Genomic DNA, 144,179 nt, shown 5'->3' with positions numbered 1-144,179 from the left:
CGGTTATAGCTCTGCTGTTGTGGTCTATCGGAACCCACATGCCTTCTCCCCTCTCCTGGTAGATGCTTGCCTGGATTCCTACCTCTGATGAGTCCGACACCACGTGAGTCTTTTCATTGGGATCGTACGCTTGTAGAGTCGCTGGATCGTCTAGGATGCTAACCGCACTGGCTCAACTTCAGTATCTTTGAAGTACCCTTTGAAGTACCCAACTTCAGTATCTTTGAAGGCCCAATTGTAAACTTTATGGCTTAGGAAAATTTTAGCATTTCTTAAATACTCGTCCCCAGACCCCAAAAATGATAATTTTTAAAAAAATAGAAAAATTATCACAAAATATCTTCCTAAGGAACAAGTGTGCAAAATTTCCACAAAATTGGACAATCTTTAAAGTCTCCGGCCTGCCCCAAAGTTTTAGCCTTGTCTTGGGACTAAAACTCATGACCATGCCCTTAAAAATGAAGACTTTGAAAAAATAACAATAACACCCAAAGGATTAAGCGTGCAAAATTTCAGCCAAATCAGACTATTTTTGAAGTTTTTATGACAGACAGACACACACAGACAGATAGACACTTAAGCAGTTATTGGACAAAGTCAAATCCAATATGCAAAAATATTGGGCGTGCGAGAAAAGAAAGATATTGGACGAGGCTTCGCTGAGTCCAATATCTTTTCTCGTAGCCCAATATTTTTCATATTGAATGAGACTGCGTCCAAATAAATGCTTTATTATCTGTTCATCGCTGAAATATTTCTCGTTTTCAAACATAATTCCAATTTATAAGCTCGTAAATCTGGTTTCTTAGTACTGTAGTTTTTTATTCAAAAGTCTCATTCTTATTTTGTGACTTAACATCAAAAAGAAGATGCTCAATTGTCATTGAACTTGTTGTGTGACGTCAATTTTTGAAATATGTAGCCTCCATGGAAGCTATATATTCGAAAATATTGGACAGCAAAGAAGTACATCAAATGTCACTATTTACGTAGACTGAAGTTGAGAATCAATTTGAAAGAACTTTCCTTTTTGTCAAAGATTTTACTACTTTAAAATTGTTCAAAATGGAGAAAATAGGCCTGTTTTGGACTATAATTTCTAGGTGATATTTTTTAACCCTACTGACTCAAGGGGGGTGGTGTTGTGACCCCTAGTGGAATTTTCTCCGCTAGTCTTACCTACATGCCTAAAATTTTGTCCAGACAGCCATGGCGGCTGTGCGTTCCGCTTTAACTGTAAAGTTGCTAAAATTTCAAATCACCATAAAATGAAAACTACTGGTCCTTTTTGGCTGACATTTGGCACAGTAACTTGTATTGGTATAAGCCAGATTCCCGCGCTCGATAGGATCTCCTATCCGGATTGTTAAGTAATCCATTGATCACATATCGATCCGTTCCAATGATTGATCCTATCGAGCGCGGGAGTCTGGTATAAGGAAGAAAATTGCATACAAAAATTCAGCAATTTCAAACTGGTTCCATTGGTAATTTTGGCAGGGGAGGCCGATAAGCTATTTTTGAATTTTCAGCTAAATTTGGCTGAAAAAAATCTTAAAATGTAGCTAATTTTGACCAGACGATCTCAATCGAACGGAAGCGACAATCGAACCAGTCAAACCAAATCGAATGCAATTCGATTGTTGAGCGCAATCGATTGATGTTCGATTGCGTTCAATCGTCGATTCATTGACCACGGATAGTTCATCGCATAATTTCTACGGGAAATCGAAAGTAATTTCATTCAGCTTGTGATGTTTGAGAGCTTGGATGTTGGGAAGCTGCAAGAATAAAGCCAGACGATCTCAATCAAACGGAATCGACGATCGAACCAATCGAACCAGTCGAACGAATCGAATATTACACAGAATTTTGATGTTCGATTGAGATTCGATTGCGTTTGGCAATCGAATTTCAATCGGTCGATTGCGTTCAATTTGGTTCGATTGGTTCGATCGTTGATTCCGTTCGATTGAGATCGTCTGGTGGTGGTGGTTTTGATTCTTTTAAAGTTTTATTTTCAAAAAATGATTATAATCAAACTCTGTATGAAATTCTAAGTCCATGTGATGATTTACCAAGAAGTTATGGCCAAAAGTATTTCAAAATTATGAAAAAGTCACAGCAGAATATATTTATTTTTCACCGAAACCGCAGCCGTTTTGGATTGAAACGTTGAAAATCAATTAAAATTATTTTTCATAGTGCCTTTTCAACAAAAGAAAAAAGTATAAGTTCTGGAGTCTACTCAGTATTTAGTCGGACCTAGCGAAAAGGTCTATTCAATTTTTACTGTCAATTCTTAAAGTATAAAGAAATAAAACCTTAAAACTTAGAACAGTGTTTTTGTGAAAACTTAGTTAAAAAAGATAAGTAGGTACCTTGAAGGTATGATCAGCGGTCAGCACTGTAGCTTTCAATGACGCCATGCTTGATTTAATGCATTCTTCATTTCTTTTGAACCAAAATTTGAACAAATCTTCCAGTGTATCTGATTTGAGCAACATTTCCAAGTAAATCTTTCTTATTTCAGCCATTTTCTCTTGATCCGGGACAACTCCATCTAACTTGCAATCCAACATGTATTTTTCCTTATTCCGATGAAAAGTAGCTAAAGTTCTTTCTTCAAGAAGTTCATACATTTTTGTGAAGGTCAAACCTTTACAAACCATTTGATAAATGCTAGTTAAAAATTGGTTTTTGATGGCAAATTTTTGTCCGAATAAAATGTCATCTGTGTTGCGTGGGATTTGATCCAACAAATCTTTATCACTTGGTCGAACATTATGATGGAAGAGTTTGCATCTGTATACCCTCCCTACCAGCAATGAAGGGCCAGTGATGTCAAGCAGTCTCCTAGGATTTAATGAATTGTCTTTACCTTGTGTCCAAGTATTTGTCTTCTCTAAACTAGTCAGATGCTCTGGGCATAAGCAATTGTTATCCTCTGATGCTTCTAATGGATCCCAAATAAAAACTTCAGGAGCAAAATAGCTGTACACATCAGCTGTAGTTCGATAGCCAGATATTAACTGAGGTGATATGACCCCAATTGAAAGCTTCAACTTCAAAGACAAAGCTATAGATTCGTCAATATACTTTGCCCAACTTTTTGGAACTTTCATCTTCTAATATGCCTAAATTGAAACAGCATTTTAAAAAACTTCGACTGAACAACATGTAAAAAGCGAGGAAACACTATAGCATGAGACTGTGAAAGCATGGCCGAAAAAATTATTTCATAGTAATAATGAATTTGAGGACCGAGTTTGATCAGATATTGCTTGTGAATCAAGTATAAAAAATAAGTTAAAAGCTTTGATTAAACATATAATTTAATAAACAAATATCTTTAATAAAATATCAATCTGAATATATATTAAAAATTGAAAAAAATATATAAATTAAACAGTATACAATGAGTCTGGGTTTTAGATATATACCAACATGTGCGTTTCAAGTTCCAAGCTTGTTTACATTATACCAACCAATAGAAATAAAGATGGAATAAGCAGAGGCCAATCAAAATGCAAATCGTCCGGAGGAAAACCAAAGGGGAAGTCCCAAGCATCTCGGAGACTTGTATTATACTGCGCGACCAAGGAGACCAATATTTCCTTGTCTCTCTATCCTGGTAAATCCATATAATATCTTATTATATGTATTCTATCTATTATATTATTACATGTACGTTTGTATGTTATATCTTACTTTATATAGTAGCTTTATATTACAAACCGTAATTTTATAGCGCCTAATATCTTCCGCAGGAAAACCAAATGGGAAATCCCAATCCGGCTTAGAAGGGGCCGGCGTAAAAAGGGGCCGATAAAGTAAGTGACTTTTCTTGGAGACTTGTGTTACCTTGCGCGACCCAGGAGACCGATATTTCACTATCTCTGAGAGTGTCTATTTTTACAGGCCTTAACTTATTAAGTGACTTTGTTTGGAGACTTGTGTTACCTTGCGCGACCCAGGAGACCGATATTTCACTATCTCTGAGAGTGTCTATTTTTACAGGCCTTAACTTATTAAGTGACTTTGCTTGGAGACTTGTGTTACCTTGCGCGACCCAGGAGACCGATAATTCACTATCTCTGAGAGTGTCTATCTATACAGGCCTTAACTTATTAAGTGACTTTGCTTGGAGACTTGTGTTACCTTGCGCGACCCAGGAGACCGATATTTCACTATCCATGAGTGTCTATTTTTATAGGCCTTAACATTATTATATGTAGGGAGAACAAACATTTATGTTGTTAACTACTGAAATATATAGATAGATATTAAGTGAATTTGCTTGGAGAATTGTGTTACCTTGCGCGACCCAGGAGACCGATATTTCACTATCCATGAGAGTGTCTATCTTTTACAGGCCTTAATATATTATAAGTGACTTTGTTTGGAGACTTGTGTTACCTTGCGCGACCCAGGAGACCGATATTTCACTATCCATGAGAGTGTCTATCTTTTACAGGCCTTAACTTATTAAGTGACTTTGTTTGGAGACTTGTGTTACCTTGCGCGACCCAGGAGACCGATATTTCACTATCCATGAGAGTGTCTATCTTTTACAGGCCTTAACTTATTAAGTGACTTTGCTTGGAGACTTGCGTTACCTTGTGCGACCCAGGAGACCGATATTTCACTATCTCTGAGAGTGTCTATCTTTACAGGCCTTAACTTATTAAGTGACTTTGCTTGGAGACTTGCGTTACCTTGCGCGACCCAGGAGACCGATATTTCACTATCTCTGAGAGTGTCTATCTTTACAAGCCTTAACTTATTAAGTGACTTTGTTTGGAGACTTGTGTTACCTTGCGCGACCCAGGAGACCGATATTTCACTATCCATGAGAGTGTCTATCTTTTACAGGCCTTAACTTATTAAGTGACTTTGCTTGGAGACGTGCGTTACCTTGTGCGACCCAGGAGACCGATATTTCACTATCTCTGAGAGTGTCTATCTTTACAGGCCTTAACTTATTAAGTGACTTTGCTTGGAGACTTGCGTTACCTTGTGCGACCCAGGAGACCGATATTTCACTATCTCTGAGAGTGTCTATCTTTACAGGCCTTAACTTATTAAGTGACTTTGCTTGGAGACTTGCGTTATCTTGCACGACCAAGGAGACCTATTTTGAATTGTTAGATTACAAGTGTAATGAGAGCGCATAGAAATAAAGCGTATGCACGTCTGACGTTTCGGAAAAGTAAGACTTGAAAGTCAGTCAATTTACGAAATTTACCACAGTGAAGACTTTGTCGAATTGTTTAGATCTAACAATGCATGCACGTCAGACGCTTCGGGAATGTTGGACGTGAAAGTCCGTCAATTTCGAATTTGACGGTAGTGAAAACCCGACGATTTCAGGTCTACATACATTGCGAACTTGCCAGCTATTGCAGCTCAATAATCAATGAAATAATTTGAAATAAAAAGTAAACAAACCTTGAACCTTTCATGAATCCAAATAAATAAAAGTATTCATTTAAAGTGAAGATTACATTTCAAAATAAAACGATTTCCAAACCAACCTAAAGTCAGTGTCTGCCAACTAAAAATTTCTCTGCGGGGTCACTGGCAAGGAGTTACAACTTCAGACTTTAGATTCCAATTCTTTTATAGGCTGCAACTACACTGCCAAATGATCTGTATTACAAAAACTTCCAAATGGGTCCATAAGTTAAGAAAATGAGATTATCATCTAGCACGGGGGTTTTGTTTTTAAAAACAAACTTCAAAACAAAATTGTTAATGAACTTGTTACTTAAAATATCACTTACTTACATAATTTATTTATGATATAACACCCCTTTCTTGAATAAATGGCCTCTTAAAGTCTTTTATGTTTGCCGCAAGAAGGGAGAAAAATTTAATTTGACCCCCGGTTTTTTCTCTCTTTTTCTAGCCCAATAGCTGATTGAAAAACGAAGATTTTTGATAGTTATCAGCGTGGGCTTGGCCGCCATTTTGAATTTCTCCTGTACTCGGCAATTTAGAGGTTGTTCTTAATACGCAATTTGGCTTACGCGTAACACTTGGTTTTTTGAAGATATTTTCAGTTATAATCCAAGGTAGAACAAAACTAAACATAGAAAGGGGGTATTTTTTAGTGCTCTATACGATGATCGGTTTGTTTTTTTTTGAATTCTATGTTTAGATTTTTCTACCCAGCCCTGTTGCTATGTCCGCGCGCCCTGTTGCTAAGACCTTTGCTTGAAATCGAAAGCGAAACCAAGATTATTTAGCGCACACTGCCGTTTGCGTAATATCGATAAAGTGAAATGAGGTCCTGACTGAATACCCCTGAGAGCCGAAAATAAGGTCCGCTTTTAAGGTTCACACATGCGCGCGCACATCAAAGATGGCGGCAACAGATTTTGTTGATTGCCGACTTGATTCTTCAGGATTTACTAGATAAACCTAAAACTCCCCCAACACCAGCTACATTAAAAAGGCTGTTGACAAACCACACACTGGCACGAAAAAATGTGGTTGGATTTACTTGGAAAATATTCGAAACATACATGTAAGTTTACGCAAAGATTTTAAAGCCATCAAAGCATCTTATAAAGAAATATTATACTCATTAGAACAATAAAAGATGAAGCTTTTGTGAAGAATTACTTACAAAACAACAAAAGCCTTTTAGAAGTTTCTTGTGGATTTAAGGACTTACTTAAATAATAAAAGCAAGTCGATTTTGGTCATATTTTGTTTCAAGTTATACCTTTAGATATAGTAAGTGTAATGAAATTATTCTATTGTATTTCTCAATGAAAATTTGAATGCTCTCTTGGGAAAGGAACATTATTCTTTTAAATATTGGTCACATTTTTTATAAAGATGATAAAAATGTAATATAATGATCAAAATATACCAAATGGTGTCTTTAATTGTTTTTCTTTTTTTTCTCTTTTGCAAGCTTAGAATTTTAAAAAACCTTTTTTTATTCTAGAGGAATGAATCAAAGTTGATTCATAATAAAGAGAAATAACAGAAAGGCTGTGTGGTATATAAACTTGGAAAAAATGGACTTTGGCTTGGAGTCTAACGCTATTGAACAAGATATTATATCTGATATGAAACAATATTTTCCTCCTGATACACCAGAAGAGGATATTCTTGGTAAGTTTTTTAGGTTTACTTTTAATAAATAACAAATTTGTGTAATATATAAGGTAGCGGGTAATTTTCTAAATTTTTTTACTCTTGCACACTTACATCTGCTTACATATCAATCTTTTTTCCAATGAAGCTAGTTGCAATGTATTAATTTTAAGATTATTAGCACATAATAAATACAATGATACTAAACAACTTGGCAAGGTTTGAAACATCCCAAAAGGCTTTCTTTCTTAATGGAAAAAGGTTTTTCTGTTAAACACCTTGGTCTGTGAAATACCTTGCAAAAACGCTTTTTTCAACCTTCAACCCTTTTTCAACTTTCAACCCTTTTATTTAGAGTTATATCGGAATCCAGACAAGTTTCAAGCATACATCAATCAACTGGAAACGTATTATGCAGAGGAATATAAAAATTATAGTATCTACAACCAATGTATTATACCAGTTTTAGAACAGTCTTTTGCATCTATTTGGGTTCTTCTTTTCCTCTGTTTAGTGTTGAGACTCTTATGCATAACCAAATTACCGAGAAACACTATTCACGTTATATCCTTCATCTTTGGTTGCATATCGCTATGGAAATTTTATGAAGGTGATATGGTTTATGTCCTGGTACCTGCAGTTATAACAATGTTACTTTGTAAATTAGTGAGAATTCCTGGTTTATTGTTAACCGTTATGGCAGGATCATTGATGTTAGCTAGGTAAGACTAAATTGCTGAGTATTCTAGCTTTTAGATTACATAATTTGTATATGCCTTTTCAGGGACTGACACTTTCTAAAAAGGTAAAGAAGGGGTATAGTGGGATCTTTCCCAAGAATGGGAGACTAGCAAGAAGTAGGCACATTTTTAAGAGGGGTATCAACATTTTTCTAGTTAAGGTTATCTTGTACAATTTAATCGTAAAGACATTGGAAAAATTGCACTTCGTGGAAATTGAACTTTTGATTTAACACAGCTCCAAAACTTTTGCAAAATTGATTCTCTTTCTATTATACAGTAAAGTTTAAGTTTAGGTTCCTTCCCAAAAATTATAATATGTACAGTATTTTATTATTTTTAACTTTGATTCAATTATTTTTGTAGTGAAAACTATTTCCTGTCACCCATTGTCTGGACAAAAATCAAAGGATCTGTGATGATGATATCCATGAAAATCATATCAATATCTTTTGATGAAGAAAGTGGTGATCCAGACAAAGTGATCCCATTTCTGGAGTATTTTGGATATGTTTTCAATCCAGCCAGTGTTATATTTGGCCCGTTCATCACTCACCTAACTTACCAGCAAATGTTTATGCACTCAAATATTGTAAGACATTTTTTATTCATCCGAGAAAATTCTTCCCAATTTTTTTAACATATTACAAATTATCTTTATCCTAGGAATCATTTATTCTCACAGTCTATTTTTGAATTGGCTCACACTTTGATTTGATTGATTATTCTTGATTGTTTTTTTTTCGCTTCAACGGGCCAACTTCTAGAGGCTGTAACTTTTGGTGCAAGTTTTCCAGGGAAAAATAATATAGCTGAAGCACTTGTTTTTTCTTGGTAGTTATATCGGTCTTAATTATCTTCAGCCATATAATATATTAGAATTGAAGCATAGGTTAAAAAATAGCAAGCAAAACAAAAAAAGACAAGTTTTGTTATGGAAACTAACGACTCGTTTGTTGGACCTACCTGGAGGTCCTATAAATTAGCCTTGTCCGTCCGTCCGTTCGTCCGTCCGTCTGTTACCAGCTTTTCTCGAGATTGGCTCGATTTTCGAAAAAAAATCATTTCCGGCCGAAAATGCCGGAAATATGCCGGAAAAACCGGTTTTTTGGCATTTTCTCGAGATTTTATCATTAGTTTTTTCTGATTTTTTGCTCAAAGATGCGTATTCGCAATGCTCAAAACATGGCAGAGTTCGATTTTTGAGAAATTTTTTTTTCCGGTTGAAAATGCCGGAAATCGCCGTTTTTGCAGATTTTCATTAGATTTTTTTCCTTGTATTTCTATGTTTTTCACACAAAAACATTATTGATAACAATGCTCACCATCAAGCATGATTCAATTGTCAATAAAACTGATTTTTGCGACCAGAACTTTCTATTTATTTTTTCCCTACAACCCTTCCCTCTTCCCCCCATCAACACTCAATGATGAATTTATTGCGTTATGCATTTTCGCTAAACTCTATATTTTCGGACTGATTTTTTTCTCCTCGCATTGCTATCTAACTTTTATCATCAGGTAGGTCCATTCAGCATCTAGCTTGTTTTCTTTCAAACTGATATTTTCTTCAAAATTTTAGTCCCTGAATTGGCTTTTCAATTGCTGTCAAGTGCTCGTAACAGCTGTGGCTTGTTTACTGTGGTCAAGTTGTGGATCAAGTAATTATTTAGCAAACATTGAAGATTATGTTCCTGGTTTAAGGGGCAATAGGTAATACTTGTGCATTCAATAAAGACTCTAATTTTCTGAATATATTTTTTCATCAAGATTTTTTTTGAATTTGCGATATTGTTTTTGTCCTTCAGTCCTTCAATCTCTTTCACTCATCCATGTCATCTGCCGAACCATCCTCTTAGCTGTCTTGAATTCGTAAATTAATGTTGATACCAAGAGATCATTCGCCATGGCATTTTAGGTCCTCCAGAGGGGTCAATCAATAATTTGACAAATTTTTGCGAGATTTAATTTTTCGATATCGCGAATTTTTGTGTATGATCGCTGCTGACTTGCTGAATTAAATCCACGCGAAATTTTTGATATTGTATTTTTATCGTAAAATAGTCTGGAAATTTTATATTTTAGGTGTATTCAGGGCCATTTTCAACTAATTTTTAACTGAATTGCGTTGTTAAATCCCAATTGATTCTTGAAAATTTATCCGATTAAAGTAATAGATAATTTCAGCTCGTGAATATTAGCGAATTTTGAGTGGTTTCTACATGGTAGCAACAAAAGAGAGCTAACTAAAGCGAACGGACTTATAATTTACTTATTCTATTTCATAGATGGTGGAAAGCTTACCAAGAGGCCCAGCAATTCCGATTCAGTCATTATTTTTCATGTTACCTATCAGAAGCGAGCATTCTTCTTGTTGGTATCGGTACACTGACGCCCAATGTTAAAAGTTCGAAAGAAAATAAGAAGAAAAAAGAACAAACCATTCAATGGTAAGGAAAATTGTGTCCATTCCCCCATGACATGCAACACTGCATTCTCTCTCAAAATTTGACTAAGAATACATCATTTGACCAACTCATGAAATCGACCGCTGAAATGTCTTCATAAAATAATGTAGCTTTTCTATCGTTTTTTTTTCTACTCAATACAAAACATCAATTGTAACCACTCACTTCTTAAAAAATGGTTTAATGTCAGAAGAAATTGCAAGGGTGCATGCAAATTCTGTAAAAAGAGAAAATTTTTCCAGGGGATTCAGAGTTTTTCCCAATAAAATGATCACAAGTTAGATATTCAATTATTCAGAGATTATTACTAAGCTCTGGTCCATTTTTTGTCAATGGACAGAATGTTACCTTCTTTCAATGCATTGACTTTTTTCGATCTTTTTCGAGCATAGATTTCGACTGCCAAATTTCTGTCCATTTTTTGGCTACCCTAGAATAGGTTGGGCAGTTATTCGAGTCTAAACTAAAGATAATTGTTCCTCTTTAAATGTAATTGTATCATTTGTTCTTTCACAGGAGGTCGCCAGTTACCAGTTTAATGATGGTAGAGTTTCCAAGATCTTTAGTGGATGTGGTCACAAATTGGAATTTACCGGTGCACTATTGGCTAAAGCAATGTATGTAAATGTTGTATACCTTACATTCTATAATTTCTGGGCATTGTGAAGAATAAACGGCTTCAGACATTTGCTTTTATGTTATGAAAGTCGATTTGTCATCTCTATCCATGAGTTTCACAAGAAAATTTGATACAAAATTCTATAACGTTCCCTTAAACTGAAAAAAACACCCCTGTATCAATATTTTAACCGGTTGAGATAACGAGCTAATCGCACAATGGGTTTCGCTCCTTTATTCCGTTGTGAAAGATAATTACACTGAAAGTATTATTTTTCTCTTTTATTTTCGTTCATAGTTTTTCTTTCTCATAAAATGAATTCCGAATGAAGTTAAAACGTTCGATAAAAAAACGAAAGAAAAAAAACATTAAACTCTATTTTGTAATCATTGGCGCCTCATTGAAGAGTGTGATTAACGAATAATTGCTCTCCACATAATGTAATTAATGATTAATTGCTCTTTTTGAAGGTGCGCCAAATAAGAAAAAATAGCCCATCGTGCGATTAAAGAGCTAAGTGCCAATGGGGATGAAATATATAGCCTTTTATAGTTTATTGTTTTACTGTACTGCTCAAAAATATATTTAGAATTTTCAAAGCTTAAGTGCCTTTTCCCAAGTGGAGATGAAACTAAGTCAGGATAATACGTAATAGACATTATTTTTCCACTCGGTTGTTGGTTTCAACGGGTATTCTCAATGTTTGACTACTTCATATTATTTAATTTTCCCATTTTACTTCCCAGACATATTCAAATCCACCAGAAAGTACGGAGTGTTTGCTGCAATCTTAATCACTTACGTTGCAAGCTCCATGTTACACGTAAGCAGTTTTCTTACGAAAATTAAATCACTCTTAGAGACTGCTTATGTAAACAATATTTCCCAATCGAAATGATATAAAAATTAATACATTTTTTTTAAAGTGCAGTAAAATTTTTGGGTCGGCAGGTTTTGAGGTAGGGTCGGTTGGTCAAAAGTTTTGAGACGTATAAATAAGAAAACAACCTATGGGGTCCTTATGATTAATTTTGACCTTGAAATGGACTATGAAGGTGGGTAGGCTCGACTAGGGCATATGGTTGACACTACTTTTAGTTTTCACGAGTGAAACAACTACACATAAATGTATAACAGAAATAAAGGCGACCAATTCGCTTTCCAAGCTACGTGAATTACAGTTGATGTATTCTAATTAGATCAAGAGGAATTTTCAATCGAATAGTAGGAAGTCCCTGTTAACCGATATTTTAGAGATGTCGCTGGAAGACTCTTTAGGAAGAAAGAAGTCTTTAACATTTGCCTGATAAACGGGAATTCAATTTTAAAATTCTTCTTTTTGATCGTGAGAATCAAAAGTTCATTCCATGGTCAGAAGGCTTTCAAATTCGAATACAAAAGTGAAAAAAGCTTCAAGGAGCTTCAAATATCCATTCAATTCATGATATGCACCATTGCAATGTCTTCTGACATTACATCACGGAACCAATCGCTCATTGGTTGTAAGTGACGTAAAATCAGTCAATACGTCACTTTGAACCAATCAGCTGTTGGGTGGAATGGAAGACATTGCAATGGTGCATATCATGAATAGTAGAGCATAATTTACGCGAATTTTTTTAAAGGAAAGTTTCAATTTTATCGAAAAGGGGAGCTTGACAGATAACGGAACGTTAAATTAGAGAACGTCAACTGTATTAGTTGTACCTCTTTTCAGCGTTTTGAACATTTTTTATATATTCAATTTCGTAATGGATGGGACTTAAATTTATGTTTACAATCACTGATTATGTCAAACGATACTGCTTTTTTTAGGCTTTCAACTTTCAATTATCAGCTGTTCTTCTCTCCATTGGTGTTTTCGCATACGTTGAAGCAAGTAAGTCGTCCTTTTCTTCCACAAAAAAACTTTTGTCCATTCTTAGACCATGCGATAGTATCCCATTTAGTGCCAATTCAAGTCAATGTTTGCCATTATGAAGCCTGTTAATGGTCAAGTTTGCAGTTTGTGACGTTATTTACGGCCCTTATTGGCGTAAGCTCGTAATTTGGTAGTGACAAATTAAGGGCTGACGTAAAAGGGTCAGCGTTAACTTAGGGTTGGCGTAAAAAGGGCCGAAAAGGTATTACAAAATAGGCTCATTTAAAGCTTTTCGTAATGAAACTCCTGTAATATACCAACTTCAGTTTACCATTTAATAAACATTGAAACTTTTTAAACATAGTTGCCTTTTTCTCTCCGCGATGTTTTATCGGGTAAATTTTTCTAAAGAGTTTTCTGCAAACTACCAACTTCGTATTTTAAATTGCTAAATATTGTCATTAGAAAAATTCAACTCTCATCGATCACTTCTCTAGGTTTTAGACATTTGTTGGCAGTGTGGTTCAACGCTTGTATCGAAGCAAGAAAGTGTCGCGGGAAATGTACGCACAAGTATAACAAGGTTGATAATATTATTCAAGCATAAGTTGTCACTATTTCGAAAACGAAATCTACTCAATTTGAAAGTACTACTTGACAGGATTTCCAATTTTTAATGAGCCCGAAAAATCTAAGATCAAGTTGTTCCTATATTCTTAGAAGTATTCTGGTATCTTAAAGCGAAGGCTTCTCTGCTTTTCTGAGGTTCCGATGGTGGATTGGTGGCCGCACACGCTAAAGATCTATATGGAACGGGCAGATCTTTCATCGAAAAGCATTGGTAGTCGCCTTCTGTTGTATCACTATCCGCAGCTCATACCCATAAAGTGGAAAAAACTGTACAGTGATACCCCCTAAACGAAGGCTGGGTAACCAAACTCCCTCCCTCGTTGCAAAATTTTGTTTCGTGATCAGGCCAAATTGTGTAGTACAAACCTTCCAAAAGTTAAAGATTTTTTCCGTCGAAAGATGATTTTTTTGCCCGTTTTATGAGTTTAAAGAATGATTTAGTTAATCAAGAAGTTTTGGATAATTTAGGTCAAAGAGACCTTCGATATCATAGATTATAGCCCTGCAATACAACTGTCAATCATTTTTAAGAAAACTGATTGGATGATTAATGTCACGTGGCCGGTCAATATTTCTCCATAGTGACCAGTTATGAAATTGACATCATTAAAATGTCAATTACTTTTATTACTTTATTTTTGCAGGGCTATAAATGGATTATTAACCGAAAAGCCGGTCTCTCTGGCAAAATATCGACCGAGTTCGCGACATACGAGCGAACGAGATAAGGCCGAACATGTACCGTATTACTTCGAAACCCCCTCGAATAAACTTCCTCCCTGAAGGAGAAATTTTCAAATAAAAACCTCCCCACTATGGGGGGGGGGGCGGCGTTTAGTGACATAGGTTAAATAATGACGCCCCCTCGAATAAACACTCCTCCTAAAATTCAATAAACGCCAGGGGCGTTTATTCGAAGCAATACGGTATTTCTTTCAAAGGGTATTATTTGAAACGCATGTACATTAAGAGTAATTTTCTTTCAACCTTAGAATAATTTTTTCGTAATGGCAGTCAATTTGATGTTTTCTATGGTTGCTGTATGGAATCTAGCATATCTTGGATGTCTCTTTGATGCCTCCGAGGAAGAAGATAAGGTAAATCTTTTCCTTTGAGTGAAAAAGTCCGGGGCCTGTTTGCTGACAAAAATTAGGGTCTTAAAATTCGACCAACTTAAGTCGAATTTGAGCAAATTGAAGCAAAAAATCTACCTTCGAAATGCATTTTTGACCATTTTGACCATATAAGGCCAAAAATTCATAATCTCTATTGACCCTGACAGTGTATTTTGTTAATTTCTACTACCGCTGGTTAATAGTTACTTTCATTGTAGTAATTGGTCGACGTTCTTTTCCTTTCATTTCAGGGGTATTCGATGAAGCACGCTTTAAAGAAATGGCAGGGTTATAACTACACAAACCATTTGGTAATGCTTGTAGTACTTGTCTTTCAAAAGCTATCTGGTTTATTCGTAAGGACTGACTAGCTGTACATGTTTTTCAAAAGCCTTTTTTAAATTATTTAATTACTAACAATTTTCTTTTTTTTTATATCTATTTTGATATATTTAGAAAGGATATTGCTGGTAAATTGAAAAAGTTCTATAAGCCAGAAAACGGCACAGTTTTGACGTTCAGTACAAATAGATTGTCTTTTTTCAAATTTCTTTATAATACATCCTAACGATTCGACCCCCCCCCCCCCCATCCAAACTTTGTTAGTTGCTTTATTAAGCCCTTAGAGGCTTATTCCCACTTTCAGTAACTTAATTGGACTGAGTTTTCCTGTCCTCCACCAGGGTGGCAAAAAATGATACATTTGTTTATTATTTTAAATTCTTTTTGGGCTACATAATCCATTGTTTTTATTAAGTCTCTGTAATGATTTTACAAGGTATTTGAATTTTAGATTTTAATTTTTAAGCTTTTAAACTTTAAGTTTAAGTTTACTTTTAAGCTAGTATATACTATACAGCCGTTTCCTTATAAGATCACTAAGTAAGCTCAGCTAACAATAAGACCCATAAACAAGTTAAGAACCATTTTAGCTTTAGATAGGCACGTGTAATGCTCCTTTTAGGCCCCGATATGTCAATAAAGTAAACACTTTAAGAAGACCATATATTTAAGTCTTGAAAAATTAAGAACTTGTTCAAAAAGCAGATAGAATAATATCAGTTACACGGTCCTCCCGAATATTACATAACTTTTCTAAAAAAATTATTTTTTTAAATATTTTTGTACTGTTGTAAGGTATATTTTTGTATGACGTTTTTATATTTATTTATGATGCTATTTGGCATAAACTTTTTAATCTTCTTTCAAAAAGAAATTTTGTGGAAATCCATGACATACGCTCTTTGTTCGATTATGTGTCAATACCATCTGTTCGTAACTCAATTTTGGCTACAGCGTTCTATAACATTATTTTGTTTTATTTTTTTGCTTTTTTCGACTTTTTTTAAGTGATCTTCTTAAAATCTTATTTTCAGGGTTTGTAGAGGGAATCGTTCTTAAAATCTTATTTTCAGGGTTTGTAGAGGGAATCGGCTTTAACAATAAATTTCTCCAATAGGGTCTAACCTTTTCGAAATTCGAATGGACTGCGGGTTTTCGCTTGTGGTTCTACCATAGTCATTATAAAAAAACCCGGTCTGGCAATGTATTGTTTTAGCTTTTGTTCAATTTTTTTTTGTTACAAACAAAAGGCAAGTTGAGATTTGCATACTTTTTGATCATATTACCAAAATCTCCTTTTGGGATTGGTCTACTTTCCAATCACATGATCAAAAAGTTTGCAAAATAAATAGATTTTGGTACGTAAGCTCCATCTTTTAACAATAAAAAGAGACAAAAGCCTTCCAGACCAGTGTTTTTATAATGACTATGACTGTAACTATGGTTTTACCAACCTCTGTGTCAAATTTCAGCCACATACTCTTTTCCCAAAACATAATTCAACTAATTGTCCCTGGAGGACTGGAAAACAATTTTTTCATTTAGATGCGAGTTAGAGACCTTGTGTTATCTTGAATTTAAAAGGCATTTTATCAGTTATTATTACCCCAGCAAATTGCACCAATTTATTTTTATTCTGGGTGTGGTACTACAATCATGGTCAAAATCTATTGAGAATTTAGCTTATTTCCTCCTTTTTCGAAATTTGGAGTTCGGGCGAGAAAGTCGATTTTGGGCCATTTCTTTATTAAATTTAATTGGATATTTCAATTTGGCACGGGTTTAAATATAGACTTCCAGGCTATATTCTGAGCCTTATTGGACCATTTTTAAACTTTTGGATCCTCAGATCCTAAAGGTCCTAAGTCTTAAGTCTAGCGTTAAAACTCATTGTTAACCGGTTACTTTTTCGAAGCGGGCTACACGGCTTTTTGCGCAATGCAATTGGTTCTTTTCGCATGACGACGGGCCTACACTGGCCAGAGTTGCCCGTCGTTAGGAAAATTCATTGTGACGTCACTTTTTCAAAGGAAAATGAACATTGCGTTGACATTATTTCTCTCATTTTTTATTTCTGACGTCAGAAACTATAACAATTTTTGATCTCTTTTCGCTTGTTTTTTTTGCTTTATTTCGCTATTTTTTCTGCATAAAGCGCTAAAAATCAATCGAAGCTGAAGGAAACGGTTAACAAATTTTTTCGGGCTGTACTGAAAGTATTGCCCTCGGTCAACGCAACAACCTCGCAAGCTCGGTCGTTACTTGACCTCAGGCAATATTTTTCAGTACAGCCCTCACTAACCGATCATTATTGTATTAGAGTTAAAAATCTACCCTTCCAACCTAATTTAGAGCACTTACAAGTTTGTGTTTTTGAAAATTCGTGGGAATTTCCCTTTTTTCTAAAATATTACGACCATGATTGTAGTAAAATCATGTTAATTTCAAAAGCGTGATCAAATTCATAAATGAGACTGGGTATGGGTTTATCGGTGACGGGTATCTCCGAGCCACTTTGAGTTTGAAATCAATTGCAACTACCCCCGTCAAGGGGGCGCCTCAAGATCCAAGGACAGGGGGCATAGGATTACCAATTTCGGTGCAATTTTCAAACTGTACAGCATTTTTAACGTTTTATTTAAATCATTTGCACTGAAGATGACTGTGTCGAAAAGCTTATGCTAAATTTTTAAATAAAAAACTTTCGTGTCTAATTCTTTACTGACTTGAATGATCAACTAATGCCTGGCAAAACTTTCGTCAACAAAAGTGCCCCTTCGCTTTTTTACACCTTAGAATTGTTTACAAGCATGGCGTTCTAAAGTAACTTTAGAACGCCATGTTTACCAGTGAATCTCAAACGACACTTGGGCTCTCAGGAGTTTCAATATTTTCTAAATTTGCAATTTGTATACTTTTGGCACGGGCGGCACACGGGGTGGTGGTATTTCAAAAATGTTGAAGAGTTTATGAAAAAAATAAATGTAATAAAGTATGGGATTTTTTTTCCCGCGCGAATAATAAATTCTCTTCTCAAATTCTCTTTTTCTCGATTGCGCTCGCTGCGATTACATAAAAACCAGCAGGTTTTCTGGAAGATCAAATCTAAAATGGAAAATGGAAATTTAACAAATCTGAAAACATTTTGATAGGAATGCAGCTAAGTTAATTGGTAAGATATGTTCTAAGGTATACATCTTTGATACTTTTGATGGGTTTTTTGAGTCTCTCAATCATCCAATTTGGAAATCCGATGATTCACCATTTCTCTCACACTGTTTGAATCCGCTCTCCTGTAGGGATAATAATTCGGGAGCAGTGGTTCGTCTGGCAGTGTGGAAAGAAAAAGGTCAAGTTGTCTTTTGAATTTAATTTTTGTGCAGTTTGTGATATTACGAATGTAGAATGGGGGAGAATTGAAAAGCTTGCTTAGGTCCTTCTTCAGATATTAAGTTGAAGTTGGTTTGATATTCTACGTTTGACGTTTGATATTCGTTTGATATTCGTTTGATATTCTCAAATTTGCGTTTTGAAGTTTTTGTGACTACTTTTGGAACTGGAAACTATTGGAAGCCAATAGAGTTTATTCTCAAGGGTGTGTGTGCAAAATTTCAGCGCTCTCCGTCGCAGCGTGCTCCCTCTAAAAAATTGGTAACCGTCAAACCTCATTTCGGCCGAAATGACAAGTTGGGCTCCTGTGGGGGAGAGCGGTTATCTTTGGAATTGGAAACTATTGGAAGCCAATAGAGTTTATTCTCAAGGGTGTGTGTGCAAAATTTCAGCGCTCTCTGTCGCAGCGTGCTCCCTCTAAAAATTGGTAACTGTCAAACCTCATTTCGGCCGAAATGACAAGTTGGGCTCCTGTGGGGGAGAGCGGTTATCTTTGGAATTGGAAACTATTGGAAGCCAATAGAGTTTATTCTCAAGGGTGTGTGTGCAAAATTTCAGCGCTCTCCGTCGCAGCGTGCTCCCTCTAAAAATTGGTAACCGTCAAACCTCATTTCGGCCGAAATGACAAGTTGGGCTCCTGTGGGGAGAGCGGTTATCTTTGGAATTGGAAAACTATTGGAAGCCAATAGAGTTTATTCTCAAGGGTGTGTGTGCAAAATTTCAGCGCTCTCCGTCGCAGCGTGCTCTCTCTAAAAATTGGTAACCGTCAAACCTCATTTCGGCTGAAATGACAAGTTGGGCTCCTGTGGGGGAGAGCGGTTATCTTTGGAATTGGAAACTATTGGAAGCCAATAGAGTTTATTCTCAAGGGTGTGTGTGCAAAATTTCAGCGCTCTCCGTCGCAGCGTGCTCCCTCTAAAAATTGGTAACCGTCAAAGCCGAAATGAGCAATAAGCAAAAAGCTCGTCCCAAAAAATCTGAAAAATGGCAAAAAATGAAGTTTTCAGAATGTCAAAAATTTTTATATAGACATAAAGAATATCATTTCATGAACAATATGTGAAAAAATCAGAGCAGGAACATGCTCCATTGAAAAGTTATGACCAGATTTCCGATTTCCAGGCTAAAATCCCTGGAAAGCTCACAAAAATCAAGATTTTTACAAAATGGGCATATAAAGGCTACAAAGTAGTTTACCTTACCAAATGTTTTTAAAAATTGATAATTTTCAAGTTACTGAAGAAATTAAGTCATTTCAGATGTCCAATGGAGTTTTTAGGGGGTCTAAAATTCTGTTGCGCCGTGACGGAAAATCATAATTTCTAAATAAAATTGAACAAAGCAGAATTTTTTCAGTTTTTAAATGTTTAAAATATTAGACCTATTAGGACTGTTGAGAATCACTAAAGGAATTCACTCTAAAACACCAAGGTAATTCTTTAGTGTACTTTAAAGTTTGCGTTGCGTCGTGACGGAAAATCCAGGTTGGCATTTTAAAATTATCTTTTCTCCAAAACTTGTTCATCAATCAACTTGATGTTTATATGACATGCTTAAACAAGTCATCTGGTAAATATTTAGCTGCTAAAATTTGATTTTAGACTTAGTCATACCTTAGAAATAGCCAATGGAAAAATACTAACAGATTTTTTTTCAAAAATGTTTCATTTTCATTTTTTTCCAAAAATGTCCATATTTTTTAAACAGTGCTAATTTTTCAGTATATGATTTTTGATCTTCGAAAATACATGCCTTGGGAAATATTTAATAATTGTTTTGATGGCAATATGTTGAAATACGATGAGAATAATATATTATTCATATTTGTGATTTTCATTGTTTCATCAAATTTTAAGCCAAAATGGGCCATTTATTGACCTTTCAAGAACCAATATCTTTCCAGCACATTCACAAAACCCCATGATGTTATATATCATTAAAAGCAAAATTTTTCATAGATTCTGAATATCTAATTCTTAAAATTCACAATTTTGTTGGGTGAGAGCTATAGTGCTTTAAGTAGTTTTTTCAACAGCTGGGACGAGCTTTTTGCTTATTGCTAATGACAAGTTGGGTTCCTGTGGGGGAGAGCGGTTATCTTTGGAATTGGAAACTATTGGAAGCCAATAGAGTTTATTCTCAAGGGTGTGTGTGCAAAATTTCAGCGCTCTCCGTTGCAGCGTGCTCCCTCTAAAAATTGGTAACCGTCAAACCTCATTTCGGCCGAAATGACAAGTTGGGCTCCTGTGGGGGAGAGCGGTTATCTTTGAAACTGGAAACTATTGGAAGCCAATAGAGTTTATTCTCAAGGGTGTGTGTGCAAAATTTCAGCGCTCTCCGTCACAGCGTGCTCCTCTAAAAATTGGTAACCGTCAAACCTCATTTTGGCCGAAATGACAAGTTGGGCTCCTGTGGGGGAGAGCGGTTTTCTTTGGAACTGGAAACTATTGGAAGCCAATAGAGTTTATTCTCAAGGGTGTGTGTGCAAAATTTCAGCGCTCTCCGTCGCAGCGTGCTCCCTCTAAAAATTGGTAACCGTCAAACCTCATTTCGGCCGAAATGACAAGTTGGGCTCCTGTGGGGGAGAGCGGTTATCTTTGGAATTGGAAACTATTGGAAGCCAATAGAGTTTATTCTCAAGGGTGTGTGTGCAAATTTCAGCGCTCTCTGTCGCAGCGTGCTCCCTCTAAAAATTGGTAACTGTCAAACCTCATTTCGGCCGAAATGACAAGTTGGGCTCCTGTGGGGAGAGCGGTTATCTTTGGAATTGGAAACTATTGGAAGCCAATAGAGTTTATTCTCAAGGGTGTGTGTGCAAAATTTCAGCGCTCTCCGTCGCAGCGTGCTCCCTCTAAAAATTGGTAACCGTCAAACCTCATTTCGGCCGAAATGACAAGTTGGGCTCCTGTGGGGGAGAGCGGTTATCTTTGGAATTGGAAACTATTGGAAGCCAATAGAGTTTATTCTCAAGGGTGTGTGTGCAAAATTTCAGCGCTCTCCGTCGCAGCGTGCTCTCTCTAAAAATTGGTAACCGTCAAACCTCATTTCGGCTGAAATGACAAGTTGGGCTCCTGTGGGGGAGAGCGGTTATCTTTGGAATTGGAAACTATTGGAAGCCAATAGAGTTTATTCTCAAGGGTGTGTGTGCAAAATTTCAGCGCTCTCCGTCGCAGCGTGCTCCCTCTAAAAATTGGTAACCGTCAAAGCCGAAATGACAAGTTGGGTTCCTGTGGGGGAGAGCGGTTATCTTTGGAATTGGAAACTATTGGAAGCCAATAGAGTTTATTCTCAAGGGTGTGTGTGCAAAATTTCAGCGCTCTCCGTTGCAGCGTGCTCCCTCTAAAAATTGGTAACCGTCAAACCTCATTTCGGCCGAAATGACAAGTTGGGCTCCTGTGGGGGAGAGCGGTTATCTTTGAAACTGGAAACTATTGGAAGCCAATAGAGTTTATTCTCAAGGGTGTGTGTGCAAAATTTCAGCGCTCTCCGTCACAGCGTGCTCCCTCTAAAAATTGGTAACCGTCAAACCTCATTTTGGCCGAAATGACAAGTTGGGCTCCTGTGGGGGAGAGCGGTTTTCTTTGGAACTGGAAACTATTGGAAGCCAATAGAGTTTATTCTCAAGGCTGTGTGTGCAAAATTTCAGCGCTCTCCGTCGCAGCGTGCTCCCTCTAAAAATTGGTAACCGTCAAACCTCATTTCGGCCGAAATGACAAGTTGGGCTCCTGTGGGGGAGAGCGGTTATCTTTGGAATTGGAAACTATTGGAAGTCAATAGAGTTTATTCTCAAGGGTGTGTGTGCAAAATTTCAGCGCTCTCCGTCGCAGCGTGCTCCCTCTAAAAATTGGTAACCGTCAAACCTCATTTCGGCCGAAATGACAAGTTGAGCTCCTGTGGGGGAGAGCAGTTAGCAGTTATATGCCATTATAAGGTAAATTGGTAGTATGTAACATTAGGAAAAATTAACACTTAATCAAATTTTCCAACTTACTCTCGGGTGCCTAATAAACTTACATGTACGTTTATTCTTTTCGTGTCAAATTTCCCGCCTGTATGCACCTGTACATTTATTTCTTTTGAGGAATTTTCCCGCCTGTATGTTTACTCCCTCCTGTACGTTTATTTATTCTGACCAAATATCGCCCGATCCATACTGGAAAAAATTTTTTATCTTTTGTTTAAGTAAGACGTGTAGAAAGGCAATTAATTACATTCGAACGTATTGTGGGAGATTTCAAATGTTACACGAATAAATTCGAAGTTTTGCTATGAATTTTAGCGTTTGATTTGAACTCTACTTTTGAAAAATTTGGTAGATTTTTTCCTGAACGTTTATTTATTTTAGCTCTGATTTCTCGCCTGTACGTTTATTTCAGCCTGTACGTTTATTATTTCCAATTTAATCCCCCCTGTACGTTTATTTTGGTCTGTACGTTTATTAGGCACCCGAGAGTATGCACTGGAGAGTATGCACCCTTGAGTTTTAATTTCCCTCTGAAATAGTGCCAAGAGGCTTAACTTTTTCCAGAAAGCTTTTGCAAAGGACTAAGTTATGTGTATTACAATTTCAAGGCAAGCAGTAAGACTAGCTATAACATAACAAACAGCTACGATAGACGCTTTTTTATAAGAATAGTGTACTTTGGCTGAAGGTGAGCAATATTCTTATTTTTCTATTGTCCTAAACAATAGGCCTATTGTTCTAACTCCGAAATCTCACCCTGATATTCTTATACCTAGTTATATATAAATAAGAAATATGAAAAATATCTTCAGCTTTAATTCTAAATCCAAGGTTACACTGATAGTTTTTTCAGGCCAGAAAATTGCTGCTGTCTAGCCATCTAAAAAAAGGAACCAGGAAAAACGTCAACAAAGCATTCGAATTACAAAACATTCGAATTACAAAGCATTCGATTTTATCAAAAACATTCGATTTTCAATGCTCAATTGAATGAAAAAGTTACTTTCAGAAAGTGCTCGAAATCGTTAAAAATCGACCTATCAGATTTTTATTTTAAAATTGGCAATCACAATAGCCTTTACATGATTAAGAGCATTTTTCAGTAACTAAACTGAAGGGTCGAAAGGGTTTAAAATCTTCATCAAAATCACTTTAATTTACTTTTACCGAAATTTCCCTCAGATTTTTGGTTCTAGACTGGATAAAGTCTATGTAAGGTTGGATCTACCTCGAAACCTGTATTTGATGTATTTTTATGAATTTTACCAGAATTCGGCCTTTTTTGATGTATTTTCTTCATTTCATTGAAATTCAACCTTCCTTTATACAACAGAAGGTCATTTAGACAGCTAATTATCATTTTTAATGACTGAAACGAAAATACTGATGTATCATGTAATTATGCTTCTGTTTGATTTGATAAATTGATTTTTAACGTTTTAAAGCACTTTCCGAAAGTAGCTTTTCTATTCAATTGAGCATAACTTTTGATCTAATGAATCGAATTTAATAAATGACCCATCAGAATTTAAGTTTATCTTTCTTCTTTTCAATGAAATAGGAATGGTTCTTTTAAAATTTTTAGATTTTGAGGAAATTAGTTTCAAAGAGAGAAATTTTTTTGTGGCGAAAATTTCATCTTGCGAAAATTTCTTCCCTTAAGGTAATTGCATTGCAGCCAGTTTGTTTTTTTTATACTTAGGTCCAACTGTTAAAATTACTGATATCCCAACACAAAATAAGCCTAAAATAAAAAAAGATTTTCTAAAATATAATTCCAAAGAGCAGAGTCGAACCTTTTCTAAGAACTGCTAAGAAGCAAAAATTAAACGAAAAATTGACATAGAATTTACTTCTTTGGTTTAAGGTGGCATTTTTGTCCGAGCCTCTGGTTTTCGTAGCAGGGGATACCCCCTTTGTTCTCAGAGTGGTTGAAATTTGGAGAATATTTTTCTAAGATATACCAAGTATAGATGATTTGATATCTTTCTCTACGTCTTTCCAGACTGTATACCGGGTGCGTCAGAAAAAACTTTGGACGTTTGGTGCGTGAGCCACTGGGACCGAGCAAAGTCTTTTTGAAACTCAAAACCACTTTTATTAGAAAGAGGATAGTCTAACTTAAATTTTGAGGTATCATTCATTAAATTTGAAACAAAACTTTTTGAGATATTACTATTTGAAGCTCAAAATTACTTATCAAAAAGAGCAAAAATGCATCAAAAACAGGTAATTAAATTTGTTCTCTTTTTTTCTATCTCTCTCTTTCTCTTTTGTTCTGATGTGCACGTTTTTAACGATGTCATTAATGTTTCCACTGGGTAATAAAACATACCAGAGCGGGAATTTGTAAAACAACAATTAAAAATTTTATTTTGGTGAATTTTTGAGAGAATCTATCTGTGAAGAGTGTGATGTATGGAAAAAAAGTTGTGTTCTGTAAAACATACCTCGACAACACTGTCTATTGTCACAACATTTTAATTACCCATTTTTGACGTTTTTTTACACTTTTCGAAAAGTGAATTTTAACTTCAAAAGCTTATAACTTGAGAAATACTTTACCCAACTTAAAAAGCTATACCTCAAAATTTAAGTTAGACTATCCTCTTTCTAATAAAAGTGGTTTTGAGTTTCAAAAAGACTTTGCTCGGTCCCAGTGGCTCACCAAACGTCCAAAGTTTTTTCTGACGCACCCGGTAGTTTTAGAGTTTTAAGTTTTTCCCAATAGTTCAGTTTTTGTAAAGAGAATATTCCATTTAGGAATGATTTTTGAAGCTGTTCTAGTCGTTGCATTTGGTGTCTCTTGGATGGTGACCATAGCTGTGAACAGTAATCAGTGTGAGGGACTGCCAATGTCTTCCATAGGGTCAGCATTACAGTGGGGTCCCTTGTTTTGAAAGTTAGATACATCCACAAACTGATGCCTTTGACTTTGTCGATTACAGTTTCTATATGATTGTCATATACTTACTTTTGGTTACTTTTGGTTGTCTTCGAGCTTCATGCTCTGGCAAGAAACTTTCTGCTTCACACCACAATGCTGCATCCATCAAACCTGAATAAAGGAAGGATGTCGGCAGCTAAACAGTTTTCATGTCAAGAATGGAGTTAGAGTCGGCTCTCCTGCACCCTGTGTAACCATGAATCTGTGGCTCGTCTGGGATCGAACTGAGGTGCCTGTCTAGAGAGTTTTTGAACTTTTCGACTGTAACATTCTTCATATCTCTAATACTCTTGGGCATTGAATTGAATAACTTAGCACCTTGCACAACAAGCGTGCTATCATGTAGTTTTGAACTATGGGTGCGAACACACATCCTTCCCAATCTTGGGAGTTCCTTGAATTGAAATTTATTGTTGATGTTTGGAACCAGATTTTCAGCTATTTTCCATGTATACAGGATCCGATATCTCTCCCTTCTTCTTTGAAGTGAGTAAAGTTTTAGCTTTTTCAGACAATCCCAATCAGGGGGGGGGGGCACGCAGTTACTACAAGACAGTATGACACTTACTACCGTGGTGGTACTGTATTCAGAAGTTATGAAAACAGTTACTACACAGTGTAGTAACTGCTGTTTGGGGGTGGTGCCAAACACTAAAACTAGCACTTTTGGTGTAGTAAGTTCTTATATTTTAATTCTTTTTAAAGAACTTTCAAAATTTTTTACAAAAAATGAATTTTTTTGTGAAAAAATTCTTTGTTAAAAAAAATATTTTTGTTATAAATGGACGAAAAAAAATTTGAATTTTTTCTCAGACCCAACTTTGAAATTATGCTTTCACTAATTATCATTAAAATGTTCTCAACAGCTGTTAACCAAGTAAATTAAAAGAAAATCTAGCACAAAAATGGCTTTAGGTTGAAAAATAATTGCAATTTAGGGTAATTTCGAGCAAGTTTTTGATGATATCACTCAAAAACAGGGGTTGTACCTGGAAATCTTTTCTGAAAACAGTTACTACCAAGGTGTAGTAACTGCAAAGGGTGGTGGTCCTGAAAAAAAAGTGTTGAAAAAGCACTTACTACACATCATGTCTTGTAGTAACTGCGTGCCCCCCCCTGTCCCAATAGTTTTTTGGAGTGCCAGTTATTCTTTTGAGAAATGATTTTTGGATTTCTTCTAATCTTTGGGTAGAACTGACAGCACTTGGACTCCATAGGACTGAGCAATATTCAATGACTGGAATAACCAATGATTTGTAAAGAGTAATCATTAGTTGGGGTAAACGCGAAGAGAAAGTCCGCAGAATCCAGGAAATTTTTTGCTTTCTCAATGACTGAATTTATTTGATGTGTAAAGACAGCATCATCTGACATTAGTACTCCCAGGTCCTTCACAAATTTCTTCCTTTCGATATTTTCTCCTGAAGGGGATTTGTAGTGAGTTTGGTTTTTTATTTCTTCATCTGGACCATAGCGTAGAAGTTCAAACTTTGTGTCATTTAGTTTCATGTTGTTTTCTTCAGTCCAGTAATAGACTTTTTCTAGTTCTTTTTGAAGAATTTCAACATCCTTTGTGTTTTTGATTGATTTGGTGGCACGTGTATCATCAGCAAATGATTTCAATATACAGTACAGTACTTTTTCATCAAGGTCACCAATCAATATTAGAAATATAAGAGGTCCCAATACACTGCCTTGAGGGACTCCTGAAATTACTTTCTGGGCTTTGGACTTGACACCATTTACTATTACTGTTTGATATCTTTCAGTAAGGAATGATTCAATCCATCTGTGGATTGGTCCGGATATACCCAATTGCTTTAATTTCCCAAGTACAACTGCAAGATCGACTTTGTCGAAAGCCTTTGAGAAATCAAGGTAAACAACATCTGCATTCAAACCCTCATCTAATATGTCAAGAATGAGGTCGTGTTGCTCGAGAAGCTGACTAAGGCAGGATCTCCCACTTCTGAAACCATGTTGGTTTGGATTGAAAAGGTCATTGTTGTTCATGTGATTTACAATATGATTTCTCAATATTTTCTCGAAAATTTTTATCACATGCGAGGTGAGTGCAACAGGTCTGTAGTTGGCAGCCAGAGATCTGCTTCCTCCTTTGTGAATTGGTGTTATGGTGCATTTTTTCAGTTCAGTTGGAACAAGACCTATTTCTAGGCTTTTCTTCCAGAGTAAACACAGTGGAACGGATAACTCATCTTTGCATTTTTTGAGAAACATAGCTGGAAATCCATCAGGTCCTGCAGAAGATGATGGAGACAGCTCATTTATTGCTTTAACGATGGACTCTTCTGTTATGTTAATCTCATCAATCTTGACGTTTGTTTTGTCTTGGTTAGGTTGTGGTTGTGGTTGCTTTGGTTTACTGAACACTTTAGCATATTGGTCGGCTAAGAGATCATGTCATACCCACATCTAAAGTGATCCCAAGGTCTTTGACTGTAGTCTTGGTCTCTATCACCTTTTGGGTATCAGAGAAGTATTTGGAGAATTCTTTAAGTTCTTCATTTCTACCATAATTGAGATGTTCAAATTTAAGTCCATTCATAGTGTGCAGAGGGGTCTGAACCCCCCCCCCCCCATTAATATTTCATCCCCCCCTATAAAGGTATCCCCCTATTTTTAAAATTTTTTGATCCCACACCATTTACAGGGGTCCAAGCCGGGGTTCAAACGCTTTTGTTCAAACACAAAATTTGAACATTTTATTGGCAATAGTTAAAAAACAAGGAAAAACAAAATCTGATTCAAAACAGAGTGCAGTGAGAATAAATCAGATAAGTCGAAATTATGTGATATTAAATTTTATTGACTTAAAGTAACATATAACATAAAAAAAACATTTTTTTAACCAAAAAGTTACTGTCCCCCCCATTTTTATTTGATCCCCCCCTATAAGCTCAAACCCCCCATTTTAACTGGAAAATTGCCCATCCCCCCCTATAAAGCCTTCCTTGAAAACTCGGATCTCCCCCCTTAAAAAAGGAGGGGTTCATACTATGCCATTCAATTTCATGTTATTCAATCCAGTTCACTCATAGACTGCGTTCATGTCATCTTGGAGCTGAATGATGTCAACATGGTTTTTGATTTCTTTCATTAGACGTGTATCATCAGCAAATGATGATAAGAAAGAGTGTAATATCTTTTTGTCAATGTCTTGTATCATTATCAGAAACAGTAGTGGTCCAAGCACAGATCCTTGGGGAACACCAGAGATGACTTCTGACCTTTCTGATAGTGTGTAGTCAACAGAGACTTGCTGCGTTCTACCTGTTAGGAAGGATTTGATCCAAGCAAGCAGTTTGCCTTTGATCATGCCATTGGTTTTGATTTTGTTCAGAAGAATGGTATGGTTGACTCTGTCGAAAGCCTTGCTAAAGTCAAGGTAGATCACGTCGACATTAATGCCGTTTTCTATATGGTGGATAAGTCGTTCTGTGTGAGAGAGAAGTTGGCTCAGGCAGGATCTACTAGATCTGAAACCATGTTGGTTGCAATTAAAAAGATTGTTGTCTTCAAGATGTTTTTGTATCTTACTTCTGACAATTTTTTCGAAAATTTTTGAGACATTCGAAGTTAAAGCGACTGGTCTATAGTTTTCTGGTAAACCTTGATTGCCTTTTTTGAAGATTGGTGTGATGTAGCTTGATTTCAGTAGATGGGAAGTTTGACTTTTGTCTAGAATATTTCTCCAGATAAGACAAAGAGGAGTTACAAGTTGTTGTCTGGCTTTTTTGAGCAGGATGGCAGGGAAACCATCAGGTCCAGGGGCAGAGTTTGAAGATAGGGTGTTGATTTCGTTGATAAAATCAGCTTCTGTGAGGTCTATATCACATAGTGTTGTTGTCATTTTCATTCAAGTCGTATCTCTCCAATGGTTGAGTAAAGACAGAACTGAATTGGTTCTGAAGTATGTTAGCCATACGTTTACTGTCATTTGTAAGTTCAAATGCTATTATGGTTTAGCTAGATGTTCAAGGTATTGGGCCATTCCAGAATTTGTCTGTAACAGTGGATGGACACGACACAGGATTTCCGAGAAAAAAAAGTTATACTTTCGATTTCTTCCTCCTGCAATGTGTTTGAATTATTTTGTCTTCTTTTATGCAGAGTATGGGCAAGGCTGCACTCAAGGAAAAATTCAGAAATACCAGGACCCTGCCGACGCACTGACTTAACGAACACCGGACACGCGAAAGTCCGGTGTAAAATGAGAATTTTTTTTACCACCGGACAATTTCTACACCGGACTTAAGGAAGTAGCGAAAGGATACTTTTTGCCACCGGACAAATACACCGGACAGTCCGGTGCGTCGGCAGGGTCCTGAAATACCAAGTTCCGCACTGAAAGAGCGCACCTGATAAATCTTGGTCCGGACAAGGTGCACCTATACCTCAGAAATTGGTCCAGAAAGGCAAAAAATTGCTAAAATTAGCTGCACTTTTGAGGAGAAAATAGCAGAACTCTGAACTTGGGGTTAAAAAACCATCTGCACTTGCACCTGAAAGCCCCAAATTTTGCACCTGCACTCAACTTTTTCTGAGTTGTGCACTTGAGATCTCAAGCAAGCGTGCCACACTCTGCAAACTGGTTATGGCCCAAATATTTTTGAGCCATTTGGCGATTTTGAACTTGAAGAAAGTCAGGAACATGGCGCGAACTGGCCCACACAAATTCCAGGCTTTTTTAGACATTTCAGGTTTTTGGAGGCGAAAATCCAAAATTTTGTGGCCCAAACTAGCCTGGGAATCCAAGCGTTAAACTCTGTTCGCAGTCTAGTTTATGATATTTTTGCTGCTTGTTTAACTCTTGGCACAGGTAACTCGCCTGCAGGGAGGTTTTTCCCTGCAATGCAGGTTCGGCCTGATTGGCCAGCTTTCGGCGTATTACTTAGCAGTACTTTCGCCGCCGAGGGCAAAAGTTTTCACCAAAATTTGAAATTTCCAAGGGGAGAGAAGAAAATGTATGAATTTCCAAGGCAATTGAATTAAAAAAGTCAAAAAAGAGTGGAATTTACAATGCATTTTGCAAAAGTACATGGATTATTATCGGAATTTCCAACCACCACTAGAAAAGAAAAATAATTTCCAAGGCTAGAAAAAATTAAAAAATGCATGTCGTCCGACAGGGGGTGACAAAAATTGTCTGGAATGGCCCATTTTTCCAAACCACCCTTTATTTAATACCAACAGGAAATTAATAATTATTGTGACAGTTTTTATTTGTTTGTGGTTACTTGTGGTTAAACGGGTATATACATTTAGTGCTTGTGGGTCGTGCTTGTCAACAAAGATAAATAAACCAGCTGCGCTGGAAGGTCAGCCCAATAAGCTTAAAACAATTGGAAGGAAGTACAATCAACAAAACCTAATTCGATGTTAAAGCCAAAGAAGTTGAAAAGCTCATTTTGTTGGTTGAGCTTCAGACAAAAAAAAGCTAAACACAAAGTTGAATTTGTCCAAAGCAGACAGAGATGTGATAGATCCTATAAATTATTTCATCCTTGGAATTTCACATAAATCTTTTCGTTAGAATGTCTTAAACCTGTTCTTTATTCTCTGAGAAAGGCGGCCGCTTTATAATATGCTCACTGCGGCTTTCGTCATTTTTGTTTATTTTTGGCATTTTTATGCTGATTTTTTTTTTATCCAGTCAAGGCCGCCTCTCGTTTATATATAGCTGAGTGTGTACGGAACGTGCCGCTGGAGTTTGAAAAGTGGACCCTGTCAGATATGAATTTTTGGCAAGAACGAAAAATTGTAAATTTTTCCCATTTTCGCCCTGAAAATAAAAGTAGACGAAAATTTGAAAGATTTTCTGTTTTCCACTCTGAAAATTGTCCAAAATAATAAAAAATCGACTCTGTCAGATACACATATTGAAAATTAGTAAATTTGGGAACCTGTCAGGTATCTTCAGAGCCTAAAAAAGGAACCCTGACAAGCGGCACGTCCCCGTACCCAATTTTGCCTAAGTGCCTCCCCCGGGGCACGGTTAGCTGTCTAGTAATCACTTGAAAAGAATAGTCAATTGAGTCAGATTGATTTAAATGGCGTGTTGAACCTTGTAAAATGTGAATGAATAGGGACATTTTATATTGAGGAAGTTGCTTAGGAAATTCCGTCCAGTTTCGATAACTCAATCAAAAGTTATGACGATTCTAAGTTTATGTTACGCCACACTTTGACGTTCCATTCTTACACAGACAAGAAAGCCTCAAAACCAATCATAAAAAACTTTCTTTTACATTCTCTATTTATTTACAATACAATAGCTTCTTTCAATTTATTGAATAAATAAAAAAAATCATTTTTCACTTTCTTCTTTTTAATCATAGTGTTCTTTTATTATTATGCGCAAATCACGCAAATGTGTTTCTTTTCTCTTCCAAGAAAAAATATTTTTCGCGCCAAAGTTTTCCCGATAACTTGTTTTCCGAAAATAATCCGAAAACGGAATTATAAGTTCAGTCTTAAACGAAGAAAAAAACCGTGAAAGAGATTTGAAGGGTCACCGGGGCTGACCAACAAACATCGACTGTAAAAAATTGTACAAGAAGAATGCTTGTCTTTATAGATGTTTTGGCAAACGCACCAGTCTTCTTTTGAATAACTACCGTGAGATCGGGTAATTTGCATCAGTGGAGGCTAACACATGCATAGCCCTCTTTAAATGAATGATCTGGCTGGTCATTGAAATACAACTACGCAGCTCCGCTAGCAGCTCTACTCTACCATTTTTGTTTTGATTTAACTTTGTATTTTAATGACCAGCCAGGGCAATCCATTTGAGGGCTATGCTTTATGCATGTTAGCCTCCACTAATGCAAGTTACCCGATCTCACGGTATTTACTCCAACAGCAGTTACCTATAGAAGAGACAAAATAATTTGTCATGTTTTTGTTGGCTGAGGGAAAGTAATATGTATGTGGAGTAATTAGTTATTCAAAAGACTGTCGCGTTCGCCAAAACATCTATGAAAAGAATCTCTGATCTATGAAAAGAATATTTCGTCTGTCTGTGCGTCGTTAAAAAAATATGATCAATATTTGTACAAAAATTGCCTGTTTTCTCCTTGAATCTCAAATTCTGTTTATTGTATATATATACTGCAATTGCAGTACTTTAATGGGATAAACTTTTGCGGGGATTAAATTTTGCAGATTTTGCGGATTTGGGTGTCATGCGCGAAAATCCGCGAAATATTTCTAAACAAAACTCAAAATATGTCAGATAAATACTACCGTGAGATCTGGTAACTTGCATCAGTCAGCCTGAACCATTCATGTCTTTAAAAACACATTGCTTACCTGGTTTGCAGAAAACACTTTTGAACACAAATGGTTCAGTTTTCAAAGTTTTTAGAAACACCGAATGTCCTGCCGACTGTTAAAAAATGTCCCGACTGGTTAAATTTCCCAATTTTTCCCCAATTTTTTCCCCAATTTTCAACCCGATTTCTATCTGATTGGTTCCGACAGGACACTGCAAGAGCTTCAAAATCGTCTTACTTGAAAAACACCTTGAACACCAGTGAAAAGACTGAATGGTTGAGAAACTTGCCGGTGTTTTGGGGAAAATTGATAGTTGATTTATGGAAACCCCAGGAACACAGGAAATGCTGAAAACACACCACCTCGAGAGGTAAGGTGTTTCTGGGAAATGATTTTTGCCAAAAACACCCCAAAAATCATGAGAGGCTCAGAAAAAGTGTTTCAGACAAAGTGTTTTCAGTGTTTTCGGGACTTTTTTGACATGAAAGGTTCAGCCTCAGTGGAGGCAAACATGCATAGCCCTCAAATGAATGACCTGTCTGGTCATTAAAATACGACTACGCAGCTGGGTGAATTGCAGGAAAATCATACAATGTCCCGTCCGCAACAGCCACTTTTTGAGGACCCATAACTCAATGTAGTTCCCTATAGTTTATTTACCTGATACAGTTAGAACATTAAAATTTGTCTCGAAAAATGAGAAATTAAGACTTTTGTGCCGTTGCGGACGGGACAAATTTTTGGGCCGTATTAGTTTTTACCAGTTAAAAAATTCAGAATAGATTATTTAAAGGCAATAAATGTCTTTAACAGAAGAAAGCATTTAGTATGCCACAACAAAACAAAAATGGGGGTCCTGTAGTTCCAAAATCTTGACTTGTAAGCATAAATGGAGCTTTTGTTGCGGACAGGAATTGTATGATTTTTCTGCAATTCACCCAGCTCCGCTCGCACTGATGCAAGTTACCCGATCTCACGGTAGAATTCAAGATATTGATAAAATGTAACACTTCTTTCAAGTGATTTACTTGTGTCTCAAAGATTTTTATGATGCTTATTCGAAATTGAAAGAATTGTAATGATATGAATCCAGTACAATCACACAGAACCATAAAATTGTAACAGCCGATCAGCTTTTCAAGCTCACACTTTTAGCCAGAAACCCAATTGAAGAGAAGTCTATCTAGAAAATTACTGGTTTCCAACTGTTTTCAATGTAGGCAATCTTACTGTAGTAAAGGTCTTAATTTGTTACTCAGTTGAAAGTTTGAAGCAATAACAGTTCTCAAATTATATCATTCAATAATACACAATGTATAAATTTTCTTGCTTATAAACCAGTTTAATGTTTCATAAAATTAAGCCTGCCAATGATGCTAGTTTTTTTGTTGAAAATTTTTTATCAGTTTTCTGATGGTAAGTAAAATATTTACTTTTTTGATTTGGTGTAGAATGCTATGAAAGGCTTTATGAGTTCTTTTTTCAAAAACACTAATTCCTTTATTGCTAATTTCCTGTTGGAAATAAGAATAAAACCGCCTTGTTTGAAAATCATTTCTGATTTACCCTTTTCTAATGGTTGCATTGGCATGTTGAAACACATGTAGAGATCATTCAGATCATTAGGATAAGAATTTTAATCTTATGTTTTCAAGCCTCGAAATAACGATTCCAAGTGGGTCGGACAAAATGTCCGATCAGGGTTGCTTTAGCTTGAAAATTATGATTTTTGGGTTGGACATGAAGCTATTTGGGTCAGACAATGTCCGATGTCCGACCGTTATTTCGAGCCCTGCGTTTTTCGATGCCAATGAACCAATGGTGAGTAATACTTTAATGAGCAGGGTCAAATATTTGAGAAGAGTCCATCCAGCTCAAGTCTAAAAACTGTTTTTAGTTCAGGAAACATATAACTTTATTTGCAGTTTCGATCAATGTGTCATTTTTTAGGAAGACCTCAACTTATTTACCCACATCATTTTTTTATTTTTAGAAGCTTTTTACAATGATTTGTTGACATAATGAAAAATATTGATAATCAATGAATCTGAAGCATGGGGTACATTGATTGGCAAAGGATTCAAACAGCTGACGTTGAGAGAATCAGTTTAGACGAAGATGCTGCAGAAGAATATTTCAATTTGCTCCTCAATGTATGCTGTATATTTTGTTTTTTTGTAATATCTGATGCAATCAACTAAGTGCAAGCAGCAATTTATTTGTTTCAATTTTTTTCACTTCTTCTTTAACTGGACAAAATTTGTTCAATAATTTCAAAGCCCATCAATTGTAGGATTTGTATTTGTATTTGGATTTGTAGAATAGACCTTAAGGGGTCTATTGATTATCCTTTGTATGTTCGTTTACAGTCGTTTGTCGGTCTGTTATTTTGAGCTTTTCTCAGGTTTGGCTCATTTGATCTTTTTTATTTTTGCTATTTTTTGCACAATGATGCAAAATAGTAATCCCCGATTAATATGATGGAGCCTGAGTTTCGAAAAAAAATTGTTTATGGTTGCCAGATAGGGAAATGTCTTGGAAAAAGCTCTTCAGGATTTTTTTGAGATTTTATCATTAGTTTTTCCTAGTTTTTTGTACATTGACGTGTACTGCCATTAATTTGTCGAAAAGGGTCTTCTAACTATTTCCAGTCTGAAGAACCGTAAATATCCCAGAAATTGCCGTTTTTTGTATTACCATAATAATTTTCTTAATTTTATTTGTCATTTCTTTACAGTACAAGGTAATTCTTGGTGATGCGCAAAACTTAGCATTGTTTGATTTCCAAAGAATATTCATTTTTTCAATAGGGAACTCAGCTCAACAGCTGAAAAATCAGCCAAAAGCAGGTTTTTCCCTTTTTGGAGTTACATTTAGACAGATTCTTTTTGCACATTAAAGCAAAATAGTATCTCCCAAAATGTATTTGAGCCAAATTTTCCAAAAAAAATTTGGTTGCTAGATTTCGGAAATGTCCTGAAAAAAGTGCTCTGGATTTTCCTGAGATTTCATTATCATGCAGTATCATGTAGTTTTTATTGATTTCTTGTTTATCGATTACACTGATAGGTCAATAAAAGTATCACTTGTTTTATTACTAAGTAATTATTTGATATTCATACTTAATATCCACTTGACATTATGTTCATCATCTTATATCACCTTTCAGAGTGATCTATCAGAGAGTGATGGAAAGCTGTCAGAAGCTGACACAGTTGTCAAACTATTCAATGTCACTAAAGCTGTCCTGAATGTGAGTAAACTTCGATTGATCTATTTTAGTGAAAATGGTGATATATTTAAAATCAAGGGTCATCAAATCTCTTGTATGCATCTATATTCAAACATATTTTGACTGCACTTTTATATTATTACTACCAGAAGTTAGCAGCCTCAATAATCATTCTTCTTTTCAGTTTACACTTGTTTCTTTAAGAAAGTTTTGGACTTCCTATATTATTTCTATAGATAAAAGGAATACAATATGAAACAGCAGTTGATGAAATGGAGAGGCTTATGGCAGAAAAAGATGGAGGCAGGGATGGAGGTAAATGCTGAGACTTTTAACCACCGATACTCTTTTTTTTCATTTTTCTCTTTTTTTATAACTTTATAATGATTATTTATTAGGATTTATTATAAAAACACTTCAAAATGTTTCAATTTTATTCCAGAGGCAGTTTTGATGGCAGAGAATCAAGAATTGAAAGCAGAAATTGCTCAATATCAGGTTATAAAATTTCGAAATTTTACTATACTAGTGGGAAGGACATCTACCATTGGATATAATGTTCAATATTCAATATTACTTTTATTACCCTCTATTACCTCTATTTTCTTTGCTTGACTTTTTTTCAACGAAACCAGTAAAATATTGAATCAATTGAAGGTGATATTAGGGAAGATGTCAAAAATGACAGAGAGATGTTTAATATAGATACGTTTAATTTGCAGAAATATTCAGGAACTGGTGATAAATACCTACGAGGGGAAATCCAGCAACTTACAGAAAGAATAAAGGTTTGTTTTGGTTTATCACTGCTTTTAGATTTTAATTAAGATTGAGAAAAAATATCTATCTGTTGCACAATAGAGAAAGGGTTAACTTAATAACTTTTGGTGTAAAAAAACTTTCAAATCGGTTCAGTCAATCGAAAGTTATGTAACGAAAACTTTTCACCTACCCAAAATTACCTTAAATCGTAAGCTTACAATATCTAGAAAAACGTGTATACTTTTTTTAGTGCACCTGGTAGTAAATTTTCTGGTGCCACATAACATCAGCTATCTGGGTAATGATTCACACATATTTTGTGGAGTTTTTAAACTGCATATCTTTTATACAAAAAGCAACGTAAGATTTTATAACAAAACATAAGAGACCAAAAATCAAACAAACCTGTCATTGCTACAATTTGAAATCCCATCGTATTACCTTTCAGATGCTGACTGAAGAACTCAACGAAGCAGACAGACGTCTAATGAAAGAACAAGAATCTTTTGACAGAGTATGATATATCTTTCATCACATGTGACTTTAAATACAAATAAAATCGAGATTTCTGATAAAAGAATTATCCAGAATGTTTCGAATTGCAAACTGCCATCAGGGTTCTAAATGTTTCATAACGTTCCAAATTGGTCATTAACATTCGTAACGTCCAACAATCGTTCAATTTCATTTTAGTTTTTCAAATCACTTTTTATGGCACTTGTGTGATTATTTCTATAAGAGAGACTTTTTGGAAGCTAAACTATTTCAATCTATTTCAAAAGTTTTCTTGTCAATATGGTAATTCAATAATAGCAACCTGATTTCAAAAGCTCTACATAAAAAATGTGTGAAGAATAACCTATATATTCCATGTTAAAATTACAGGCCTTTGAATATCAGAAGATACTTTTAGCTCTACTCTAAAGAAAATTTTATTTGAATTTTGAAACACACCAATTATAAAAATCTTTTTTTTTGTAGCTAACAAAAGATTTGAAAGACAAAGATCAACGTTACCATGATACCAAACGACAGGTATATTGGTTAAATTGGAATCATTCTCCTCTTGGAAAGCACATTCAAAAAATAAAAAACTTTATCTTATCCACAGCATTGGGATAACCTCCCAATGTTTTTCATTCTTTGCAACTACCTTCGTTTCCATCAATTTTCAAAAGAATTTTTATTTTATCCTAATTATGTTGTTAGCTTGAAAGAATGCAAGATGATGTAAAGGAATATCAAAGACAATTTCAATCTCAGGTACTTAATCTTCTTCTTATAAATTTTCTACATACCCAAACTTCCAAAAAAGGGTTATTTTTTGGAGATAACCTTCAAGGAAGGGTCTGTTTCATTTATCACAAGTTTACTCTTTCCCTCTTCTATTAACTTACATTGTTAAAACAATGAACTTTGTTTTTGTCTCTAATTTATTAATTGGTAAATTTATGTACTTAGTTGCTGTTAATTTGAAAAATCTGTTTTGATTTTCAGAGGGACAGCATGATCATGAGAAGAAGTAATGCAGATGACGTACGGGACCAGATGAAAGAAAAGAATCGAGAATTATCCAGGAACCTTGATGAAATAAGTGAACTTCAGAAAGCCAATGACCGTCTTCAAGAAGAAGTGAAGAATGCTACCAAAGAAATGGAATCTGCAACCAAAGATATGAATGAAATGGCTGACGATTACAGCAAATTGAAGGTTTTTCCAAATTGTTGATCTCTTTTCTGGTCCCATTGCATTTAAACAAAATTCATTTATTTAATCGCACAATTTTTCTTATTTGGCGCACCCTCAAAGAGAGCAATTTAATCGTTAATTGCATCCTGTAGAGAGCAATAAATTAATCGTTAATCACACTCTTCGATGCCGCGCCAATGTTTACAAGATTGATTTTAATATTTAATTTCTTACATTTTTCTTACATTTTTCTTACATTTATTTTACATCGAACTTTTTAATTGCATTCGAAATTCATTTTGTGAGAAAGAAAGTCTATGAACAACAATTAAAAAAAAATAAGAGAGAAAAGAAAAATATAAAACTCTCAGTGTAATTTCTGTAATTTACTTTCCTAACTGGGAAAAAGTAGTGAAACCCATTGTGCGATTAGCTAGTAATCACATGATAACTCATACAATTCGAAAATTGCACTCGTGATTTTTTTGTTTCGAATTTTCCTCGTCCTTTCGGACTCGGAAAATTAATAACAAAAAAATCACTCATGCAATTATATTCGAATTGCACTCGTTATCTTGTGATTACATATACAAATCAAAAGGGATTCTTTGACTAATGTGTTCTTTCTGGTGCGGCAGGATTCTCTTTAAGGAGTGCAAAAATGCTATCCTGGACCTGTTGATAAAATTATTTTTTCATCTTTCAGGGGGTACTTGAAGAGACTGATCGTGTTATGGAAGATATGAGAAAAGAACGCGAGATCTTAAGATCACAGGTACAATTTTGTTAGATATTCTACAAGATAATTTCTGTGATACAATTAATTGATAGTTTCTAGATATATCAATTGACTTTTTATTTTGGTTATCGTCCCTCGTTGGGTTATAATAATATTTTTTCATCTAGTGTTTGTATGACTTTATATTTGTCAGAGGAAGAAATTGATAGATTTTACCGATTTTACATGTGATTTTTGTCATATTAAAGGCAAAGAAAGAAGTAGAATACGTTTACTCTTTGAAATTTTATCAGGTGCAAGACATGGAACAACAACTTGTTCGTAAAGCAGAAGGTGACGATGACATTATGATTGCTCTCAACAAAAAGGTTGCAGAATGGAAGGTACCACGATTTTTTGTCATGTAGACTGAACATAACCTAACGTAACCTCCACATTTTTGAGGCAAAAAATCTTTTTCCAGTTTGAAAATTGTAAACACGTTTCTTAGAAACTTTACATTTCCCATATAATTCTAATATTATTCTAAAGTTTTCAGTATTAAAATCAATTCTCTTATAAAATTGTTAGCAGTCATAGAATTAACACAGTCTACACAACCAAGATTAAAACTATTTAATGAGTTTTCATTTAACACAGATATTTCCAATTTCCGTTGAGACATGTTTAGTTATACTTGTGGAAGGTATTTTTGTATCCTTAGTTTTGCTTTCGAATAAAAATTAATTCTTTAAAGTTGATTTCATATTTATTCTTTGTATCCTTTAGGATATTCTAGCTGCAAAAGATGCTGATATCGAATCAAAAGGGAAAGAATTGTTGTCACTGCAAAAACAACTTCACAGTGCAAAAATGGATTCGGATAGGAACACTGTTATCGAGTTAATGGAGGTAAATATTTTAATTGCTGAAATCAACGTATTTGCCTATTATTTTCAATCACCAGTTTCATTTTTTACCTCAGCCCAAAAGACTTCAAAAATGGTCAGATTTGCCTGAAAATTGGCATACTTGTTTCTTTGGTGAATACAGGAGGCTACTTTTGTACTTTTCAAAACTATTGTTTTGAGAATTTAGGGCAACTTGTTCACCAATGCGACAATTAGGCTTATGCAACAGTTAGGAAAAACACTGTTTGCACGTTGACTAAAAATTATGAAAAAGAATTGTACAAGGATTTTTATTATATTCATAATTGTCACTTCAATGATATTTTGATACCAGGCAAATGATAAGAAGGACGAACAAATTAAAGATTTGAAATCAAGGCTTGACTTGGTAAGCATGATGTAAACAGTCTGTAACACCCAATCCTAACAAAGAAATTATAGTCGCTACTAATGTACTCGTCTCACATTGTGCCACTTACACCTTTTAAAAATGAGTTTTAAAAACTTGAATAAGCAATTACGCATCTTTACACATCACAATATGAGTATTTGTAAGTTTCGTTGACCTTTAGGCTAGCAAAGACTATGACGAAGTGACTGGTCACATTAAAACATTGAAATCACAAACAAAAGACGGTGCTCCTTCCTTGCAACAACAAAGAAAAATTCAATCACTCAATGAAACATTGCAACAGGAACAAGTGACAATTGTCAGAGAAAGGGAACGTGTCATCGAGGTATCATTTTAATTCTTTCATAGAGCTTTTTTTAAGGGATAATTCTGAATTCATTTGTATACTGCATAACCTCCAGGGTTGATAGCCTAGTCAGTAGAGCATTCGCTTTATAATTAAAGTATTGTGGGTTCGAGCCCAGGTCAACGCCAAATCAGCGAATGGGTAAGCTCAGATTGGATAAGTTGAGGGTAAGTGTGGTGCTCGATCTCAGCATTCGTCGACCTCTAAGGTCAAATAGAAAAGGAGGACAAACTTCCTCACTTCCGGCTCCGCTGAAAACTAATAAAGAAAATTTAATTTTTTGTATGATTTTGAGCTCAACTAACAATATTCATCACTAGGCGAGGATGAATCAGTAATTTGCATGAATCTGAAAGACGATTCGAAATTACGGGCATTTCTCTTTTGTTTTGAGTGATTCTTGTTAACTGCAAACGACAAATATAACGATAAGTATACCATACCGAGGTAATCGTTTGTTGTGCAAAATTGTGTTTTTTATATGGAAAAGCTTCACGTTATCAAATATTTTCTCTCTCTGCAAAAAGGTGTGATAAAGGATCAATACACGCTTTTTTTATAAGAATAGTGTACTTTGGACGAGGGTCAAGTATTCTTAAGAAAGTGCCAAAATTGAGGGTGAAATATTTTAACGTATTCTTACTTTTTTAGACTTGACTTTTTTACAAACATGAGAAATGATCAATTTGGACTTTTGAGTGAACATTTGGGTTTATAAATTACATTTCTTCCTCGAAGCTTCAATTTATCTCTAACACAGGAAGCAGTTTTTTCTGTTAACCAAGTACAAAATGACTGTATTCTGAACAAATTCTGTGAAATTAACCTTAGAGGGTATTCTTAGGGTATTCTTACGATTTGGCCAATTTTCACCCCGATATTCCTATAGAAGATATTCTTATAAAAAAGTGTGTATTCATTTTCTTTACTGGTTGAAGAATACAAAAGTTTAAACAGTGCAAGCAACGATTGATTGCACTCCTCTAACCAAATAGATTTGATAAATTTGGAACGACTGGTGATTTTAAGTATAACAACGTTATGGTGTTGACCACTGACATAATTATACCGGGTGACCCACGAAAAAGTTCAGACGTTTCTCGACGTCTTGAGGCCGAACAAATGTACCAAAGTGCTTAGAGTTTAGATATTTAGAAAGTAGATATCCTAACTTAAAATTTGAGCTATCACTTTTTTAATTTGACCAATTTGTTCTCTACTTATGAGCTTTTAAAGTCAAAATTCACTTTTCGGAAAGTGTAAAAAACACTTAAAAAAGGGGTATCAAATTTGGTATTTTTAGACGTTTTTGATATACCGTTTTTGAAAAAAAATCTGAAAAATCTACAAAAGCGCCAAATTTTATAAAAACTAGTCTTATTTTAAACAAAAATTACTTTTAAAGGTGTTTTTATTAATTATTAATGTCATAAAACTCGTTAAATAAGTCAATTTGTAAGTGATTTTCTAATTAATTGCATAAATTTGATACCTCTTTTTTACGTGTTTTTTACACTTTCCGAAAAGTGAATTTTGACTTTAAAAGCTCATAAGTAGAGAACAAGTTGGTCAAATTTAAAAAGTGATAGCTCAAATTTTAAGTTAGGATATCTACTTTCTAAATATCAAAACTCCAATCACTTTGGGACATTTGTTCGGCCTCAAGATGTAGGGAAACGTCTGAACTTTTTCGTGGGTCACCCGGTATATTATTCTGAAGGGTAGTTGTAAATCTTAACAAAGAGCTTCACAATTATGGCAACTAATTGTCTATGTGTCTTCTAAGTCTATGAAGGTTTAGAATCCGATAACAATATTAACCATATAGAATCAGCTATTTCAAGTTTAATGGCAATTGATTTTTTTCTTTAGATTGAGCAAGATATTGTAGAGAAGGATCGCCAAATTGCTGAACTTGTCAACCGAATGATCCAATATGAAAAAGGACAATATGGCCTGACTGAAGCTGTACAAGAAATCAAAGATTGTAGAGCTCAGATACGTCTCAGAGATAGGTATGTTCTCTTTAACAAGACAATCTTTTTAGCCACGGAGCTTCAAAGTCAACATTGGTACAAAAGTAAATTTAAGCATGGTTGTTATGTTAGTTAGCTGGCTATCCTGATTCAGCCTCCTAAGGAAGTTGGTTACTGTAAACCTTTTATCAGCACTATCTAACCTCAGTTTTGATTTTCAATTTCTTTAGGTGACTTTGTGTTCTCTGTAGTTGTCTATGTTTAAATGATATGATATTTAATCCTTTTTATCTAAAAAATTCCAAGAAATATAGAGGATTTGACAAGAGAGATCAACCAATTGAATCTTGACTTTGACGACGTCCATCTTGAGAATGAAGAGATGAGAGATCGTCTTGGTATTGGATCAAGAGATGAGTTAGATGTGGAAAATATTCGACGCAAACGTGCCGTGAAAGAAGAACAAGCTAGCGCCCTGAATAGAGTCTTACAAAAAGAGGTCTGGTTTTAGTTCTTTTTATACAACCTATTTTGAATATCTGTTTTCTTTAAGGAACTAATATTATATATAATAGTATCTTTTCTTTACTCTGGTGTTTTTGATACCATTTTATGGAAACTGCTCTTTCTTTAGGGATTTAATCTAATTACATGGTTGAAAATAAGTGAATTAGTCAATTATTTAAAGTAGTAAAACTTTCAATTGGTTATGGTAACTGTTATCTCTCCAGAAATCAAAACACCATTGTTGCAACCGCGCATAATATCTTTTTTCTACCGTGTCTTGATAGGTTGAGCGGCTTGAAGAAGAGCGTTTAGTGTTGAAAAAGGCGTTGAGAAAACATGCTTTGGACAGGGGTGAACGGTATATAGTTCGATTTTTCCTTTAATTGGCTTTAATCATCACTACATTACAAACTATCTATCGATCTTACTAGTAATAAGGGAGAATTTGAAGACGATTTTCTGTTTTTATGGTGCACAGAGCATGCTTCAAAAAAGGTTAAAAAAAGTCATTTGAGTTTCATTTACAATCATTATAAGCCTTTTTTTTTCTTTTTTTTTTCCAGTGCTGTTGAACTTGGTTTGTCAGCATTAGACATGGAGCCTCTAGATGAAGAAGTAGTCTTATCACCTTCCAAAAGCAAAATCATCAAAGTTATTCAACAGCCTGACCCAGTTCCGCAACGTGTAAGGGCAGAAAATTATTGTTTATTTTCTAAGTATTATCCCATTATTTTATAACCGTGCATATGGTCATCAATTCAAGCTGGAAGTGTTGCTATTAAGTTCTGTAGATTTTAAGTATACTTACTTTGTTTTACTTGCGCCCTCTTTGATAATATTCGTTTAGGAAAATGTTTCTTCAAATATACCAACTCAAGATTCGGAGGTCCTCGTGCTACAAAAAATGCAATTTGAAAAAGAAAACACGGTTTGTATAAGATTTCCTTGTTTCACCAGTTTGTGTCGCTTACGATAGATTTTTGTCTCGGTTATTTTTATTAAGAGTGTTTAAAAGATTCTTTGTCTGTTTTGGTGCAAGCTATAACTGTTGGCGATCTCTCTAATTCGAACGAAAAATATCTCTTTAATACGATCTTCATGGGACCAAGAAATTTTTTCTAATGCGAAGAGAACCACTATTTTTGTTCGAATTACAGAAAGAGGCTGTAAAATTGTTCAGGTTATTGAGTAAAGTTTTTTGAAAAAATCTATTAGTATTCGAATCGTTGAAAAATTGAAACAATTAGTTGCTCCAATTAAATATAATCTGCTGTACCCTCTTTTCTTATCTTAGCAATTGAAAGATGAAAATCGTCAACTTGAATTGGCGTTGAGAGAATTGAAAGGTGCAATGGATTCAGGTATGGTGAAGTATTATAACCTTTAGGAAAAAATTTTTTAACAACCTGCACCAACAACCTGATTTCAACAATAGTTTTAGATTATAAACTATAATGTTAACGGGGAAGCTAAAGCGGCAAAAGTATAATTTACTCTAGGCTGCGCGCATCCCCAAAATTGATTTTGATATAGATGATGCATATATTATTTAACTCAAAAACACAAAGACTTGGTTAACTCTCGGACGAACAATTTATACATGATGGCGCACCATCTTATCAAAACATCAGAGGGGCAGTGAGTAGCCTAATTAAACACAGATTCCTAATTTAAACTTTTATTTTTTTCAGGTGACAAAGACATCAACTCACCATCATTAGATAAACTTGTTGCGGTAATGGATGTTATTGATATTTTAATAATTAATTTCTTTGACCATTGATGTTCACATTCTGATTCTGATGACACTAAAACTCATTTCAGTTTCTAAATTTTTTGTTACAGATGATCGAAGAAAAACACGCTACTGGTCAGTATGACACAACAGTACATCTCAAATCACAGGTATCATCAATAAAAATAGCAAATTTAAAACTATTGTTAGCTACACTGTCTTTTCGAGGTAGGGTACGGTATATATTGGGTCATACCGTATTGCTGTCGAGGCTTGCCGAGTTGTTTATCTACTTGGTTTGTGTTTTCAAATCTAGTTTTTATTAACTGTGAATAATTTAAGGTTTTTAGACTGCACGTGTTATTTTGGATTTTTTCTCAATCTTTCAAATATTTTTATTCAGATTCAACATCTGTCTGGAAGGAATGAAGAATTGAGGCTTGAGTTACGTAGTGCACAGCTCGAAATAAACAAAACAATATCGGAACTAGATGCCAGAGCTCAGAATGTAGGTTTGGGTGTTTAATATTAAATCTCTATGTAAGATCTTAATGACCTTTTGCAATTCTGTAAAACAGAGGTTTAATGAGGATTAATTCTACCAGGGTCGAATGGTGTTCAATACTGAAGCTATTGAATTGGTGGTGATCAAAATATGTCGACTTTTCCCAAAGCAGATTCGAGCCTATGGCTCTTGTATAATCTGCGGGGCTTGTATACGTGTATTGCTTTATAATAAATGATGGTCCTTTTTGTAAAAGGCTTTTAAAAAGCATTGTAGTAAGTCGTGGAATGAAACGTAGGCCATTACCACGATCTGATTGTGACCATGTTAATCACCAAGATTTTTTTTTTCATTTTCAGATTGAAAATTTGGAAAAGGAAAATGGTGCTTTACGTGAGATAAGTACGGGAAATAATTCACCATTCATTAGTTGCTACTACAAAATTATCTTCATTAGATTTTCTTCATTAAAATAGACCCTTTCTTAAAGCTCATCCTATAGTTGACTCGCTCCAATTACTGAAAGATTCGACTCACATAGCTGTTCAAATTAGAGAGTTGATTGTACGTTCAAAGTCATCATGACCCCCCAATATTTTACAAAGTAATGTTTTTTACTTTAAAGAATCTTATATATATATAGAGGGGTGAAATAAGGGTGAAAAGTTGAAACTTTTCTTCGTTTTTTCGGCCCCCTCAATTCGATTAGCATGCCTGGGGCCATGGTCATCAACATACACACGTTCTTTAATGCCAATATATCTCTAATACATTTTGACCTACTCCCCTCAATGCCAGTCTCTTTTTTTGAGTCCACGTTGTTTTCAGTCGTCTTCATCTTTATCATATAACTTAATCTTTTAATTGTAATAGTTTCTCCCTTCTCTCTATTAGGTCAAGGTATCATCAAATTGAATCCATTGCCCTTACCCGAAGGCATCAAACCAACTTCTAAAGATATAATTGCGTGCTTGAACGAGTACATCATTCAAATCTTACAGGTACTTTTTGATAAACGTCAATTGTATAACGAATTCTTTTTTATCCATGCGTTTTGATCACGAAATTCTCGTCAGAGAGTGGTTAATAAAATTGGGGAAGTCGTTGCAGTGGAACTAGATGTGACGCCACCCTGTTAAACCATTACAGATTGTCTATCGGTATTGATCACTTGACAAAAATATAACGAAACCCAACCTATTTGCTAGCGTTTCCCTAACTGGATAGATATTCAATTGACCTTGCTTTCTGTGACGTTCCTTTACAGGGTCACTATTCATAGGCGTCAATACTATTAGAGATAAAGTCTATGAAAAATTGAACCGCCCGATGGTTACATTGTGATACTATTTCAAAATTAGTGCGACGAGACCGATGTATTAAGTAATAAATAGAATAACAATGATTTTATAAAGCATAAATACACTCTTCTCGAGATGCATAAATTTATTGTTGTCCTCGTTTTCAAACAGATTTCCATGCTATAAAATTATACATTTAAACCAATTTAAATCCCCAAAAGGCAAACATTATTCTAAAACAAAAGTACTTGAAATTCAAAATGTCTCATGAGGTGTAAACAACCCAATTATCATTGTGAATATGTAATTTTATAGCAATGAAATCTGTTTGAAAACGAGGACAACAATAGATTTATGCATCTCGATAAGAGTGTATTGTATCGAAATCGAGAAAAAGGGACGAGAAAATTTCATTTTCAACCAAAACCGTGGAATACACCTTGTAAATAAAGTTTTTTTGCGTTTTTACAACTTGAAATTAACGGTTGTCGGCCAAAAAGGGAAGAAATACTTGCGTGCTCGCTTCGCTTGCGTCATTTTTTACAAACGTATTTTACTTTTAAAAGGGGCGCAAAACATCCCAGCATTCGAAAATTGCATCCCCAGCTTTGTTTGACTCACCACCACGCTACTGCGTGAGTCATATGTTTGTGATTTGATTAAACTTCAGAATCCTTCCCAATTTGTGATTCACGACTATTATGTAGTACAAATTCGTCAATAATTTTAATTCATTTTTTTACAAGGAAATATCAAACAAAGAGACGTTATGCTCAGAAATGGAATCAGCTTTGGAAGACATGCGCCGTAAATATTCCGTCGCATTGCATCAACAGGTTTGATATCCAATTTTAAGCCATGCATTTTTTTAAATGGCTACTACAGTGGCCAGGTTTACTGTGGCATATACCGTCCTTGATTTGGCAGGTCAGAGCTGTGATTTATTCCAAATCGTTTCAGTCACTCCGCCGTCCTCAAAAGTGCAAATACAAACTCGCTGTTATTTCAAGACAGTACGTTTTAGGACACCTCTGACCTGTAAAATCAAGGACCGTAAAAGTGCTGATTTTCCTTCGTCTCGATTTGGTCAAGATCTAAACAGATTAGAAGCTTTCCGTCTCCGTCGCAGAAAAACACTCATACATAAACTTGCTAATGCATAAAGGAGACGAAAGCACTAAACATAACGACTTTTTGAATGACTCATCTATTCAGAGTATTGTGTACAAAGAGCACTTAGCGGTGAAAGTGGAAAAAGAAGAAGAATCGAAGAAATACGCAGACGAAAAAGAAGAGTTGCTACTGAAGAAAAGTCAAACTGACGTTCGCTTGCAAGAATTCGACGTGAGTTGAACATGCATGGTTTTATAATTATTTAGCTTTAAAATTCAGTTAACATTACGTTCATTATCTTATCGGAGACAACCGAAAAAGCAGGAATAATTCACATTTTTTGCAATTTATAGTAACAAACGGGGCATAATTCGGGGTTTTATTTTCAGGTGTTTCCCATAGTAAAAGTGATGTAATCTCACTTAAGCATATATCAAGAATTACCGTTGCCTCCATTTAGGCTATGAAAAAAAAATAGCTTTGAAAAAGATGCGTTCAGTGAGCGAAAAAAGATTCTGTATTAATTCGATTTATATCTCCTTTTCCTTTATTTTCATAGCGCTTACTAGACAACCTCAGTACTGAGCCTGGCCAACACAAAAAAATGCTGACGGAACTGACAAGAAAAATCACAGTGTTAAAAGTGAACGAAAAATCGTTGACCAGGCGCTACACCATCCTCCAAGATGTCGAAAAGAACCTTCGAAAGCAAATCGACAAACTAAATAAAGATTTCCTAGACATGGAAGCAGCTGTCACTTCAAAATTGGGTGATCTTGAACGACATAAGGTATGGGGGAGGCTCTGTTTTTCAAGATTTTTGGTGTTAAATGAAATTCCTAACTTTTCCTTGAAACGAGCATGGAATTATAAAAATATTACAAGAATTCTTTATCCAATAGATGTTTTCAATGAGCGCGAAAAAAAGGAAATTAAGCATTTAGGTCAATAGCGGACAGCTATGTCACCTCAAAAACGGTTGGCTTTGGATAAAATCTGGTCCGCCACCTTTTTCTTGAATAATTACCCATTGAACTGGTATGGTTATTATTGGTATGGTTCCATTTTAGCAATTTGAGAATCTCCTTGCAGCTGTCTAAAATAAATCTTTGGAAAGTTTTGGCATAAATTTATTTAGGAAACCTCGACGTACAAAATCACAGCTTTACAGAAGGCTTTGGAAGACACAGTTCCGTTATCACAACTTGAAGTCACCAATCGACAATTCAATGAACTGACTGCGAAATATCGTGATTTGCTTCAAAGAGAAAATTCAATGATGGCGCACTCGTCAGCTTTTGATACCATGCAGGTAGGTTTTATCTTAATTAAGATTTTTTTCTTATCTACCGGGTATGGCAATAACAAAACCATACCAAAATTAAAACCTTGCTGTAGATCCGTCAGACTGTTAATAAAAATATTTAAAAGGCCTGCTCTATTTATGTTTAAAGAATATTATCTTAAAGTTTTATGGATGATGGTTAATTTTATAAAATATGTTAAGTATTATTACATACAGCTTTTAGGGAAACTAATTTTCACGGAACTAATATTCGCGGTTCGAGGTCAAAAAACCACTTTTTCTTAGGGAAAAAAAATAGTTATCGAAATATTAGTTCCCTTAAAAGTATTATTGGCTGCACTTGAGACAAATTCATACCACTAAAGGGGTGACAATAACAAAAAGTTTTTAAATTATCCATGAATGAGGGGATGAATGATAGGTATTTTGCAGACTGAACTTTTACAAGGTGCCAAATACTGGTTTTCTATTTGGCTTAATTTTAATAATTAATGCATTTTTATAACAATGGTGTTGAGGATAAGCGGTTGAAAAAAAACTTCTTTCTGTAATTTAAGGAATAATATGGTAAAGACTGTGAGAATAGAGGGAAAATGTCAAATTATTTATAAAGAACCTATTTTTCTTTAGTACAGTATCAAATTTTGAAATTTCATTTTCATTTAAAAAAGGAGTTTAAAAATTCATGAAAAATCTCAGTTTTTTTTAAGCTATCATTCTGTTTCTCTGATCCCTGCGCCTTAACCCTTTAGAGGCCAGGACCGTTTTCTTTTGGAATACTGACAGGCTCAAACTTTCAATTTAATATATTTCTCTTCAAAAATAAAAAAAATAAAAACCATCACGCAAAATGTGATCATCAAATGTGAATAAAGATTATTTTCTACAAACAAATTCTACTTGTAGACTGCCTATGACTTCAGTTTTACAGACTGCACTCTTACAAGGTCTGTTTATATATCTTCATTTGTAGACTAATTCAAACTTTAAAACAATCATTGCGCAGAGCTGACTAAATCGATGGAAAGGGTACCAATGGTAAAACTCCAAATAAACTCGCTGGAGGACAGACTCTAATAAAAAAACTTCAAAAAGGGCACATACTTTATGAAAGCTCTGTCTTTCCTTTTGACTGTTTTAGCGAAAGCTGTTTAAGGCCATAATTTCAATTATTTTTCTGTCGATTAAAGAAAACGCCCTCGCCCCTCACCCCTCCTAGAAAAGCCAAGTGTCCGACATTGGCACAGAAAGGGTTGATGTATTTGCAATAGTAATTTTGATCAGTACAGGCTGGTGTAAAACTGCATATGTGTTACTGTTGTCTTGTTACCATGGAGAGTTCTTTCTATTGGCTTTTGTTATTTTATTTTACTTACTTTTGTGACATTTTAATATTGGATATATATAAAAATACTGTCCTTTTTTGGTGAAACTTTGTTTTCGCCTGGCTCTTCACAATTCAAGCCTTGATGTAACAGACACAGCAGAATCATTGACAAGGAAAAAATGGGATTTTATTACTTGGGTTTGGGTTACATACCTATCTCACTCATTGGAGGAATAGCGAATGTTGTTGCTTTCTATTGTTTACTGAAATACCGTTCGAGGAACATCTTGGGGCTCCGAAACCAAGAAAGACTTTTATTAGGACTCAACATTTCAGATTTATTTCTCTGTTTCGTCACCTTACCGTCAAAAGTTGTGACATATCTCACAAAGCCTGGTTTGGTGGCAAAACCATTGAGTATCTTGTACTTAGATGCTGTATATTTCTGGTCATCATCCTTAATCATTTTACTCATTGCTGTCAATAACTACCTCAAGGTTTCCAGACCATCTACATATGACCAGATTTTATCCAAAAAACGAGTCACTATATTGGTATCTCTCATACATCTGTTTTCGATAACCAATCCATGTTTTCTTTTCATCGACCTTCACATTTCTGCGGTAACAAATATCACTATGTTTCTATTGGTCCTCATTACGTTACCTTTGTTCTACGTGTTAATTGTTCGTGAAATGAAGGCTTCGCGGCGCCGAGTGGAGAACCCCAAATCAGGATTTGGTCAGAAAAGTGTTGTTCCAACTGTTACTTCTTCTCAAGCAGCTGACTCGCAAAACAAAAATGTTAATAACACTGTTAAAATTGAAAGTGATGTATCTGAGAAAACGATCTCTAGTGAGAATGAAGGTATAGGAAAACACAACATTGACAATTCAGCAGAGACAACCTCGGATGGGAATAAATCTACAGAGGAAAAAGATGTTGAAAGTTTTCCGAAAAAAGTATCCTCTCCAGTAAGAAGAGTCATTCAAGAGAGAAAGAAAATTGGTCTATTGTCAGACATTGAAAGACGCGTCATCAAGAATATCTTACTTTTGATGGCCGTTTTCTTCGGCTGCTGCTTAGCTACAGTGATATTAGCCGTCGCATTTATTCTCTCAGGGGGTGAAAAAGAACAGTTTGGCTCAATAAAATACGGACTCTTTGTCTTGTCTTTAAGAACTATCGTCAATCCAGGAATTTATGTTTTCAAGAATCAAAATTACCGTAGCATCATGAGAAATTTGATGGCGAGTTGTTTTCGAAAGATGAGATTAATCAAGGGTTCCAAACAATCAGTTGTTACCAACAAAAGTTAAGCCAATGATAGTGATCACTAGAGGGTTGCTATGTCTGCCAGAAATATCTGGAAGTATGGTATCGACATACCTGTTTGGAAAAAGTATGGAATTTTAAGGAAATAATCCTGTCTACTAAAATCTGGAAAAATGTGGGTTTTGAGGCATAAAGTCTGAAATTTTCAACTTAGCAAACCTGTGGCAACCCTGCACTAGTACTTTCATTTTAGTACGGACTGAAATCTAAGGTGAAAAACATGTTATACCAGTAGATACCCCTTATTAAAACCACATACCCCTTAAAACCTAAAAAGTTTGATTTTGGGCTCTCTTAGCCACCAAGCTTGATTTAATTTTGTATAATTTACCGTTTTACAACCTCTTATAAATGTATTTCATAAAATACCCAATTTCGAGAATTTCAATCATCGCAAAGTGTCGTAAAATTCGTTATTAAGTTATAAGTTATTCAAAATTTTATCAAACATCCCTTTAACAACCCAAGTTTTTCGGACCTAGAGATTAAAGAATTGAATTTAAGGTCATAAAACCTTTAGGTACCTATACTTATGGTAGGTATGAAAGAATCATTTTCTTCTTCATGGTTAGACCCCAAAGAAAACGTTCGGCTCTCAAAGTTCTATTTTAAAGCTCACTATGGTATAAAATCTAAAAATCGACTTTCTCAAAACAGCCATATTGCATACCATCAATTTGATGGAGATTTAGAAAAACATTAGTACCATAAGTAAAAAATGAAGTCAAGTTTTGATCCTTCAAAGCTGTTCAAAGCTGTTTTTGACTAAAAACTGGCGCAATTGAATAATGGGTATGGAATCCTAAAAAATACAAATATTGTTTTTGGAAATGGATTTTATTGCTAAAATCCATTCCCAAAACAATATTTGTATTTTTTAGGATTCCATACCCATTATTCAATTGCGCCTGATTTTAGCAAGTCTTTGATCAATTGAATCACGGCTCAGAACCTGAATTGCAATTTAACAGTTTCAGTAAGTTGTGAGTAAGGGGTCAATGTTTGTAGATTTTAGGTGTAATAGTTTAGGTTTTAAGTTGTATTTTGATTTTAACGTACAGTTTTGAAAATATTTAGGTACCAATGATCTAACTGTAACATAAGTAACTTTGCAGTGAATCACTGTTCAAAATTTGAAACCAAAAGGACTATTTATAAAAATTTATTCGAGAAAAACTATTTTTTGTAGGTTTTAAGGGGGGGGGGGGGGGTAAGGGTAAATAGCTAAAGGGGCATTTTTTCACTTTCTCGTGAAAAACTGAAAACTGGTTTCTACAAAACATCACTGCTAGGGAAGAAAACCATAGAGAGTGTACTTTCAACACAAAAAAAGTTTCATCCTCAAAAATTTCACGCAAAAATTTCACGTAAATTTTCAGATAGAGGATATACCTTTTGTAGGTTTTAAGGGGTATTCACTGGTAAGCCTAAATAATGAAATAATGACAATAATTTGACATGTTAGCTGGTAATTGGATAATTCCAGGACTTTTAGACAGTTCTAGGCTTGTCTACATCCTAGATGCCATTTCATAAATAAGTAATGCGTATTACAAAAATTTAAAGTATAATAGATAATAACGAAGAGACATAACAGACATAATGTAAAATCAACAACACGCCTAAGTGTTATTAATTTTATTAATTAACTTAATTTCTTTCATTAAAAAAAATCTCCACAAAGTAAAGAAATGATCACTACCTGGTTAAGTAGACCCTAAGACTACACTTTTTTTTATAAGAACAAACTATATAAGAACGTAAGGCTTCGATGGCCAAAATGTTAAGAACAAGTTAAGAACATTTTAAGGCTTTGCGGACTCAAAAACACCCGATTTCATAGGGAAATAGACAAAAATACTCAAAAAATGGCGAAAATAAAAACATGTTAAGAATATTTTTAGTCTTCAAACTCAAAAGCTTAAGAACATCCGAAGGCTTCAAAAATTTTGGATGTTCTCATAAAAAAAACGTGTGCTAAAGATTGTGCACTTATTGTATGATTTTAAATATTTTTCATTTACAATTGCTATTGTGATTAAAGTATGATACTACTTCTTAATTTGAAGCTGGACATTTTTACAAAATGACGTTTGTAATTTTTTTTTTCGACGATTGCTTGACAAAGCAAGAAATATTGATTATTGGAAAAATAGTTTCTCCTTTTGTTTACAAAAGCTAGCAGGGTATTTTCCAAGCACTTTTCCTTACCACCGTTTTGTCTGAAAAATTGAGTTTCAAGGTAGTGGTATAATATCCACCCACCATGGTTGGGTGGCGAAGGAAATGTCTGCCCTCTTTTATAATGTCCAAAATAGTTATTTTCATGTATCTTAAAAGCCTAAAAATTCTAACTTGATTTTGAAAAACAACCTTGCTAAATTGTTAGACTCATTGCAATAAAACGAGTTGATATTTCAGAGTTTTGGTATCGCCATTTCTCCATCTTAGAAAATTGATTAAAATTGAGTTTTTACCACCGAATAACGGTGGTAAAAAAGCGCTTGAAAAATACTCTGAAGCTAGGGGTTCTCGTGTTACACTTCCCATGTATTTGTTTATTCTTTCCATCCTTTATACTGTTTTTAAAAGGCGTGGTTCTAAATTTGTAAGGCGTTAACAAGCGACTGGAGTTGTTTAAAATCTGTGTAAAACAATGATGTAAGTGTTATTATGGTGATATCATAACTGTTCTGGGATAATATGAAAATGCCAAAAAATAATTAGAAAAGCCAAGCCTTAATAAAAAGTTACTTGTCATTAAAGAAAAAGAATATACTTTATAACCAAAAGGTTTTTTTTTGTTCGCTCTTCTTAAATGAATGTCATCTGAAGTAATGTTTGTTCCTTTGTCATCACTGCTTGCTACTGCTTGAACCTTGTTCTCTTAAGTTGTTTTCTTCGGCAGCAATAATCGATTTGTTTTTCTTCTTCTTGACAGAAGATTCTTCTTCTTCATCTACTTTGACATTTTTTCGCTTCATTTCACAGTTTTCTAATGATGATATCATTTTCCTTTCATCAAATACACCTAAATATCTTACTAAACAATTTGGAAGGTATTCTGTTAGTTGTTTGTCACTGTAAAATCGTAGACAAGCTAAACGAGCTTGATGCTTTAAACTGTAGTCAGGAAACAATGGGATCTTTGCTACTTCGAATGGGAAATCCCTCTCCCATAAGATAATTTCATACATATTCCAGTTGAAATGAACACAATCGAAATCTTTTTTATACGATTAATGTAAGTTAAGACACATTTACCAGTTTGGGGGTCAATCAGTTGAAATTGATGATTATTTCCGCGGTCGTATATGTCATCAACTTTCAGTAAATAACATTTGTCAAACGCTTTAATAATCCCAAAAATATGGAATTTAACTCCGTCTCGAGTTTTCTTTATTTCTACAGTATTTATGATACTTATTTGATTTTTGACATCGATAATGTTGAAGAATTTTAGGATATTACTTGGATTTGCAATATCCTCTGTCTTGTCTATGTAGAAAACGGAATCCTTAAACTGACAATAACCCGACTCCATGTTTTTGCACTTGGAAATCAGACTCCCGTTAAAATCATAAGCCACTAGGACTTTTTCATGATACATTTTTATGTAAAGGATGTCTGACTTCAAGTCTAGGTAAAAATGATAACCACCTGGACTTTGTTTTAAAGGCAGGCCTAGATCAATTTTACTGATTCTTTTGAAATGGGACACTGTTTTTTGATTGAAATGTAGTATATCAACACAATAGTATGACTGGTTCCCATCTCCATACACGACCAGTAATGAAAGAAAATTACCATAGATACTATCTTGGTGAAAATTACAGGTTACAATACTGTATCTTGAATTGCCGACCACCGGATAGGACAGTTCAATTGAAGTATCTTGTATCTCTTCATAAAATCTCTCAATAACTTTGTGTGGTTCATCAAAAAGATAACTTAAATAGCCACTGTGGACTGAGGTGGTTTTTGAACCTTTCTTTTCAAACAAAAACCAACGACTTGTTTCAAAATGATACTTTATCATGGATCGGTGGTACAACCTCATAACGAGGCTTCTTTCGTCTTGAGTTTTCAATTTGATAACTTTCCATTTCACTTTTTTCGAATGTTTACTGTAACGGTGGACAAATAGATTCGCATTGAATTCCTCCAAACCCTCTTCATCGGTATCAAACATTGTGTAGTATTTGCCAGAACTGTGGAACCCTGGTTCAGAACTGTGGTAAGCTCGTTCTAGTTCTTTGTTTAATAAACCATCATCTGATTCCAGTCTCCTTTTGATTTTAACTGGAACTAAATCCTGACGATGTTGCGAATGTTTTTTCTTCTTTGTTGAGGATTTTGTTTGATGTGTCATTCTCCTGATTTTCACTTTCTTTCGATACCTTGTTACCAACTGCTCATCTGTTGATATTAGTCCTTTTACCTGAGTAAAAAAAAAATTGTTCGTTTTCATAAGAGAACAAAACGAGGCTCGAACAAGCACGAGGAACACAAATTTGTTAAGAAAATTTCGAGTCATGGAGTAAGGTTTGTAAGAAATTTTTAAATGAAAGCACCACGAAACATTCGAGTTTCGAGTTGGACTCAGCTGTAGTTTATACAACCCGAGGATTTGATTTCCATGTTGTTGTTAAGTATGTTGTTTGAAAAAATGACGAACAGAGGTATATTAAGAATAACTTCAGAACAAAATATTTCTACCTAGCTACCTGACTTCCTAACTGAATACAAATCTCAGATTTTGAGAAAATATACCCCCTTGATGTCTCAATCTCAAAACACTACAACAAGTGAACTTCGTCATTTAATATAACATAGTGTTATCAGTATTGGAAAATTACACGAATTCTGGAAGAAAAACAATTCTACTGATTAATTAGTGAAACGTTGACGATCAAGCTATTACCAAAAGGAAGTAATTAGCAATAACGAGGAATTATGCCAAAATCTTATTAGTATTAGTAATCGTTTGACTTCTCTGGCAATTTGGGAAAAATAGCCCAAGGGTCTCTTTTTCGAAATTGCAAGAGAAAGTTATGTTATTCCGGATTAATCGTATACTCAGTTTCTTACTGAACCTTTGAATAAATTCAAAGCATTTTGAAAGTATTCGAAGATTCTTAAAAAAATTCGAATCTGTGTTAAGAGCCTATTTATACTGCGAAAAATGTGGGCCGATTTCAAATAATTGGGCAATAAGTGATTAATCGGCCCACTAAAGACTAGAGCAAGCAAACCGGTCCAATATATAACCTAACTTGATCCATTTTTCAAATGTTGGATGAAATATTAGACCAGTTTGTGCCAATGTCCAGGTATCTAGATTTTATCGAGAAGAATGCTAAGAACAGAAAATAGCAACATTACAACAATGTTATCAAGCGACCGTATTGCAGTGGTGCGCAAGGTTGTGGGTTCAACCGCCAGCTGGGTTATACCAAAGATTTCAAAAATGCCTCTCTGCTTGATGTTCAGCAATTAAGAGAAGGATCAAGGGTAAATGGAGCAATCCAGGGAGAAAGAGTGGCGCCCTTCCCTACCTTCAGGTAGATAGCTATCGAAAGAGAAGCCTTCGGGTCGCCTCCGACTGCGGACTCCGACTTACTTATCAACCCCCCGGGGGGGGGGGCACTCGATTCTTAAACGACCGTACGTGCGGCCTAAAGTTAGGTCTTCGAAATCGGACCCTTACAGTGCAGAGAAAAGTTAGCCAATTGATCGACCCTAACGGTGCGCTTTTTCAAAGTTTTTGACCATTTCAAGGCGGAGTTTGGTCAGATTTTACAAATTTTATACCCATAAAGTACACTTTTTCTCATCTTAGCTCATTTTGACCCTTACAGTGCACTTTGGGAAGCTTGGAAAAAGGACCCTTAAGGGCTGAACGTACGGTTGGTCGTTCGTTTACCTTGAGTGCCCTTCCTCCGGGTATTACCCGTGTTCTTTTAAAGTTTACATTCTTATAAACTTACTTCACATGAAGCTGTCTGTTTTATTTATTCTAAACCATTCGTTTCCTCGTGCCAAAACCTCTTATAAAAGATTGCGTAAGTCCAAGAATCACAAAAACAACAAAATTCCCATCAAAAATATGGGTGTTGGTATACACTTTACTAAAAAAACAAATGAAAAAAAAACAACAGAAAATAAAAACGTTTAGTAACATGTAATATGATATTTTTGTTTTTAAGGTACGAACGAACGAAATACTTACATGACTTGTTTTTGTGGTGACGCTTTCCCTTGTTTACTCTGATAGTAAATGCTGCCAAAACAAACCAATCCTTGATTGAGTGACCTAGATCGTGTTTTCTCTTTGCTTTTTAGGAAAATATCAATCCCTCTCTTTTTTAAGTGTCCTTTTTTTTTCCAAATATGTCTTTTGACTGGTCATTGAGGCCTCTTTTGTTATTTGTTTTTGGAATTCTTAGAATATAGTCTGTGTCGGTTTTGAAAGTGAAAGTGAAAGTCGGATAACTGTCGTGAAAAATGAGCAGTCTATTTGGTCAATAAATGATACGCCCTTCGAACATCAAAGACACGCCCTTTTGCCGATCATCTAAAACATGCCCTTCTACAATCTTCGTAGTCTGCCCCCTTTTTTATCATTAAGGTACATTGTTAAATTTTCCGGTAAAATATTGTTAGGCTTGAGAGTTTGATAACAGTTTTAATATGATTAGCAATGTGACCCTCGAATTCTTTGTATCCTGTTCTTATTTATTGGTGAAATCGGTATTTTGGGCTCGGTATCTAACATTTCATGCCAATTAATTTGCTTTAAAGTTCAGTCAGTCTAAACTTGGGGTCGTTGGTTCCTTGGTTTTGGTTCTTATTTAGTGTTTATGGGTCTCCTTTGTTCTTATAAAATTGTTCTAAGGTGAAGAGAACTGTTCACCATAATAGGCCGATTCCCAAAAAAATGAATTGATTTTTTGGCCTCGTTTTTTGGGGTTGTTATATGATCATTGTATGACGTTAAAGTGAAAATGGATACTGTACATACATTCAAGTATGTATTGCGAAATTTGTGTCAGTGTTTTGTTTTTGTTTCGGACTACTTGTACTTCATATTATCTTGTAAACCATTAAAGTACTTTGATTATATCTCAAGTATAGAGACCGACCATTTTCTTACTGGTTCGGTTAGGACTAAAGATTCAAACCACTTGGACATAAAAGACCAGAATTATTGACCTGGAAAATACTTTTTCTTCATACCCTCACATCCAGTCCTAGTCCAATTTACTGTATACGTTTTTATTATGGCATCTGATTGGCGTCCATGAAAGGGGGGTTGGAAAACGTCATTATTCCCGGTGGAAAGGGGTGACTTTGATTAAAACGGCAATAGCAAATCTTTAAAATTATGATACATAAATTTAGCTTGTTTAATATTGTAAGTTGGAAAAATGACCCAAAAATGTCTTGACTAGTTATGGCCGACACTGGTTTATTCACAACAAAATCATTTCTTCTGTCAGTCATTTCTTGTTGTTTTCCTGTTGTTGTTTTGCTCTCAAAGTATGTGAAAAGTTCCGGCACGCAAAATATCGATACCCTTAGTAACCAACCTTAGGCTTATATCTAATTGTCAAATTCTGTATTCTCCTATTAAAAAAACGACGCGTCAAAATCTCAAAACTCATCATTGTGAAGGTAGAGAATTTTGGCAAGCCATAGACGTAAACAACATTCCGTGCCATGTCTCGTTCTACTTGTTGTTATAAGAAATTAAGTCAAATATTTTTTCTTTTCAATCAAAATTTTTGAAAGACCTGTCAAAGAGGAAGATGAAGTGAATTAGGTGTTGACTTTCGTGCTTGACAAATTGAATACATTGTACCACCCATGAAATGCCAAGATTGATTGGGAATTTTTCCTCGTGCCTTTCCTGCGACCTCAATCGGAACTATGGTTGAGTAGTCTAAAGCGTCAGAGCCACAAATGAAGCTCCTTGATTCATAATACTGGTCCCCTTCTCCTTCCAATGGTCCGTCCAGTTTATTACTAACTGAGCTTACTGGTTTTGATCCTTTTGAAAACAATAGCTAAGAGTAAACTTGAGCCTCAAACCTCTCTTGTATTCGCTGAAATTTATATTTTTTAATAAAAATTTGCCGATTCCCTCTCGTGTCTTGACGGCTTTTTTTATCTATCCTAGCAAATTTATCGGTAACAGAAAATTAATGTTTGTACACGCAAATTGACAGGTCAGAGAAAATTTTGCGGTCGGCTTTTCTCTTGAGGAAGCAAATTTTTTGCTGTTCTTTCATTGATTCAAAAACTTTGTTGGCGGGACCTTACAAACGGCAAGAAAACTTACGCAATACGGTTATTATTCTATTTCTTAAGTAATTTGGTTTTGGACACACACACGTTCAAAAAACATAAAGAGTGGCCAAATTTTGAAGCTACTTCTTGACTAGTCTTTCTAAAACATTATATCTTTATTATTACTGCTTCAAGAAGTCAATTCTAATCTATAAAATATAGGATTAATAACACTATTGTAGAGTTTTTAGCTGAACTATGAATTCAAGAATAATTTTCCAAAGTCGATTCGTTCTAAACCGCGTTGCTTTTTGCCTGGAACTAAAGCGGATGCGACTGAGTTTAATTCAGTGTATTTGAGTGACGGCATATTTTTTACTTCAGCCAATCAGTACGCTCAAAATCACATTTAGTATTATTATAATTCTCTAATTTAATGCGGGTTAATTATCTTTACAAGTTCTGGTTGATTCATTTCCTCTAAATATTAGTGCGGGTACCTTCTCTAATTCATATGAAAGATCCATTTTTCCTCTAATTATAAACTATCAAATCAAATTAAGAACTTTTTCTTGGGCCATTCCAGGAAATTGTCAACCACGATTGTATATGACCGATTAATCTTCCTACTAGTAACCTATTAGTAACCGACAGTGATTACTCTAAGGTTCCTAATAATCCGAACCGCAATATTTTCAAATATTTGCAATTTTTTTTTGGTCCAATCTGTTCCCAAATTTTGCACTTACAATCTCCATTTTGTTTTTACCTTGTTCTGATTTCAAGATTGAGATATTTGAGGCTTTATAGACTAGTCTGTCATGGTTTGCGAGTAATTCAGACATAGTAGCAATTAACCAAAAAATAATGAAAGGGGAAAAGTAGTATACAAACTGATATTATCCCGTAACAATTATCATATTTATTACACCAATAATACCGCATTACACGGATCATAAACGACTCCAGTCTAGCTTTATATTTGGTAAGATTAACTTGCTTTGGATTTAGTGATTCCAGTATCACGGTGTTCTTATTTTTTAGCACATTTCAAAAATGTTCTTATATTAAAAAGAGCGCATGCATGTCTTTAAGTTACGAAATCTTAATAACAGTAACATGCTTGCGGAAAACTAAAGTAGGTGTTTTTCCTTAAACCTTGCCAAAAGGTCCACTTGGAAATTTGATGTTAGTTTTCTTTTGTAGTTTTGTGGTTTGGAAAAGGCTCGGTGTCTCATATAATTGGACGATATAAGATGTCATAATTAGTTCGTGTCATACTATAAGTGTTCAGTCTCGGATGTTCATAATTTTATGAATTTTTTAGGCCCGATCACACTTCAAAAAATACGAAGCCTTTTTTCCAGCGTTTGTCAATATAAATCCACCTGTCACTATAAGGAAATGACTACACGCTTTTCTTTTTATAAGAATACACTTTATAAGAATGCCCATGATTAAAATGGCCAAAAAATTAAGAATATGCTAAGAATATCACCATCATGGAATTTGGCATCTAAACCTAAGAGTCCCATTTTTAGAGCATGTTTAATTATAAATTGTCATTTACCACCAAGTAAGGCTCACTCCTTTCACAAAAATGCCATTTTATGCTTGAGACATATGTACTAAATGTTAAATCTATCTGAATTAGGACCCTAACCTAAGAATGCTGTCAGAATATTTTAGGATAATTTTCCCAAAAAAGTAAAGAATGTCCATGATATGGAATGGATTTACACCATTCTTATAAAAAAAAGCGTGTAACATGCGTGCGGAAAACTAAAGTAGGCGTTTTTCCTTAAACGTTGCCAAAAGGTCCACTTGGAAATTCGATGTCAGTTTTTTTTGTAGTTTTGTGGTTTGGAAAAGGCTCAGTGTCTCATATAATCGAACGAGATAATAAGATTTCATAATGTCACACTATAAGTGTTCAGTCTTGGATGTTCATGATTTTACGAAATTTTTAGGCCCGATCACACTTCAAAAAATACGAAGCCTTTTTTTCAGCGTCAATATAAATCCTGTAACCATAAGGAAATGACTAATCGGTCTGTTTTTGTGAGTATAACTTTAGTTTTCTCTTTTTGATACTATAATGTATATGACTTTTTAAAAATATAATGAGTATAATAAGCTACAAGAATTTTACAAGGAGGGGACTATCATACATATGAAAGAATACCTATTAAAAATAATCATTATTATAATATTTTATAAAATATATATTTGTAATAATACTTGTTTCTATATAAATGCAAGAAAAATGATATGATTTATATTATATTCAATCTTTATGAAAAATACAATCTTTATAACATAATATGATAATAAGCTTCATCATGAATTTTATTCGATCAGTACAAGTATTTAGGTCTTTGGTTTGGCCACAGAAATCATATCTGTATCTGATTAGCTATTGTTACTTGCAAATTTTTCATTTTTCAACAAGTATAATCTAATGTTTACTGTATAACGTTAGATTCTGTTGCTTTCCGAAAAATATACATTTAAAACAAGGATTGGAAACTACATGACAGTCGGAGCAATTATCGCTAAAACATGTTTCATCGAGTCAATTAAATTGAAGTCGTTGAAGTTGGCAATATAAATGTTCAAAAAGAGGAAAAAACGTACTTAAAAGCCATCAAGTTGTAAAAAAGTGGAAGCCAAATGTCTCCTTTTTATAGTGAGTGAAGTAATAAAAAACGTGAGGCGTAAACTTTCAGCTTAAGCACTTTTCGACGAAATTTTGCCACTCCCCTATTATACCCCAATCTTGGTCAGACTCGAACAGGGCGGAAGGAGTTGTTAACCTAAGTACGGCATTTTATAATACACCTAACAAATATTAAAGTTCTTATAAAACGAGAACCTCATATACAATAATAAATTTCGATTTATCTAGATCCTTGTTTTACCAATGTGCTGTGGGCCATTGGTGAGACACTTAGGTCCGTATCTACCGTGGCTGAACGTACGCGACGTCCCCTGTCTTCAACGAACGTTTGCAAAGACGTTGCATCCATTTTTGAGATCTTACTCATACGGTTACATCGAGAGATAGCTTCTTCCGCCTCGCCTATAAAGCTACTGTTCGCTCTTGATCGTACGGAGAGTATTGTGGAAGTGCGTTGGCTAGCCGATCGGCTTCGAACTTCACTGTCTCTTATACTCAAGCCACGCATCCTTCTAGTGGACTTTTTGAAATCTTTCTTGAAACGTGTATCAAAGAAGCAATAAATCATAGGGTTGATAGCTACTCGAGACCAGTAGAAAAATTGTACTGTCCTTAAATAATATCGTGTATTTGATTCCAAGTCCTTTTCCAACTGGGGGTCCACATCCCAGACGAAATACAATATCTTGTTTGGGCTGACAGTGCAGAAGAAGACTGCTATAATACCAGTTAGAACTCTCATAATGCGTTGGTTCTGTCGTTGCTGGTGAGCTGACATGTTGTCCGGTGTGAGTTCTTTATATTTCAATCGACAGATAATCAAGGTGTGCATGATAGTAATTCCCAGTAATGGAATGAAAAAAGAAACAGCCAAAAATGAGAATCCATACAAACGCTTATAAGTGGGATCGTTTTCATCCCAAACCTCATTACAATATATTATATTGTCATATTGTTTCACACGTAACATGATGATATTGGGTAGTACGGATACAAGACTTATGAGCCAGACAATGGCGAATGCTTTCTTTACGTCTGTTCCGCCCCATTGACGGGCGTGTGGGAACCAAACGCCTCTGAATCGTTCAATGGTTATAATCAAAATCGTCCCTGTCGAAACATTGGTCAGGAGAGATATTGTTGGATAGATGATTTGACATGTTGCATCTGGATAGGTCCAATAATGACTTTTCAATTCTAACGGCACGTAAGGCAATAACACAATTGAACATAGAAAATCACAGGCTGCCAAATGTAGCATTAGATGTTTATATGTAGAATATTGTCTTGTTTTGGCCATGACTATAACCGTTATTACCAAAGCATTAATGAGAATACCAAGGCCGGCGAAGACAGCTGTGGAAATACCAATCTCTGTACCCAGAGGTATTTCTGGATAATTATTTGAGCTGACATTGGTGATACCTGATGTTGGAACAAGTAAACGATTGTTATTCAATCCACTACTACTATCTGTTTTGTTGTATTTCTCACCAAAGACAATAGGGATTGGATGTAGTGTTGTTTTGATGAGATTGATAATGTTGTCTTGTACCATTCTTCTTCATTGAATATTATATTTGTTTATTTGTTTTCCTCTTGTTTGTTTATAATGTTGAATTACTACCTGAAAATATATAGAGAAATTTTCATTTGAAAGCCTCTCTTAGATTATTACCAATTTTGTTTTCTAGTTTGTTTAAAGTGAATAAATACCTGGAAATATATCCAGAAACTACTCGTTTTCATACGAAAAACTTTCAAAGAAACCGGCACACAACATCTAAACAATGTCTTGCTCAACATCGTTAATGTTGTAAGGAGGTAGTATTCAGGTAGAATTAGGTCATAAACCGCCAAAACCGGGACAAAAATGGTGTAGAGATGAAATTTTGCACAGAGGTCCAGGAACATGTCAGGAATCACCAAAACAAAGCCCCACACCCAGGAAGATGGGAACACTCTCAAATCCATAATGGTAGACATGGTACTTTTTCAGTTGGTAAAAAGAAAACCACGCGGGCCACATGTTTCGAATTGCCTCATTTTCCATCTAAGAGTTTCATCTTTAGCCCCTTCGGGGACACGTTTTGTTACTTCGTTTTGATAATTGCATAAAGCATACCTAAAAATCAATCTCACACAAACGAGCATTTTACTGCTATAACAAACAACAGAACACATACATATGAAAAACAACATAAACATCAACTAATTATAAACACTCATACAAAATTTCTCTACCCCTTTTTTTTAAACGATGATATTTTATTTGTAACAACATCCAAGTTGTTGTGTGTGAAAGAAATGAATGTCATCAATAATACAAACAACCATATACAAGTGAAAGAGATAACAGTTACCGGATCACGTTTCTTACTATCCTTTATACGGTGTCCTCTTTTTTTGTGTGGAAGAAATATTCAGCTTCCAAAATTCTCTTATTTGTGTGGCTCCTTTGTCAGTAATTGTTCGTATTATTTATATAACAAACAAACATTTCTTTCTCGTTTTGTTTTTGTTGTTGCTTTTTGTTTACGTAATTATAAAAAGGTATACTTGTCGTTTTTACTTCACTCGTTCGCATCGGAAATACTTTTGACTTGTCTCCGAAATATTTGCCTCTTTCTATTTTCCTCCTTCTGACTGACTCTTTGTCTCGAATTCTATAGACTTTTGTATGGTCGAGACAAAATTTTTATGAATAGGATTTCTCTCATTGTGTATTTCCAATTCCTCCTTCGATACTCTTGACAATCTTTGCTTCTCTCATGGTTTGATCCACCCTATATCACATGGATCGACCTTATTTCATATCGTCAACTCATCATTAGCTATACGTTTTCTACACTGTTTGAAGTACGTCTTGTTAACACTAAGACAATTTTGATAAATGGGTGACACGAAAAAGTTTAATTTACGTTTCAGTGGAATATTAGCCTTTATAACTACCTCATACATAGGCCCATATTTATGCAGCTTTTCATTCACTATCATTCTCATCAAAGAAATCTTCACAAAATGAAATTAAAGCTTTCCAATTGGAACCTCTCCTATTTCACTTCTATCTGAAATATTCTACTCAGTTCAAAAGATTGAGTTTTTTTCTAAGGGAGACTGAATTTAGAAAATTTTGTCCAAAATGATATCGTTGAGACTATTTTCCCAAAATTTAAGCTAAAATTGTCAAATTTTTGTCGAAATTCCAAAAATTGACTCTTTGAGGGAATCATTTTAGATAGACTGGATTGCTTTTTCATGGTTTTGTACTCTTTTGAGAGAACCATTTTGCCTTGGTGCACCATTCTAGATTTGTAACTCAGGTTGCTAAATCACTTCTTCGATGTCCCTTGTATAAAAAGCCTTCTACAGACACTTTCAAAGACTATATTAGTAAAAACAAAATAAAACTACTAGACTTTGCCAAACATTTCACTATGTATGTTGCACTTGACCAAGATTGACAATTTTTTTGTAAATTAGACTAAAATCACCTCAAAATAGTTTATAGAATACTGTTAAGATACCATTTAGGAATTAGAAGTTTTTTTCCCAGTACTTAAGAATATGAACAAGTCTCAAAACTCTCACCTCTACCATCGTACACTGTAACATTTGATGTGTTGTTTTTTACTTTATAACCAGTATTGTGTTGTATTTGAAAAACAAATTTGACATAATCTGGGTATTTATACCATTTAGAAGAAAAAAACATCCTATTTGTCCCTTTACGTCAGATTTTAGTCATGAGATTGATAGGGTATTTTTTTTCTACTTGTCAATGACGAATAATGTAAACCTTCTATTTTGTATCGTATTGTACCCTTTTACTTTAAAAACAATTTGCCTATTCATCCATCCATCCATTCCTTGCCAAGTTTTTTACGTCTTTTTTTAAACAAACTTTTTGCCTACTCTAACAATTAGATTAGGTAGGGCCGAAGGTCGGTCGTCTAAACTAAAGTTTAGGGTTGACCCCTATAGTAAAAATTGGGTATAAAATACCTCAATTACACTCTTTCAATAAGAACAGGATAAGAACTATTTGAGGCTCAAATTGCCAAAAAAATAAGAACAGTCGAGTCTCATAAAAATTTTACTGGTCGTACAATATGGAAATATTTTACTCGTTCCGGATTTTCCGTATATTTTCCTCGCCTACAGGCTCGGAAAATATTGTACGGAAAAATCTCGAAACTCGTAAAATATTTCTCATATTGTACTCGCAACTGTCCGATAACTATTACATATTGATATGTGATTAACGTTATCTAATATACATAGATCTAGAATGTGTTTCATACGACCAAAACAGTCTAATAAAGGGTGTGGCCATTGAAATAACCACAGTGTTAATACAAAACATCATAAAGATCTAGTGAAACAGAAAAATAACCTAACCAACTTCACTTAATAAATGTTTTGAACTTATATTATGTGGCATTCTTATTTATCCTGTAGGACTTTGCTTTCGAACATGTATTTTCGATCACTCTGTTTTTGACATGTTACAGAACGTTTTTAAAACGTCTTTAAATGATACCTGATAGAGCTGTTTACGACTTAAAATTTTACAAGTTTTTTTTACAACTGCTGTAATTGATAAAGCTTGTATGTATAAGTATAAAGTCAGGTTAAAAAAGTTTGCTCAGTAAATAGGAAAATGACCTCGTCAGTGTAGTTAAGCCGATATTTTGTAAACATCCTTACAAAAAGTTTTTAAGAGTATGAATGAAATCTTAGAGAATTTTTATTTGAACGTTTTGGTTTTAAATAACATGTATAACTTGACATTTTTGCGTGTTGTTGATTTCATATATACACGCTCGTGCTCTATTTATAGCGAATTATGTCAAGTTAACAAAACGATAAGCTTTCAGTGCTAAGAAGGTTTTATCAAAAAAATATTGATTTATTGTTTCTTAAAAAATTTATACTTTAAGCCTTGTCTAGCTTTCCTGTTGACAATATTTAAAAACTTTCTGGAATCTAGTTATGAGAGAAATCAACCATAAAGAATTTATATATGTAAAACTAATTTAGAACACTAGCTTGATTTTTAATTTCCAAAGGTACGAGTCTAATGCCTTCACCAAAAGATGGAATGTTGCAACTCCTTACTTTTCTTTTTGAATAGTATATTCTGGATTTAAAATTACTAAATCAATAAATATCTTGAGAATTTTACCGTATTTCTGAATATTCCTAAGAATTAAAATAACCACTAGTATTTCCCTTGATTGGGAAATCTAGTTCTACTACTCCAAGAACTGCTACAAAATTCTCTTTTACTCGAGAATTTTTTTACGCCTAATTGTAAGAATTACGCCAAAGCTATAGCTATCCATTGAATCAGATCATCATGAATATACACAGCCATGGAAGGTTTATTACATAATTTGTGACGTTGTAAAATCTATCATCGTTAACTTTTATTGGGATAAGCTTAGACTGGTCTTATATCGGTTTCAACAAGTTAAAAACGTTGAATAAACGTCGTTTTGACCTCGCTTAAACGCTGGATTAGAACGATACAGAACTTCAATGGCCTAAGAAAGAAAAGTTTCATGGAGGAGGGGGGGGGTTGACCCTGAGAATTTCAAACCTCTGTCAAATAACTTTGACTCCTGGACAGCTTGTTTGACGCCTCCAAGCAACAAGCATGGCTTTTTGCCCCTTGAAGGGGTAAATTTACATGATTAACTTATGATTTTTTTTTATTGCACCCGGTTAATATCTATCCTCACCCCTCACCCCTCTAACCATCCAATACCTTTGAATTTATATAACCTTAATTTCACCTTTGCCATGGTCATAACCCTTTTTTGCATAATCTTTCTTAAGTGTTGTACATCTTTCGTCGAGATGCTCAGTAGAGAATCTCGTGAATGATAAATGCAAAAAAATATTGAACATTATTTTTTTACCCAAGTCTTATTGAAATTCAAAAGCAAAATACAGTAACTGTGGAATTGTATAAAAATCAAATCCCAGGTGGTGTTGTTATTTAACAATTTTGTTTGATCATGAAAAATGAGATTTTTATTTATCAATTTTCTTTTTTGTTACCCAACATTCAAATATTAATTTTTTTCCCAACCCTTTCGAGAAAAAAAGTATAAGCTAACTGAAAAATTTGTAAATGAAAAAAATCTGTATTTAATATGTATGGTATTATATATATTTTTGATTTTTCAAAATTTTCCTACGGGTTCGTTTTTAGAGGGAAACGAAATTCTTATTACAGTCTTTTTTTAAATGAAGAGATTTTTTTATTAATTTTCTTCAAAAATTGTTGTAGATTTCCCTTAGGGCTAACTAATACCCTTATCCTTACGTAAGTTTTTTCACACATCAAGAGAAAAAAGAGGGTAAAAACAAGCCCCATTTCTATTCAGTATCAAAAATATTATCAATTAATATTTTAAAATAATAAGGATCGATGACGAATTGTCATGGAATTTCATTTTATCGAAGACGATTTTATTTTAACGGGAGCACCTTAGGAAAGACCGGCTTTTCTTACACTAGCGTCAGATATGTAGACTCTCGCCTATTCGAATTATATTATTCGAGTCTTTCTACAATTCCAACTTATTCCCCATCCCCGTCGAGAAACCCTCTTACTTAGTATACTTTCTATAATTCGAATCTCTCTGTAATTCGAACAAATAAGATTCCCCGTTCGAATTCGAATTTGCGAGAGTCAACTGTACGTAATTCGTGGCAAACACCTGGTGAGAAAAACCCCCTGGATTCCATCCAATTAAAAGTCTACAACTTTTTAACCTAAATAGGAAAGATACACCAACTGGACATTTTTTGTGTCTCATACAAAGCTTATTACCCTTATTACCGCCCATCTTAAAATTCACACGCTTTGAAATTTTTCTGACGAAGCCACCCTCGACAAACCGAAAAAGTTTGAAGAAAGCATTTACCAATTAAAATTCAGATTTATTCAATATTTGAAGATTGACCAATACAGTATTTCTGTTGTCGAAAATAAGGAAGATGTATTCCGCCATATTCGTGGCAAAGACGAGATACCTATCATCCAGTATTCGGTCAACAATAGCTAGTTTAGGTATTAGCACTTTTGAAGACGGTAAAAATATTGATTACACCTTTTTTTTATTAGAACACCTAAAATTTGGCTGAGCCTGGATGTGCTGATTTTTTTTAGCAATTTTCAGCCTAAAATGTTCTTAAATGCGTTCGTAATTTTTCAGACAATATCATGCAAAGTAAAGAGCACTTTTAAAATTGGTAAAATTTGGACAATATTTGACTCTCGATTTTAGAAAATCCATCCCTAAGTTCAGTTAAAAAAACTTGAAAAAAGGGAAAAATTGTAGTTTCTTGTCATTTTTTTCCAAACTGAGAATGGCCCATGTTCTTACGATGTTCTTAATTTTTCGACGAATTTCAGCCTCAATGTTCTTATAAACTGGGTTCTAATAAAAAAAAAACGTGTAACCGTCATCTCCTGTCAGGATGTCGCAGAAAAGTAAAGATAAAATAAACTCACTAATTTCACCGTCACGCCCTCTATGCTTTAGTTTTGTTCACAATCACCAAATATCTTAAATCTAATCCCTAAATTAATTGCCTTTCATATTTATATATAAGACTATGAGACTGCGCATGCGTACGTTAAGTACCAGAGAAAAACATTCTTCTCAGAAATTAGTTGTTTGCCAAAGTGTCAAAATATTTTTGTTTCGTTGTTGAATCAACTTGTTTTTACCGCACCGTAACATAATGTTGTTCTCCATAGTCATTCTCTCATGCTTATAAGCATATAAATTTTTTTTAAAGGAAAATACGTGCTTTTCGTGTCTGACAAGTACATGCTAGTTTAAAATGATGTCAATGGTTTTTGAAAGAATTTGTGAGAATCATATTATTTTAAGAGCCACTCACATACATAAAAATTTGATCTTTACCTCTCTGATGTGCTTCTTCCACTAGAAAAGTTTTTTGGCACACACATTGGCGCATATATTGTTTTATCTAATCGGAGAAGAACATAAAAAGCTCTCCAAATAAAAAATTTAAAACCAATAGTTTCTCTGTTTTGAAAAGTCATTTTTGATCAAACAATACAGGCATTATTGCCAACCTGGAGGTATTCTCGACCCAATCATTTCGATACAAGCTTTTTTTATTTTCGCCCTAATATTTTTACTAACATATCAGGCTTTTGATGCATTTTTTCTTATAAAAGTTTCTGAACACCCCTTTTCCCCAATTCACGCACTCGCATGTTTTTAAGAAAATACGTGTCACGTCATGGCAATTTAGACAAACATCTTTACATTATGGCGTCGTCGGCGAAAAAGATATGAAGGACCACCGTCATTGACATGCTATGCTACAGAGAGTTGCATGGTAAACAAACAAACAAAGGAACTATAATCGTGACATCTCATTAACACTCCAACCTTTATGGGTCGAACCACCGGAATTTTCAAACGCAAACACGCACCCGCAATACACGCTTTTTTATTAAAACGTCTAATTTGGGCTGAGACTGAATGTCCTTAAAACCTTTCGACAATTTTGAGTCTAATGTTCCTATTACACGTTTTTTTTCTTATAAAGGAACCTTAACTTTGCTCTGAGCCTGGAGTTCCTTATTTTTACAGAGAATTTCAGTCTCAAAGTTCCTTATCGAGTTCCTTACTACATAGGAAATTTTGAACTTTTTGCCCCTTGAAAGATCAAAATTTGGTCAAATTAGTCCCAATAAGGTACATTATTTTCAAATCCACTTATTCTCAGCCTGAGCAGTTCCTTAATAATTCCTTATTTTTTGAACCATTTAAAGCCTCGAGTTCCTTATAAACGTGTTCCTTATAAAAAAAAAACGTGTAGATGGATAGCAATTCTCAGATCGGTGTTTGGTTGATTTCTTCGCCGAGAAAGGAAATGATGGAGGTGTCAACCAAATCACAATGTGCTAATAAACAGGATGCTCCTATATAAGTGCATGCTATACACGTTTTTCTTTTTATTAGAACACCTTAATTTCGGCTGAGCCTGGATGTGCTTATTTTTTGGGAATTTTGAGCCTAAAATGTTCTTATTAGCGTTCTTGGAATCAATTAGCTCAAATATACAAAATTACCTTTGATTTAATAAACCGGCCTTCAAGCTGCTTCAAGTCGAGCAAACTTGCTGTAGTTTAAAGTTGATAAGTAAAATAATTACTACAACTACAAAGACTTCTTATGAATTTAGATAATTTTAAGCACTTTGGTTAATTTCTTAGATTCTCAGGCTGACCATGTTCTTACGATATTCTTATTTTTTCCCCAAATTTCAGCCTAAATGTTCTTATAAACTGGGTTCTAACAAAAAGAAAAACGTGTAGACCTTTAAAGGTGCACGACAAAAAATATGAAGAAAAAAAGAGTAAGGCGGAAAAAACAAGGTTATTCACGAATAACAAATCCCTGTCCAAAAAAAATCGTTCGACAATGTCATTCATAACACTTCATGTCATCAAAGAGCATACCATCGATAAAAACATCGATGACGTCATTGTTATGTTGTTTTGACTTTATTAGCCTCTAGTGTAATACATATTTTTTTTTATTCTCTCACTTTTCTCACTTCGTTTACGCTGTATGGGTATTAAATAGATCATGTTTTTTTACGGCAAGTTGTTTTTCCTCCTGATTGACGCAAAATGTCTTGACTGTCGGTTATCTAGAACTTCTCTGTCATACCATAAACTTTGTCAACATGATTTAAGTCATGTGGAATAAGGTTTTTACCTTGAAAAATTAGTTTGTTATTGAAATTCGGCTATAGGTACCTTTTGGGTCTGAATGACCAAGTTTAAAAACTGACCTTCAAAAAAATTAGTGAATCCTAATGAAGACTATGGAAACGTATGGAAACTTCGTTGAAAACTCACAACTAAAATTGTTCAGTGGGCCTACCCAGCAAAAAGTGCACTCATCTTATAAGAATATTTATGACGATATGCTATGAATATCACCATCAACAGAACCTAAGAATGCCATTCTAAGAGCATTCTTAACTGTAAATTGCCTATTATCCCCCATGGAGGCTCAATACTTATACAAAAATGTCATTATGCTTCAAGCGTGTATTATATTTATAGAAGTATATTTCTCAGGTCTATTGACCTCTATGAAACAATCTTTTACATCTTTACAATTTATAGATCTTATCATTCCATTCGTTTGTCAATTCTTTTATAGAGTTTTACAGTTAGGCACCTGGGCCTCTTACCCACTCTTCTTACAATCATGTTCTTTCCGTCGTAAATTTCTTTAAATAGAGTTTAGTCCTAGGACTACCTCTCACTTTCCATATATGACTCTTGTCTTACATGTATTACATGTTAAACTTTTAGGTTGAATTTGGATCTTAACCTAAGAATACTGTAAGAATATTTTAGAATGATTTTTTTTCCCAAAAAGTTATGAAAAAAACAAGATGAAATGAAAAAGCACCATAATAAAAAAAGTAGAATAGCTCTTACAATGGTTGAAGGCATTCGTTATAAAAAGACAGACATTCAGACGCTCAGACACACCTTTTGAAAAACAGACAACCAAACTTTTATTACGTAAATCAGCGGTGAAAATGATTTACCACACCCTTAATCATCAAATTTCAGAGAGTGCCTTAAAAACATTCTTTCCATTGGATTCATACACCTCAAGTCTCGAGTGGATACTTCCTCCCGGAAAATGACATGAAACTATGATAAAATTATGAAAGCTATCACTAAAGTATTTTTCGGGGAACTACGATTGGCTGATGAAGACCCCCTGAAGCTGACCATTAATAGACTAGAGAATAATTTTGATGAAAAAGTGACTGTCAGAGACACTTTCTGATCAACCTTTCTTATAAAATTGAGAACAATTTTCGGACCTACTGCAGAGACTTTTAAAGCCTTAACACGTGGGTCGCACCTACCCCACACCTGGCTGTCCTAAAGTAATCCCTTCCCGCTAAAATGATCGTAGTAAAACGTTTACTATTAAGTTTGTCATGTAATATACTGTCATAAACAAAACCTAGTATTCAGCTAATATCCGCATCTCTAATCAGGGCTTTAATAAATTGGTAACCCTAATAAATGTACTGCTCAATTTAGAACAATTTAATTCCGTTATAAATTTCTCTGAAAACTCCGATCTAAGATTTTGATTGGCCAGGATTGAGAAATTACCTCTAGGGCTTATAATTCTTAGTTTCATGCAACCCTTATTTTTTCTATCACTTTTCAGGGGGAACTGAAGTCACACCAACACAGAGAGAAAACATTGAAAGAGAAATTGCTACTGGAAAAAGAGCGCGCGTACGCTTTGGAAAACACTCTGAATGATCTGGTCACAAAGTGTAAGAATCCTTGATTGATAATTTGGTCATACAGTGGAGTCTCCATAACTCGAACACGCATGGGGAACACAAATTTGTTCGAGTTAAGGAAATTTCGATTTATGGAGTAATGTTTATATGGCATTTTTAACCTAAGGGCCTATAAAACTTTTTCGAGTTACGGAGACATTCGAATTGTAGAGGTTCGCGTTAAAGAGACTCCGCTGTGATTAGAACCTATTAGCACTGATCACTATCTTGCTGCACTGGGTCAATCTAAAAGCATCGAAAAATATAATGCCTTACTCCGGCGTTGATAGTAATGGCTACGTATAAATGTTCCAAATTAGAAATCTTTCAATCTATTACGGCATAACGTACTTTCCTATAGTATAACTCAATTTTGTTGAAAGTATTGAAAGAAGTTATCTGCGTTTTTTATACTTTTCATTATTTAGAAGTTTTTCTCGATGCCTTTTGATTACAGTATTTGACTCTTCTTCTTTTTCAGTGGGGCGCAATGTTACACCGAGTGAAGCCGCAACGGCTGAAATTTCATCCGTGGCCCGAAAATTGGCCACCTTGGAGATGAAGGTAGAAAAACAACTGAGTAAACATTTGTTTTGCTTTTCAGGAAAATAGACAAGTGCAGAAATTGTTTGCGGTAGTTTAATTCGAAGAAAATCTTGGCGTTGTCGTCAAATCCATAAAGTACCTTCACCTAAAATCACCAAAAAGTCATTTTTATAAATTTTAACCCCCTGCCTTCCCTGATATTAAGTGTTTTCTTTTCTTTCTGTCTTTTTACTTCAAGAAAAGTGATAATACGTCTTTAAAATACTAGTACAATACATGTACGTAAAATCAATGTTATCTTCACTGAACCTTATATGAATACTGGACGCAATTTCCCAATCCCGGCCTAGCAAAATCTTTGATTGGAGTATTTTGAAAGTGGGGTACTCAATGTTGGTTAATTTTTTTTCAAGGATAAATTATAAATTAACACACATCAAGTAATACTACCATTAAGGTACCACTTTACTAAAAACTCCGATCAAAGATGACCGATAGTAATAGCAAAGTCCAGGATTTATAAAGGTCAGTGGCTGTCATAGTTGTGTGCCAGCTAATTGGTCAATCATTCTTTTACCTCACTCAAATAAACAGGAGCTGAACGAAAGAGAGCGAGCAAACCATGCTACCATAAAGTACGATCAATTACGAACACTCGTCGCCGAGCTGGAAAATCGAAATGCTGAATTGGAACAGAAATTCGCCGTGGTAAGATCATTTTTTCCCGCTATCTGAAATAAGAACCCAATTATTAGCGCCCACAGACTGTATCCTTCCTTAGCTAAGAAAGATCTTAAATTAAAGCAAGATAGGTTAAATTTTATCAGCTTTGTATTTTTAACTTTCTAAAAACAAAGAAGTAAGTTTAGTTTGACCTTGACTTACCGGACGACGGTCAAAATCGTCATTACACTACTGTGCTTTTATTGCAACATGTACAAATATGTACAATATTTGTATCGCCCAAAATACAATACAAAAAACTTTTATTCCGATAAATCACCACCAACCAAACTTATCCTATACAACATGGAACTCTGCGAACAAAATATTAAAATTCTTGTTTAAGTTTTTCTTTTTATGACTGTGTCACTATTTCCAAATAATAATATTACCAGTTATGATGTCCTTCACAGCAAGTGAAATTGTTTTGAAACACAGTTTTGTTAACGTGTGCCACGTGCTCTCTATTATTGTTTCAATTCATACCAATATGTAACTGCATGCAAGAAAAATCTCAGAACTTCATGCTTTTAAAGCTCGAAAAATGTTACTATGTTCAGTCTACTCTCTCTAATAGAACCTCTACTATTCGAATCTTTCTATAATTCGAACTAAAATATTCAAGTAGCATAAAATACTCTCTTTAATTCGAATTTTTCTCTTATTGGAAAAAAAATGTTGGTATCTCTTGAAATTCGAATTGGAGAGAGTCGGCTGTACGTGTGATCAAATGAAACTCCAACACGTTTCAAATGAAGCTGATACCCGAAACTCAAAATTCTAACTGTATTTCGAATAAAACGAAGTACAATCCAACATTTTTTGGAATTTTTTTGTTTCAGACATCAAAGATTAATTTGGAATGTCAACGTGTGGAAAGAGACTTGCGTGATCAAATTTCTAGTAAGTGTTTTGTACATGAGATAATTTTTTTTGACTGAAGAATCTAATACCACCTTACCTTACTACATGCATTTTTCTCCAGTTCAGATCTCCTCAACCCGTCAATAAACCTATTAACCCTTAGCGGCGCGGTCGGAAATAAATTTACAAAGGAACACTTTTTCCCGGCGCACGGCACTTTTAGGCTACAACTAAATACAAGCTAATTCCCGCCAAAAGTTTTTTGAGTACTGGATCTAGAAGCGTTGCAACCATTGATTTCAAAAACTAAGAAATGTTTTCAATCCATCATTCTAAATGTGGTGCAAATTTTTAGGCTTCACTTTTTCTTGCTTGAGAAGGTTAAAGATTCCTCTCTAGCCCCTTCGATGGTTGTGACCCCGTCTGAATTAAAAATTAAATCGAAATGTTTCTTACTTGTATTTTTGAGATAAGACAATTACTTGAAATTTTGAGTAATGCGAGTAACGGTTTTCTCACTATAAAAATTCATAAAAGTAGCATGTTTGTAATTTTTCATTTTTAGATTCTGTATCGGCTGAGACCAATAGATCGGATCGAGCACGTATCATCCACTTAGAAGAAAGCCACGCCACGTTACAAACAGAATGTCATAAGCTGAAAGAAATTGCTGACATTGCACAACACCAAACAGAGGCTATCACCATGAGACACCAATCACAGGGCAAAGAAACGGAATCTTTGAGAAAACAGTTGTACGAATTGCAAATGGAGACAGACGAGAAAACGGTCATAGGTAAAAATGATTATTGATAATACAGTTGACTCTCTATAATTCGATCTTCAAGGGACCAAAATTTTGTTCGAATCAGAGAAAGATTCGAATTATAGAGAGTAATTTTTAAACCACTTTCCAGCTGAGGGGACCGACATTTTAGTTCGAATTACAAAAAGATTCGAATAATTGAGATTCGAATTAGAAAGAGTAGACTGTCGATTACTTTCAGGAGGTGTAGAAGTCAAATCAGTGCCACTATTTTCAATTTTACCTTTTTGACCTCTTCCCATTCAAGTTTTAGAGATGTTTTTTTGTACCGTTTTATTCAAATTAGTGGTTAGATTTAGGTATAGAGTCTTGATAATTCCCCAAGACCCTCTAATTAAACCAGTAGGTAATCCTCAGATTCACCAAAATTTTCTTACCTGTTTTAAATTAATTAATGAAAGACCTATCTATGAAGATTTTAAGGGTAAAATTTCCCTCGTCAATTTCACCTAAGGGAGTATTGAAAGCTTCTTTTCGACAAAGAAAGAAATTGACGATATTTTGCTCCCGTCTTTATGTAACCTTCTTCTTTTTTTTCACATCGAAGCGAAACTACACCAACACATCGTGGCGTTACAAATCAGCGAAGTAACGGCTGTTCGAAAGTATGAAGTCACTAATACAAAGGTATTTTTATTTAACCACATTTAACCCTTTTTGTACTCATTTCTACGAGGTTTACCTAGGCTGCACGTATTCCCTCTCATATCTTTTGATATAGGGGATAGCCATCGTGTGTAAAATTCCCAAAGAGAGAGTCTACTGTATTTCTTTTGGTTTTCAAGGTCAAAAAACAAGACATCCAAATCGCTCGTTTAAACCAAACGGTCGACGACAAAACGGAAGAAATCCAACACCTACGGAACGAGACACGTTCCAAGATACGTTTCCTGAAAGTCATCATACAAGATTTACGGCGCCAGTTCAGCGGCGCCTTACCGTTAGGTCAACAGGAAAGGTTTTCAGAGACGTTACGCACTTTACAAGAGAAACGGATCTCCCTGGAAAGTAACTTACACGAGGTTTGTTTATTTAGCACTCAACTCTTGACAGTACGAACCTCGGCTTTTTTAATTACCGTAAAATCTCCATTCTTCATTCTTCACTTACTTTGCAGCTTTTTGTGACATTTCTCTAAGGGCTGTTATACATACAACTCCATTATTTTTATACGTTCAAATTCTTCTTATAAATTTATATCAAACATTTTTCGAACTCCTTAGTCATATCACTCCGGTAAAGGGACAATTCAAACCTTTTTTTGGTTCAGTCTACGTTCTAAAGTCTTAATTTATGTACATGTTTACACTTCAGACCGGGTTTGATTTTGATTCGTCAGTATTCTCGTTTCGGTCAAGTTAACTGTGCCTGTCCCCAGACATTGAAACGTATTTTAATTCAGTTTTTACCTAAATCTCATTTATTATTTAAACGTGTCTCAGACTGGGTCTGCCTTTTCTAGATAATTTTCCTCGCTCTATAAACACACGCTTTTTACCTACAGACTAAGATCAAGCATCTTGCAGCAGAAGATCGCTCTCTAGAATTGAAAGTCAAATACGATGGACTACAAGAACTCATTACCACGCTCAAAGATAGGCAAGGTGCCAAAAAGGTATAAATTTGAAGATTTTTTTACTGCCATACTAATTTGTAATAAAGGAAGACCGGAAAAATTAATTATTCTTGACCAATCGATAATGTATTCATGATAAGCACCATTGCAATGTCTTCTGACATTACATCACGAACCCAATGCACTTGGTTGCAAGTTACGTAAAATCAGTCAATATGTCACTTTCAACCAATCAGCTCTTGGGTCCGTGGAAGATATAGCAATGGTGCAATCAGGAATTTAAATTTCTACTCTTGGTCAAACGATTCTTCATCTTATTCTTATTGGCACACACTTTATTCGAATTCTCTTGTATTCCAGGTGGTAGAGTGGCACAATAGAATGGGGGAAATTAAACTTGAAGACATGAAATTAAAACGGGAGATTGACCGACTCAAAGAACAAGTAAGAAAAAGTTAAGCCAATAAAATGATACCAGTATGCCTTTTTTATATAAGAAAAGTGAATTCTTTCTTGTGCCGTAGACGTTCTTATTTTCTATGTGGCCGAATTGTTCTTGTGTATTGCCGATATTTTCACTTTAGAATCACTTTTCGCCATTTTTCAAACTAGAACCCAGTCCCCTATTTTTTACAATCCTAATAGCGTTCATGAAAGGGTTCACGATTGTATCACGTCCATCAGTAAAATCAAAAAAGTGGTGGAAGTAGCTCTGGGTACGAGATTGCCATTTCTGACTCCGAGCTTCAGATTTGTTCTTGAACTTTTGGTGAAAGTTGCGTTTCGTCTCATAACACTCTATTCTTATTAAAAAGTCATTGAAAACGGCCCTGGCCGAAACATGTTGGAAATTGCTAGCATCTAATGGTATTTTTGTCTCGATCCTCCGTCCGATATATTAAAAATTTACTAAAATTTCTTTTCGAAGATGTTGAATTTTTGGACAAGTAGCCAAACCTTGCTTCAAAATGATGAAGTTGAGAACTAATTTACAATTCACTAAAAATATCAAGAAAGGATCGATAGCTCTCATCACCCTCATGTAATCCCTCAACCAACAGTTCCCCAAATCTGTGTTACCGCATTGACGAATATACTTTGAAATAACACTTAATAAATTCTCGTTCATTTTTTATTTGATTATCTTTCAGGTCATCTATTTAGAGCGCATAAATCAGAAGAATGATCAAAGCGTCACAACTTTAGAAGGTGATATGATCAAACAAGCTAAGGTTTGTACACAAATTTCTCACTTAAAGCTCGATTGTTGCCAACAACTTGCTATATTTCCGTCAGTTTTGATCTCTGAGTTTTCCAACCAACCTTAAACTCTAATTAACAGACCCATCAAAAGGCAGATAATCTACTATAAGATCATTTTTATGATCATCTGCTTATTGGGGTATCAACGTGAACTTAATTAAATATACAACTCGTTTGATCTCTGAAACCATTCATCTTCTCGTTGCACTCCTTCAGGAATACGAAGATCGCCAACTATTATGGGAACAACACGAAGTTGAACTAGAACGAAAGATTGCCAAACTTGAAAATCAACAGAAAGACTTTTACGAAGCAGCTAAGAAGGTGATAATTAAGATAAATATCGAACTTTTTTCCTTTTTATGCTATAGTGAATGTGGGAGGTGGCGGTGGAGCAAAATCTTGTGATCTCTAAGCTACGATGGACTTCCAATATCGATATGACTGGGTTGATAAATTCAAACTTATTTCGAAAAATGAGAAAGTTGACCGAACTGAAGCAAATCATGGGCTTCGTACATACATACCTTTCATATTATCATATCGCTGTTCTTTTCCTTTTCAGTTTGAACAAGCAACAGGTGCTCTACCCGATGAGACGCTTCCCATTGCCAATCAATTGGAAATTGCCATCGTTAAGATTAAAGAACACATCAAAACTATCATTTACGCTCGCAACGAGACCAATAAAATGCAAGAGGTTAGTGATCAAGGACAAATATGATATTAATCTTAAACGTTTAGCCGAACAATTCAATACACCTTTCCGTATTTTGCAAAACGGATTATAATCTGTCGAACAAAATCCCCTCGAATTTCAGCTATCGGTGAAAGGTTCTCACAATTCAACCTGGGATATCCATCTAAGGGTGATAAAATTTTCGAAGAAAATTCGAGGTTACCATCACATAGTCTCACTTCTTTTTTGCATTTTTCAACTTCTTTTTTCTTTATGTCATAGAATTACGATAAAATGGAAGGGCGTTTGAGAGCGGCAGAGCAATCTCTACTACAAAAGGATAAGGTAACTCTTTTAAAATATATATTTTTAACCATTGTATGGCATTTAAATAAATCTAAGAACTTCGCCTCTGAATGACCAACAATCACTCATTCAATGCAAAACAAAGAATCATCACTTTTCAATCATTTTATTGCCGGCAGCAATATAAATTTCTTATGCAACAAAAATACCCATAAATGTTAAAGCGTTAAAATTATTTTCTGGCTTAAGCCCTCACTTTTATGCTGCATAGAATGTTTTTCAAAGAAATATTGAAAGTCCTAACTCTACAATCTCATAACTTCTTCTGATAATTCTATTAAGAAACTGGTATTTGTTTGAATGAAGTTGGCTCGAACACGAAATTTTACACGCTTTCTTTTCCTTTTGATCAGGTTATCAACGAATTACGCATCCGTGTTCCGCTATCAGACAGGTTTGCCCTGGAAGCGGCTACTTCTGCACATGCGCAAACGTCTTCTTCTACTGAAGCTCCTTCTCAAATGAAACAAGCTTTACGGGTCGCACAAACTACTGTAGATAGCTTAAAGGTAAGTTTTGTTCTACCCTCAAACGTTACGGTGAAATTTAAGTCGGAGAAGTATCTTCCACATCGATTATCTTTATTACGAGTCCCTTGAAGTTTATCAGAGAGGTTTTTCGTCACTGGCTGGCATAAAAATATCGTCCCTCTCCCGGAATAATCTCCAAACCAATCAAACTAACTTTAAAGTAAAAAGAGTAGAATATACGGTTCATTTTGCCGAAATCTGAAATGATTGGGATTCGATACCCTGATATTACATAGTCAACCCGCCACGCTATTGCACTTACAATACACATATAGTTGACATCAAAATAATATCCAAAAACGAATGTCTTCAATTGACAAAGTAGTAAGTGGCATATAAGTTTTAGAAAGACGAAAATTTCTCTTTGTCTCTTAGCCAGGTTTTCAATTTTACAAGAAACATCAGGAGAACTCAAATTCCTTTTTTACAATAACTTTAAAGTCCAGTATAAGTTAAAAAGAACCTGTTTTTCGTTATTTCAGCTGATGCTGCAAAAGAAGGATGAAAACATCATCAAGTATCAAGAACTCTTGAATCGATCCAGAGAGGTAAGAAGTTGTTAAAACCTTCCAAAAAAATGAACATCTTTTTACAAGCTTACTTATTCTATAGTTTTATTCTTACTTGTTCTTATTCTATATTCTTATATAGCCTCTGAATGAGTGTGAGATACTAGGACAAAAGAAAAACATTTTAATCTGGTGCTCGATGTGGAAATTTTCTTCCGACACGCCAAAGCTTTGAGGCTCGGGAAATTTTTCAACATCTAGAAGGTTTACTGAATTTCGCCAGGCCGTATCAAGGATCTTGCGGTGGGAGGCCTCAACCCCCACCTCCTTTTCGGGGATTGTCGAGTCCAAATTTCCAGCCTAACGTGCGATGGTCGTTGAGCCCGACGTGGGTTGTGGAAATTAGCCTGCTCCTTTCGAGCCTTAGCGTGGGCGGCCGCCAATCCGCCGTCGGGATATCAGAAAAAGATTTGAGGCGTTGTATAGATTCATCAACGACCAACTTTATTAGTTACGGCACAATCCGAACAGCAAATGCAGTGTTAAAAGATATAAAAGGGTCCTGGCTAGGTCCAAGCTATGTACTCAACCAGTCTAGCAAAAGCTTTTCATACAGAATACCTGAAAATCTTAAATTGTACTGTTTTTTCTTTTTGGTTTCATGTCGTAAAATAGCCACACTGCTCAATTTCATTACTATTGAAACCTAAAAACGTCAACTTTACCTTTCAAAATTAATTTCCAGCTAAGCAATTCCCAAAAACAAGGATTTCTTTCGTAAAAACAACTGAACGTTACTACTTGTAGCTATATTACACAAGTATATAAATTCTAAAATCTTGATTTATCTATTATAATAAAATCAAGATGTTTAGATTAAAATTCGTCTTAGCTCCCCTTTAAATCTACCATAATTCTATTCACGTTTATTAGAATGTGATATGTTATCAGTACTGGAATTTCTATAATCTCTGTCATTTGTTGTTCAAACCGTGGTGACTCGATCATAAGAATTTGATTTGTGTAGCGCATGAGATTTATTGGTGGTTTTAATCATTGGAGAGAAAAAAATATTTTCTACAGATCCTTATTGTATTGGGTTATTAATTACTCTTGTTTTGACGCACATTGATATAATTCCTTCAGTCAGGTCCAGTCCTCTAACTGCCTTCTCAAAGGCTTGGATTAGTAGTAGGAGATTGACTCGAGGGTTGTTCCTAAACTGAGAAACTTTTTTTTTTCGTTGAAATACTTCTTTCAATGTTTGATAAAAATGCTCATTGTCAAATCCTTCCCATAAGTAAGCAGTTCTTCCCAATAGCCAATGAAATATTCAGCACTTTTTCCCGACTGAACGGGGAAAGTCTGCTAGTAAACTATTTTGATTGGTTCTGTGTTGTTCAATTCAAATTAGTATTTCGCTTTTTGTATTTGTATTCATGGTAAAAGACGTCCATGGACGTTCGAATGAGATGACGCAATGTTAGCGTTAATCTTTGCAAGCGAGAAAGGAAAAGAATGTTGCAAGCTTGGTACATTGCTTTTTGCTAATGATCAATATTTCACGGTATTACCCTAATAAGAAGTTTTAGTATAGGGTTATGAAAATATTCTAATATGGACGGATTTAGAGCTGGTGCCAAAAATCAATTCAAACGTCAAAAAGGACAACGTAACGATCTCACTAACGTAAAGTCCACTAAAGATTTATCTTGGTCAATTTGGCTCTCGGTACAATTTGAATTCTTGCTCTTAGGGGGTGTAGCAAATCAGTATTTTCTCTTTGTCATTCTTAAAATCTGAGAGTTTTATCTTTCTCGCTCCCTTTCTTCAGGAGCTGAAAGCACAAGCGGACAGCCATCGTCAGGAGATCAAAACTCTGCAAGACCGATTGCAACTTGAAATCGAAGAACATGTTAAGAAGATCAAGAAAGTTCATACACAATATGTCAACGCACCGCAACCAAAAATCGCATCTGATAGACAGGTAAGTAGGATTTGAGTTAGCTATATTAATACATTGAGAAGCTAATCGTTTTTTATAATCTTACAAAGAGTATTTAGTGAAATGTTTCTATTGGAGGACATTTAAAATCACCACTTACGAGTTTTGTATTCGTCCAATGTTACTGAAGATCTTGCAAGATTACTATTTTTTCCATATTAAATTAAGCTTAAGAAATCAGAAAGTTCAGTTTCTAATAAATTGAGCTTTTCCAGGAAAGATTTGTGTGAGAGTCAACTTATGGACTGTTTTTAGGTTTGTTTAAGTTGTAGGTTTAGCATTAATTTTGCTTTATCCTCAAAAACTAAAACTTGAAAATCTCATTTTGATTTTTCAAACTATTTAACCTCTGCGAGTTTTTGACTAACGACACCCTGGATAACCCCTTTTTGTTGAACAATTTCCATTATTTTTCGTCTTAGTTTGACTAATTTACCTTATTTGGACTGGTCTAAACTTTACGTCATCATACTTTTTTTTTAATTAGCTTCGGAGACTTGCGGAGCTAGAGGAGATGGTAGGTGAGCAAGACACAGCTTTGGGAACAGCTTCAGCCAAGCATCACAAATTACTTGTGGATATGAGAAGCTTGAAGGAAGAAGCCGAGGAAAATATCAAAACGCTAAAAAGTGAAATGAAACGGTAACAAGCTCTTTTTTATTCAGAGCTAAATTCCCTGTAATGTTAATACACCTACCAACCCAATGCGGCGCGGGCAGCTTTAGAGACTTACAGTTGACTCTATTTTGATTTTTAAGGGACTAACGGTTTTCGTCGAATAAGAGAAAAATTCGAATTACGGAGAGAAATGTTTTAGTTCAAATTACAGAGAGATTTAGGAAGATTTCCATATAAACACATTAGGGGAGAAAGGATGCGTCATCTCTATAGTTTCTTACAGATGACTTTCTGCCGGTTAATAACCCTCACTCTCTAGAAAAAACGAAGAGCACTTGAAAGAAATCAAAGCGTTGAATGCTAAAATTAAAGATTTACATACTACAATCGACGAGAAGAATTTAGAGGTATTTGCCTAAGCTTTATGTTTGTGGAGTGGGCACTGACTTTGCTCATGGATTAATCCCAAGGATGCATGGCCCGTAGTGGAAAAGTAGAATGTTCGGCTAGGGTTCGCAAGGTCGTGCGTTCAAATCCTAGCTGGGTCATACCAAAGACACCAAAATGGTACTTGATGCCTCTCTTATTAATGGTTAGCAATTGAATGGAAGGATCAAGAGTGCAGGGAGAAATTCATAGAGAAATCCTTTATTTTTCTGTTTCCTCATAGGCGGAAGTATTAAAACAAGAATTGGACTCTGCCATCGAAGCCAATGAAAAAGCACCATCCAAAACTATGAAACATTTAGTGGAACGTCTGAGAAACCAACTCGCCAAAAAGGAAAAAGAACAAAAGGTTTTGCGTTTCTACTGTAGAAAGATATTATTATTTCCTCTCCAGTTAGTGGAATCGGTTATCCAAGGGTAGTCAGCTCCCAGGGTCATTTACCAATTGCTTTCTTGGAAGCAATCAGATTTGCAGGAAATTGAAATACACAGGTTGCAAAATTAAAGTCTGAAGACAAATCGCACTTTTACTTTTACTCGAAGTTTTTATGTGCTTGTTGTTACATGACATTTATTTCTGATTGGTTCAAATTTATTGACATTGATAAAGTTATCGGCTGTAAGTCGTAAAGCAAGTAACATGAGAATAAAATCACGTGAACTTTTTCGAGTAATCACATGTTTTGACTGCATTGATATAATTTTATTCTTTTATTCTACTGAACTAGTACATTTTTTATATCATTTTTCATATAATTTTCCATCATTTCTGCTCATCTCAATTTCAGATAATAACCGAGTTTGCGTATCTGTGTTTTTTTTTAGCGACGGAGACGGTTAGCTTCTGATTTGTCTAAATAAATCAGATCTTTTACCGCCACTGGGGGTTATTCCAAATTGCTTGAGTCACTCTACCGTCCTCCAAAGTGCAAGTACATGTACTTACTTAAGGTTGTCAAAGGGCAGAAGGGTCAATAGACTTTGTCTCTGTTAAAGACCATGTTTGGCTTTGTGTACAATCCAAAAAAAATCAACGTAAGAATTGTTTGCATAGATGTGTTCCTCTAAAAGTTTATTTGTAACAATATTTTATTTTTCTATCTATGTAGGCGTTGAGTCAAGCTTTACTGCAAATCCGTTCGGACATGGTCGTCACTGCTGAAGAAAATGTGAAGGTAATGAACGTATGGAAAGTAATCAGATAGTTCTCCATACTATGGAAAAAGATCCCTTTTATATCCTGAGATTGTCAACCCACCTCTCTGCAGGATTTCTTTTCTTAGACCATTTTCAGACGTTACGGTTCCGTTCCGAAACAAAACGGTTCCGAAACAAGTGTGAGCGTCAAAATTCGAAACGTCGAAAAGAAGACGTTACAAAGAAAAACAGATCGGAACGGTTTCGCTCCACTTTTTTCATCGGAACGGAACTGCTCCGTTTTCTCGCTCCGAAACGTTCCGAAACCAATATTAACCCACTCGTTCCGTAGCGAAAATCATACCAGAGCGAAACAGAACAGTAACGTGTGAACATGGTCTTAGCTGGGACAGGATTTCACGGATGGGTTAGAAACCAGATCGGGTAGAAACTTTCAAGTTGGACTATTGTGTTTTTGTAGTAAAGATATAAAAGTACCATCATCAATTCTGCTGTTTTTTTCTCTTCTCTAATATTTCGAGAACAAAGGTATCTTGTCCACCATTACCAATCGACAATGTTATCTTCAGATCAGAAGCCATGCGTAATTGTAGAATTTTCTCAGGGGCGTAATAAAGTTTGGCTGGTGCATAAAATATATTGGCACCTGATTATTCTCTAAAAATACTAAAAATACTAATAATCGTCCACAACCGGAGATTTAGTATAAATCCCAAAGGCTATTTATTACTAGCTTAGTCTGATAACAAAAGTACGTTGATAGGTTCCAATTTTTCTTATCTGCAAAAATCAAAAAGGCATGATATCCTGGGGCCAGCCCAAAATATTAAAGCTCATTTTGTTGATATCCAGGGGGACATTTATAATAAAATATCATATAATTTGAGGAATTTTAAGTGAAATGTTGAGTATTTTAAGAATCTAAGAATACACCTTTCCCATAATTCAAACTTCTCAGAAATGGACCGGGAGGGGTTAGGGAAAGTGGGTTTTCAGCTTCTAACTTTTGATAGCGATCTTCTTTTGGCAAAAGATTTTCAGGGTGGTATAATATTATGAATAGATTGAACATACTAAAATTTGAGGGGATTTTGTTCAACAGAACTTAAAAAAAGCTCAAAAAACAACTTTCCCTAAGGAAACGCAAGCAAAAACGGGTTTGTTTACCTCCAGAGCCCAAACGGTGGAGAGCATCAAAATCATGCGCACGCATTAGTTTTACAAATTACGGGAAAGGTGTATTGACCATAAATTGGTATCATTTTCAGGATCTATCCTTTTTTTCTTAAACCTTCTTATCTGAATAAAATGACCTATCCTAGACTTAAGTCACTTATAATCTGTACCATACAGTAAATATAGCTACTATTAGTAAGGGGCCAAGCCTGGGGTTCCGTGACATCTTTTCTACGACCTAGCCATTTTTAGTCTATTCCAAAGAACAGTATATTACAAGATATTTTCGAGAGGGAGGACGCGGATTAGGCCCGGGAAAACTTTTTATGACAAAAATAGTGACGCCATAGGCAAAACTGCAAGGGAAAATAGGGGTAGAGAAATAGCTGATTTTTAAAAGTCAAAATAAACGAAAATGATTGGTACCATCTAAAAGAGCATGAAATTCTGAGCAAAAAAATGTATTACAACAACTCTCTGACTAAAACACACAAAGAAATGCAGCCACTTGAAGTTCAAAAACATATCGACGTCAATATACGATCAAGACGAGATTTGACGTCAAATCACAGTAGAGCTGACAGTTAGCTGGTCTTAAAGCGGCTGTATTCCTTTGTGTGTTTTAGTCAGAGAGTTGTTGTGATACAATTTTTTGCTCAGAATTTCATGCTCTATCAGATGGTACCAATCATTTTCGTTTATATTGACTTTTGAAAATCAGCTATTTTTCTACCCCTTATTTTCCTTTCTAATCCGGATGTCACGGAACCCAAGGCTTGGCCCCCTACTATATATAAAAGTGATACGCTGATTGTCATGGAGTAATACCAGTTTCTATAATTTGTCGCTTCCCTTATTTTTTGCTTATTTTAAGGTTGGTATCCACTTTCGCGCGAAATGGGTGACAGTTTTTTTTTTCGACCTTTTTCACCTAAAGAAAAGATTACGTCATAAAAAAATTTCGCGCGAACAAAAAAAAAAGTCGAAGGGAGTTCAACTTCTTTTCAACCGTTACGTCAATTTTGACCAATGGAGTTGCTTCATTTTTCAACCGACCAATGGCCTTACAAAAACGTTAAAAAGTTTTCGCTTATTTCGCGCGAAAGTGGAGACCGGCCTTTAGATCTTTCTTTTTTGCAGGCGTACTCAAAGAAGCTGGAAGGTGAGGCGAGTATACAAAATCTATTGGACAAAGAGACGAGCACACTGAGCGAACAAGTAGAAGAACTTCAAGAAAGGTTGGATAAAGCCAAACGCGAGTTGAAACAGAAACGTGAGGATGAGGAAACAACAGCTATGGAAATTGAATCTTTAAAAAGGGTAAGTCAAAGAATTGCAAATTGTAGCACGTCAAACTGCAAACATTTTGCAACGAAATAAAAAGATTACAGAAGAAATTGACTGTAAAAGCACTTGGAATTTTCCCTTGCAATTTGTTCATCATTGCACATTTTTTCGTTTGTGTAACTGTAAATTTCTTTTAAAGGTGACGGCTTCACTTAAAAATTTACATATTGAGAATTTTTCTCGTAGGCCTACTCCTAAAGAATTCTTTTTCTAAATCCTGCATATGCTTTAAAAGCTGTTTGATTTAGAAATGTTTGGAAGTCTGTACGTGTTTAATTATAATTTCTCATTAATGCTTATAAATTTTGAAAGTAGTCAATTCCTGTTAACATCAGTTACTATCAACTGCTATGTGTGTTCTCTGGTAGATATTTGAGTTTCTGCGTGCTGATCATACTTTAAAATATGGTTCATGTTTCTCTTACTTCTAGGACTTACAACGCAAAGAGACAGCTTTGAGAAGCCTTGGTAACGAGCTGAAAGATCGTGAAGATCTCCAAGAGAAATATGATAAATTGAAAACTGATAATAAGAAAGTAAGATTATTTTTCGACCATTTCCTTTTCCTTAAACATTGAAAGGATTTGAACCTGTTTGCCAGTAAAAGGATTCAACAATTGTCGATAGTAAAGTCCAAAAATAAGCATCCAACCATGCAATTTATCATCAGCAATAAAAAAATTATCGCTTGTAAAATCTTCACCAAACGGTTTTTCGTCACATTTTCCGGCAAATTATTCACCAAATAGGTACTTACCCTTTTTAGAATTCATCGATGAACCGAGGTGGCAAATTGATTCTATAAAGTTTTACTAACAAGTCTGAAATCAAGCTCATTTGCTTTATGGATTTGGAAAAATTCAGTTGATAACGAGATTAAAAGAATTAATTAAGTACATTCTATACAAAAAATGACTTCAATAAGAATATCTGATTTTCAAAAATCGTGTACGCGCTATTAACGCTTGTTTCCATATAAAAAGTTTAACAAGAGATTTCTACTTGATACTGCAACGATCTGTGTTCTGTAATGGGTTTTATCGATCACTTTATAGCTTGAACAAAAATTGAAATCGGTTTCCTCAGCAAAAAAGCCTGTATCGGAAACTCCTATGGAAGCAGTTGACGAATCGAGGCTAACCAGTGCTCCTAGTGATAAAAGATCGACCATGTTGAACGACTTAGACGAATTGCCAGTCAAAGAAACAAAGGTATGGATTATTTTTTGTTCACACATTCCATCTCAAAATTAAAGCGGAATTCGAACTTCATTTTAAGTTAGACACTAAAATCTAATGTTGAATACAGTTGCCATTCTCTAATCTGATCTTCTATCTAATAATACTAATACTTCGAATAAGAGAAAGATTTGAATTGAAGAGGACGTTTCATACAACTTTCTCATCGTCATGTTTCTCAATCGAAACCATGCTTAAACCATGGCAGTAACAATCCTTCTCCAAACATCCATATCCCTCATAACTGTTCCAATCAAGACATATTTTTCTTCTTTCCCGAATGGATTGTGTTTGGGGGTCTCCAAAGAAGAAGAGAAGATGCAGTGTCCGCCAAATTGAATTCTCCGTTTCTTAACAACTTTGGAAATTCTAGGAACCTTCTAGCTGTGGGGACCAAAAGGTTTCCAATTAAAGAGGTTCGATTATCTCAACAGCTTCTTAAAAGAATTTAATGACCGTGATAGTGAGAAAATTCAAAAAATTTCTCTGCTAATTCCACACTAATTGATAACTTCACGAATAGCTATTATTATATGTTCATTTCGAGTGGTTATATTATTATTAACTTGGAAAAAATACAAATCTTTTCGTTCTAAAAAAGTCTAAAGTCTATGATGTATATCACTGAATTAATTACAAAAATCTAAATGAAATTAACTATACTAGCTAAAAGCATCGATTGATTATTGTTGTTATTTGAGTGGAATGGGATTAATCGGATGTCAGTTTTCTCGTTCTAGTTTGATTGTGATCGATTTTGCTGGGTTGAACATCTTCTTTTCTCCTCTACTTTGAGTTTCTCTTTTCCTTCATAATCCTTGCCATCATGGTGCGTCGGTATTTTCCGGCCATAACTTTAATAAAACGAAAGATTTTCACTAAATGAAAATTGTAAGATAGACCGAAACCACCGCGTACGTAAAAAAGAGTTCTACTCGTGTTTTCGTGTAAATCATATGCGCTATAGACCAGAGTATACCTTATTGGGGAAAAATGTCGGAGTTTTATTTAATAGTCGGGTTTTTTTTCGTTGGTGAAAAATTTCGTCACCTAGAGGAATTTTCGTCACTTTCCCCCAACCAAAATTTCAAATTCGTCACTTTTCCCCGACCAAATTTTTTAAATGTTCCCGATAAAATATAGAGCATAAAAAGGAATTATCAAGATTTTTAGTAATGCTCATTTGTTTCAATAGTTTTATCACAACATTAAATTACTGCTACAAACTACTACCTTTTCTCGCTGTCAAAAATGCCCAGAAATGAGGGACATCTTTTAAATAAAAACTTTGTTAATATTTGGATTTTTTAAAGACTTGACCAACGACCGACATTGTGTTACTATTGTTATTTTTTATCAAACCATTGTAGTTTTAACTATAAGCTTGTTGTTTAGGCAAAAGAACTCGTTTGAAAAGAAAGTCATTTTATTTGTTTTGTTAAGAAACATCCATGGAACGTTTAAAATGGAAAACTACGATAGAAATCCTTTTTTCTGTTGAAATAAAAAAATCGGGGAAGATCTTGGTCGGGATTGGAAAACCGGGTAAAAGTTTTGATCGGGTGATAAAATATCGGGGAAAAAATTCGTCGGGGGGAAATTTCGTCACTCCCTCAAAATTTTCGTCACTTTCCCCCAACATTTTTTCCCCGATAAGGTATGTTCGATCTAGAGCTACGGTCCCGCTACGGTATTCTAGTTTCGGTTTCTACTAATTTGAAAAGCTGTAGAGGAACGACATTCATGCTCGTGATGCAAGAATAAACTTAAAATAACATAAGTTCGACTACAGTGTGATAGCCAATGGAAACTAGAGAAAAATCTTAATAATAAATAATTAATAATTAATAATAATTGATAGAGAAACAAGAAAAAGGTTCCGCAAGATGTCGTCCATATTTACCAAGATTAGCTACTTTGGTTTCGATGTACTGAATAAAAGGTTCTAAATACACCTTAAGTGTTTCGGCGTTCCCTTAATTTTTGGTTGGCCGAAAAGAATTTTTTGATGGGAATTTAATTTGGTGATGCGAAGACTACTTGGTATTTGACCTGAAAATGCTGATTTTACGTTTTAAGAACTAAAAAATGATGAAAATTTTGGCTGAAAACTGCTAAACCCACCAAATTTAATTCCCGCAAAAACTGATACATAAAGATGATCATAAAAATGTACCTCCTCTTTTGCCGATTGGGTGGCCGGGACAACCGCATTCGGGTCCACCGATACCCTCAATGCATGCTTCTGAACAAAATTCTTGAAACACGCAGTAATCCTCACAATCGGGGGTAATCAAATCCCAATCGAAATCGTGACAGTCGCACTCTCGTTTGACATTATTTCTTTTGGCGTGTGCTGGAAATTAGAAAGTTTTTATTGTTAGCATAGTCTTACCTTATACAAAGGTGCAAAACAGATTTTTTTGGACAATTTCCCTCCTTTACTATTAAAGTTTTATTCTTTGTGTGTTCCCCCTCAACATTATAAGTGCATCAATCACATGACTTTAGGTGGCCTAGAGTAGAATGTAGGTCTTTTCCAAATAGTAGGTTGAGATTTCATCGCAAATGAACAAGATTCTCACAATGAACCAGTGTGCTGACTTAATATTCAATATCTCAAAAAATCAAAGACAAATAAAGAGAAAAAACAGAACAGATCTTTTATACCTAATTATACACAAGTTAAAAAAAAAAAATTTTAATTATATCTTTTGGATACCTAAACGATTCAACAGTGAAATTCCATTAGTTTGATTGTCTAAACTCCAATTTGAACACCCCTTCTCACAGACCCGTTAGGACTTTTTCAGCCAGTGGGGATAAAATTAACCGACTGAAACTCGATGGGGCTTGATATTCATATATGTTTTATGAAAGGGGATTTAAATTCTTTGTTTTAAAGTCAGAAAGTTCATTGGGGATGGAAAAAATAGGGAATATTTTGCAGTGAGGATTGGTTTATTTGATTATTTTCAGGGGGGGACAAAATTTGGAGGATAATTTTCCACCGGGGACGATATATAAGGGTTCCCAGTAGGTTTGTAAGAAGGGAGTGTATTTGATAATAGATTTTTGGAGATTTAACTACTATCTGTTTCACTTTTTTTCCGGGCATACTGTATAATTGAAAAAGGAATTGGCCTTTTCATAAATTATTTTTAGTGCGACGACTGCTTCGTTTTGAAACCGTTACCAAGGTGATTAAATCCCTTGATGCTTCATTTCTTACTTTTAAAATAGCGAATTCCCCAGGGAATAAAATTACCATAGCAATATTTTGAAAACGAGGTAAGCGTTGCTCGTGACGTAAATGATGAAAATGTCTATTAACATGGTTTTACCTTCTCTTTTGCCAATTGGATGATCTGGACAGTTGCATTCTGGGCCAGCTAAGCCTTGTTTACATGCGGAATCACAGAATTGTTCCATAAGACAATAGTCTTCGCAATCAGGAGTGACATTATCGCAGTCGCATGAACGTTTCGTGTTTTCTCTTTTGGAGGGACCTGAAAATTTGGGCAAACAAGTCACGCATTTCTTGTTCTATGAAAATGTACATTAAAGGTATGATCATGATAAAATTGCCAAATAGAATTTCCCAAAAGACTTGCACCTTTATTTGGACGTATAGAACTCGTAAAGTTATAACGATGGCGCTGCTGCCGAACTAATCCCAAAATTTTGGTGACATAGAGCTTTTTGGGAGCTCGTATTTAACATATAATATCTTAGAATATTACACCCAAATACTCATAAAAAGTTACATTAGAATTTTTCTATGGTTCCTTACCACATGCTCCACACGATTTAGGGCAAACATTCCAATAGAAATCTCCACTACCGCATCTTCGCTTTTCTCCATTGATACCAACGACAACTTGTTGGTAACATTTCTCAGGGTATTTGTCTTCGCATCCTGCAAAGAAGAAACGAGAATACATCGATTCATATTCCGATACTAACGCAGTGTCAGTGTCAGTAAATCCGCTTGCCTTTCTTATCATTGAATTCAGTGAAATTAATAGAATCACAAAGTGGTTCAAGAAATATCGAAAAATAAAGATCTGAATATGCCCGCAGCACGTTATGGCTCATGATTGATCATGACTTTTTTTCTCACAACGCTACTACATGAATTTCATTACAAAGATAAAATTCCTTTCGCGAATTGGGTCCAAATGCCTTACACACATTACAGATAAAATCATTGAATACTTACTTTCAGCTGATATAGCAGCTACTATACAGATTAAGCTTAGTGTAACACAGATTGTATTCATCTTATACTTCTAATTTGCTTCTTCAAGTTCTTCTTCACTCTTCAAGTTGCTAAATGATTTGTGTTCCCTCCCCCTCCTTTTATACACAACTTTCAAAGAGGAGCAGAGACCTTTCGCGTGCCGTTTTTTCTTAACTTTCTTTTGATGTCTACCGCAACGCAAGCATCGGGATTCATGACGGGGATAAACATATTTGCATAGACCTTGTATCGTTTTCTATTAGGTAAACAATTAAATGTCCCTCTAAAAAGATGTTTTTATCGAAATCCCTCAACGATAAAAAAGCCAAACGTGGAAGAGTAGGCGGATGTTATTTTGAATAAATATACATTTTTGAGGTCTAGAAATTCCGTCTGAATATTCAAATCTTCAAATAAGATTTTCTTTAATGTAAACTTAATTGTGTGAAACTTTTTTCAAATAATGCTTTCAACAAATAGGCCAATCCAGCTGAAAGAGCTGTTTTTGATGTATTTTTTACATAGATAGCTCAAGGCTTTTTCGAGGGTCCTGATCGTTCTTCTTTCATCTCATGATGACGACCATTATCTTAGTTCTTATATGCATATGATCTACGTCAGCAGAGAAAATAATTTTCATTACCGTTATTATATTTTTTAAGCCTTCGGATGTTCTTAACTTTTTGAGTTTTAAGACTAAAAATGTTCTTAACATGTTCTTATTTTCACCATTTTCTGAGTATCTAATAAGCGGAGGACGCAATACTTTCTTGAATATGCCATTTATGCTTCAAGTATATATTACATGTTATAAAATTTAGGTTGAATTTCGATCCTAACCCAAGAATACCGTAAGAATATTTTTGGATGTTTCACCACCAAAAAACCTAAAATTAAAAAACACCATTCTTGCAAAAAGCGTATAATTTGAGCTTGCCTTGCACATCGAGTAGACGAGGAATGAACTGGTTTGTCTAAGTGGTCATAAAATCGGGCATAATCGATGTTTATCAATGCTTGCAATTTTTCGGAACTTGGTTAGCTATTCATTTTTGCTTAGGCATTACTCTCGGGTATCTAATAAGCGTCCCCCCTCCGCTAATTAATTTTTCAAAAATTTTCCACCCAGAACATTCTGAATTCAACCCCCCCCCCCCGCTTATTAATTTTTTTGTGAAAATTCTTTGAGAGTTCCCTCTTTTGCCCTTATTTTGCTGTATTAGCAATCTTTTCAAAAAATTTCCACCCAGGACATTATTATTCCAACTTATTAAGTTTTGAGAATTTTTCCTCTCACCCCGCTTACTCCGATCCCCCGGCTACTAGGTACTCGAGAGTAGGAGATTTCTGTATCGTATCGTATCTTTTTCGCATATTTCATCTATTTGCGTAGGGGAAATTCTGTTTGTTGTTGTTTTTTGTTCCTTCAAATCTTCAATTCAAGTGAATATACACAAATCTTTCAATAAATCACGCGATAATAAACTGCTTGAGGATTGAGACTACATCCACACGTTTTTTTTAACATCCCTTATTTTTGAAGCCTTAACTTTTTAAGATTTAAGAAATTGGTCTCCAAAGCCTTAAAAATGTTCTTAACATGTTCTTAACAATTTGGCCATCGAAGCCTTATGTTCTTATATAGTTTGTTCTTATAAAAAAACGTAAGAGTTTGTTTTTTTATGATCAACATCTTCATGCCTTCTGCCGCTAGTAAAATATTTTGATAAACCCAAAACTTGCAAAAGACCACGCGGTTTTACCTGGAGATATTTATTCAATATTGATAACATCCTCGTGTTACTTCTATTGTTTGTGAAAGATATTTGGATAACTTAACTAACACAGACATATTTCCAACGTCACGAGAAGTATGGCTGTGCACGGGATGAACTTTTTCGTTGATTCCACTAAACTAAAATATTTCAAAATCACTAGAACCTTTTTTATGTGTCTTTGAATTCGATACCCTCGTCTTCGATTTCTTCATTTGTTTCTCCAAATCATAAACTGTTCCCTCCCATAATACACGATTTTTTTTGAAAGAATGTTTTCTGTGATGAAATTGATCCATGATGAAACTGGCCAAAAATTCTCTCTCTAATTCGATCTTCAAGGGACCAAAGTTTTATTCGAATTAGAGAAAAATTCAAATTACAGAGAGTAATTTAATCCACTTTCTAGCTGAGGGGATCAATATTTTAGTTCGAATAGTAGAGATTCGAATTAGACAGAGTTAACTGTATGCATGATGAAATGGAAAACAATATTGTTATTAAAAAAAGCCTGTAAGTCAAGTTAATTATTTATTGGTGTCTTTTCTCAAAAATTTTTAGAATCGTGAAGAAGTGATCCGCTGGGCGGAAGGTAAAAAATGGAAGAAAAAGATGGAACATTTGAAGACTAAATTGAAAGAAAAGAGCGAAGAAAATCTTGTGTTACAAAAATCGAATAAAAGTTTGAAGGATGCAATGAATCGACACGAAAAGGATAAAAACGCCTTACAAAATCGACTGAAAAGGTACATTGATTGATTGATTGATTGATGATTGAAATCAGCTTAGACATGAGTATGGTTTTTAAAGCAGTTTTCTGATTTTCTCTACATTAGTTGTTGGTTGGCCGTGCCAATTTCATTTTTGTTCCCATCGTCAGTTAGTCTGGACCCATACAAATTTTTACTCCATTTCACAAAGCTCACGTGAGATAAAAATTAGTGGGTAGAATTGGAGATTTTGAATTTGCCACCAGAACCAGAACCGTTTGAAAACTGGCCAATCAGAATTTTGTTGCATAAATTTTTCGGGAGAACAATAGACATAATCGGCCAATCAGAAGCGTTTCTGCAAAAAATTGTAGAAATTTATGTCCAAAACTACCCGTCTATACTATCGAGCTCAGAAAAAATCGTGAGTAGACGGGGCCCCATCTAATCGTCAGTCAGCGGATGGCGAAGAGCTGATTCACTTTTTCAACACCGGATTTACTACAGTCGAGTCTCCATAACTCGAACCTCTACAACTCGAATTGTCTCCTTAACTCGAACGAGTCTCCTAGACCCTTAAGTTAACAAGACCTTATAAACCTTCACTACATAACTCGAAATATCCTTAACTCGAACAAGCTTGCATTCCTCGTGCGTGTTCGAGTTATAGAGACTCCACTGTATTTTAAGATGTAAACTAAAAGTTCCTACTTCTGATCGTGCTTTTTCTCTTTCTCTTACTTTAATTTAATTTAAAACACACAATATAAAGGACGTATAATAGGTAATATACCTGTCTTAGTTTGTAGCAAAGTCGGTAAGATTTTTTAAATTATAAAGAAATAGACGCCATGAGTCTTGGGGTCGTACATCATATTCAATGTATTTGGTTGTGCACCACTAACATTTAAAACACATCTTTTTTTAGCGTGTCAAGCAAATCGGCTTCCCATTATATTGAACCAAACTCTTCCAACACGTTAGCACACGAGGAAATTGTTGGCGCTCTGAAAGCACGTATTTTTCAACTAGAAGATCAGGTATATTCACACTCGTACGAATTTAAAGGATATCATTTACCCGGGGGGGGTGCACTTAGGCAAAATTGGGTAAGGGGACGTGCTGTTGGTCAGGGTCCCTTTTTTAAGGCTTTGAAGATATCTGATAGGATCCCAAATTTACTAATTGTCAAGTTGTGTATTTGACAGGGTCGGCTTTTGGTTATTTTGGACAATTTTTAGGGTTGAAATTAAATTTTTTTTAATTGTTCTTCTAGTTTTAGTCATTTTTGCCACTTTACAGGGAGAGAATGAGGAAAATTTAGATTTTTCATTTCTATCTGACGGTGTCCACCTTTCAAACTCCAGCGGCACGTCCCCGGGCCGTCAAGGTCAGCCCCCCCCTGGATCATATAACTCTTGCTTACACACACATCTTTAGAAAAAGGAAAGACAATTTTCTCTCCCTCCCATGCAGCACAAGTACAAGTTTTGAGAAATTATTTCGTTTATTCTGCTATGTCAGCATAGAGGCTCGCCTTCTTTTTAAATTATAATTTTACACTAAATCTTACGCGTTTAAGGAAATCATGATAGGTAATTTAACGTGATTCTTTAACGTCTTTTTAACTTACATTGGACAAAGTTAACAATCATGACACCTTTCATATTTTTTTAAAAGAGCAGAGAAAGATCATCGAAAACGAAAGTATTGACGTGCGTGCGTGCGTGCGTTATCAATCGAGTGTTCGCAATTTGGTTGTATGATTTGACAAATTATCGATTAATTCAATGTTTTTAATCATCATATCTTTCAGAATAATGAAATCACGAAGCAGTTAAATGTCGACCGTGAGAAAGAAATCCAGGTGCCATTTTATTTTAAAGTTTTGTGAAATGAAAAAGTGAAAATTCGAAAAATTCGAGTGAAATTAATATCTAGAATTTTTTTACTAACTTACAATTTCTACACGGTGTTTCTTATGACAATCCAGATATTATTTCAATACACATTCTAGAAAAGTTGAATTTTAAATGTTAAAATAGTTTCTTTAACATCAGGGTTTAGAGTAGTGGTATGTGAATACTTTTCAAAAGGTTTTTGAATAAAACCAACCCTGACTCTTGGTGTCGGGGTATTTTGGGTCCCATATCTTCCGAAGGAATTTTCCTTTTTCTTGAAAATTGACAACCTTCTTAACCTAAGGTTGAACTACCACTAGTGTAAAAATAAACGTTACAACATAAGTAGAAAAAAAGCTTTTTTAATAGCAAATTCAACCGCTAATAATCGCAAATTTTTCAACCAAAAATCCATTCAAATATAGCGCTTTTGATAATCTTAAAAATGCAAAAGAAATATCCACAATTGTATTTGACAATTAGAAGTTACAGGCATTCTTGTTACCACTACCAATTATATCTGATAAAATTCAGAAGACTTGTTTGAGTTAAGGAGATATTTGAGTTTAGAATTATGGATACTGCACTGAGGTATTTTACAGAATTTTTGAATTGATTGCAAATATCCACCAAACGACCTCAGAACTGCCAGTATTTTTAAACATTACCCTTGCTACTAATGTTGTCTAGTTAGGTTTCTTCTCCTTTCAAACGCTCACTATAATTTTTTTTCAGGAGCTGCGAATTCAGATTAGCCAACAAAACGAGACGATACATGCAATCGAGGCTGAACTTATGAGAAAACAGGTATCGTATTTACTTTTTTCCGATACGCTCTCTCTACTTCTTTCTCTAAAAGAAAAAAGTACTTCTTTCCCCGCTAATTGTCATACTAGACGACCACGGCTTTCTTACGACGCAGAGTGATGAAATATTAACGTGTTAGTATAGGGATGTGTTACCGGGCGCGCCACAAAAAATTTCCCTTTTTGAGATTAATTTTCTCGAAATCCAAAAATTTTAAAAGAACCAATTTTTTTCCATTGGAAAGAAGAAAGAAGATAAACTTATATTTTAATGGGTCATTTATTAAATTCGATTGATTAGATCAAAAGTTATGCTCAATTGAATGAAAAAAGTTACTTTCAGAAATATTAAAATGAAAATTTGATAGGTCGATTTTCAACGTTTTTGAGCATTTTCTTAAATTGAGCATAACTTTTGATCTGATGAACCAAATTTTATAAATGACCCATTAAAATTCAAGTTTATCCATCTTCTTTCCAATGGAAAAGAATTGGTTATTTTTAAATTTTTAGACCTACTTGAGAAAATTCACGTTTTTTATGGCGCACCCGGTAGGAAAAAAAAACCAAAATAAAAACATTGAATCATGTTGAGGAGATCAAACCCCCTAGATGGCCCCTAGATGTTAATCGAAATTTCGGAAAACCTAACGGGATAGGAATAATTAAGGGCTGGAAATACCAGAACGAGAGAGTACTGACTCTGAATAGGAAAGTGATTATCTTTAATCTTTATACATTTTTTATAAGAACATCCAAAATTTTTGATGCCTTCAGATGTTCTTAACTTTTCGGGTTTCAAGCCTAAAATGTTTGTAACATGTTCTTATTTCCAGCATTTTTTGAGTATTTTTGTCCATTTTCCATAGAGAACAGGTGTTTTACAGCCCACGAAGCCTTAAAATGTTTTTAACTTGTTCTTAAGATTTTGGCCACTGAAACCATATGCTCTTATATAGTTTGTTCTTATAAAAAAATGTGTACTCTTTAGGAATCGAAAGATGTTGATGGTTACAATTGGTCTCTTCATAGAGAACAAAAACTACAAAAAGAAATGCTGCAAGTTCGCAAGGTATCATTATGATTGTGATTACTTATCGTTCCAAGAACTTCTCATATAGCTCATCAGTGAGCTAGTAAAAGTTTGTTAAAATGAGGTGTTATCAATGGGTTATGTCAAAAAGAAATAATTTTGAAACAATCGCTTAAATTTCCATCAACAAAAGTTACCTTCCATATTCTAACTCGTTTGCTGAAAATTTTTAATTTCCCTTCTTCGGGGTTTAATCTGTAAGTAGTTTCAAAACTTTACTTCATCACTTTTCATGTTCTAAGAAATATAGATAAATGGGAAATTTATTTTATAGGAAAATATGGAACTGCGTTTCGAGAACGAACAAGCCAATAAAGATGTGCCAAGGCTGAAGGTAATCTATATATTTGTAGTTTGTTCTTTGTAGTTCTGACAGGAGAAAACATTTTATTTTTTCTTACTATATATAATCTATATCGTTTCTGTTATAAAGGCTGGGGTTACTCGGCAAGGAAGCGTGTGTGACGCTTATCTAGCTTTGAATTTAGAAATTTTCTGCTGGTACGTTAAAGGTTGTGAAAATTTTTGCAAGGTTTTCATTGCGTCTGACTGCTCAACAGGTTTTGTAGCATTTAGGGTCTAGTCAAGCCCTTGTCTTGCAGAATTGTCAGCTCCAGCTGCAATTTTACAGTGCTTAGACAAGGGGGAGTTAAGTCCGACTGGGGATGTCTGCACATGAAAGAGAAACTACCGTTTCCTATGATGGAGAATTAATTTCCACCTTTTACTTTTAGGCGCGCGTCAAAGATTTATCAGAATATGTAGAAATCTTGAAGAAGGAGATCGAAAATAGCAAGAAAAAAGAGAAAGCTAAAAAGGTTTGTGTGTGGTTTTGTCTTGTGCTTTCCTCACATTTAATGGGCCAGTTTTTGTGTGTGTGTTTTTTTTTGACCTACCTGATTTTTGGCCAATTTGGGCCCAAAAAATGCTTTATTATTGGTTTATTGGGTTTATTGAAAAATCTGTTCATTAGTTTTTCGTAATTTTTTGTACGAAGGCGTAGAATTACAGTGTGCTAAATATGAAAAAGCTGATTTTTAGAAAACTTAATTTTTTGGGCAATTTTGGTCCAGAAAAATAGTTTTTAGGGTTTTTGTGAAAAATCTGTTCATTAGTTTTTGCTGATTTTTTATACAAAGACGTTATGCTAAATATGAAAATGTTCATTTTTCGAGAAAAAAATTTTTGGCACCAACTTGCAAAATTTTAAATAATTCAGTTTTTGTTTCTACATTGCCTCCTTTATTAAACTTTTATAACACGCTTTTTTTATATAAGAATATACTTTATAAGAATGTCTATGATGGCCGAAAAATTAAGAATAATGCTAAGAATATCACTATCATGCAATTCGGCTACTCAGTCTAAGAATGCCATTTTTAGAGCATTTTTAATTATAAATTGTCAATTTTAAATTGTAAAAAAAAAAAAATTGTCCTTTCACCAAAATGCCATTTTATGCTCGAGACGTATGTACTAAATGTTTCTAGCCTAGTTTCAATTTTCACTCTAACCTAAGAATGTAGTAAGAATATTTTAGGATGATTTTCCCTAAAAAGTTAAGTATATCCATGATGAAATGGAATCACACCTTCCTATAAAAAAAAAGCGTGCCTCGTTTTATAAACAGGTAGGTCCATAAAAGTATCACTTGTTTTTAATGGCTTCATCTTAATCCTACGCGTTTTTCAGACGTCAACGACTGCGGTTTTGCTACCTAATTTCATCTTGTTATAACTCCTACTTTTTCCTCTTAACTTGGACTTAAGACCTTCAGGGGCGTATGTAGGATTTTTAGGATACCCTGCAAAGCTAGCTTTGTTGAATTGAATATGAAAAAAAATGAAGGAGAGGAAAAGGAGAAGGGAAAGAAAAAGGAGGATGAAAACAATGAAAAACAACTCATTTTACTTAGTTTTCGCAGCAAGATAGAGGAAAAGTGCTCTATAAAATGTCTTTTGGCGCCCTGAAAAATTAACAACTGTGGACACGTGCATTCTGCCACAGTGCTACAGCTGCGGTTGCCTTATATGTTCGAGAAAGTCTTGATTCATTACTAATAATGCAATCTTTTTTTCTTATAGACGTATAAATTAAGAAATAGTAAAATAATAAAAATAGTTAAAAGTGAAGAAAAATGTGGTTATCCAGAGTCTTGTTTAACAAAAAGGTCATCATTCAAAGCCTCGGTTTGCAATCCTATTCAGCTGTTATGTCAACCATGAAAAGAATAGTGGAAGCAAAGATGCCTGGAAAAGATAAACAACCACCTGAGATAGTGGATGATTATTTATTTCTTTGTCAGCATCACCCGGTTTACACTGTTGGAATTCGAACCAAAGATTACATGGACACTGAAGTGATTAACAGACTAAAGGAATTAGATGCTGAATATCAATACACAGATCGTGGTGGTTTGATCACTTTTCATGGTCCTGGACAATTAGTTTGTTACCCTGTTTTGAATTTGAAAAATTACGGATGGACGTTGCGTTGTTATATACACAAGCTGGAGCAAGTTGTCATGGATACTTGTCAACAATTTGGTGTGGAGACGCATCGCACTGATGACGTTGGTATTTGGATCGGGAATGAGAAGATTGCTGCTATTGGAGTTCATTGCCAGAGACATATCACCAGTCATGGTTTAGCATTGAATTGTAACACTGATCTATCATGGTTTGGGCATATTGTCCCGTGTGGATTACAGGGAAAAAGCATGACTTCGTTGTCAAGACAACTGGACGATATTGTGACTGTAGAACACGTCACTCCACATTTGCTGGACAAGTTTCAAAGAGTGTTTGGTTGCGAAATGGTTGAAAAATAAGTCCGTGTTTAAAAGTTTGAAATATGTTCTCTAAAACAAGAGAATTTGACACCATTTCACGTGTTGTCTTCGCGTTTAGTTCTGAATTTTAATTGATAGTAGTGTGTCCAAAAATAAAAAGAAGAATAGGCTGTGATGGTAGTAGTTGGCAGATAAGTTTCTTTTTTATTTGATGCAAACCAAAATGCAACCAACACAAGACAATTTAATAAATTTTTCATAAAGGAAATCCAAAATCGTTGATGCTATAAATTTTCAGGAGTCATGAGGATTTTTTCAGCTTTAGATAATTTTCTATTCAAGATATTGATAAAAAAAATGTTTTTTCGAAAACCGTTAGGTTGAAGAATTTAATTTTGTTGATAGTTTTCAAATTTTTGCTTATATTTATGAAATATTATATTGTGTAACTGAGACCATATGAAAAATAAGGTGTCATGCTTTTGCTTTTATGAAATAACGTAGAATTCCCTCCTTCACTAAAGACCAGTGACTTGAATTCATCTTTTTGTGGTCCAAATTTATTCCTGGCCAGATTTTTTCGCTTGGAATTATAAGCTTGTGTATCAATTTATCCATAAGTCTTGGCATCGTTCATGGTACAACACTACCCGCGGAGTTAAATAGGATGTTTATTTCTATCAGATGTCTTTACTCTTAAACTGTATAGTAGACTCTCATCTGTACGACTTCTTGCTCCTTCAATTGAGAAACTCGTGAATTAACTCCCTATTAACTCCGTATTTTTTTCCCTGTGCTTTCATTTAGGTTGCTATGGGGACAGGGAGTCAAGGTCAATCAGTTGAAGACATGGAACGTGTAATTGGAGCCATGCGAAGGGTTGTTGAAAGGCTACAAAGTGAAAACGAAGTCTTAAAGAAGAAAGTGGAAAAAGTTAAAAGTAATTCTGAACTGACCAAAGAAAATAAGAGTTTAAAGGTAATTTATTTTTCAACTGGGACTTTTCATTTCGTTTATTGTTGAGTTCCACGATGATTTCCTAGAAAAAGCAGCTTTTCGAGTGTTCGCGTGTTCGTGACCCATAGAGGATGGACTCGCGCCATCTCATTCTGGTGTTTTAAACACAGAAGTTCATAAAATTAAAATGTAGTTTGACGTTTGACTTTTCATCTCCACCCAACAACGATGGTTACGTACTTCAATCAATAAGTTTTTTCTCCATAGCAAGAACTACAAAAAGTGAAACAAACGTCATCACAACAACATCAACGCAAAATGGAGACCACTGGCGGTGGTAATCCTTCAACGCGCGTCCTCAAAGAGAACGAACGCTTACGAAAAGAATTGGAAAAGGTAAACTCATTTATTAAATGCAGGCTCAAATAAAGATGCAGGAAAGTTTTTTAGGGTTTGATTAGCGTTCTGTATACATAACAGTTGTTTCCCACCATTCTTCATGTAACTAAGAATTTCGAAATTAATACCCACTCTTTCTTTTGTAACTTTACCACTTCATCCAAGAAAATTTTAAGCAATTTTACTACTTTAATGGGGTAAAATTTCGCGGGGATTAAATTTTGTGGTTGATGTCCTCTGCAAGATTTTAGATGTTTTGTGTAGGGCACTATCGGCAGACAATATTTTCACAACTGTGTGCCTTTTATTGCCAAATCATGCATGTTGGTTGTTCAATTATGTTGAAATTATTAGCGCGTCTTTGATACACCCCTTCTCACAGACCCGGTGGGATTTTTCAGGCAGTAGGTGTAAAAGTAACGGACCAAAACTCGATGGGGATTGATATTCGTATGTTTTCTTATGGCTGGATATTCGAATTTCATTGTTTTCGAGCCAAAAAGTTAAGATGGAAAGATAGCACAATATTTTGCATTGCGGATTTTCTTATCTGATTTATTTTCAGTAGTGATATAAAAATTACAGTATAATTTTCCACTGGGACGATATTTTGATCAATCTTTCAAGTGGGAAGGGGTCCCAGTAGGTCTGTGAGAAGAGGGTGTTTTAATGCCAGTAAACATTTAAAAAGTAGTTTATTTGACGGTTTTGAGTTTTCTTTGAAAATATTTCGCGGATAAGGCTTTTCCAAATTTCCATGGGGACTTGATTTTAATCCCCGCGAAAATCTATCCCACGAAAGTAAGTGGTTGCGTGGTAAATAACTAGAAAAAATGTCCATTGCATAGCAGTAAGCGATATGTCGAAATTGGAGAGAATTTTGAGAAATTACACCGATTGATGCACATTAAGTGTCTCGAAACTACGCCAACCTATTTTTTCTTTTTATCCATGTTATTAAAGATTTTTCTTCATCAGCTTATAGTTGTAATCAATATTTAATAAGAGTAAGGGTAAAATTGTTTATTGTAGATAGAGAAAATCAGAAAGGATTTTTTGCCAAACGTTTAGCTTTTCATATATTTCTTACGCTTATTCATAGAATGCGCTCCTCCCCCTGAGCTTAGGGGGGGGCTAAACCATTTTTGCTTGATTGGGGGCTGTATTTTTCAAAAAATACTGGGGACTAGCTTGTTGTGTAATAGAACGGGGGCAGAGCTGATAGGTTGATGATATTTTAAATTATGTTAAAAATCTATACTGTGGGGAAGGTTTTATCCTCTAGAAAATTTTTTTTGCCTGCGGCGCAATAAATTTATCGAGAATTTGCATCCAATATTTCTTTGATGTTTTGCTTTGTGAAGGGGGGGCTGTGTTTCTAGAATTTAGTCGGGGGCTGAAAAAATACTGGGGTCTGGACCCCTCTACACACGATGTTATTTGCCATAAAGATTTCAATTTCAAAAAGATTTTATCCAACAATTAGATTCCAAGCTATGTCTTATCGGGGGAAGAATTTGCTAATTTTTAGATACCTCAAGGTCTATGTTATTACATATAGACTGGATTCGTTCATAATTCGTATAATATAGTAGTATATAGCTGTTATAATGATAATAAGGGATAATGTCAGTTCAGTTTCCTTACTACCATACCCCTTACACCATCTCTACTCTAAAGGCCCCAAACAAACATCCCCACCCGGTTATTAATTTCCGAAATTTGCCCCCCCCCCCCCCATTCTCTTTTGAAAATATTTTCAGCTTCAAAAAGCTGAGTTGCTCTAAACAGCCTTGCTTTAGTATATAGTTACCTTTTTTTTGGGGGGGGGGGTTAGAGGTACAATTTATATACCCCCTTTATTATATTTTGAAAAAATTTTGGGACAGGCTACTCGATAATTTTGTAATCGTTTTTCTATCTAATCATAGGAACGAGATGATGGTGAGAAATCACGCATACTCATTCAAGATCTTGAAGAACGAAACAAGGACCTAGCAGAACGTCTCACCGAGGTATACATTCATTTGGTCAGTTGTCTTAAATCAAACCTGATATTGGAAGAAATTTACGTGACATACAGTCTTTACATAGTTCTCTTCTTTCGAAAGATGAACAGATAAAAACAACACGATTACAACGCCCCCCCCCCAAACAACATCACACACAACTACTAGATGAAAACCACACACACTTTCATTTTCATCTTCTTTTTCTTTTTCTTTTTCTTCTTTATTTGGAAATCTTAATTAAGTAGCATCAGAATGTACTTTTCCTCCACCGCTTTTCCTGTTTACGAACCTTTCATAGATATCATAGTCACGGATTATATACTTTCCATGGCGTCCTCCAGCTTTTTGGTCCCCCCAAATAAAAGCTAAAATCCCCCATCTGGCCTTTTCCCCCCACCTGTCTTTAAAATTCGTGCTCCCACCAATTGGGAAATCCCCCTAGCCGTATTGTATAAGGGTTGCGAAGTGATGATCCAGACTTGCCTCAATTCGCAAGCTACCATAGCAAAAAAAAAGACTCTCAAGATCCCTAGAAAGACAGGCTCATAAGCCTGAATGCCCAAACACATCAGGAAGGTCTGTATTTATCCTATTACTCCCCCCACTGGGTAGAGGACTGAATATACCCCCTATTCGCCTTTCTCCCCCCATCAAGCTCGAAAATTTCACTTCCTCCCTGCCACCAAAATCTGATCCCCCCCCCATCTTCCTGGGGGGGGGATGATCCCATGTTTTCTCCCTCCATCCTTGTTACCGATACGACAACTTTATCATGTTAGTTAGTTTATCGAGTTAGAATCTGTGAATGTGTCTGTCTGTCTGTTCTGTGAATGTGTCTGTCTGTCTGTTTATTCATCCATGTCGACTTAAAAAATGGTCAAATTTGGCTGAACTTTGAACTTTGTTTACTGGTAGATTATCATGAAGTGTTTAATTCTTAATTTCAAAGTTTTTGATTTTTTAAATGCTAAAATTGAGCCTCTGAGTACTTACCACCATGCTACTGCCTCTAAATATGTAGTTTCAATTTACTAATGTACGTTCCACTGTTCATCAGTTGTTTCCTTTTTTACGTGCTCCAGAAAGAAAGAGAATTAGAAGAACTCACAGAGCGTATCGGCCAACTAACAACGAATGATGGTCAAAATCGTTCAATAGTGGTTAATCGAATGTATCAAGAAAAAATAAAATGTCTCGATCAAGAAATTGCTAAAAAGGTTTGTTGTCTGTGATAAACAAAATGTAGCGCATGTGTAGTACCATCTTGATGGGGGAGTTTTTCTTGTTCACCAACGTAGATTGTCTCTCCTTATCATTTGAATATATCATATTGAAGAGTAAGCTCACCCCTGTCTGATCTATTTAGAGCCACATTCCCTATGCATAAAACAACCATTTCGACGCTCTTGGAGCTCGATTATGGTGTCAATTTCTATCCTTTTGTATTATCAGCATCAAAATAATTAGCGGCATAACATTTTTTGAAATTGGTTTGAGAAGCTTTGTATTTAATCATCAGATAGTCATTTTGTCAGCATAAAGACAATAGAATGATTGATTAGATTGATATCTCTAAAACTGGCCTTCCCAATTTTTTCCTACTGACAAGTTCTATCTATTCATACTGAAGGCATCCCATTCAGCATGATTAAAATATTCGGTGTGACAAAACTTAGAGACATCATACTTAATGGCCCTGTCAATATTTTGTCAAATCGTGTCAATTTATCAAGAAAATGACTGGTTACTTCAAAGGTCACTTTTTAGTATTCTGAGGACTTTCTCTACGGTGAAGAGAGCAGATAAACTCGATAATCCAAATTTATCTGGTCGGTGGCCGTGGTCGCCATTTCTGGTCGATGTTTAGAAACTCCCTCTTGATGGTATAAATTCTGTATTTTCAGTATACACTCTTTTTTATTAGAACAACTTTATAAGAACAATGAGGTTCACAAATGCCAAAAAATTAGAGTATTAAGAACAAAAGCCTAGCCGAAACTTAAGGTATAGAGCCTCGCATTAAAATCCTACGGTATGAATTTTCGTGTTTGGATTTTGTACTTTGTATATTGTCAAATATAAAGGGAGGGCAAACTGGGATCTAAAACTGACACTTCTGTATCAGTGAACTGGTGAGTTCGGCCACAGTGGGTAACCCAGTGAAAACAATTGCTAAAAATGGCCTGATTTTAAGCCCCGTTGGGATGATGAGTTAACCCGGTCAAATTTTATCGAAATTCTCTACCCCTGTCAAAACTTGGAAATTCATTGTCTCACCAGGTCTTACTCACTCCGGTCAAAATTCGTATTATATTATTTATATTATTTCTTTCTGGAATTCTTATACCTGTCTGGACAAATATGGAATTTGAAGGAGATAATCGCTGAATAAAAGTTCAGTAAACTTTCTGGAAATAGGAAACTTTCATCTTGACATTTTGAAATTCCCAAATATTTGTGCTCGCTCCGCTTGCAACTAAATCTTTAAATTATGTTCATTTAAATAACTGTTAAGGAAAAACTGAAAACTTTCCTAATGGATGAAAATGTCTGGAAGATATTGGGTATTTCGCAAGAATGTCTGGAAAATTTTTTAATATTTTCAGGTCAAAAATCTGGAAAAGTGTGCCTTTTGAGATAAAAAGTCTGGGATTTTCAACTTGGCAAACGCGTAGGAATCCTGAATAAGGTCAACCAAATAAATCTAGTAAAGCCAATGCTTTCAATTTCAATTTTTTCTCTTCGCCGGTGAAAATCGAGTTAAAAATTCTCACTCAGTTCGTTTTTGAGATCTCAAATTCAAACCCGGTTAAGTTTATTTTTTTTACAAAGCCAACCCGGTGGATTTCAAAACTTCACTGGGTCACTGACACAGCAGTGTAAACTGGTGATTACAATGAGAATATTCATTTTATTTCTCATTTTCTTTCTCCTCTTTCTCTTTTTTGGTTTCGAATTTTGCAATAAAAGTAAAGCAGATTAGTCATTTTACAACTTACAACTTTACAAATATCCTTCACACCCCCGCCCCCTAGTAGATACTTTCTGACCATTCCCTTCGAAACCGAGTGGGATAAAGACGTTGAATAATAACCTTATTAGATTGCTACTAAGTAGGATAAGACTTACTCTATTGTAATCTCGCCCAACAAAAGTCGACCTTCTTTAATAGTAGTTTCCCCTTCCTTGCCTTTGCTTGAAGGGAAAGAAATGAATCAAGAAAAGCTTTTCTTTCTTTAGTTTTCTTTTTCGAAACAATTATAACTGTTTCACTAGCAAATACCTTTTCAACGAGCAAAAAATCGTAATCTAATTCAAATGCCACGAAATATATCTATTATAAAATTTAGTGAATGGTCGAATTATTTTAGATTGATTTTGTAATGTTTGCCGTAATTTTTCTAATTTAACTGAACTTAGCGAAATTAGCTAACCAAACTTCTACACGTGCATGTGTACTGTCAACTTGTTCAACGAGGTCAACAACCCATTAATTTTAACAAGGCTTATGTCATCCTTTTTATCCAAATATTGCTCCTCGTATAGATCAGCTTTAACTACAAGCTTTAACTGCGACTTTGAATTTTTTTTCGGTAGATAAACATCAAGACAGACTTGGCCCAATTATACTCTTCTTTCTTTAAGAATGAGATTTTGAAGGAGATCAAATCACACATCAGAGGTTGTGCTGAACGAGAAGCTCAATTGTTGAGAGATATTGATGAACTCAAAGAAAAAGTGAGAACATTTCTGTTAAAGCTTCCAAAAACAAAACCTACCCTATTTAGCTAAGGCTACACTTATAAGGTTGCGTGAAAAATTCACCAATGTAACCTTAGCCTAAGTTTTTATTTAATTTTTTTTTAACCTGTTGAGTCGCTTTTATATTTGCATCGTATTTCTTAAGATGGAAGCTTTTTTTGTTTTGATGTGGTGCATTTTCAAAAACCAGGCGGTAAATGCCACTTTCAACCAAGCATTTGTATAGAACTTCGTGTGCAACTTATTTAAGAAATAATTTACTTCAAATCAATAAATAAGAGATTCGGCTGTATCACTTTTTGTTTTTTCTTAATCTTGAGAAAAGTGTTTATTCACTTACGTACTTACCTAATGCAGTTCTTTAACTAGGGGGTAATTGATTTCATAAGTAGTGATGGTTGCACAATTGACAATAGGCGTCTACAAACCATACTCAACACTCTCACGAGTATTTCAAGCTGAGTTTGTTACTTTATCTACCTACATTCACAATGGCATACTTGTCTTAACAGATGGGTGTTGTCAGTACTAAATTCTCAGACATCGTGACGTTTGGTAACGTGGAAAAAAACTCTGAAATCTTTGCATTACCTTGGGGTATCCAAACGAAATGGGTATCCAGGACGACAAATTTGAGAAACCTTTTAGTACATTGGTACTAAATTAGTGTTTTTCATAATTTCTGAATATTTTTCAGAATTTGTCCAGTTATTTTTGCATTAGAGAACTAAGACTTCGTGAAAACGAACACAAAATTAAAAGTTTTTGGTTCGTCTTTAAGCACTCTTTTTAACTGTAATTTCACCTTCATGCACATTTAAAGATATCTATTGAATCGTAGGTTGAATTTTTGCAAAATTTTCCGAATGGGGTTGAGAATGAAAATGACGCTCTTGCAGCTTTACAACAAAGCAGGTATGTTGTCTCTTAGACCACGTTCACACGTAACGGTTCTGTTTCACTCCGAAACAAAATCAAGCTATTCTATTGGTTAAAGTCGAGGTTTACGTCATTTCTAATCAATAGAATGGCTCCATTTCATTTCGGAGCAGAATAGAACCGCTACGTGCGAACATAGTCTTAATTCTACTCAAAATGCATTAAGGGTATCGACGTGAAGGCAATAAATATAGCTATGTTGAAAAAAAATTTACGACCATGAAAAAAAAGAGATTTCTGGCACCAAATTTCTGCTTAATCATTTTCTTCGCATTTTCCAAGAAAAGTTTCTTATGCTTTGACAATTAAAGGAATAACATTAAAGTCTATAATTCTTTTCTTTCGTATACAGACTTCGTGTGCGGACATTAGAATGTGAAAAAGAGGAACTGGTGAACGAGCTGAAACGTCTTCGAGAGCTGACCAATGACGGTGAAGAAAAAATAGACGTGGTAAAATTTCAAAATGCTCATTAAGGGATAATACACCTTTCCCGAATTTATTTCGACTTTTTGAAAAACGCTATTCCGAAACCCTACTCTACTTGCATTTAATTTAGAAAGATTCTACTACGAAATGCAAAATCAGCAAAAAGAAGAATTATGTTAAAAGCTCTCCCGGTTCTTGAAATATTTCAATTTTAAGCTTCAAAAGTATATAGTTCTCGTTTCAATTTGGAGAGCTCGAATTCGCGTGGATAAATTTTGGCGATCTTCAATATTTTCGACCATAACGCGGGCTTTTTTGTTCTGATTATTTGATTTTAACACTGCAATGTTTTTGCAAGCTCAGTATTTATTTCATAGCGATTCAGACCTCCATTTAAATGGTAACAATAACCTAAATGACAAACAATACAAATGAGATAACAAAATGTCCCTATCTCTTCCTTAGACTCAAGATGAAATCATCAAGAAGTTGAAAAATTATGATAAAATGTTAGCTTTGGAAGTTGACTTGAGGTATTATTATATTATGATAATTACCAGTGGATACCCCTTAAAACCACATACCCCTTAAAACCTACAAAGTTACACTTTGGGCTCTCTTAGCCACCATACTTAATTTAATATTGTATAATTCACTTTTTTACAACCTCTTATAAATGTAATATAAATTAATATAAATTATTTTATAATATAAATTTCATAAAAAACTTATATATATACTTAAAAAGTTATACAATTTTTTTCATCAAAAATCCCTTTAACAATCCAAGTTTTTCGGACCTAGAGATTACACAATTGAATTTAAGGTCATAAAACCTTTAGGTACCTATACTTATGGTATGAAAAAATCATTTTCTTCTTCATGGTTAGACCCCAAAGAAATCGTTAGTCCCTCAAATTTGCATAGCTTTCCTAGGGTATGTAGATATCGTAGATTTATTAATTTAAATGTTATTTTTAAGGACTCGCATCAAGTCAATGGAAATTGAAAAGGAGAGACTTTCTAAAGAGAATAACAAGGTATGATTTTGATTAAATAAACTCTAAGTAGGCCGAAAATTGAGGGACAATATTCACGCAAATGCAATAAAGATTGATCCAAATTAATTTGATTCTACGGTTCCCGGGATAAAAATGAGGATAGCTTTTTCCATCTTCAGTCGTGAGTTTTTCCCTCGCGATGGTACCTAGAACTAATAAACTGAGGTAGTTATACTACCTGTGGTTTTGTAGATGTCTGCTATTCAGACTAATGGTAACCGCAAAAACTCTGTTAAAACTCTTGCTTTGGTACAAAAAATAAGGGAAAAATTGGACACGAGGCGAAAATTAAAAAAATGTAGTGTTTCCGGAATGCGGGTGAAGGAAAAAAGCTCTCATGCGGCCGGCCGGAAAATTTTTTTTTTGTTATTTTTGATAACTTTTGATCATTGAAATAGAACTTTAAAGATAACTTTTATGTACAAACAGTATGAAGTAAGCCCTGAATACTAGTGTATCAACTACTAACGAACAAAACTTGATTTACAAGCGGGAATATCTAACTAAACGACGTTTGATACCTTGAACGGTCAACTTGATTTTCCTTATGATGAACCATATAGATGAACCCATAGTCTGCGACCGGGTCAGAAAGTTTTTCTTTTTCACCCGGCTGGTTTCTGGAAACACTGCATTTTTTTATTTTCGCCCAAGAAATAATGTTTTTATTATGACTAAGATGTTGTTTTGTTATTTTGTTATTTTCCCATTTAGAAAATAGAGACTTACCACCTCTGCAATGTGTAAATGTGTTTCATTTTCTATCAACTATTAGCACTTTTTCATGTTTAAGTCCCAAACATGAAAGTTGTTGTTTTGGATCAGTGCATATATTTTATAGGCATCAACTAATATTTCGAGCTTCGAGATATTTGTTGACTTTTTAGTCTAAAGTGAAAGAAAAATACAGCAAAATCAATAAATATTTTACCATTTTTCAATTAGCCATTTCTACTCTGGGATTGTATTGAGCACTCAATTTCACTTAGTCTTAGAGTTATCCAGGGAATTCGGGTTAAACTATAACAAAATGTCACAACACGTTTTTTATAAGAACATCCAAAATTTTTTAAACCTTCGGATGTTCTTAACTTTTTGGGTTTCAAGCCGCCTAAAAATGTTCTTATTTTCACCATTTTTACCTACTTTCCTGAGAAATTGGCTGTTTTAGAGTCCACAAAAGCTTAAACATTATATTAACAATTGATTGATTAGATCGGTCAAAGTGAATGTAAAGACACAGAGTCACTTAAAGTCCTCCATCAAACGTAGATCCTAAATATTTGCTTAAAATTTGTTTTTGTTTTTTGGACCTACCTCTGGGGTCCTTTCCCGGTCCTTTAAATTAATCTTTGTTCGCTCGTCGGTTCGGCCGTTCTGTTACCGGCTTTCTGTTTTTTTTCTTTTTTTGCATAGTGATGCAAAATGAAAGTACCAAAAAAGTGACGGGGCTCGATTTTCAAAAAAAGAATTTTGGCAAATTTTGGCTTAATGCATACAATATTTTAACCTGTGTACAGTGGAACCTCTAATTAGCGTACACCATCGGGGGAGAAGTGTCCGCCTTTTAGAAACTTTTGATTTCGGAGCTCCAATTTTGAAATTAGGCCATCCCAGGGTGTCGAAAATACAAAATTGGGGTCTAAAGTACTTATCTGCAGACACTAGGTCCAGTGAACTGTTATCAGATAGAATAATATCTCACTTTGGCTACTTCATCATCTATTCAGATTCCCTTTGTTAAAAGTGATTATTGGTCGTAAAAACAGTTTCTCAAAATCTGATGCGTGGATAGATTGCTCTTTATAAGGGTATTTTTTCTCAGTTATGAAATTTTTAGTTTTGGAAAACGATTGATATTTACAAATCTATTTTAGCTTACAATCTGGAATTTTAGGAGCTGAAATTTAGTGATTCCATCGATTTTAACTCCTAAAATTAAAAAATCAATTTTACTCTATACGGAAAGAATAACTACTGTAATTTAGGTGAAAACTTGACACCCAAATTTCTTTTCTTAGAAGTGCGTTTTCAAATAGTTTTCAACACTGGTGAATCTATAAAATGAGCTGATTTCAAATATGTAATTCTTATTTGCATTGAGGGGACCGAAGTGCCCGAAATTTTCAGTTGAAAATAATCAAATTATGTGCATAATTTTTTGAGAATTCAAAAGAATCCAATCAATATGAGAAAATATGCAATTAAAATACGATAAGAACAAAGAAACGACATTATCATTGCACACGTGCAATTGAATTCCCATTGCAACTAAGGGACCCCTTACAGACACGCTTCATTTTGAGAAAAAAAGCATGAATTCATTCTATCTGATAATAGTTCTATGCTAGGTCATAGAAGAACAAGAGAAAGGTTATTAAAACGCAACAATTTAGTTTTTAACAAATGAAAGAAAATCTAGAAATATAACACCAAAATTGAAAATACAATTTGTTGAATGGGTCAAGGGAAAACTGGAAATTTGTAGAAATAATTTGAATGATAAGACTAATAAGTGCTTGAAATAAAAATATCTAAAAAAATTTTCTTCGATTTTGGACGTCTGTGCCCGTTTGATATTCAATATCCGCTAATTGGAGAGCTGAAATAGGGGTTTTTACCATTTCGTGCGAAAGAATTTGTCCGTTAATCAGAGGGTCCGCTAATTGAGTGTCCGCCTTTTAGAAACTATTTTATGAGGATTTGACTAGGAAGCGGCCGGGGAAAATGAAATTGTCCGCTAATCAGAGGTGTCCGCCGTTTAGAGTGTCCGTTAATTAGAGGTTTGACTGTATCAGAAAATATTTTCTAATGATTATTATCTCATGATTGGGAAGCGTTTTTAACTTGAAATTTTGATCCTTGATAGTTTAGATTAAACTTTTATCGTTTTGATTCAGTAACCTACTATATTGGATATCGCGAAAGTCAGTCACCTATCTTGAGCGACTTTTTCTTGATAAAAAAGTACACGCTTATTTACGAGAATACAAATATTCATCATGGATTTAGCCGAAAAGTTATGAATATGCTAAGACCCCAGCAATTCTCAAATCATTCACAAAAAATGCCTTTCTACATGTTGAATTTAGGTCGAATTTGGACCGTAACCTAAAAATTCATTAACAATATTAAGATAAATTTTCGAAAAAAGTTAAGAATATCCCCAGATTGTATGGAGAAAAACGTGAAAATCGGCATGTGTATGCATTCTGGTATTTTATATGCTTATGTTCTTATTCATCTCTTCTTTCACTCCTATCGAAGTTAATCAACCGTCATGGTGAATTCTTAAAACTCTCTATCAATTACAGAAAAAGAATTTTGGATTTTCTAAAACTTTGGCCCAAATCTTGATATATATTTTTTTCTCTTATTATTCTTACTACAAGGGTAGCTTGTATTTTCTTCAGTAGACTAATAAACTGTCCTAGTTTTCATAATTTCGATTGAATTCAACTTCGTGTGGATTTAATTTCGCGTGGATTTAATTTCGCGAGCCAGCAAATTCACAGGATTTCGTGAGCTTTATTTTCAAACGTAAAAAATTAACGAAAACGTGAAATGGAATATCACAAAGATTAATCCGATTAAAAATCTGATTTTTTTCTCTTTCAAGCTGAAAAAGGAATTGGATTCGTTCGACCCAGCATTCTTCGACGAGCTAGAGGATCTCAAATACAATTATCAGAAATCTCTTACAAAGAACTCGCTCTTGGAAAAGCAATTGATTGATTTGTCAGAGCAACTTGGTATTGATGTCAACATTCCACCCTAATTATCAACATATGTATTAACCCTGATGGGAACGTCACCTTACCTGCGCACTGGATGGAACTTTAGTAAGTGCACGAATATTATATTGTTGATTATAAACACCGATTCTTTCACCCTCGAATACACTTACGGGAACAATATGGAAACATGCATCTCCACTGATACAAGCCTTTTTATAGGATTCGTCTCCTTTTCAGGGCAAGATTTTTTGAAATTTCTCAAATATTACCTCGGTATTTTCTCAAATTTTACACCGTTACAGTGCACTTTTTCCCACTTGCTCACAAATCAACCCTTACAGTGCACTTTCCAAAGTCCAAAAAACCTACCGTTAAGGGTTGCCCCCCCCGGGCCTTTATGTAAAGTTTAGAGGTCATAAAAATGCAAATTCTTTTCGATTTGGGTATTTCCAAAACTGATATTGATAATGTTTTTTAAAAACTTGTAATATAGATGTATGAAAAAAGATTTTACTAAAAAAATGTGATATATTTATGGAAAATTTTGAAAGATTTTTAAAATTTAGAAGAAATATTGAAATTTGAAAAGCATATGGCGGCTGACAGCCCACAACATATTTTCTCCTTTATTTTCTCGTACGAAATTATATCTTGTGTATTTAAAATTTGGTGTCTAATTAAATAAGGAGGAGACTGAACAAAACTTTCTATTGGAGTAAAATATTTTTTGAAAATATTGTTGACCTCTCTTTTTAGGCCAAAAATGACCTAGAGTCAGTATATTTTAAGGTTATGGCAACAAATAACTACAGTAGGGTATGAGATAGCTCTCAGTTGACTTTTAAGACAATATCCCAAGCTATAAATAATTGTAGCAGATGTTTTTTGGAAAATTATGAATAAACTTTATTTTTACCAAGTATATTTTCCTCAGTAAGTAATAAATTTTGTAACATCCCTTCAGCAAGATCGGCCATTTGAAATTGTAAATACGGTCGAGTCTCCATAACTCGAGTCCGCACGGGGAACACAAAATTTGTTTGAGTTTAGAAAATTTCGAGTTAAGGAGTAAGTTTTATTAGAAGGCTGGGACTGAAGGGATGAAAAAACTTGTTCACCGAACTAAGAAGACATTCGAGTTAAAGTGACACCACTGTATGTTTCTTTATTAAAAAAAGCGCGTATTTGTGCAACATTCTTAAATTTTTAATTTTGAGTTTTCGAGATCATGCAAAGCCAAGCCTCTTCCTAAAATGACGTTTTCCAAAATCCAAAGATTAAAGAAAACACTAGAATATGGTTGTCTTCTGTTGTCTTACTTACGGATTTGCAATGGGATTTGAAGAAAGGTAGCATACATAATCTGAGCGTTGGCACTCGAAAAAATCCCATGTTTGGACATTTGTGGTGATATATGAAGAGGACGCCACCTTTTGACCCTAAAAGGTATATTTTTCAATTTTTGGTCAGAAAAGTTATTTCCATCGTACCGCGGTGGGGCTTTTTTCTGACTGCTATGTCAAATTTCAGTCTTTTGGGAATTAATTTTGTCCTGGTTTCAGTGAACATGCGACTAATTTTACTGGACCAATACGTAAAATTTGTTTTTAGGTCAAGAAATAGACCAAGAAAACTTTAAAAATGAATAGGGAAAACTTCCTAATAATTGGTCAAAAGAAAAATTAGGTCAAAAATAGTTCAAGGGAAACGGAAAATAAACAACATTGGTGCCATCCCCCCAAAAAAAGATATTTTTATCAATGGAATAAAATTTGAATCGAATTGGTAATAAGATTTGGATGAAAAAGATTAATAATTTTTATAAAAAGAAACCCGAATTATCACACTTCCATGCGAAACCATCGAAACACGTAACAATCTAATTTACACACTCCTTAAATCAAGTTTCTCCGACCCACGTAAAATAATCTATTTTAATTTTAAATTTCATTTCCCATTATCTTCAAATAAGGAGAAAGTACAAAACTTGGTAAATAAAATCAGAAGAAAGGTAACACGTCAGAATCTAGAAAAAATCTTCATATATGTTAGAGAGATTTGATTTGAAGATATGGTATCGCATTTTGTCGCCAAAAATGTTTTTCTTTTATTGCCTACTTACTCCCAAAAAGAATTTTATTCCCCATTATTTTCCATACAACAAAGATTCTATTTTAAAATCAGTAATAACAAAGAATGAAGAGGAAGAAAAATAAACTAAACTTTAAAATCTATTCAGAATTTATTTTCACCTTTATTATACTTATCGATTTTCAGAAGATTTCCTCCCCTTATTATTATTATCATTTGCTCTACCGAAACAGATTTTTTCAAGTACTAGTACGTTGAAGCATTTTTTCTGCTTCATTTTTCATCAGCTTCTTTTGTTATTTTCATTGTAGTTTAAACAACAAAAGGAGAAACAATAAAGGAACAAGGGAAAGTAATCAAATAGGGAAATAAGCATCTTTAAAAATCGAAGGACACATACTTTGTTCTATTTAGTTGGACATAAAAGCTCAGAGGGAGAGGCAACCGCAGGACTTCTTTCATATCATCAATGTTCGTCTCGTGCCAGTTAAAAGCAAGTCAATGAAATAGACATAATAAACTAAAAGGAGACACACATTACGTAATCCTTAAACAGATCCCTCTTCAGTCTTCACAGTCATATTTTATTTGAAGAAAATATTTGGTTATTGATAAAGAAAAAGAGCTGTTTTAGTTGTCTTTTAGTTTAATGTTTATTGAAAAATCAAAATGATTGCGAACTGCACATCAATATTCATTGAAGTTTACACCACACTGAAGAACTTTTCCCATATTGACATTCATCGTGCAGCTTTGGTATTATGTCGACATTTCAACGATATTCGATTTGGTACAATCGATCAATCGGTCATAAACGATCTCCATCCTATCTGTTGCGATCAGAGATCGTACCATGTTGGCTACCATCTTTGCCAGGATGTTCTGCAACCAACCACCTATGAAATGCACCATATTTGTCCAAGTCTAGAAGAAGAATCACCTCTAAAACAATACGAACTTCTCACTTACGTTCTATTAGGAATTCTACTACCACTTGGACTATTAGGTAACTTCACTGTCCTTTATGCTATTCTTAAATTACAATGTCTTCCACGACAAACTGGCAATTTCCTGACGAGTCTAGCATTTGCAGACCTTGGAGTTATGCTACAATATGTTTTCTGGTTTATTTGTATTCAAGCTCGAATCTCATTGTCAAAGACAGTGGATTTGTATTTCCACCCATCTACAGATATGTTCTTCTCAGCTCTGGTTCTTCTCCAAATCACAGCTATCAGTATTGAACGTGCAGTAGCTGTCACCAGGCCACTGAAATACCCATCGCTGGTATCACCAAAGAGATCTAAACTTATTGTTTACATCATCTGGTCAGTTGGATTATTCTTCTTCCTATTCTCGATGTCACGAATCTTCATACCAGCTCATTCATACACAAATTGTGTATTTGTCGTTGCAGCTATCGTCCTCTTGGTATTCCCTATCTCCACCATCGTTGTCTGCTACAGTATGGTCTTAGTATGTGCATACAAGAATCTATCAGAGGATCGAAAACGTTTACGAATGCTGGCTGTGTTCTTGAAAAGGACTTATGATAACAATGGACAAGATAACGATTCATCAAGTGATTCTTCATCTTATGATGACAATCTTAAATATCGCCACAATAATATCAGATGTCGTGAAATACGTCTAGCCATCAATGTTGCAATGGTTGTGTTACCTTTCTTAGGTTGTTGGGGTTTCTTCCTCTTTATCAATGTTTACGAAGTGTTAAACGACTACTACTTCCTTGGTATCATCAACTGGTTGATGTCTATATTACCGTTTATGGTGTCATGTCTGAATCCGATCCTGTATCTTGTCTTCACACGTTCACTAAGGAAAGCTGTTAAGTCATTGATCAAACGTAAAATGAAAGCTAAATTAAGTAGAACTGAAGTCAGTATCATGACTGTTGGATCTAATAACATTATCTTTGGTAACAACAATAATGGATCAGCCAGTCGTAAAGTTTCAACCGTAATCGGTCGCAAATTAATGAGAGACCAATCAAGAGAAATGGAAACACTCCAAGAACAACTTTTGACTTTAGAAAAAGAAAAGGAACAAGTATGTACGACAAGCATAGACTGATGTGTTTGAGCCTTTGAGTTGGTAGAGAGTTTTTATAACCCCTGGAGTCAATCCTTGTTCTTGTGGTCATCATTTTTTGTTTGAAACAAAACATGAATGATGACCACAAGATCCCAGTGACTTTATGATTTTTATAATTCTATAAAATAGTGTCCATTTCATCTTATAATCATATAACCGAAAAACCATGTAAATTTATTTTCTTTTATAATATACACGACTTACTGCACATTGAAAATGGGAAAACTTGATTCTTCCTTTAAGCGCCATTTGGACCAGGATGATTTTTTTCATCGCCCTACTTTTTAGGCTGGGGATAAGAGCCGCAAAGACGCGGATGAATATTTCCTCTGCAATGGGAAAACTAGCGAGTACCTCACTAAAAACCGGGATCTTTCATCTCGTTTCTTAGTGAGTTCCACTTTGACGATTTTCGAGAAATAGAAGCCTTTCAAGTGCTTTGACGCAAATTCGATTTTTTAATACTGCAGGAGCTTCGAAATTTAAAAGTGACGTCCAAAAACTTGGTGGGGAATCAAAATTTCGGCTTGTGGTTTTCGATAAGCGAGTGTAAAATGCTAAATCCGACGTGGGATTTTCGATTTAACACGCGAGGAGAGAGGGCCTGAAGTACGAAGTTCGACGTGGGATTTTCGATTTAACACTTGTATTGTTTGATTCAGCACACAATGTTTAAAGCGTGTGATCCTGCGCTAACCACGTCGGAAATTCAATCATACAAAAGTGATTTTGAGGGGTGTGATTTTGCGTTTCCCACCGGCGTATTAACGAACCGATTCCCACGCGTGGGATAGCAGTATGAAATGTATACTTTCACACCGTGTGATTTTCACTTTCACACCGGTGTGATTTGATGACTTTTTCCTGTGGACACTACAAGAAAATAGATATGTTATACCCCTGTCTCACAGCCCCGGTGGAACTACTTTCCTCAGTGTGGAGAAAAATTCCTATTGAAATCCAAATGTAGATAGGTTAGAAAATCCAGTGGGGACGGTTTTGGAGGGAAATTTTTGAACATTGAATTTGGAACGGGGATGAAAATAAAAACAATTTCCCAATGGGGCTGAAATTCCCGGAACGAAATTTTTGCCAAATTTTTCAGTGGGGCTGTGACGCAGGGATGTTATGTTGCGTTTTTGGAGCAATGACGTTATGTTTTACAAAACAGAAAGTTAACGTCAAAGTCATGGTTTGTTTGTTAGTTAGTTTGATTCAAAATAAAAAGAGCCTTTCACAGAAGAAGCCAGCTGTATTGAATAATTTTAATAGAGGGTAGGGGTATATGCCGCCCTTAAGGGTGCCTTTCTCGTCCCATCTAAGTTTCGTAAAAATCATAATATTTAATTTCAGTCCCCCCTAAGGCAGGGTTACAGAAACACCAAAAACTCCAATGTTTATCCCTAAAAAGGTTCAATTTTAGGGGGAAAGTGCCACAATATTTCTGTTTTTTCCCTCGATTTTAGACCCTAAAATTTCCGATTTTCAAAAATGGCCACCCATCGTCAGTTAGCAAATATACTTAATATCGTCACCCCACTTTAGAGACTAAAAGGGAAAATAACATCAATCAAGATGTGAAAAGGACACCCCTGTCTCACAGCCCCGGTTTAGCTTCTTCGCGCAGTGGGTATGATCCCTTTGGGGATAGAAATTCCATCGTTCGAAAATAGCAAAAAGTTAATTTCATTCGGCCCCTTCTCGGACCCCTTCACAAAAATGTCTTTGAAACACTTAAATTTTCCTAATTAAAACTAAACGTGGCTATGTCCGATTCGACACGGGAAAAATTTAATTTTTTCATAATGAATAAACTAACCGATCAAGGTATTTAGTAAACACAAACCCTTTTTAAATCCTCAAAATTTAACCATATACGTCCAGTTGAATAAATGTTGCACTTTGTTCTCAATTTAGATGACTATATAAAAAGTCATGCAATCTTCATTTATTAAACTTTGACTGGAAACAGTGCAATTGACTACAATAAAGAGGATGTTGCGATTAATCACTCTCTTGGGACTGCTCATTATTGTAGCATGTAAGTTTCAACATTCTTATGAAAGTGTCTTGTCCTCCAAATTTCTACAAAATTACGAATTTTTTCCTCGAACTTACTTTGAAAGGCAACAGGCTTTAACAGGCATATTACTTGAGAGAAAAACCGCTACAGTAAGAATTAAAGTGAACTCCACTCATTTTTAGATGCATCCGGCTCCTGTCGTGATAAATTGCCACGCAATGGTTGCAGAGGTTGGGTATGGGATACAAGAAACTATTGCAACTCAAAACAATTTGTCAAAGATAACTGTGCAAGATCGTGTCGTCTCTGTCCAAGTCCGTGTCAAGACTATGGAAGAATTTGTATGAAAACATACCAACACAATTGCTCCAAAGCCTGGTTTAAAAGTCGATGCCCTAAATTATGTAAAGCTAATTGCACTAATTTGTAACTCAAGAAATAAAGTGTTGATGAAATTTTCATTGGTTTTCATTTCAATTGCACGCCCTCCCCTCTGCTTGTAAACAACATTGTTTGCGTCTTAGGCGTAGTTTATATGGCCGGTTTTTTGCCGTGTCTAATTCAAATAACTTCATCAAAAAAACTAAGTCTAATTGAGTGCGGCAAAAGAGCGGCTGTATAAGGACATGTTTTTTTTTGACTGTACCAAAATCAGGTTTTCGAAAATCGTGAAAATCACTTTATTTTAATTATTTCGTCATTCGCATGATGAATTTTCCCAAAATTTTGATATGTATTGAAATTTGGGAAGGACTTTAAAATAAGCTATTTGAAATTTCAAAATTCGGAGTATTTCAGGATTAATTAATCATGGAGTGTTTTGGATCATATCTCACTCCATGACTCATTATTCGGTCCTGAGAAGGTTTCTATGCATTCCTGAGGTAGCCTAAAATCATAAAATAGCCTGAGGAGTGAGTTATGATCAAAACAATCATTAGACTTTTTTAATCATTTTTCACTCATTTTAACAATGCCCGTTTTCTTTAGTTCGTTCCTTTCTTATCAACTAAACAAAAATCTCAAATCACTTCCCCGATAGATAGACTTGTCAGGAAAATATATACGATTAGAATTAGCACCTAGATTTCAAAAATGATCAATTTGATCCCATTTTCCTCCGTTTTTTTCCAAAAAAAAGAGGTCGATGTGAAAATTCAATCCTTTAGCTACACCCTGATATAAGTTTCGTATATAAATTGGACACGACAAAGGCCAAATATAGAGCCGACTTTATAAATCCATAATAGACTATGATTTTTTTCATCCTAAAATACTCCAGATTCAAAAAGCGATATCTTAAGTTCCATTAAAGCTATTAAGATCGGACGAAAAGTATCGGACAGTGCTACTAATCTATTTTCTTATTTTTGAATAACGCTAAGAAAGGGTTCAGCTGTCTCTGTTAGTGGCGATTTGAACCGGGTTGGCTGAAAATCGGCATTTTGGTACAGTCAAAAAAAAAACATGTCCATAAATCAAATTTTGATTTGAGGTCGACCTTAACAATTGAACACGGCAAATTTTGCCGAACTTAATTTAAAAGAGCGGCAAAAGATCGACACTGGTTTAAACGGCCTAAGGCGTAGTTTATATGGCCGGTTTTTTTTCCGTGTCTAATTCAAATATATAAAATCAGCAAAAACGAGGCAAAAGTTTGATATTAATTGAGATCGACATCGACAGTATAAACTGAAAATGTATTTGAAGTCGACTTTAGATAAGCTTTTATTTTGAACTCGACTTTAAATGAATTGAGGAAACCTCTAATTTAAACAAAAGAAACAAAGAAGTTTGGTGTCTTTTCACATGAAAACATTATTGTTTGAATTAAGATCGCCGTTTAAACCAGTGCCGATCTTTTGCCGCTCTTTTTAATTAAGTTCAGCAAAATTTGCCGTGTTCAATTGTTAAGGTCGACCTCAAATCAAAATTTGATTTATACAGCCGCTCTTTTGCCGCACTCAATTAGACTTAGTTTTTTTGATGAAATTATTTGAATTAGACACGGCAAAAAACCGGCCATATAAACTACGCCTTACAGTGGAACAATGAGAATAGTTTAACCATTGGGGACATTAGGGAGCTAAATACAAAACGAGAATGAAAATCACCTGGGTAGGGATTCGGATTCTAAAAACTATGTGGTTTGAAAATCTAAAGTCCAAAATAGAATTCTCAAAAGTTACAGTACCTTTGCTAATGGAGATACAGAAGAAGTCAGTGAATATTTACAATAGGACACTCCCTTTTCACAGACTCGCTGGTACCCCTTCCCACTGGAAAAATTACCTTTACTAATTTTCGCGAGACGAAAATTTAAAGATTTCGCGTGGATTAAATGTCGCGAAAATGGCCTTCTTTATTTAATTTCGCGAATATATAAATTGTAACTAGAAAAGAAATGAGGAATAGAGCTTGGGTGTATTGTTCTTATATGGACGTTTTTTCGTCCAGTTTTTGAATTGTAGAGGATTCCAACTGGTTCTTGGTACGGAGGTGTTTCATCTTTCATTGGTATGTTAATACAATAAACGAAACAAAAATTTCTCGTGTAACTTTATATAGACAATAGAAAAAAGTGCCAAAAAAGGATTAGATCGAGTTTAGGGGGATAATTAACTAATTAAGTGGTACGCGCCTGACCGCGCGACTACGGTCATATTGTTTGAGGTAAGCGTTGCTCGTGACGTAAATTATGAAAAGGTCTATTCTAGATAATTTGTCCCTTTAAAGCCATTTTTTGTGTTAATTTCTTCATTCTTATGTCTTGATCGCGAAAGTATGATGTTATTTTTGAATTCCTTGATATTCACCATGTCTGTTTTCGAAACACTAGCTAATTTATTTATCAGCCAAACTTTGGTATTCTTTCTTCGCTTTGATTTTGACTGCCAGCTATTGCATCAAACGATATATGAACAAGCAAAGAGAAATCTATGTTGTTGCTGGAGCTCATGACAAATCAAGAAGAGAACATAGCCGACAAGGAATTTATTCTGCTCAAATCATTATGCACCCATTTATGTTAGTGGGGGTGTACCCCGGGGGGGGGGGTACTAGGGTTGCGAGCTGACGGGGGGTGCCGCCCGACTTTCGAACTTTGGACCCTTACCGGGACTAAAAAAGACAAAACCAAGGAAAATTTTGTGAATTTTACGACCCTTAGCGGGACTAATTTGACCAATTTTGACCTAATTTCGATCTTTCAGGGGGTAAAAAGTTGAAATTTTCCTATTTTTCCGACCCTTAGTGGGACTGAAATTTCATTTTCTGATTTTCCGACCCTTAGCGGGACTTTGGAAGTCCAAAAAAGGTACCCTTAAGGGCGGCACATACCGTACACTCTATTTGCCTAAGTGCCCCCCCCCCCGGGGGGTGTACAGGATTACGGAATTGCGGAAATCGACCATTTTTACTTTGGAATTTCGGAAGTCTTACAAAATATATTTCAAATTATTTTGATATCGGAAATACAGTATGCGTCAAAATCTCGGCAATGAGGCGATATTATTCTTAAAATTAAAGGTCTGTGTTGATTGATGTTTTAGTCAACGTTTTTTTCTGAAAATGCAAAGTTTATTGAACCTGTGAAAATTTCACTTACTATGAAAACCGTGGGTATTACTTGACTTTGTGTTTATCAAACAAAAATTTAGGACAATAAATACAATATTATGTAATGAAAAAATAAAATCTAATCAATTTTTTTTTTGTTCCCCTGCCTTCAATAATTTTTGAGGCATCTTAACTCGTACCCAGGGCCACTTTTTGATCTTACTAACTAAAGACTGTCTCAAAAGAATGTGGACAGTTTAGTTTTTTTGATTTTTCACAGCACCCATTTATGCATTTATGCTATGTTAGAAAGTTATACACCGCTGGAAAGATATTTCCAAGGAGAATAATCTAAAGGATAAAAGATTTTTGAAAAATTGAGAATTTAAGAAGAAAACTAAAGATGAAAAAAATTAAGATTTTTTTCTGCTGTTTTTAGAATAATGAAATCGGGCCATTTGAATTGGTAATTTTTGCTGTTTTTTGTTATTTTTGGCCGTTTTAGGTCAAAGGGCTGTAACTTTTTATCCAAGAAAGATAGATCTTTCTATACCTTTCATGAACCCTATCAAAACTAAGGAACTCGGTTCGAATTTGCAAAAAGGGAGTGAGAGTCGCTCAGTCCATATGATGGGTACCAAAAGTTAAGACTGCGTTATTTTTCAAAAAACCGTAGTATTTCATTCTTACTGGCTTCTTTCTTCTTTCATTCTTTCTGGCATTCTGCTTGGCATTTAACAAACATTTAAGGTATAATTATGCAACACTACTTAAGCAAGTACTAGAAATGTAATTAAGATAAATACACCTTTTTATAAGAACATCTAAAATTTTTGAAGCCTTCGGATATTCTTAATATTTTGAGTTTTAATCCTAAAAATGTTCTCAACATGTCCTTATTTCACCCATTTTGTGAGAATTTTTGTCAATTTTCCTAAGAAACCGGGTGTATTAGAATCCCCAAAGCCTTAAAATGTTCTTAACTTGTTCTTAACATTTTGGCCATTTAAACCTTATGTTATTATATAGTTTGTTCTTATAAAAACGTGTTGGGATTATTTTCTAAACCAGCTCTAAAGATTAGCCCAAATATGTCAGCTTCACAAAGATGAAAGTAGATTTATATATTATGCCAAACTTTGTCTTTTTTAAATGAATACAATTTTACAAATCACGAACGTATTGCTTGATCCAAGGCAAGTATTTGTTGACTGGAGCGTAAGCTGTGTAGTATTTACAATAAGTGTAAACATAACTAGCAACACCTTCAACAGTCCATGATCCGTTTGATTGTTGACACATCAATGGGCCACCAGAATCACCACGGCATGCGTTTGGATGTTGTTTACCGTCAGATTGTTTTCCGAATCCAAGACCAACGCAAACGACTTCTTTGTTGTTATGGCAACCTCTGTGTGGCGTACCAACAACTGGAAGCTTAGCTTGTTGAAGCTTTGGTGGAGCGCCAGTGCCTGGGTGATTTGTGGCTCCCCATCCTACAAAAATAGATCATTTGAATGTTAGTCTAAATTTAAAAAGAAATTAGTTCATTCACTCTGTTCCTCTACTCTAGAAGCAAAAAAAAATCGAAAAAATCATACCGGCAATATAGCAGTTCTTTCCAACTCTTGGATAGACTCCTTGTTGTGGCATGCAAGCTTTGACAACACGGTCGTTCAATTTAAGAGGAGATGAAAGTCGAATCAAAGCAACATCAGCATTGAGACCACCTCCTTGTTTATAGTTTGGGTGCATGATGATTTGAGAAGATTGGATTCTTTGTTGAGTGCTCTCTCTTCGTGTTTTGTCATGAGCTCCAACAACAACAACGACTCCTCTTTGGTTACCCATTTGTCGTTCAACACAATGGCTAGCAGTCAAAATCTAAAAAATAAAAGTCCTTTAAGTACTCTTTACTGGAAAAGGGGATACGTAGACATTATAATGGGGGGGGTTGGCGTACGAGATTTCGGTCTTGAAAACAAAACAAAAATCTTTTGTATTTTGGAAAGTAGAACCCTCAACTTCTATGTGGGAAATTATACTAATTTCATAATGCTTACCCAGTTCGGAGTCAAGATTGAACCACCACAGAAGTGGAATCCTCGCGAAGTTTGGAGAGACACGATCCATGGCCAAGCTCCAGGTTTGGCTTCAACACCATTGACTACACGACTTTGTGAGACTTTGGAAATTCCACATTGTCCATTACTTCCAGATCCTCCTGAGCCACCGTTTCCTCCTGAGCCACCGTTTCCGCCAGGGCAGGTGCCGCAAGATTTCTTACAATTATCCTTGACCCATCCGTTTGTTTGACAGTAGTTTTGTGAAGATTTTGCCCAATTAGGACAATTTTTACTTCTATCGGTGCATGCATCTAAAAGGTGAACATAATTGATGCCAATGACTCAATTTTTACCATAAATAGAACAATAAAGTTTGGAGGGGAACGCATTGGGGGAAATTAGGCCTCTACATTGCCGGAAAAGACACCGAAAATCAATAAATGGCTGAAAATTTAAGCGAAAAAAAAATTGAGAAAAAACTATTGGTTAATTTAACTTACATGCAACGACGATGAGGCATCCGAGGGCAGCGATCAACCGAAACATCCTTTCTCTTCTTTTTGGTGATCTTCGTTCTTCTTTGAAAATTAAAGATATGCTTTTTTAACTGACTTACGTGAGTTTTTATAGGGATTTTTTACGTGATAATACAAAGACGAATTTGTTGAACCTGACAGATGGCAGAATTTAATTTAATTAAATTATAAATTTTTTCTTGAGTTTCTGCATTTATTTAGAAATTTAAGATGTTTAAGAACTTTTTTTGTGAAATGAAAAGTCAATAACATTTATCGGACATGCCATCAATAATTTTCATTTTAAAGTAGAACCAGCTGTTTAATTAATTAATTAATTTTCATTGTTAAAGGTTGCATTCAATGCTTTTGTTGTACACAAATAAAGCTGATCGTCAAATGGAATCATTAAAAACCCCATTTTTGTCTGTATCGAATTTCCCAGGACACAGCTATGGTGAAGATCATACCTTGGACTTTTTTTAAAATACGTGACGTGACCTTGTCTGTAAACAGAATCACTATCTACGGAATTTTCAAAATTCATTACCTTACCGGTAAGTGGATGAATTTTAGCGCGCCTTTAATTTTCGCGCAGCTCGTAAAATAGAACATTCGCGCATCTTTTAATTTTCGCGCATCTTGCAATTTCTGGGATATTTTCTGAGTGTTTTTGACGATTTTAAGTGAGTTTTACTCACTTTCAGTGTGTATTCAAGCTAGATTTTACATCCCAGAGGCATATTTACCATGAATCGAGGTCCCATTTTATTAAAAGAGTCCTAAAATGAGATTTCTACATGTTCAGAACGATGACTAGTTCGCGCACTATTTTTCACACGACTAAGTGTGCGAAAATAGGCCTATTTCGCGCGCCTTTTATTTTCGCACACGTATTCTGCGCGAAAAAAAAAGGGGCGGGAAAATTAATGGAATTAAGGGCTCTGACCATAGTCCAAAAATTGATTTTGGTATTTGAACATAAAAGTTATATTTCAGGTTCCTTAACACTTTTAACAATAAATTGCCTTTATAGATTGCTTTTTAATCGAATCTCTTAAGAGTAATTAAGAATTTAATTGCAAAAATGACGTTATGAACTTTAAAAAGATGTTAATAATATTTTGCATCACCCTCTTTTACAAAAAGTGCTTAGTTTCAATGGGTAATTAACTTTTTTGTTTCAAAATTTCTTTACACTGTCCGCAAAGAATTGAACTATTTTAAATTTTCTCGGAAAATTTTTCTAAAAAGATGTGTCAAAAGTTATGACTGTTTTTTTAAGCAAAATCCAGATGAAAAATTGATGAAAAACCACTATTTTGAAGATTTCGAGACAAAGAAGCATTTACAAAAATTTTCCGCAAAAATTTTTATTGTTCGGTAAAAGATGCACCATCTACTGCGAAAATTCTTTCAAAATGTTTTTTCTTCGCCGAAACTAAGCTCTTCAAAGTTGAAATACTCTTCCTCGAAAAAGTCTTCATTTTCTTCTTCATCAAATTTTTTCAATGCAATTTTTGAATTTTCAGATTCAAGAATAGTTTGTCTAACAGAAAATGTATAACATGCCATAGTTTTGTTAGTTACATCAGTCAGAAAACACATTTTAAACACGGCAATTATGAAAAATTCACTATGGTTCAAATTCAAATTCAAATTCAAATTCAAATTCAAATTCAAATTCAAATTCAAATTCAAATTCAAATTCAAATTCAAATTCAAATTCAAATTCAAATTCAAATTCAAAACTTATTTATTCGCCTGCATATCATTAAAAATTTACATATTTAAGTTTGTATAAATTAGGGGAGGGGATGCAGGCCAGGAGTCCATCCAATAGACGTTTCTGTCTAATCATATGGAATGGCTACCTGGACGCAGATTTTTTTTCTGTGGGGTTGATATAACTATTAGAGTAACAATATTTCAATATTCTAAATAACAAAGTAAAAAAAAAACTCAACGTAACTATCGACAAAAAAAATATAGTTATATAAGTAATCTTTTGTTTTAATAAATCAAATTAGAGTATTTTTATATCTATATGGACTTTCATTTTTCTGGTATGCAAGAGGTCAATTTTGAAGGAACTCGCTTATCTTTTTTTTGATCATATATCCAGATAATGGTTGTAGATCGATTTTAGTATGTAATATTAGCTGGTTCCAGTTTAAAAGAGATTGGTACTTAATCGATTTCAATCCATAGTTTAATGTTTTGGCTTTTGGGCGCTCCAAAAGTTTCAGTTCGTTATTTCTAGTAAGATAATTATGAGACAGAGTTTTGAAGTTTAAAATGTTCGTAACAGCTTCAGGAGAAAGATTAGTGAGAGTTTGATGTACGAGTCGGATATTGAACTTTGTTACAGTATGTGGCAAAGTTGGAATATCCAGGTTATTGAAAAGAGGAGCAGATTCTGCATTAAAATCTGAAAAAGTCAAGATGCGCACACGCATCTTTTTTGAAGTTTGCCTATTCTAGAGTTTTGAGTGAGACTTTGCCCCCATACGATTATTGCGTATGACAAATGAGAGTGAAAAATAGCATAGTATATAAAGTTTTAAGAATGGTCTGTGGAACAAAGTGACGCAGTTTGGATAAAATGCCATTTGACCTTCTAAGTTTTGCGGATAAATGATCAAAATGGAAATTCCACGCTAGACATTCATCGAGAAAAAGACCAAGATATTTGACACATTTCGAAAATTTCAAGACATGCCCATCAAGATTGAGATTCATTGTATATGGTACAGGTTTATTTTTACTTCTAAACAGGATAACCTCAGTTTTTGTAGTATTAAGAGAGATTTTGTTGGCACGAAGCCAAGAGGAGAGTCTGATTAAGTCAGAATTCACTTTCGTCTCAAGTGAATTTAGATTCGAATCGGAAGAGAGAAGACAGGTGTCGTCAGCAAAGAGGTTTGTTTCGCTATTCAGAATGGCTTCAGGAATGTCATTTATATATATTAGAAAAAGTAGAGGCCCTAGGACAGAGCCCTGGGGGACTCCGTGTCTGATAGATCGTTTTGAGGAATCATGCCCAGAAATTGAAACATATTGTTTCCTCTCAGTCAGGTAAGATCGAAACCAGAGGTTCGCAACGCCACGTATGCCATAGTGATGAAGTTTTGATAGAAGAATTTCATGATCTACTGTATCGAAAGCTTTTTGAAGATCAATGAATACCCCGCAAGAATACAACCCTTTGTCAATATTTGACCGAATTTTTTCTGTTAGATTTATTAATTTTAATGTTAGATTTATGGTCAGAGCCACCTTCAGAGGTACCTTAAGTGGATAAATTTCAGCAGGAAATTTTTAATAAAGCAAAAAGTAATGGAGGCATTAGGGATTATAGTGACTACCAAAAAGGTGAGCGGTGCTTTTGAATTCGACAGATGGCGCAGATTTTATTCAATTAAAACGGTAAAACTTTTCTGGATAACAATAATTCCAATGATTGATCATGCCCCCAATGATTTATATTTCAAAATTGTAGAAACAGCTGTTTAAAAATGTTTGGCCGCCGATGGTCACCAATAACTTAATTGGACTGTATACAATAAAACTTATTGGATGAAGAGTTTTTCATAAACAAATAAAAGACTAGCTGTTTGTGCAACATTTCAAGTACCGGGCAAATTCTTTCTTTGATTAAATTCAATTTATATTTTACTCATAACACTAAAGAGACAACTATCACCTGCCTTCAGTGACCCGAGTAAAATTTCTCAGGCAATCGAGACACAAAATTTGGATAAAAATTGCCTTATTATGTGGTGGCGAGGATAACAGCAATTTCTTTCACTCAGATTTCTAAAATGCACTCATTATTTTGTTTACTAGTGCGGCGTGAAGTTCAACCATCAAACCCAAGTGACTTTTTTACACGTTCAAAATTTGCCAATATACCAAGTCTCAGACTTGAGGCTCGGTCGATTTTCGAACTCAGGCTTGGAAACCGTCATCTCGCAAGCCTAGTACCTCCCGGGTAGAAAAGACATTGCCAATTTTTTACAAAGTTAAGCCAGTTCACACATATTTTTAACGTAACAAAAAAACAAGCAAAATCAAAATGCCCAAGTAGTTCCTAAAAGTTTATATTTCTACAGCTTGATTACTCCTACAAAATTATACCGACACCATCGCAGCACAGCTACCTATCTAGACGATCCTATCGTCTAGACTTAGGTCACTGTAAAAGGGAATAATTTGGAAGAGGGAATACCGCCCAGGGTGGAAAAATTTTCGGGGCGGAGTAAACAGTGGCGGTGGTGCTAACAGTCTAACGTTTCTTCGAAACTCTCCCGCCGATTTTTTCCCGTATACCACCATAACGCCATGCCGCCATATTTTCCCGCCTTTACTATCATTGTAACGGACGATAACATCGTCTACTACCTATCTAATTGATCGAAAAAGTCGAAATGGCGATCAAACGAATGAGATGGTGAGTGTATTTCCTCGAAAAGCCCAAACGATGAACCAATATCAGACACAAATACCCTGAGTATCAGAGGTTAAGTTTTCAAAGAATATATTAACCTCTGAAGACCAATAATAGAAATTTTATCACGCATGTGTCAATCTAATCACTGTAGAAAAAATCAAAGACAAGAAGCCGGAGCGGCGTGAAGGTCCAGCTGACGTGGCAATAACCGAATGTCGTTTGTACCGGGTTCCTTAAGTGACGCAAAAAAATTTCCTTCCCATCCTTCACTCTGAGCTTCTATTCTTTGACACTTTCTTTGTATTGCTAAGTTTTGAAAGTTTTTGTTGCATCTCCCGAAATTTCGAAACTTTTGCCGCTTAGAGGATTCGAACCCACTATATACAAAGCACCTACGATTAGAACGCAAGTGCCTTAACCACTCGGCCATCGAGTCAGAACTGCATAAAAGAGTTCAAAGTTGCTTATAAACATGGTATTTACTCCAAACTCTACCAGGGGGCTAAAACCCTAACCAGGGGTTAACTCCCATCACCAACCCTAGCCCTAACCCTACCTGACCCTACCTGAAACAACCCTTTAATCTAACCGGGAAATTTGCTTCTACTACCAATTCAATCCAAAACATAGGTCAAACATCGCGCGGGTAGGTGGGGCACAAATTCTAGATTGGCGGTTGGTTTAGCCTGGACTTGTTAATTTATTGCGCGCACAGGCCCCGACAAAAACAAAATCTTTTCGATCAGTTGCTTTTTAAAGGTCCATTCTGCTGCGCGCTGGACCAATGAAGAGCGAATATTACCTTATTAATGTCTAGCAGACTGTATTCAGTATGTAGTTTACTATTTACGAACTCCCCAGAAACCTCTAAGTGTAATTGAAATGCGTTTCTTTCAAAATAAAGCTTTTAAATGATCCCCAAATATATAACCATGGAGGTAATAAAAATATAGATGGAGATACCACTCCTACTATTCTATTGTATTGTATCGTTGATAGCAAACTGTTGCTTTGTTGCTTTCGGAAAAAGCCATTAATTTGGCTTTCGCTCATGGGAATACTTGAGTCGAAGAGAATTTGAATAAAATCACGCTACATTTTTAATTTGTTTATTGCGTGATGACAGTTTTGTTTATAAAACACAAGAAAACCTTGCAAGAATAAGCACAGAACATCGAATTTGAAATGTTCGGCAAATCCTCGGCAAATTTTGTCAATTTTTACATATTTACTAATGCCAATTATTCAACTATATTCTATCAAAATTTTGAAGCAGCTGCTATTTTAGATCTAAAGGTATTTATAGCAAAGAACCTTCCACAAACAACACAGAATTCGCAAAATTTGAAGAACTTGAAGCTGAATAGAATCTCAATTGGTCGGCACAGGTCAATATATAATTATCGGCCTGTGCTTTTCACGGTAAGACACAAACGGTTAAAAAACGTTGAATTGTCCGTCTTTAATCAAAGACCTTATACCGTTCAAAAATGACATGGTGAAATCGATCAAGTTCCGAACAATAAAGGACGATATAAGAAGATAAAAAGCAATGAATAAAGCCGTCACGTCAACGTACAAAAAGTCACAAAAATGTTCACCGTAATAAGATCATCTAAACCGGTAAAACGATCGTTAAAGACATGAAAGTCTTATCGACAGAATGCCTATAAATAGCGAGAATAAGGCTTTTATAACCCTCAAAGATCACAAGGATAATTTCGAAAACAATCCAAGGTACGCTCATTAAATCCAGTCAAAAACGAGATCGGCCGAATCGCAAAATCGATCTTAGATAGGGCCAACAACGAACTCAAAGCCCATCTCAACATAAACCAATGCTTCCATGCTTCCATGGTTAAAAAATACCTGATAAAAAGAACGTACAAGTATGTCAATTCTTTTTAGGGATGTAGAAATGGGTCAAAACCAGTTCGAATACCCGGACTTCGGATAGTTGAAAAATAAGCTTCGGAAAGTTAGGCAGTTCATGAGTGCGATTATTCGTAGTAATAATAGGGTACAAAAAAAAAGAAAAAAATTCTGTTCCGAAAATGTAGTGAAAACAGCTTTAAAATAAAAGCTAGCCTGTACCTAACTCTTCTTCGCTGAATGAAAAGATAACGGGAAGTTCGGTTTGTTACGGTTAGGAAACATTCCGTGTCTCACACTTTTTTACGCAAATTTCTGACTGTCTCTGCGCGCAGTGGTGTGGTGTGGAGCACGTAGCTATTATTATCATTCAATCTAGCTCAACTGTAATAGTAAAAGTAAAGTGACGTTACATTTATCGTGTGTATGATGATTTGATGATACATTGGTATCTTTCATTTTGAAAAAGAGCACTCCTAGGCTTTTATTTTTTTGGATTTTCTCCCAAAAACTGGAACAAACTGAGACACAGACAGAATGTCCCTAACCGAAACAGACCGACACACGGCAAGTTTTTTCGTTTTTTCAAAACAATAAAAAACGGAGTGGTTACGGTTCCGGCAGTCGGAAGTAAATTTACTGTTACATTAGTTCCATGATATTGATTGTAAAACCTAATCTAGCTTTTTTGTATTGACGTATATAAGTAACATTTCATTCTGGAATATTTCTTGAAAATGTCATCTAAAAAGTGATATTTTACTGTTGTTTCTTGTATGGGAGGTACAAAGATTAAGAAATCATTGTAGATTTTTTTGTAAAAAAATAGAGTAGAGTCACATATTTGTGAAACGAGTGCTCCTCATATAATAGGACAGATAGCTTAAACTTTTATTTGACTGTTGGTACTGTATCCATTTCAACTTCCTATTACAGGCAGTTTCACGGTCGAAATTAATAATGGGCGGGGCGGGGAACAGGATCAATTGCACTCTAAATAATCGTGACGAGGGACGAGAAAAATGTAATAAGCTAGTGAAAATACGAAATTTGATTGGTTGAGATTAACTATAGCCTGTTACATTTTTCCCGTCGTCGTGATTATACCGATTAACTTGACTTCACTAATAACAATTTCTGTCAGATTCATCGTGACCACGCATGAAACAGTCTGTGCACTCTCTGTACCAGCGTGCACCTCAAGTTTATCGTTTCGTAGATTACGTCAATGAATTTTGAAATTCACAATGCTGACTGCCGGAACTTCATCATTTCGAATATAAGTTCCGACTGCCGGAACCGTAACCACTCCGAATAAAAAACGCCCTTGGGCGGGCAGGGTGGTACAGGCTAAATTCGTGATTTTGCTACACAACGCAATTTCAATTTAAGGCCTCTACTACATGATAAAAAGGAAAATGTGAATTCATTGCTCGATTTGTGGTGAAAGAAACTGTGATTTTATCGCAGCGTGTAGACCAAGCTATACTGGCGCGCTTGAATTTCAAAAAATTCCTGCAGTTGAAAATCAAAACAAAATTTTTGGAGACATCAAAAAGCATCAAAATGTATGGACAGCAAAGAGAAAATTGACCATGTCTTTGTACCATCTAGTGTCATATCAATGTAAAAACGCTTGCATGGTTTTAAGATTTTACATTTTTTCTTGATGAAACCAGACCCCTGCGCTCGATAGGATCGATCATCGGAACGGCTCGATGACGGATCGATATGTGATCGATGGATTACTTATCGATCCGGATAGGAGATCGATAGAGGATCGATACTCAAGATTTTTTTAAGCTTATGATTAGTTATCGATCTATCATCGATCATCCGTGTATGAAAACGTCCATTCGATTGTTGGTCAATTTTCAATATTTTGAAGATTGAAAATTGATTTTTTGCAGCAATTTTCAATATTTCAAAAAGTTCAAAAATTGAATTTTGGATTTTTATCCAATTTTAGTTTTTTTTTCACGCTAAAAAAAATTGAAAATGTAATTTCGGTCTTATTTTTAATTTCATAAAAAATATTGACCTTCGAAATTTATTGAAATTCCAATAGGGGTCGAAAGGGAATGGCACTAGTGGTAGGGAGGAAGCCTGTGAACTAAATCCATAACAAGCTTTTGTCTTTGGGGATCTGGGAGCAAGAAAACATGTGTGTAGTTATGATACGATACAGAATACAATAATCGTTAAACAAATCCAACTGTTGAGTCGTAGATTTACTTATTTGAAAACACTTAAATTTATAACACTCCTAAATCAGTGTCCCTGTCAGGTCCGCCCCGGTGAATAACCTGGTGAAAAAAAAATAGCCTAAATTTAAGCTCCAGTGAAGAAATGACTCACCCCAGGCAATTGAAGTTGAGTGATCTCAACCCCAGTGAGAAATTGAAATAAAAGTTGTCCACCCCGGTGAAATTTTATATAACCCAGGGTAACCGGTCAAAAAGCACACTTGCACTTGGCAAAAAACAGGTAGAAAAGTGTATATATCAACTAGAAAATCCCCCAAAAAACTAGTGTCACAAAAAAATGTACGTTTAGTAGATCTGGAGATTTAGAACGCCATATGAGTAATTCCCAAGAACCTAATCGAAATTCACACCAATCAAAAAAGGCTCAAATTTCCACCCCAGTGGAAAGTTTCTTTAAAAATCTTCCCGCAGCCGATTTTAATCTTTTATCAGACTCACCCCGGTGAAGTTTTATTTTCCACCAGGTCATGGGAACAGGGGTGTTTTATACGAAATAATAAATAGATATCCATCTGACCTGTGTTAATTTGTTGTGGTTTGGATTTAGTTCCCAGGCCTCCTCACTAGTGCCATTCCCTTTTGACCCCTATTGGGATTTCAATAAATTTTAAAGGTCGACATATTTTCTGAAATCAAAAATAATAGAAAAAATTACATTTTCAATTTTTTTTGAGACTGAAAAATAGTGAAAACTGGATGAATATTCAATTCTCGATTTTTTTGGGCGTGAAAAAAAAAATTAAAATTGGATCAAAATATAAAATTCAATTTTTGAACTTTATGAAATATTGAAAATTGCTGCAAAAAATCAATTTTCAATTTTCAAAATATTGAAAATTGACCAAAAATCGAATGGACGTTTTCATACACGGATGATCGATCTATCATCGATCTTTTATCGATCTTATCGACCCTATTGACTCTTTCTAAAAATCGAGCTCTAATATTAATCGATCTTTCTAGCTATTAATTACCTATTGACACCTATCGATTACCTATCGACACCTATCGATTTAAAATCGATGCATAATCGATTTATAATCGATGACGAATCGATTAATAATCGATGGCGAATCGATTTATAATAGATGACGAAACGATTTATAATCGATGACGAAACGATTTATAATCGATGACGAATCGATTTATAATCGATGACGAATCGATTAACGATCGATGACGAATCGATTAACGATTGATGACGAATCGATTAACGATTGATGACGAATCGATTAACGCTCGATGACGAATCGATATACTCGATTGAAATACAAGCTCGATATTGGATCAACGAAGGATCGATACTCAAGACTTTTTAATGGCTGAATCTTCCATCGATCTCCTATCCGGATCGATAAGTAATCCATCGATCACATATCGATCCGTCATCGAGCCGTTCTGATGATCGATCCTATCGAGCGCGGGGGTCTGGATGAAATTTGCCTGAAAATCAATGACAATGTTAGAAAAAGGGGTTACGCGCGCTCCAGAACGCTAAAGTACGTTCCTCCACTCTGTTTGCGTTTCAAATAATATTGCGGTAATCCAGGATAATCACGACGATCGGTGAAAAATTGAAGGCTAGTGAAAATACGTTATTTTATTGGTTGAAACTGTTACATTTTTCGGCCGTTTTCATAATTATGCCCAGACGTCCGCGCTCGATAGGATCAATCATCGGAACGGCTCGATGACGGATCGATATGTGATCGATGGATTACATCGATCCGGATAGGAGATTGATGGAAGATTCAGCCATTAAAAAGTCTTGAGTATCGATCCTTCGTTGATCCATTATCGAGCTAGTATTTCAATAGACCTCTTTTCAAAGAGGACGTCCTATTGAATAATTATGTAGTCCAGCCATAAAAACAATGATATAGCCATGCATAATTACTGTATCATGCATATTGTAATAATTATGCATGGTTTTATCATTGTTTTTCTGCTGGACTACATAATTAATCAACAGGGTGGCCTCTTTAAAAAAAGGTCTATCGAGTATATCAATTTGTCATCGATCGTTAATCGATTCGTCATCGATTGTTAATCGATTCGTCATCGATTGTTAATCGATTCGTCATCGATTGTTAATCGATTCGTCATCGATCGTTAATCGATTCGTCATCGATCGTTAATCGAGTATGCATCGATTATAAATTGATTACTGTATGCATCGATTATAAATCGATTATGCATCGATTATAAATCGATTATGCATCTATCATGTACATCGAGCCCGTAAATTCTCGAATAAGCTTATTTAATTTTTCAGGCTCTAAGGGGGGGGCGGGGGGTGTCGATAGGTAATCGATAGGTGTCGATAGGTAATCGATAGGTGTTGATAGGTAATCGATAGCGAGAAAGATCGATTAAAATTAGAGCTCGATTTTTAGAAAGAGTCGATAGGGTCAATAAGATCGATAAAAGATCGATGATAGATCGATAACTAATCATAAGCTTAAAAAAATCTTGAGTATCGATCCTCTATCGATCTCCTATCCGGATCGATAAGTAATCCATCGATCACATATCGATCCGTCATCGAGCCGTTCCGATGATCTATCCTATTGAGCGCGGACGCCTGGTTATGCCGATTTGCTAGTTGAGAAGCACTAGTGAAAGGTGAAAACAACAGCTTTTTAATTGGATATTCTTTTTGCGGGAAATCTGTTAGACAAAACTAGAGTGCCTTTTCTGGGTAAATATGTCGGGGAAAGTGACAAAAATTATAAGAATTTTAAAATGCGACGACATTTTTCCTAGTTGAAAAAACTTTTATTTACCTGTTTTTTATCCTGGCCAAAAATTTTACAACAGCCTCAGGATCTATAAAGTCCAAAATATCTGAAAAACACATTGGCCAAAGGGAATGTAAAAAGAAATTCCAAAATACCAAAATTCTAAAAACTTAAAAAAATCCAGAAAATCGAGTATATTGCACGGCCCCAGGGAGCGAGGGTACCTTTTTTCACCTTCACGAGTCCCAGGTAAATGCTGCAAAAACACATTTCAGCCCCATTCAGGTCACTTTTTTTCAAAAGAGAGTCCCACGAACGAAGAGTCAATTTTTCGAACCTCTCGCTGAGAGAGCGAGCAGCCCTTTTACCAACCTCGTTCCCTGCGTATTATCAGCTTTTTTATGCTTTACTGATGATAGCGCCCTTTTACTTAAAAAGGCGCTGTGGTATAGTGGTCATTGACCTTGGTTACTGCACAGGCGACTGAGGTTCGATTCCCACTCGCAGCGGTTCACTTGGCAAGTGAATGAACCTTCGCCCGGGTCAACCCATGCCATGTGAGGGGAATTGGGTAGTCAGTCCAAGGTGCTGACGGGGCGCTCATTGAAAGCGTCTATAGTTGCGAAAATAGGCCTCAAAGCCTCCTGCAACTCAACCAAATAGAAAAAAAAAAAAGAAATAGAAACTTCCGCCTTGTAGTTTCGAATGTTTTTATTGAAAATCTAATTCAAACTTTATAGATTCGAACGAAAATATTCGATTTTAGTGTTTGCATCTTTTGACTATGACAAAATAGAGAAGCATTTTTTGATCCCAGAAGTTTTGTTTCGCAGTGAGGGGTGTTGCAGATTTTTCAGAGATGTATTTGAAAGTTTCTAGATTGATAATTGAAAATGCAGATGATGTACAGTATTATTTCGATAGAGAAGAAACCACCCTTCATCATTGGATTAATCAGATTGAAAGCACTGAGTCTTTTTCTATGTTTTTGTTTCGATATGCATGGAAAAGAAAAGCAGAGGAAAGGAGTTCCATGATTGAAACGTATGCGTTGGTTGTAATAATGGTTAAAAAAGACAACATTTTTGAAACAGTAAAACAATGTGAATAATTTCTTGATTATCGTCAAGCCGTAATGATTGTTGATTGTTGAGATTCTTAAAAAGTCAAGGACGTACCTTTGTCGCAAACGAGAGAATTGGGAGAGAACTTTTATAAATAACGCTCGTCATATGGTTTTTAAATACAAGACATTACATTCAGTTACATTTCCCTTATTATGTTATCAGAAATCTGGCATATTGGCAAACATTCAAGAATCTCAAATTTTTTGTATGCAGTGATGAAAAACTGTTTGGCTTCACACGGACAATACCAAAAGCTGAAAGTATTTGGATCATGTCAAGTAGTTTTATAAATTTCTTAGTTCATCAGATTTGATTTTAGTGTATTTTATGGAAGAAATCCAAATTAAAAGTTCATCTGAAAGTATTTTTGTTGCGTTTTCCCCCTTTCCCTTTGTCTTTGACACTTCCCTACTCCGAAAGTCATCTTTTCGACTGTTTTTGATTTGATTTTTCTCAGACAGGCCTGTCTATTGTTGTTGAGTACTGTATGAAGATTTTAACTTGAATATGATACTCTTTACCTTGAAATTTTGTCTTCACAATTAAACCACAGTAATGTCTATGGTTAAAACAAAGAACCAACAAACAAACTGTATCTTACTCTTATTAGGTTCTTAGTAGGGGGAGGGCTAATTGTTGGAGGGGTTGGAAATTTTAATTCCAAAAACCCAAAAATAAGCTAAAATCAGGCTTTATAGAGCAAAATGAGGAGCCTTCCTTCCCTCTGTCAGCTGAAAATATTTTTACAAATTAATAAACGATGGGGGGGGGGTCCTAATAAGGTTCGAGGGTTGGAAGATTTTCGTTTTGGAGCAATCTCATCATTTAAAATATAAAGCACTGAGGATCCTTCACTTGCAATCAGAGTGATCTGAGGATTTAAAAATTGATACGAAAATTGATGTCATGTAGTCATACACAAACTTAGAATTTTGAAAATGGTTGAGCGATATATAGGAACTTAGTCGACCGCGCGCACATTATACCAAAGGAGACGCGCTGCGCGCGTAATGAAATTTTCCTGAAAATAACTTCAAGTTTCTTGACTTTTTGGCTTTGTTTGGGCTCAGCCTGCCTATGAGTGACGGTGGGATTAATCAAGGAGTCAAATGGCTTGTTTTTTAGTAATTTAGAAAACTTTCCCGTTACCGTCAACGGCTCTAACTTGCTTCTTGGTACCAGACAATCTCAATCAAACGGAATCGACGATCGAACCAGTCGAACCAAATCGAACACAATCGAACACAATCGACCGATTGAAATTCGAATGTCGAACGCAATCGAATCTCAATCAAACGTCAAAATTCTGGGTAATATTTGATTGGTTCGATTGTTGTTTGACTGGTTCGATTGTCGATTCCGTTCGATTGAGATCGTCTGGCTTTATTATGCGATGAACAATCCGGGGGTCAATGAATCGACGATCGAACGCAATCGAACCCAATCGAACATCAATCGAACGCAATCGAATATCAATCGAATCTGAAAATTGCGGTAATATTCGATTGAGATTAGATTGTGTTCGACAATCGAATTTCAATCGGTCTATTGCGTTCGATTTGGTTCAACTGATTCGATCGTCGATTCCGTTCGATTGAGATCGTCTGGTTGGTACTATCTGACAAAACATGGCATGGGACGGCAAATTTGAGTTAAAGAACGGCAAATTAAAAAATACATGATTTCTCTTTCACACTGAGTAGGCTCTTAAATCAAAATATAAAAAAATCCGTAGTGGAACACACGCGAATGTTTGGAAGAACGAAGAAGACCAAATTCTGGTGGCAAAACAATGGAGCGTTTGATGTCACTCACGCGGCAAGTTACACACTCGTTATTTGTTAAAATCTCCAATCAGCATCCGGTCATTTTGAATGAAAACAAAGAGTTAAAAAGGGCGCGGTATCAGTGAAATTTATCGTGTCATGTTATGTTATGACAGAAAGTATGATTGATAAACTTGGTGGAGTTATCAAAACAAATTTTTTGTCAAAGAGATTTAACAGTGAGTGAAAATACAGGCCAAATATCAACAGTCCCATGTTTCAACCAATTGTCCTAAGTAAAGCAGTTGACGGTACATTCCGTTTTATTTAGCAGTCTATTTCTATTTCTATCCATTTATTTGCATAAGCCTAAAAAAGCTAACATCGCAAATATTTAACAAAAACTTGTTTATAAAAATAAAAAAGTATGAAAAGGAAGAAGAATAAAATACAATAATAAATAGTTATACAATAATGAATAGTAATAAATAGTATAACAGTAAAAATAATTCGATTGTTGTTCGACTGGTCCGATCGTCGATTCCGTTCGATTGAGATCGTCTGGCTTTATTCTTGCAGCTTTCCAACATCCAAGCTCTCAAACATCACAAGCCGAATGAAATTCCTTTCGATTTCCCGTAGAAATTGTGCAATGAACAATCCGGGGGTCAATGAATCGACGATCGAACGCAATCGAACATCAATCAAACGCAATCGAATATCAATCGAATCTGAAAATTGCGGTAATATTCGATTAAGATTATAGATTATATGACAGTATAGATTAAAGGTTTTGTTTTGATTGAAAGGTCTGATGATGCTGATGTAGTAAAAACAAGTGCAACAAGATTAGAAAAAGGTTTTGAAAAAATGAAAATATATACATTGAATAAAAAAACATTCCTCAAACAAAGGGACTTTTAATAATACTCTTTTGAATGTTTTTAATTTATGTTTATAATAAATTGAACGTTTTCTATCATCAAAACATTCAATTGTAAATTTGCAGAAATTTGTTCGGAATCAACTTTGCTATTTTTTTTTTACAAAAGCAATATAGAATGTGA

At 34.9% G+C, this 144,179-nt stretch overlaps 7 protein-coding genes across 7 annotated transcripts; 4 read left to right on the top strand and 3 right to left on the bottom strand.

Moving 5' to 3' along the window:
• The first annotated feature begins 6,164 nt into the window (after positions 1–6,164).
• On the top strand, positions 6,165–15,660 carry LOC136815701 (protein-serine O-palmitoleoyltransferase porcupine-like). Its single transcript, XM_067072146.1, has 12 exons — positions 6,165–6,532; positions 6,962–7,131; positions 7,469–7,835; positions 8,220–8,445; positions 9,436–9,566; positions 10,142–10,303; positions 10,838–10,938; positions 11,687–11,763; positions 12,756–12,819; positions 13,299–13,384; positions 14,424–14,528; positions 14,798–15,660. The coding sequence occupies exons 2-12, from the start codon at positions 7,035–7,037 to the stop codon at positions 14,915–14,917; spliced, it is 1,536 nt and encodes a 511-aa protein (XP_066928247.1). The 5' UTR covers positions 6,165–6,532; positions 6,962–7,034; the 3' UTR covers positions 14,918–15,660.
• An 18,812-nt stretch (positions 15,661–34,472) lies between these two features.
• On the top strand, positions 34,473–117,135 carry LOC136815670 (centrosomal protein of 290 kDa-like). Its single transcript, XM_067072116.1, has 69 exons — positions 34,473–34,638; positions 35,655–35,738; positions 35,954–36,032; positions 36,160–36,215; positions 36,440–36,505; positions 36,928–36,993; positions 37,461–37,514; positions 37,689–37,742; positions 37,977–38,189; positions 38,875–38,943; positions 39,201–39,290; positions 39,676–39,798; positions 40,132–40,185; positions 40,370–40,534; positions 42,428–42,570; positions 42,838–43,030; positions 43,323–43,396; positions 43,602–43,722; positions 43,886–43,966; positions 44,333–44,399; positions 44,730–44,773; positions 44,884–44,943; positions 45,177–45,281; positions 45,638–45,680; positions 46,173–46,279; positions 47,326–47,415; positions 47,795–47,923; positions 48,252–48,482; positions 48,831–49,004; positions 73,912–74,023; positions 74,514–74,596; positions 75,173–75,286; positions 76,144–76,204; positions 76,731–76,961; positions 77,539–77,618; positions 77,777–78,013; positions 78,496–78,606; positions 78,928–79,011; positions 79,719–79,799; positions 80,047–80,154; positions 80,396–80,530; positions 80,792–80,854; positions 81,229–81,384; positions 81,888–81,953; positions 83,749–83,901; positions 84,407–84,561; positions 84,857–84,944; positions 85,208–85,333; positions 86,094–86,159; positions 88,459–88,638; positions 89,097–89,201; positions 89,721–89,876; positions 96,483–96,667; positions 97,560–97,671; positions 98,448–98,498; positions 99,268–99,339; positions 100,330–100,410; positions 100,706–100,765; positions 101,166–101,249; positions 104,030–104,200; positions 104,447–104,575; positions 106,510–106,593; positions 107,673–107,807; positions 110,236–110,328; positions 111,194–111,267; positions 111,644–111,743; positions 112,186–112,253; positions 112,703–112,760; positions 116,401–117,135. The coding sequence occupies exons 1-69, from the start codon at positions 34,540–34,542 to the stop codon at positions 116,557–116,559; spliced, it is 7,401 nt and encodes a 2,466-aa protein (XP_066928217.1). The 5' UTR covers positions 34,473–34,539; the 3' UTR covers positions 116,560–117,135.
• On the bottom strand, positions 62,758–64,255 carry LOC136815680 (allatostatin-A receptor-like). The gene has a single exon (XM_067072127.1). It carries the CDS (start codon positions 64,188–64,190, stop codon positions 62,853–62,855), a length of 1,338 nt encoding a protein of 445 aa, XP_066928228.1. The 5' UTR covers positions 64,191–64,255; the 3' UTR covers positions 62,758–62,852.
• Positions 90,440–94,251, bottom strand: LOC136815690 (uncharacterized). Its single transcript, XM_067072135.1, has 5 exons — positions 94,126–94,251; positions 93,697–93,822; positions 93,248–93,412; positions 92,080–92,259; positions 90,440–90,757 (listed from the first exon to the last, which is right to left on the bottom strand). Exons 1-5 carry the CDS (start codon positions 94,184–94,186, stop codon positions 90,690–90,692), a joined length of 600 nt encoding a protein of 199 aa, XP_066928236.1. The 5' UTR covers positions 94,187–94,251; the 3' UTR covers positions 90,440–90,689.
• Positions 102,477–103,573, top strand: LOC136815544 (octanoyl-[acyl-carrier-protein]:protein N-octanoyltransferase LIPT2, mitochondrial-like). The gene has a single exon (XM_067071999.1). It carries the CDS (start codon positions 102,569–102,571, stop codon positions 103,259–103,261), a length of 693 nt encoding a protein of 230 aa, XP_066928100.1. The 5' UTR covers positions 102,477–102,568; the 3' UTR covers positions 103,262–103,573.
• A 1,717-nt stretch (positions 117,136–118,852) lies between the features above and the next one.
• LOC136815660 (trace amine-associated receptor 9-like) lies at positions 118,853–120,932 on the top strand. The gene has a single exon (XM_067072108.1). The coding sequence runs from the start codon at positions 119,279–119,281 to the stop codon at positions 120,701–120,703; it is 1,425 nt and encodes a 474-aa protein (XP_066928209.1). The 5' UTR covers positions 118,853–119,278; the 3' UTR covers positions 120,704–120,932.
• Positions 120,933–127,414: 6,482 nt separating this feature from the next.
• LOC136815649 (chymotrypsinogen B-like) lies at positions 127,415–128,962 on the bottom strand. The gene is made up of 4 exons (XM_067072098.1): positions 128,872–128,962; positions 128,369–128,682; positions 127,907–128,189; positions 127,415–127,801 (listed from the first exon to the last, which is right to left on the bottom strand). The coding sequence occupies exons 1-4, from the start codon at positions 128,915–128,917 to the stop codon at positions 127,470–127,472; spliced, it is 975 nt and encodes a 324-aa protein (XP_066928199.1). The 5' UTR covers positions 128,918–128,962; the 3' UTR covers positions 127,415–127,469.
• Positions 128,963–144,179: the final 15,217 nt, after the last annotated feature.

Source organism: Clytia hemisphaerica, unplaced genomic scaffold (assembly GCF_902728285.1).
Source record: "Clytia hemisphaerica strain Z4C2 unplaced genomic scaffold, Clytia hemisphaerica genome assembly, whole genome shotgun sequence".
In the NCBI taxonomy this organism is placed as follows: Eukaryota; Metazoa; Cnidaria; class Hydrozoa; order Leptothecata; family Clytiidae; genus Clytia; species Clytia hemisphaerica.
The sequence above is the reverse complement of the archived record's forward strand: the minus strand, read 5'-3'. Positions and strand labels throughout refer to the sequence as shown.

Excerpts from the sequence above, each read along its gene's own strand:
- LOC136815701 (XM_067072146.1), top strand. The coding sequence starts at position 7,035 with ATGGACTTTGGCTTGGAGTCTAACGCTATTGAACAAGATATTATATCT. Across the intron at positions 11,764-12,755 it reads TTGCAAGCTCCATGTTACAC|GCTTTCAACTTTCAATTATC; the intron begins GTAAGCAGTTTT and ends TGCTTTTTTTAG. Across the intron at positions 12,820-13,298 it reads TTTCGCATACGTTGAAGCAA|GTTTTAGACATTTGTTGGCA; the intron begins GTAAGTCGTCCT and ends TCACTTCTCTAG.
- LOC136815670 (XM_067072116.1), top strand. The coding sequence starts at position 34,540 with ATGGGGTACATTGATTGGCAAAGGATTCAAACAGCTGACGTTGAGAGA. Across the intron at positions 84,562-84,856 it reads CTAAAAAGTGAAATGAAACG|AAAAAACGAAGAGCACTTGA; the intron begins GTAACAAGCTCT and ends CTCACTCTCTAG. Across the intron at positions 99,340-100,329 it reads CTGAACTTATGAGAAAACAG|GAATCGAAAGATGTTGATGG; the intron begins GTATCGTATTTA and ends TGTACTCTTTAG.
- LOC136815680 (XM_067072127.1), bottom strand. The coding sequence starts at position 64,190 with ATGGTACAAGACAACATTATCAATCTCATCAAAACAACACTACATCCA.
- LOC136815690 (XM_067072135.1), bottom strand. The coding sequence starts at position 94,186 with ATGAATACAATCTGTGTTACACTAAGCTTAATCTGTATAGTAGCTGCT. Across the intron at positions 93,823-94,125 it reads AGCTGCTATATCAGCTGAAA|GATGCGAAGACAAATACCCT; the intron begins GTAAGTATTCAA and ends TCTTCTTTGCAG. Across the intron at positions 93,413-93,696 it reads TAAATCGTGTGGAGCATGTG|GTCCCTCCAAAAGAGAAAAC; the intron begins GTAAGGAACCAT and ends CCAAATTTTCAG.
- LOC136815544 (XM_067071999.1), top strand. The coding sequence starts at position 102,569 with ATGTGGTTATCCAGAGTCTTGTTTAACAAAAAGGTCATCATTCAAAGC.
- LOC136815660 (XM_067072108.1), top strand. The coding sequence starts at position 119,279 with ATGATTGCGAACTGCACATCAATATTCATTGAAGTTTACACCACACTG.
- LOC136815649 (XM_067072098.1), bottom strand. The coding sequence starts at position 128,917 with ATGTTTCGGTTGATCGCTGCCCTCGGATGCCTCATCGTCGTTGCAT. Across the intron at positions 128,683-128,871 it reads ATGCCTCATCGTCGTTGCAT|ATGCATGCACCGATAGAAGT; the intron begins GTAAGTTAAATT and ends TTCACCTTTTAG. Across the intron at positions 128,190-128,368 it reads CAATCTTGACTCCGAACTGG|ATTTTGACTGCTAGCCATTG; the intron begins GTAAGCATTATG and ends TTTATTTTTTAG.